The 144,179-nt window shown below is 31.8% G+C and overlaps 2 protein-coding genes across 2 annotated transcripts; both read left to right on the top strand.

Moving 5' to 3' along the window:
* The first annotated feature begins 8,729 nt into the window (after positions 1–8,729).
* LOC135949001 (uncharacterized) lies at positions 8,730–9,155 on the top strand. The gene has a single exon (XM_065498462.1). The coding sequence runs from the start codon at positions 8,730–8,732 to the stop codon at positions 9,153–9,155; it is 426 nt and encodes a 141-aa protein (XP_065354534.1).
* A 44,400-nt stretch (positions 9,156–53,555) lies between these two features.
* LOC135962980 (fatty acid synthase-like) lies at positions 53,556–121,480 on the top strand. The gene is made up of 10 exons (XM_065514781.1): positions 53,556–53,720; positions 69,956–70,269; positions 86,563–88,593; positions 88,850–89,267; positions 92,697–93,992; positions 94,057–94,669; positions 105,435–105,709; positions 105,787–106,136; positions 106,205–107,282; positions 120,777–121,480. Exons 1-10 carry the CDS (start codon positions 53,604–53,606, stop codon positions 121,392–121,394), a joined length of 7,110 nt encoding a protein of 2,369 aa, XP_065370853.1. The 5' UTR covers positions 53,556–53,603; the 3' UTR covers positions 121,395–121,480.
* Positions 121,481–144,179: the final 22,699 nt, after the last annotated feature.

The following is a 144,179-nucleotide window of genomic DNA, read 5'->3' on the forward strand; positions in this document are numbered from 1 at the left end:
AATCAGTTATATACATTCTTACTATGCAATAAAACAATAGTGTATATGCGTATACACTATTGTTTTATTCAGGGGACGAAATAATAGAAATACAGGCAAATCCCGGTATAAAGTTATGATATTTTGACCCACTTTGTGGAAGTGGAATTTCACCAAATTTCAAATATAGAATCAGTTATGTACATACGTACTGTGCAATAAAACAATAGTGTATATGCGTATACACTATTGTTTTATTGAGGGGACGAAATAATAGAAATACAGGCAAATCCCGGTATAACGAACGATATGTTGTCAGGCCCATTCGTTAAATTGAAAAATTCGTTATATCGAAACGTTTTTTTTTTTTTTAATTTTGGACAATAATGGACCGATTCTATCCAAATTCAATAGGCTTAGTTCTTGGGGCAATGTAAAAGTTCTTGCCAAATTTTGTCGAATTATCTTTAAAATTGCGACCTGTAGTCAAAAATTTGTTGTCGCGAAATACCTGAACCCATGATCAGTTTTTGGATCGGCAATTGCGGATAGGCTTTCCTTTATTTTTTTATGTCCAATTAAAAAATACAAAATTTCAAAATAAGTTCAAAAAGAGATATATTTTAAAACCTTCAAACTTTTTTTCTGCTTACGTGTTTTACGATTTATTATTTTTTTAATAAAAAATATATGAAACTATATTGGAATTTTTACTAATTGTTCTTCTGGAGGGTGCACAGTGTGAGGTTTTGGCATTCTAGCTAGGTACAGTCACGCATTTTGGTAAGGTAATATATGACTAACTTCACAACTTCTGTAGAAAAATGGGCGTTGGAAAAATGGAATTGGACAACTGCCACGCCCACTGCTCATATAAAATATTTTTTTTACATTATAATCATTAAAAATCAAGTAAGAAAGTATAGTCGGGCAAGCCCGACCTATGATACCATACACCGAGGGATTATAAACAGCTTTATTTTGATATGAAACTTATTTGTATTGAATCTTATTTTCTTATTTTTGAGAATGGTGCTTATATCGGAGCTATGACTAATTGTGGACCGATCGTCACAAAATTTGGTGGGATCATTTGCGTGTATATAAAACTTATGTGTGCTGAATTTGGTTTGGATATGTTTATAATTAAGGTATTCATGACACTTTAACTATTTTCAGATAGGTCATTTGTATGGGGGCTAGGAGAAATAATGGACTCTATCCAAATTCAATAGGCTTAGTTCTTGGGGCAATGTAAAAGTTCTTGCCAAATTTTGTCGAATTATCTTTAAAATTGCGACCTGTAGTCAAAAATTTGTTGTCGCGAAATACCTGAACCCATGATCAGTTTTTGGATCGGCAATTGCGGATAGGCTTTCCTTTATTTTTTTATGTCCAATTAAAAAATACAAAATTTCAAAATAAGTTCAAAAAGAGATATATTTTAAAACCTTCAAACTTTTTTTCTGCTTACGTGTTTTACGATTTATTATTTTTTTAATAAAAAATATATGAAACTATATTGGAATTTTTACTAATTGTTCTTCTGGAGGGTGCACAGTGTGAGGTTTTGGCATTCTAGCTAGGTACAGTCACGCATTTTGGTAAGGTAATATATGACTAACTTCACAACTTCTGTAGAAAAATGGGCGTTGGAAAAATGGAATTGGACAACTGCCACGCCCACTGCTCATATAAAATATTTTTTTTACATTATAATCATTAAAAATCAAGTAAGAAAGTATAGTCGGGCAAGCCCGACCTATGATACCATACACCGAGGGATTATAAACAGCTTTATTTTGATATGAAACTTATTTGTATTGAATCTTATTTTCTTATTTTTGAGAATGGTGCTTATATCGGAGCTATGACTAATTGTGGACCGATCGTCACAAAATTTGGTGGGATCATTTGCGTGTATATAAAACTTATGTGTGCTGAATTTGGTTTGGATATGTTTATAATTAAGGTATTCATGACACTTTAACTATTTTCAGATAGGTCATTTGTATGGGGGCTAGGAGAAATAATGGACTCTATCCAAATTCAATAGGCTTAGTTCTTGGGGCAATGTAAAAGTTCTTGCCAAATTTTGTCGAATTATCTTTAAAATTGCGACCTGTAGTCAAAAATTTGTTGTCGCGAAATACCTGAACCCATGATCAGTTTTTGGATCGGCAATTGCGGATAGGCTTTCCTTTATTTTTTTATGTCCAATTAAAAAATACAAAATTTCAAAATAAGTTCAAAAAGAGATATATTTTAAAACCTTCAAACTTTTTTTCTGCTTACGTGTTTTACGATTTATTATTTTTTTAATAAAAAATATATGAAACTACAAACTAGCAAAAATTTCATAAAGATATTGCATTTTAAAAAAAAGTTACAAACATTTAAAGCTGAGCTACGCGCCTTGACTTGTTTATGTCTTACAAAAGTCTGCAATTACAACGAAGTTTAAGGTGCTGTTACTTTATAAAACTGTACATTTTTTTATTTTCAAATGCAATTCTTTGTAGTTTGGAATGTTATCTATCAATTCTAGTTAAAATTCTTAAAAAAAAAGCAAACAAAAAATTGTATTTAGATAAGCTAAATTGTTAAAAAATTACACTGTGGGGTGGCTTGGTGCATTATCCACGATTAATAAAGCCTTCATTTTAAGGGATTTCGATTCTGAAAATGATTCAACCTCTAGAAAATTAAACTCAGGGACAAACATTTAAAAAAAACAAAAATTTGAAGATTCCACTTAATTTGTGTAAAGATAATTTACAGGGAACACATAAGGTGTGTTCGCGTACTTTCCAGTAAAAAATATCCAGTAACTTTATTTTAGAGAGTAAAAATAAATTACTCTCAATCGGAAAAATTGCAAAAAAAAAGTACGCAAACAACAATTTGTAAAAATAAGTTGTATTTTGTTATAAATCAATTCAAAACGTTTGTTTTGTGTTATTTTAGATATTTTCTTTGCAAACTTGTAAATTGTATTAATTTTCAACTTTTTAGTTTTGATTATATTTGCAACCATATGTTTTAAACATATTTTTATGTTGATATTTTTTACTGGACAAAAAATGTACAGTAAAAAAAGATCATGTTCTCTATCTACTAACTGTCACTTTTAACACTCTCTTGCTCTCTCGTTACAAGTTTTTAAAAGTAAACGAACGGAATCCCGTAACTTCCAGTGATAACACAGTGCAACAGTAAAAAAAACACACGATCATGACTATATAGTTCGACTTTACTACCAAAGGGTAGTAAAACCCTATACTCAGTTTGTCCATTTTGGTGACCGATTTTTTATGGGCCCCCAAAGTTTCTGAAAATCAGTTGGGCCTCTAAAAAAGGTGTCATCAGTTTTTGGTTAACAGCTAATTCAGACTTTGTGATACGGCTTAACTTTATATGGCAATAATATAGCTAAGATTCCGCCAATTAAATTTTGTTACAATTTTTTTCCAAAAAATAGCTTTTTCGTGCACTTTTGTTGAAAAAATATAGGAAGAAAATTTTTTTTTTACTTTTTTTAGAATAACTTCCAAGGTCTCCTAATTTTTCACTAACAATATTTAGCAAAGTTGTAGCGTAAAGTTGAACCACTCTTGAGAACATATCACATAAATAGCACATAAAGATCACTTTGTACATTAACAATTTTCGTTTTTACTATTTTTTGACTCTAAATTTTAGAGTCTAAAACAAAGATTTTTTGTTAAAATAGTATGATCAAGTTCACACTTCTACGTTGTGCTGTATTATTTACTCGGCTGAGGTGTTCGGAATGGGGATCAGTGAGAGGACCCTCAATGTCACACATTTAAAAAAAAAATCGCCTAAAAGCCATTTATGATCTGAAATTTAAAATGTAGATAGTCCTTGAGAAGGTCTACAAAAATATGCTTTTATCCGTAGGTATCTCTTTTAGTTCAAGAGATATTTAAGTTTAATTTTTTTTAAATTTTGCTCGATCTTTTTTTTTGTATTTTATATATGATGGGCCTACGAAAGGTCGAAATTTGTTTTTTATATACGACGTACATATATTTGTGATAAAATTCTAAAGAAAATAAAATAATCCCGATAACAATTATTTCGTCCCTATAAAAAGTTACATGCATCCAAAGTTGAAGCATCTTTTTATATATTTCAACTTTGTATGCGTGTGTTTTTTAAGTTTTTTCCCAAAAAAGTCCCCATATTATTTCTTTTATAAAAAACTAATTTTCTTCGTGGCTATATACATTTTTTTATGATCTGGAAAGTGAACTTAATGCAAAAACGTATAAAGTAAAACTTGACTAACTTAAGCGGATATTGTACCCCCAGCCCTATCCAAACTTGGCCAATTTTGAAACAAAATTTTAGGTTTGAGTAAAAAATTCTAAAAACGCAAAGCGCCGATTCTCAAAAGCTCGTCATATTTGTGTAGCCATATATATTGTTTATATACATACAAAACGTTTTTACTATCATACTGTAAATAACGTTAAAGTGGGCTATTTTCTAAAAAAAATCAGTTTCTGGAACACATTTGGGTTTAATTTACTTTCAGAGATCTGGAGGACGATGGGGTACAGGAGGTCATACGAGCCGTACAGTCAGGGGCAGGTGGTGGGTACAATACTGGCTGCGAAAATAAGCAACAGAGTGTCTACAGTAGAATATCAACAGCAGAGGGTGTCAGCAGAGAGGAGTCAACAGAGAGAGAAGTCAACAGAAAGGAGTCACAGAGAGGAGTCAAGACAGGGTAGTGAAGAGAGAGAGAATATATTCAGCCGTATTAAAGAGGACACAAGAGAAAGAAGGAAGTAGCCAAGAAATACAACTAACACAATATATACCAGCAATACAACACACACAGGCAGTCCGCATCACAAACAAACACAGTAACACACACAGAGGATCAAACAACTGAGATGAATTTTGTTACAACCGCTACCGGTTCAAACCTTTTTACTGCATTAGCTACAAAGCTACAATAGTTGTAGAAAACAATATGTATTTAAACTAGTGTCAACACTCGACACTCAATCTCTTTTGTGTTGTACAAGTGAACGGGTATGATGTGACAAGCCGGTAAGATAAAGAATAAACTAGTTACAGAGCAGTGCTAGGGAGTAATAAAATTCGTATTTGGTAACACCGATCCTTTGTATAGTGAGAACAGGGCGCTGGTTTACAATCAGCAAAACAAGGCGGATTACATCCTACCTTACCCAAAACAGATTTACATCCGTGGAGGGAGGAGATTAGGGCACTGGCTCAGGGCAAGAGTGGTAGATATTTTTCTTGGAAGTAACACTCGTGTCACCCGGGAGTTCACGGAGCAACAGCAAATTGTTCTCAATAAAGAAGCATTTGTGGCTCAATAAATATAATTAAGAAAAAGAAATAACAAAATAAACTGAAGTAAGAAAATAAACAAAGAAAAGTGTTTTTAAAGTTTTATGTTAAGGACCCTGGACTAGGCTGAGCGCTACCCCAGCTTCAAACCCGGAGTAACAGGAGGTTCCTTACATTGGCGCCCGAGCAGGGACTATTTTTATCAAAAGAGGAAAGCTAGATCGAAGAACACAAACAAGATGGTGCGTACATCATGGGCATATACGCTACGAAAAGACGAGCTTGTACAGTATCTAGAGGAGTTCGATTTGGACGCTAGCGGCACCGTGGATGAAATGCGGAAGAGGTTGGCGTCATTTATATCAGGCGAACATAAAGATAAGGTTCTTACCAGGCTGGAGGAACTAGAAAATAAACATGGTCGCTGTCCCACACCCACAACACCAGGTATGCCGGCACAGCTAGAATTACCTTCTGTATCATATATGTCGTCAAGAACGGGACAACAAGCAGCCATAGGCCACCTGATGTACCCAAACCCACACGACGAACGGAGTTCCCAAAACGTCACACACATACCCTATCCGGCTGCAATAGATATAGTGCGGAAGTGGTCATTTCGCTACGAAGGCGGACCCCATTGCTTTTATTAAACGAGTGGAAGAGCTCGCGGATGTTTATGGTCTGGACAAAAATATGTTGCCCCGTACAATGCCAGAGTTGCTCAAGGAATCGGCGCTGCTATGGTTCAGAAACAACAACCGCCAGTGGCAAACGTGGAAGAGCTACAAAGATGACTTCTTGCGATTTTTTCTTCCACCCAGGTATTTTGAAGGACTTGACGATGAGATACGCGGAAGACATCAGAAACCCCGAGAATCGTTCAAAAACTTCGTGATCGTACTACAGAACATGATGAGGCACGCAGGATACACACCAGAGCAACAATTGGATATAATATTCAGGAATTGCCTGGTTGACTACCAGATGTACATAAGAAGAAGAGATTTTCAGTCCCTGGAGGAGCTAATTCGAATGGCCGAAGATTTCGAAGTAATACTTTCGAACCATCCCGAAGTGAGCCATGATCACCGTGACACTCGACAGTCTCACCGAAGAGATGACAGAGCTCGACAGGTAGTTCCGACAGGAGATGAGGCCCCAATCAACCCGACAACCGCCTGTAGAAGATGCGGTCAAGAAGGCCACGGTTATCGTTACCAAAACGAAAGCGTGTTGTTCTGCTGGCAGTGTGGAAGAAGAGGTGTAAGAACCAGGGATTGCTGCCGGAGAAATGAGGGAAACGCCAGAGGACCGAGCCATCAGCAAGGGGAGGCTGCGGCCCTGAACAGACAAGCCTTGCCCCAGTAAGCGCCTTCCGTCAAACGGACGGCAAGTGTTGGTTCACTCGGTGAAGAAGAAATTATTGCTAAGTTCCTGGAGAATGAGCTCGACAAGTTCAAAGATGTCAAAGGCCCCACAAATCTGGATAAACACCAGATAGTACTAAAAGATGACAGACCGGTTCGACAAAGGTACACGCAACGCAATCCCGAGATGCAAAGGAAAATAAATGAGGAAATCGATGAGCTGCTGAGAAATGGATGTATAGAGCCATCAAAGAGTCCCTACAGTGCACCCATAGTCATGGCCCCAAAGAAGAACGGAACACTTAGACTGTGTATTGACTACAGGCAGCTCAATGCCAGAACAGTAGCAGACGCATACCCATTGCCATGAATTAACGCCATCCTAGATCGACTTCGCAACGCAAAGTTCATTAGCAGCATATACCTAAAGAACGGGTATTGGCAAATACCAATGGCAGAAGACAGCAAAGAGTACACAGCATTCACAGTGGCTGGAAAAGGTTTGTTTCAGTGGAAGGTGATGCCTTTTGGGTTGACATCAGCACCAGCAACATTTCAGAGGACGCTGGACAGGGTGATTGGTCCAGAAATGGAGCCCCATGCATTTGCCTACCTAGACGACATTGTGGTGCTGGGCAACTCTCTAGAGGAGCACATGGCCAACCTAAAAGAGGTGTTTAGAAGACTGCGAGAAGCGCGTTTGAAGATAAATCAAGACAAATGTAAGTTTTTCCAAAAGGAAATCAAATATTTAGGACACGTTGTTAATGAGAGCGGAATCAATACCGATCCCGAGAAGATCACCGCCATTCAAGGACTTCAACCCCCACGAAATGTTAGAGAACTGCGCAGATGCCTCGTTATTGCTTCGTGGTACAGAAGATTCGTCCCCGAATTTTCCCAGGTCGTGCATCCCCTGACCACGCTGTTGAAGAAAGGAAAGCATTTTCGGTGGAATCAAGAGCAACAGAGTGCGTTTGAGAGTTTGAAGAAACTATTAACCTAGCCTGCCCCGATTTCTCGAGGAAGTTTACCCTTCAAACTGATGCGTGTGACTATGGCTTAGGAGCAGTGTTGACCCAAGAGTTCGACGGACAGGAGAGAGTGATTTCGTACGCAAGCCGCAGACTAAATCCTGCGGAAATGAATTATTCTGCGACAGAGAAAGAGTGTTTGGCGATAGTGTGGGCAATCAGGAAGCTAAGGCCATACCTGGAAGGCTATAATTTTACTGTAGTGACGGACCATTTGGCTTTGAAATGGCTCAACTCGATTGAGAGTCCCTCAGGACGAATTGCTAGATGGGCCCTGGAGCTACAGCAATATAGTTTTGATATACAGTACCGTCGCGGAAAACTAAACATAGTTGCAGACGCCCTATCCCGTGACCCAGCAAATGTATGCCAAGCAGTACAAGATAAGCCAGTGGAGTGCAGCTGGTGGCAAAGAAAATGTGAGGAAATAAGCAAGGAGCCAGAGAAGTTCCCAGATTTTACGATCCTCGGAGGTCAACTTTACCGCAACATCACGACGGCTGATGATGACGAAGAATGTGCCCCATTGAAGCTATGTGTCCCTTCACACCAGCGCCAGAGAGTGTTACAAGAAAATCATAACGCCCCGACTGCAGGTCACCTCGGTATAAAAAAAACCATAGCGCGTGTAACATACAAATATTATTGGCCAGGAATGTTCAGAGACATTCGCACCTACGTGAGAAATTGTGCGACATGTCAACAGCATAAGCCAAACCAGCAGCTCCCCGCAGGACAAATGTTGTCACGAATTGCAGAGGAGCCATGGGCAATCGTATGCGCAGACTTTGTAGGCCCGCTACCGAGTTCAAAACATGGAAACTCGATGCTACTGGTCTTCACGGACAAATTTTCAAAATGGTCAGAGTTGGTGCCATTACGCAGAGCAACAGGTGAGACCTTACGAAAAGCCTTTAGAGAAAGAATCTTGGCAAATTTTGGTGTACCGAAGATGTTAATAACCGACAACGGCTCCCAGTTCACAAGCAAAATGTTCCGAGAATATCTTAAAGAGATTGGTGTTCATCACCAGTCGACTGCACCGTATACGACCCAAGAGAACCCCACAGAGCGTGTAAATCGCACAGTTAAGACAATGATCGCACAATACACCGGATCAAATCAAAAGACATGGGACGAGGTACTTCCAGAAATACAATTGGCCATAAACACGGCAAAATCCGACACAACGCAGTATAGCGCCGCCTTTTTAGTTCAAGGAAGAGAACCGAGACTCCCCACCGCGCTGTATGATGAAGTCACACCAGGAACAGGTACTGCAGATCGCAACCCACAAGAAAGAGCAGATATGCTAAAACACATTTTTAGCCTAGTCAGGAAAAATTTAGTTAAAGCAGCCAAAGACCAAGCACGTTACTATAATCTGCGACGCAGAAAGTGGAACCCTAAGGTTTGAGAATTGGTATGGGTTAAGGAACACCATTTGTCCAACGCAGCCGACAATTTTGCAGCTAAACTAGCTCCAAAGTTTGCAGGTCCATATCGCATCCACCGGTTAGTATCTCCAGTCATTGTAGAAGTACGCAAAGAATGAGAATGATAAGAATGAATGAGAAGAATAAGAATGAATTATAATAATTATAGAAAAAAAAAAACTAAAAAAAATCAAAAAAAAAAAATATAATAGAAAAATTATCAAACCCTTAAAAAAAAACAATAGAAATATAAAAACAAAAAAAATCGCTAAAAAAATTAATTATGAAAAAAAACGCTACAGTAGGCAACATGTTCGATGGTTCGATCGAACATAAGCTAAATGATCGAAGAGAAATATTACAACGCATACCCTTCACACATACTGATTACACACATTAGAGACAGTTTATTACAGTGATGTTCAAAAATAAAAATGAAGATATTTGGTGAGAGAGCTACCCAGCAAACATAATGTCAAACACTTAAAATAATAACAAAATGAAGAAAGTTTAAATTTAGAATTTTTGTCAAAAAAAACCAATTTATTAAATGAATATAATTTAAATTTTAAGGAAATGAAAGAATATACATTATACGGCCGAAATACTCTCAAATTTTTTATTTATTTTTAACTTTGTTTTTTTGTGTTCAATTGTAATTGAAATGCGTGTGTTTGCTATGCTTCATCCAAAAACCAACCAACAACAATGCTTATTGAATTTCTGAAAAAATGAGACATTTATTACGCTCTTTAAAAGAGCGTAACAAATGTGTTTAAATTTTTTAAACAATTGTTGTATGGGATGAACATCACTGGTTTATTACAAGCTGGGCATGAACGATCATGTCGCGGACAATAAATAAAAAAATAAAAACAACAACAAAACAAACGATTGGCAAGTAATAACAATACGCTAGTGTTTAAAAAAAATAATAAATAAACAACGGTGATCAACAACAACAGCGAATAAACAAAATAATGTGTTTAATAGAGAAAATATGTGAACTTGAAACAAAGAACTTGAAACAAATATAAATAGCGAATTTTAAGTAGAAAACAAGAAAGTAAAATTTTATAAAAAAAAAATATAATACAATGAAGTTTATTGTTAATCGACCCTTTGGACATGGATTGATGGATAAGTGAATGAAGAACGGTGCCCATTTATAGTAAGTTCAGATGTAAATTTTTACGGGAAGATTAGACCCACATAAATTAATTTGTACAAAACTAAAGAAACTATTATTGTTTTATTGGGCAGATGATGGATGACATCCGCCAATATTTGGGTTTAATTTACTTTCAGAGATCCGGAGGACGATGGGGTACAGGAGGTCATACGAGCCGTACAGTCAGGGGCAGGTGGTGGGTACAATACTGGCTGCGAAAATAAGCAACAGAGTGTCTACAGCAGAATATCAACAGCAGAGGGTGTCAGCAGAGAGAGAAGTCAACAGAGAGAAGGCAACAGAGAGGAGTCACAGAAAGGAGTCAAGAGAGGGTAGTGAAGAGAGAGAGAAGATATTCAGCCGTATTAAAGAGGACACAAGACAAAGAAGGAAGTAGCCAAGAAATACAACAAACACAATATATACCAGCAATACAACACACACAGGCACAAGAAAAAAAGAAATAACAAAATAAACTGAAGTGAGAAAATAAACAAAGAAAAGTGTTTTTAAAGTTTTATGTTAAGGACCCTGGACTAGGCTGAGCGCTACCCAGCTTCAAACCCGGAGTAACCGGAGTAACCGGAGGTTCCTTAAAACTAATAGACATACATATTTTACAGTTTTCTAATGAAAGTTTGAACCAAAGTATAACAAGTAGTCCAACTCTTGTTATACTGCATTAAACATACTATCACTAAATTTTAAAAAATGAGTAGTCATGAAATTGTTGAATCCAATTTCGAAAAATTTTAAAATTTTTTTGTTATTTTTAATGAAATATTAGTCTTAAGTTTTAAATTAGTGTACAGGAATAAACTTAAACCATTTTGAACTTAAAAATTTAGTGCACAATTTGAAGTTGCACTCAAATTAGTTGCAATAGACTGATGATTGCATTTTTGTTTAGTGAGGCTGCTAATTTTCAACTCAGCACTAAATATGAACAAAATGATTGCACTAATTTATTTATTTATATTTATAATCAAAGCCCTTATGGGCCAAATGATTAAAGAAATCTCTTATACGGAAGAATTATTGAATTCTTAAATACTTATCAATAAACTTACAAATTGGTTTAATACAAGTAATTTAGCACTATCACTAAGTATTAGTGCAAACTGCAAAATTACCCAGCAGTTAAGCAAGTAGTCAATGTATCCCTTAAAGACAGTAATTGTCACAAATGTCTTATCACTTCGCTAACTCCAATTTATATATTTTGGTCATTTGACACGTGTGTGCACTTTGTAGTGCAGGGAGAAGACAATTGGTTACTTTATACATCCCAAGTAATCTAGCGTGAAGACAATTGACACTTAAGTGTCTCTAAGTAATCTGGAGTGTAGTCACTTTAAACGTTTTTGAGTAATTCGTACAAACTGGTTTTATACAAATTGTGTTGATATAATTCTCATACAGTTTATTTTTATTTTTGCTTAAGTATCTGGCATCCCATGCAACATAGCATGAAGTCAATAGTCACTTTAGTGTCTCTTAGTAACCTATGGAGAAGTCACTTCATACTTTTTTTTGTACTGCACTTTATTTTACCCACCAGAAGCGTTGACTACTTTCGATCAGCTATCAGATAGTCACATTGTATCAAAAGAGTCAATTGAACCCCTGCTTAGCACATGTACGTGTTAAAATAACTAGTCAAGTAGCTGATCAAGTAACCAGTTACAAAGCTAGCAAGGTAACTGACGCTATGTAACCAATATGTGAATCTAATGCGTTGCCTACTTTTGACCAGCTATTAGACAGTCCCATTGTAATCAAAAAGAGACAATTGACCCCCTGCCTAGGACATGCCCGTGTTAAAATGACTAGTCAGTGGCTATCGAAGTAACTAGCTCCCACCCTAAAGGATGGGTAAAATCACTAGTTCGGTACTGTCTCCTAGAACTGCTGGGTAGTGCGCTACCCCCATCTATGCTAACTATAAGCATGTATTAGTGAAAAAATACCTAACTCTATACATGTGTTAGTAACAAAATTACACATGTGTTGGTACCTTTTAAATTTTCTCCAGGCAACAGAGTTCTATAAAAATGCTTTAAATTTTAATTTGTATGAATTTTCCATACCAAAAATTGGAACACTATCCTATAATTTAAATTCTACAATAACAAAAAATTACATATCAGAAATTCCAAAAATATTTTTTCTTGATTTGTGCAAAATAGAAACGTTTTAACAATGAAAGTGTGCAAAAAGTGTTTTAAAACAAGTAAGAGTACTATATTCGGCCGTGCCGAATCTTAAATACCCTCCACCTAAATATGATGGTATAACAACTGAAATAATATAACAATTGTTAGGAAGACTAGTTTACGCAGAAGATATTTTATTTCAAATGTACAAACAATTTTATCTAATTCAGAAATTTATAACTAAAATTCCTATTAGAACGTATGAAAATTAACAATTTTTATACTTAATAATAAGTTAATACGTTTGGATCAACATTTTTCCTTTTTAACCTCAAATGAAGAAACAGAGTATAAAGAAGGGTTACAAATATATTTAGACAAATTTCAAAATATTTGGTTGTGGGAATTATGTGGGAGCTATGACCTATTATGAGTCGATTGTCATAAAATATTTTAACTGTTGCCAAATATGGACCGATATTCACAAAATTCATTTTAATATCGATTTGTTTTAAATATTTATTAAGGTTAATATCTTTTTCGGAAATGGGCCTTATAGGGGAGCCATGACCAAGTATCGGCCAATCGGCATAAAATTTCGTACAGTGATTTCTATGTATATGCCTATTATTTGTGTCGAATTTTAGCATAATAAAGCTATTTATAAGAGATTTATGAGTACTTAACTGATTTTCAGAAGAGGACCTTATATGGGAGCTATGGTCAAATATGGACCGATATTCGCAAAATCCTGAAGTATGATTTCTAAATAGAAATTAGAGATTTGTATAAAATTTTGTTTTGATATTTATATTTTTCAGATATTTATGTAGGTTAATGTGTTTTTCGGAAGTGGTCCTTATATGGGATCTATAACCAATTATTGGCCGATCTTCATAGAATTAGGTATAGCGATTTTGGTATATATGGGAACAATTTATGACGAATTTAAACTTAATAGCGATATTTATAAGACATTTATGCTTATTTAAGTGATTTTCGGAAGTGAACTTTATATGGGGCTATGGTCAAATATGGGCCGATCCACAAAAAATTTGGTGTTGTGATTTTTTTAAGCACGAAACTTATTTTTCCTAAATTTTGTGTGGATACTGTAATTTGGTAGGCATTTACAGACCATAGAACCATATTTGGGGTAGAAATTTGTATGGGGGCTAGGTGAAATCATGGACGATTCCTATAATTTTTACCAGAGTTAGTCCTTTTAACATAAAAATAAGGTATGTAAAATTTTATGGTGTTATCTGCAATATATTTGCAACAATACCAAAAACAATTTTAAAATGATCGTGTTTTTTTTTTAGGTTGTCTCACATTTTGGTTCATAACTCTGGTTTCACTGAACCGATATTGCTGATTTTCAATACCAAACTGCTTAGGAGAACAGTAAACATTTTTCTTGCAAGTTTACCAATTTTGTTTGTCTATTTTGAACGTGAGCATGTTTTACACAGACAGACAAACAGACGGACATATCTCAATCGACTTAGAATTTCATATGGATCAATAATATATATACTTTGTTGGGTCTCAGATGAATATTTCTCAATGTTACAAACGGAATGACAAACTTAAATATACCCTCATTCACCACTTATGGTGGTGGAGGGTATAAAAAAGGGTATACAAATATATTTAGACAAATTTCAAAATATTTGCTTGTGTCACTTATGTGGAAGCTATGACCTATTATGATTCGATTGTCATAAAATATTTTTACGTGATTTTTTATGTATTTATATGAGAGCTGTGGCCAATTATGGACCAATATACACAAAATTCAGTATTATGATTTTTGAATACAAATTACTGATCTGTGTACTATTTTGGTTTAATATATGGATGCTATGACCTATTATGGTCCTAAGTATTTGTGGGCTAATTCAGTAGAATTTCATATAAACAACGCTATTAACAAGAGTGGACTTTATATGGGAGCTATGCCGAATTATGGACCAATATTTAAAAAATCTTGTAGTACGATTCTTGGATACAAATTACAGATCGGTGTAAAATTTTGGTTCAGTATAGATTTTTTTTGGATATTTGTGCATGTTAATGTGTTTTCCTGAAGTAGTTCTTATATGGAGGTTATGACCAATTATGGGCCTATCATCATAAAATTTGGAACATCGAGAAGTATGATTACTGGATACAAATTATTGATCTGTGCGTTATTTCATTTTGATATCGATATGTTTTTAATATTTTTTAAGGTTAATATCTTTTTTCGGAAATGGGCCTTATAGGAGAGCTATGACCAATTATCGGCCAATCTGCATAAAATTTGGTACAGTGATATCTATATATATGAGTATAATTTTTATAAATACATTTATGTAAATGTATTTATAAGAGATTTATGAGTACTTAACTGATTTTTGGAAGTGGAGCTATGGTCAAATATGGACCGATATTCACAAAATCCAGTAGTATGATTTCTAAATATAAATATACGGATGTGTGTGAAATTTTGTTTTGATATTGATATTTTTTAGATATTTATGTAGGTTATTGTCTTTTTCGGAAGTGGTCCTTATATGGGAGCTATAACCAATTATCGGCCGATCTTCACACCAACGATTTTGGTATATATGGGGATTAGTTATGTCGAATTTCAACTTGATAGCGAAACTTATTTTTGCTGAATTTTCTATGGATAGTGCTATTCTGTAGGCATTTATAAACCATAGGACCATATTTAGGGAAGAAATTTGTATGGGGGCTAGGAGAAATCATTGACCGATTCTTATAATTTTCACCAGAGTTACTCCTTTTATCACAAAAGTAACGAGTGCAACATTTTATGATATTAGCTGCAATATATTTACAAAAAATGTCCAAAAATATGTGAAAATTATCAATTTTTTTTGGAGGTTGTCCCACATTTTAATTCATAACTTTGGTTCCACTGTACCGAATAGCAAACTGCTTAGGACAATAATAAACATTTTTCTTGCAACTTTGTATTTTTTTTTGGACGTGAGCGTGTTTTACACAGACGGACATGGCTCAATCGACTTAGAATTTCATAAGGATCAATAATATACATATATACTTTGTTGGGTCTCAGATGAATATTTCTCAATGTTACACAAGGAATGACAAACTTATATATACCCTCATTCACCACTTATGGTGGTGGAGGGTATAAAAATAAAGAATAATATGTGTTAGTGTAATAATGTGTAAAAAACCTTATTTTTGTCAAAATTTAAAAGTTAAAATTTCAAGACATTTCATTGGTTAACATTTCTCTGAACTCACACGGTACCCGTATAAGTGAGAGAGTAATTTTAAAAAAATTGAGAGTCGGACTACTTGGTATACTTTGGTTTGAACATTAACCAAAATTTTTTTTCAAATTTCCGCGTTAAATAGGACACAACCAGCGTTGCCGCTTTGGTCCAATTGGACCAAAATTGGTAGTTTGAAGTTAACAAATTGACTATTGGTAGTTTGGTTGGTTTGTTCCGATATTTGTCGTATTTTGGTAGGCTACGATATTTCTGAATACAGAAGTATTTTTAAGAACAAAATAATTAAAATAATAACGAAAAAACTACTTATGTTAAGCCAAAATAATAAAACTACATATTTGCAAAATATGAAGATAGCATTTTCTAAAATATTTAGTTTAGTCAGGTAAATGTGTATTTATTTAGTAGTGTTGAGTTCAAAAAATGCCAAAGGGCTCTCAAAACTTTTATTTTCTAATAATATGTGTTAAACTCTGCTTCAATATCATTATTCCTCTGGATAATTTTATAGCAGCAATAATATAATTTTAAGTTAACTATTAATTTTGAAACGAATCCATATAGCATTTCTCAAATATTTTAAATTTGGTAGGTTTTGGTAGGCTTTGGTAGTTTTTAATTAGAAATTTGGTAGGAAAAATATTTTATGAGTGGCAACGCTGGACACAACGTAATATTCATACTTTCATTTGATTTGGGAGCAAAAATACTTAAAATATTATACTCTAAAGCAGTGATGTTCAAAAATAAAAATGAAGATGTATTGGTGAGAGAGCTACCCAGCAAACATAATGTCAAACACTTAAAATAATAACAAAATGAAGAAAGTTTAGATTTAGAATTTTTGTCAAATAAAACCAATTTATTAAATGAATGTAATATAAATTTTAAGGAAATGATAAAATATACATTGTAAGTCCGAAATTCTCTTAAATTTTGTATTTATTTTTGACTTTGTTTTATTGTGTTCAATTGTAATTGAAACGCGTGTGTTTGCTATGCTTCAAACAAAAACAACCAACAACAATGCTTAATAAATTTCTGCAAAAAAATTGCGATAGTCCGTCACATGTGGTTTCTTCGCATTCTCAGCGATGAATGAACAAAAATTTTTAAAAGAGCATAACAAATGTGTGTAAATTTTTCAAACAATTGTTGTATGGCGTGAACATGACTGCTCTAAAGCAGTAATGTTCAAAAATGAAAATGAAGATGTATTGGTGAGAGAGCTACCCAGCAAACATAATGTCAAACACTTAAAATAAGAACAAAATAAAGAATGTTTAGATTTAGAATTTTTGCCAGATATAACCAATTTATTAAATGAATGAATGTAATTTAAATTTTAAGGAAATAAAAGAATATACATTATACGGCCGAAATTCTCTCAAATTTTTTATTTATTTCTGACTTTGTTGTTTTGTGTTCAATTGTAATTGTTTGCTATGCTTCGTCCAAAAACCAACCAACAACAATGCTTAATGAATTTCTAAAAAAATGAGACATTTGTTATGCTCTTTTAAAGAGAATAAGAATATGTGTGTTGTTACTCACGCGAAAGCACAATGAAATGAACATCATTGCTCTAAAGGTACGGTCACATACGCCAAATATTTAATGAAAAAGACGTAACCACTAAAAAAATATATTTGAATTCTCTTACTTATTTTAAAAATTTATTTTATTTAGTAGGATGATTCAAGACTATTATTTAGTTTTATTGTATTTGATGCGGTTTGATCTTACAAAACACATGTAAAAGTAAACAACGTCAAACAAATGTGTGCTAATAAAAGTGGTTACGCTTTTTTTGTAAATATTTACCATGTGTGACCTTACCATAAGGAATGCCCAAACAAACTCATTTGTTTATATTTATACCCTACACCACCATAGTGGGGAGGGTATTATGCGTTTATGCAGATGTTTGTAACGTTTGTAAATATTAGTCTAACACCCACCTTAAAGTATACCGATCGACTTAGAATCACTTTCTGAGTCGATTAAACGATGTCCGTCCGTCCGTCTGGTTGTCTGGCTGTCCATGTAAACCTTGTGCGCAGAGTACAGGTCGCAATTTTGAAGATATTTCGATGAAATTTGATACATATTATTTTTTCGGCTCAAGGACCAAGCCTATTGAAACTGGCTGAAATCGGTCCATTATTTCACCTAGCCCCCATACAAATGTCCTCCCGAAATTGGACTTTATCGGTCATAAATGTTTAATTTATATATGTATCTCCACAAATTCCGCTCCAAATAGTTTTATATACACAAAATTCATGTCACCAAATTTTGTTACGATCGGTCTATAATTAGTCATAGACTCGCTTCCGAAAATCACTTTAACGTACATAAATCGCTTAAAAATGTTGGTAAACACACAAAATTCAACATAGTTAACTTTAATATACACATAAATCACATGACCTAATTTCATGGTGATCGGTCCATAATTGGTCATAGCCCCCATATAAGGCTCACTTCCGAAAATCACTCAAAAATATAAATTATTTAAATTTTAAAAGAAAATTTTTTTTTGCTCTTTTACTTAGTGTAGGGTATTATATGGTCGGGCTTGACCGACCATACTTTCTTACTTGTTTTTTATTGTAATTTAATATAAAAAAATATATTCCAGCTTTAATTAAATTAAAATATGTATGTATATTCCAGTCATTAATTATGCAAATTAATGACAGCAGTTTCACTATATTTTAATTATTCTTACTGACACTACTCGAACTCAAGATTATGAGGGTACTCCAGAATGGTATGTGATATCCTCAAAAATACTTACACTCTTCATTTTATGTTGTATAAATATAAAAACTATAAATATTTGTTTTTAGTAAAAATATACTGAACAAATTCTGGGAAATCTAGACTATCTGCGCCAGTGAATATCACCCTAATATTACGTATATAAATATTTATATATTTATGTGCTACATGTACTGTGTATTTTTACTTCTTCTAATGTTTTGTATTCAAATCTAAATTTTCATAAAAAGTAGACTTAGCACGTTTGCTTACTTAGCTATTAATATGATATAGGATTCTAACATGAGGATTAATAGCTAAGGGTCTAATGCCATGTTTCCACGGCAGTCTGAATTACTTAATTCGCGTTTTGAATTACGATTGCGAATCAACCTGTTTACACGACAACATTCGTAATTCAGTTTGACATTTATTTATTTATTTCATCTTGTTTTTTTCTTCTGTTTACATGTTTTGTTTATTTTGTTTGTTTGGTGCGAATTTTAAATTTGTAATTTGGCAATGGATAAAAAAGGTAAGTAAAAACATAAAATTGTAGCATTATTAATTAAACAAATATAATTTAATTATTATTTTCATTATTAGAAAAAAGAAAAAGTGCAAGCAAGTGGGACCAGCGCAGCGAGCGGGCTTTATTAGAGGTGTGGGCTGAAAGAATGGCAGAGCTGCTACTTCTACAAATGAATTTAACTTTAATCAGACTTTTTATTTCTTTTAATTTATTTATTTAATACAAAAATCTTTTTCTTTATTTTGTTTTGACATTTTTGTTTGGACAGCTGATTTTGATACATAAATAATCGATAAAAATTAGAGATGACAGTCATTCGTTCGTAATTCATAAGGTAATTCAAACTGAATTACGTACGAACAAGGTAATTCGCACTTGAAATTTTGTATGGCGAATCATGTAATTCAGTTCGTAATTGGGGGTTGAATGACGAATGAGAGCGTGAATGACGAATAGTGCCGTCGTGTGAACATGGTATAATTCACTAACTCGATTTTAGTCGTTTTCCGACTCAAATATGATTGAGTACTTATTTTGATATTCTCTATGTCACTTTATATTTGTTTGGGTTGTTGGCTCTGATAATGACAAATTATTACGTAAATTAACAAAAAAAAAATTGATTCAGTATGTCGATAAAAGACGATTCAAATGCCAAACAACTCACTTTACATTTTATTGCCGACTCACCTAAATATTTAAATTTTTAATACCATCCGCCAATAATAGACTAAAATGTGAGATTTTTTTTTTGGCAGATTCGTTGTTTTGCTTCATTATTTCATAAATTTCGCCAATTTTTTCTATCTTCTTTTTTTGCATATTGGAGGAAAGTTGTGGGTACTTTACCATTTCAGTTCAAATTGCTCACCTGTTGTCTTCTTGAACCTAACAAATCCAGGTTTATTGTTAAATTGCGCAAAAAATAACAAACTTACGTCATTTTCGTATTTTCCATTTTTTTAATTGGTTGCTATTAGACCCCTTTCTCACTAGGCAATTTAGTTGCGCAAGTCTCTTGTGTTTGTAGATACCCGAGGTAATATCGGGTTAAGAAAATTTTACATGTTGTTTTGTTGTTGGGCAAGAGACTTGCGCAACTAAATTGCGTAGTGTGAAAGGGGTCTTAGTATTTGTATTTAATTTTAAGTTGTTAGTTTTTTTTTAAAACAGTCTTGTAATATTTAAAAAATACATAAGGAAATAAATTTCTATATAAAATTTGTTTAAACATTATCAGCCATATGCATAAAAATTTCCAAAAGGTTTAAAAACCAATTGTAGGAAAATGTTCATAAAGTTGTATTCATAAACGATTAATAGTTTAAAATACCTTTGATAATCAACTAACTTTATACCTACTTTAAGGAATTCTTTTTACTTTTTATCTTAAAAAAGGGGATTTTAAAGATAAATTTGAAATAATAGACGATACTATTGCAATAGCTAAACACAATTTCCAATCCGCTGGCGAATCAGTTCCATTTTAAAAGTATCTGATTTTGTGTGATATTCCTCCGGCAGTGAACTACATATGTACATGAGGTTCACAAGTGAGTAGGTTTGCCAGACGGCCGGAAAGGCCTGGATTGTACAGTTTTTTGTGTCTTGTCCAGTTTCCAGCTAAAACACAATTTGTCCAGTTAAAAAATAATTTCCTCTTCAAAAAGCTTGTCGAAAAGTCACATGGGAATTTGTTATAATGATGATGAAGAATATATGGATGAAGGTTTGTCAGAGGCATATTTGTATTTTATGTATAACGTAATGCATGAATTTAGCCCTGGAAAGTGGTTCCTTTACTATTATAGAACTGTACAGTGAGCAATCTTTTGAATTGCCTTAAAAATCGGTTAAAATATGGAAGCAAAGTTGTAACTATTTTAAAAAAAGATTTCGAAACAAAATATTTACAATTAGAAGCAAATCAATTTTTAAAAAAATGATTTTAGAGCAATGATATGATTTCGGAGATGAATCACTTTACAACAAAATTTAATTTTTAAATTTAAAACAATCCCTTTTATCGTCGGATAACTTATCGAAGCTTCCAATGTTTTATAAATATCAAATATAATTGAGGACATGTTGCTTTTTGATATGGATTCTCCCACTTGTGATATTGAAACAAAATTTTAAAATTTGGATTACAATAAAACTAGAAATATATTATATAAAAAAGTACACTTTCCTTTTATGATATGCGTCTTACGTTATTTTGAATTAATGTTTTCTAAAACCGAAATAACGTATCATCAATATAAATTTGTATGAAATAATAAAATCTTAAATAAAAAGGAGTTTTTAAAGATACTTATTTAAATTAAAAAAATTTACTTATTAAATTTTCATAAAGATTGCCTAAAATATTCTATTGCAACACATTTATTAAAAAATATAGGGAAACTACTTAAATAGGATAAATTACTATTTATTAATTAAATACTCAAAGCGTTAACGTTATTTTGTTTAAGAAAATCATGCACTTGATGATACGTTGTTTGAATTTTGGTTATTTTTGAAAGTAAAAGTTTAACTTTGTTTACACATATGTACATACATATGTATGTAATAGGATGTAGTAAATCGTAATAATAAAATCAACTTCGAATTTTTTGATGATACGTTATTTTGCATTTTAGCTGACGATATGTATGTAGGACTGAATTTAACGTTTCTTTATTTTTTTTTTTTGTTATATTTATACCCTTTACCTTCGTGAGAAGGGTATATATAAGCAGAGTATGAAAACAAACAAAACATTTCGCAAACGTTTGCAAAATGTACAAAACAAATCAAAATTTTTATATTGTATTGTACATGAGCAAAAACAAATCAAAAACTTTTCAAGTGACAAAGAGAGAAAATGAAACGATTAGCTTTTCGCTCATCTGCATTATTTAATTTACCGTTATAATCGTACATTTGAGTACAAAACAGATAGAGAAACGTATTTTTTATTCGTTTTGTTTTTTTTTGTAGTGTGTTCTCTATTATAATGAGTAAATCAATTACCAAACGTTTGTTAAACGTTTTTTATCAGGACAAAACAGTGCACCTTAATATTTTAAAAGAAAACCTACTACAATGTGCTCTAAAGTTAAAGCATGGGAATATTTCTGTTATCAACAGTACAATTACCCCAAACACACTGCTCATGACGTCCGAATATGGGTAGTGAATCATGTTCCCCACATTCTCCCGACTCCACCGTAATCACCTGACATGAATTCCATAGAACATTTGTGGGATAAATTGGCCGAACGTGTATGAAAGCACCATATTATTAGTAAGACTCAACTTAAAGAAGTCCTGTTACAAGAATGGCAAAATATTGGAGCTGACGTCACCAACAATTGGTCGATTCAATGCCAAGACGATTAAAAGTAGTCATTAAAAAGATAGGCTACTCCACAAAATATTAAACGATTAAAAAAAACTATTTTCCTATTAAAAATTAGAAACTGTGTGAATATTTTTGTCCCCTTAAAATCGAACTCCGAAATATTAGTTAAATTTTTTTCTGAAATGTGCCAACTTATGTTTAGTTTTTCCATATATTTCAATAAGTTATATGTAAATAAATATTTTTTTGAAACCCGTACGAAAGTTGTGGCCTTCGTTTAAAAAAATATGGAAGTTTAAAGATAAATCTGTATGCTGTGTGAATATTTAAGTCCGGCACTGTATATTCTGGATCCTTATAGATAGCGGAGTCGATTATGCCATGTGCGTCTGTCTGTTGAAATCAATTTTCTGAAGACCCCAGATATCTTCGGGATCCAAATCTTCAATAATTCTGTCAGACATGCTTTCGAGAAGATTGCTATTTAAAATCAGCAAAATCCGTCCATAAATAACGGAGATATGTGCAAAAATCCGAGACAACCTCTGAAAATTTCATCAAAAAAGACAATTTATTGCATGCTTTGACAAAAAAACAACGAAACGTATGTATGTTTGGATGTGTGTTTGTTTCATTGTTTTGCGTATTTTTTTTTGGTGTTTTGTTTGGCGTTGTTGTTGTTTTTATACAACAAAACGTATGTTTGGATGTGTGTTGGTTTCATTGTTTTGCGTATTTTGTTTTTTTTTGTGTTTTGTTTGGCGTTGTTGTTGTTTTTTATACAATAAAACGTATGTTTGGATGTAAAATATTGCTTTGTGTATTTTGTTCTTTGGTGTTTTGTTTCGTTTGTAACTTCAACAATTTTTAAAAGTGTTCTTGATATATTTAGAATGCTGTACGCTGAAATTGGGCAATATACAGTGGTGGCCATGAGGTTAGCACACTACCTACTTGCTATTTTTAAACGCAAATATTTCCTATATTTCTTAATTTTTTTATTATATCTTTTGCATGCGTGTTACATGTCCTTCTAAGATCACGTCCCAATATGTCCAGCATTATTCCTTTATATATATTTTACGTTTTTCTATCCAGAATAGTAACCTCCAAAAAACACTGGACAGTATTTTAGCACAAAATAAAAAAGTTTATTCATATTAAAAAAGTAACAAAACAAAAAAACTTATTTCACTAAAAACGTAGTACTTAGTTGGATACCCTTTATTTTTGATCACAGCTGCTAGTCTCCTTGGCATACTTTCTACAAGGGCCATACAGCGATCCACTGTTTCAATCAAAAATATTGATTTAGAACAACTTTTTAACGAAATTATACCATTAAAAAATTTGCTGAAAACATTGAAAAAGAAAAATGGAAAGAATTCTTAAATAGTGGATCATTTCCTAATTTTGAAAAGATTTGTTGCTTCGTCTTTTCAATTCCTCATTCTAATGCAGCCAGTGAACGAATTTTTAGTTTAATGTTTAATTTTTGGAGGAAGGAACGAAATAAACTTTTAATAGAAAATTTGGAAAGCGAGTTAATAATAAAAACAAACTTTGAATACTATTTTTTGTTAGTTTTTTTATTGAATTAAATAAATTTTGAAAATAAACAATTGTACTTCTTTTTACTCAATTGTACTGCTTTTTTAACTTCGATGTACGTTTTTTGACAATTTCAAATCTGGCAAGCCTAATACAAAACGTTTGAAGAAGGAAAAATACACAGTTTGGTTTACAGTTACTTTGTTTTTGTATGTAAAATTGCTAAGTCAGTTTTTTTTAAATTACCCAATTTAATTTCTAATTGAAGTGAAATTTATTGAAATTACATTTTTAATATCGCCAAATTTTTATTAATTACACTGTGCTCGAATTTGACACTTTTTTCTGTCAATCGGGGTATCCTAATTCAGTGTTTGTATTGCTTGCTTGAAATTAGCAAAAGCAATGTAATGCTTTGCTTACAGTTTTTCAGCAATTGCGTCCAAGTTATAGTCAAACAGCAAAAGTCAAAAAATAAAAATATGCTTATTAGCTTATAGTGATTCAGTGAGAAGTTATCTGCGCAGCCAGTCACAGCGATTAAATTCTCAAATGCTGTGAGAATTTCAGCATTTTTGTTTTTTTCGATGCTTTTGCTGTGCTTTTTGCTGCGCTCTTTCACTTACAAACAACTGCTTCATGTTTTTCTTCATGAATGAAATAAACAAGATTGCTCCATCGACAATTCCGTTATTTAGTGTACTCTTTTTTCGTGACGTCAGCAATGATTGTTTTCTTATGTTTTGAATGAAAATACTTCAGCGATGCCACTCATAAAATATTTTTCCTACCAAATTTCTGATTAAAAACTACCAAAACCTACCAAATTTAAAATTTTTGAGAAATGTTATATGGATTCGTTTCAAAATTAATATTTAACTTAAAGCAAAGGAAGCAAATTATTTACTAACACTACAATCATAAAAATATCAGTTTTCGAGATATTTTCAATTTGAGTCGTTGTAAAGATGTCCGTCCGTCCATCTGCCTGACTGTCCATGAAAACTTGTGCACAAAGAGCAGGTCGTAATTTTAAAGATATTTTGATAATACCGTCCCTTCGGCTCAGGGACGGTATTATTTCACCCAACCTCCATACAAATGTCCTCCCGAAATAGGACTTTATCGGTCATAAATGCTTGATTTATATAGATATTCACACAATTTTTTATTTAAAAAATAAATCACACCTAAAAGTTTTGTGCAGATCGATTCATAATTTACCATATCTACCATATAAGGCCCACTTTCGAAAATCACTTTAAAGAGTATAAATCTCACACAATGTTGGTATTACCAACTTGGTAACACTAACATAAAAAGGGTTCATAAAGAAATAAATCACGCAACCTAAATTCATGGCGATTGGTCCATAATTGGTCATAGTTCACATATAAGGTTCACATCCGAAAATCAATTATTGAAATTTTAAAAGAAGAATGTTTTTGATCATTTACGCAGTGTTAGGTATTATATGGTCGGGTTTTGGCAGACTATATATTCTTAATTGTTTATTTCTGCCAGAATAATCTGAGATTATTTATCAGATATTTTAACATTACTACACACGATTTAAATAAAAATCAGGATATGTAAACTAAATTTATAATACGTTAAAAGTTTTAGATGAAACTGAAATCTTGAAAAATCAGAAAAGTATATTATTAAAAAAGAAAAGTTTTGCATTTTTTGAGCACTACTAAATAAATATGTACACTACTAAATACATATGTATCTTCATATTTTACAAATAATTTTATTAAATTGGCTTAACATTTTTTTTCGTTATGGTTTTTATTATTTTGTTCATAAAAATACTTATGTATTCAGAATTATCGTAACCTACCAAAACGCGATAAAAATCGGAACAAACCAACCAAACTACCAAAAGTGAATTTGGTCCAATTGGACCAAAGCGGCAACGCTGAAATACTTACTATTTATATGAAATTTCAAAACTAATAGTGAAAAATAAATAAAAATTAATTAAAAATTAAAAAGTGGTGTGCAGTCAAAAACTGCAATAATAATAATAACTAGGATCGCCCGGTGGCCGAAATTCGACCACTATTAAACGCTTTTTACCACTTTTATGGAAAGAATTTAAAAAAAAATATGTTCTGCAAATCTAGAAAATAACCTTTTAAACCATATATGTTTCATCAATATTGATGGACAATAACATACTTAAAAGTGTACGACAAAAAAACGTGTAGCCTATTTATATATAAGATAATAATAAAAAATCAAAATCGTGAACTGAATTATAGCAAAAATATTGAAAATTAATAAAGTAAAATATGTCTAATCATAATATAACAATAAAAGGTAGAATCACTACAAAATATGTTCTCAATTCTACATGTCTTGAATTGTCAGACTAATATAAAATAAAAAATAAAAGTACAATTGAAAAATAAACATCAAAAATTAACTAAATTGAAAAATATTTTAAATTCAATTTAAATGTTCATTTGAACAAAATGTCGTAAGATTTATAAAATGTCCTGAAAACAAAATTAAAGAATGGAGTGCAGCCTGCGGTGTTGAGCTGAAGAAACACTCACGGATTTGCATGCATCATTTCAATGACTCCGATTATATTGAACTGTATTTCAAATATAAACAAAATATTTCTCAATTTTCATTTGTTATTATTCGTATTTTTGGATTTCTGTTTTTTATTTTTCTATTATTTGACGTAACAAGGCATAGCATTTTAAACACTCTCCCTAGTGATTCTACCTTCTAATTGTTGTATCATGATGTCTAATAACATAGAACCTAAAATACATTTTATTTTCTTAAACATAAATAACTTTTAAACATAATTCTTGACTTTTCCATTATAAATCACATACAATTTTCATATAATACAATCAGTTTAGGTCAATGTTGACGTCACTGAGCTTGAATCTTGTTTCCCTACAAGAAATGAATCCCTGCAAATTGTGGACTACGTGATCCATTTTAGATGAAATGGAGTAGTAATGGACTAATTACAACATGGTCCAATGTAATGCAGTCATGGACCAAGTCATTGTAAAACAAGAGTTTGTAGTTAAACGACATGTTTTCGTGTTATAAGACGATTGCATATTAAGTTGTTGTTTTTTATTCTAGTTTCTTCTTTAATGTCGTTTTTGTCATTTTATTTTGTTGAGCGTGGTGTGCACATCATTTAAAAATCAGAAGTAAAAAAGTGAGGTTATAAAAAAAATATAAAATTTTGTTAAAAAAGTGATAATTAAAAATGCAGTTCTCGTCATAGAAGACGACTTTTAAAAGCTGAAAAAGAAAAATACATAAATAGATTAATAAATGAAAGTGATTGTTGTGAAGAAATTGAGTTGGCAAATGGCATAACAGATTCTGCAAACATTGAAGTGGTGGAAGCAGAAGCTCCCAAACACCACGAAGTAGATGATGAAATTGATAAAAATGACAAATTAATCATAGATTTAGGGCAGTGGCAGTTACATAGATAGCAGAACATCCCACAAGCATATGAGGGAACTGTTGTGCGTTTTACGAAATTATTGTGTGGATGTGCCTCTTTCTCCAACGACGCTGGTCCAAACAACTAATTCTAAAGAAGATGTAATTTCTGTTCCGCCCGGTGAATACGCACATTCTGGCATCAAACAAAGTTTAATAAAAGTAGCGAATGTATTACAAAAACATGACGAAATACTTTGCGACATTAATATTGATGGTTTACCTATTTTCAAAAGCTCAAATACTTAATGATAAAAATATAAAGGTGTTTCCTGCTGGTGTTTATGTGGGAAAGCATAAACCTAATGATATAAATCAGTTTTTACAAAAATTCGTTGAAGAAGTTTCCTATTTGCAACTAAATCATTTTTTTATTGGTGGCAAAAAAAAATATTGTTTAAAATACGAGCAGTGATTTGTGATGCACCAGCAAAATCATTTGTTTGTGGCATTCCTTACCATTCGTCGGCAAATGGGTGTTCAAAGTGTATACAAGTGGCCAAAAAAATATGTAATACTTTAACCTATAGTACAGAAGTGGCGGAAATTATAGGCGATGATGACTTTAATAAAAGAAAATATAAAAATCAGCATCAACTCAAATTTTCTAATACTAAAACACCATTGGAGAAAATAAATTTAAATATGATTAGTCAAGTTCCTCTAGACCCCATGCACGTTATTGATTTGGGTGTAACTAGAAAAATGTTATGCAAACTTATTAAAAACAAAGTAAATGAAAAAATTTCAATTTTGAATAAAGAAAATATATCTATGTTATTGGTTTCTGTAAAAAAATATATTACTATATTATATAAAGACTTTACAAGATTGCACTATGTACATATGCACATAAGTATATTTATTATTAAATTGAAAACCATAAATATTATTAATGTTTTAAGCATGGTACAATCAATTACCATGGTCTTAAGTAAATTAAAAAAACAACATTTTTCAAAAATGTTGTTTTTTTTATATTCGATATTCAGCTCTAGCAACATATTTCTTACATTTGACTATGCAATAAATATGAAATTATCTCATTTCATCACAATCAACTAATATAAATATTCATACTGTTCGTTCGTATTACTATTAAAATTGCAATGCTAGTCTGCAATTTTTAGTAGCAAACACAATCCATTGCATATCCACCAAAATATATGTTCGTGCTTTAGTAGCACACACAGTTTTTTTGTCGTGCTAATATTGCACTCCATTCGTTTTATTTTGTTGTGCTGGCAAACTTTTCTAGCAAAAATACACACTTCTGTAGTTGTGCTATAGCACAATTGACATTTCTGCAATTGATGCTATCAGTTGCTGTTCTTGATAAGTGCATAACAACATATCAGTAAACACACCCAATGTACAGTTGGGCAGAATCAAAATTTTTTTGAAATAAATCTGGCATTTCTAAACGGCTGATCTGATCAGGATAAAATTTGACGCGGGCGTAGCCAAGGAGTATTCGAGTTTAAATTATTGAAATGGGCCCTACAAATGCCCCAGGGGCGGCGCTATGGGGGCTCAGAATAGGGTACCTTCGACATGCAACATTTTTAAACACGTCCCATTTTTTTGTTTCCTATTTGATTTCAAAGAGTTTTATATGTTTAGAAAGCGCTCGCCTATGTCTTGAAAAAATATGCTTGAGTGTGCTATTTATCTCTTATACTTTTCGAGTTATAGGCATTTCAAAATTGAAATTTTAAACTTTTGCCATACCTTGGTCCGCTTTTTTAAAAATATAGGTCGTACTTTTGTACCGAACGGGCTCGATTTTTTTTGTTAGTTAGACAACTAAATTATCAGTAATATACAAAATATTTCAGAATAATATCGATTATAGATCCAAAAATAAACGATTTTCAATTTAAGAATTCAAAAAATAGTAGATTTTTGCTGTTTTTTAGATGAAAAGGTGACTTAACTCTTTTTTATTAAAAAAAAAACTTTCTTTAAGAACATATAACAATTTTATGTTTTTCTGTAAGGTAGCTTTACAGAGAACATTTTGGTATAAAAAACATGTAATATTTTTTGAACATGTTGCCCTTTCGTCCTGCGGAATTTGACCTATTTTTTGATAAAAATTTCAACTTTGGGCCACATGTTCTAAAATCCCAAAGTTGGGATCAAAAAACGGAAAGCAGCTTTAGAAACCTTGATGTGTTCCCTATTTATCCCCAAAGTATTTTCCCAGCCCCGAAGGAAATGTAGACCCTATGGTTAAAATTGTAAAACATAAAATTTTCGGGATTTTCGCTTAAATTTTTAGGAATTGTGGGATTCCTTTTGATCTTTTGAAAAGTTTTTTTACATTTTGTAATTTGGAATGACAAATTTAAAAATCGTTGAAAATTTCATTGAGTTTGGCTAATAAATAAAGATTTTATTACATATTACATATTTATTGAGTTTCTAAAACTAAAATTTTTATCAAAATTTTAATAGGATTGCAAATACATATTAGGAACAATATCCACATTTATTCCGAACATTTTTTTTTTCTTGTTTAGATATTTTAATTTTTGGTCTTACAAAAAAAATGCAAGTCAATATCTAAGTTAGATTCAAAAATATTTACACTAATGAATAATCGTTATTTCGTATTACATACTTGACAATAAAATAACTAGCAGCATCCAAATAGCCAAAAAAGAAGAAATATCTATGCAACCATAACAGAGCAACCAAAGTAAAGTAAATTGCTGCCAGAGAAAATTGCTAGCACAACAAAACAAAAACGAATGCTGACGCGCAATATTAGTTCGGCAAAAAAGTGTGTATGCTGCTATAGCACGAACATATATTTTGGTTGTTGTGCTACAATAACGAGTGGACAACTGGTTGTATCTGCTACTAGAAATTGCATTCTAACATTGCAATTTGTATAGTAATATATGAATAGTAACAGCAAATTTATATTAGCAGAGTTATACAAAATTATAATAGTAACTATATTTTTAGTATGCAGATTGATAAAAATGTATATTTACTGCAATTAACGGCTAATATAGTAGCAATTGTAAACCCTGCATTTTTGTTCCTTTATACTTTTTAAATACAAATATGATTCTTGTTTTGAATTGTTTTTATTAAATTTATAAAATCTAAGTAATTTTCAGTACAAATATGAATATGTAATTTTATTTTTTTTGTTCCTTTATACTTTTTTAATACAAATATGAATATTATTTTTTATTATAATATAATATCTAAGCTTTTTTCAGTACAAATATATATGTAATTATCTTTAAATTTGTTTACGTTACGTTTAAAATGAAGAAAAAATAAACGTTGTGTTTAAACCCTCTTTAAAGTACCATGGAGTAGTTTCAATATTAATCCTCTGGGGTGGACCATGGAGTAGTATCATGGAGTAGTTTAAAAACTAATCCTCTGGGGTGGTCCATGGAGTAGTAATACGGAGTAGTTTAAAAACTAATCCTCTGGGGTGGTCCATGGAGTAGTTTAAAAACTAATCATCTGGGGTGGTCCATGGAGTAGTAATACGGAGTAGTTTAAAAACTAATCCTCTGGGGTGGTCCATGGATTAGTTTTAAAACTACTCCGCTGGGTTTTATGGTCCAGCCCTAGGACATTGTAATGTTAAAAAGATCATGTTTTTCCAATACATTTGGGTTACCTTTTGGACTAGTTCTAGTCCCTTATGGGCTATATTTAACACGCGTGTATGGGCTAGTCGTATTATTTGCAGGGATGACTGAAACTAACACATGAACAATTATTATTACTAACTCATTTGCATTTTTTTATAGAATTGTTTGGAAAAAAATGTTATGAATGTTTTCATCAATAATGACAGTCAAATGACTGGTAAAATGACCGTCACTGTTGTGTAGAGAGTTGCATTTTCTGCCGTTAACAATTATTTTTGTTGCCATTGTTAGAAAAATTTGTAAACTGGTAAAGAGTGCATATGCAAGAGTGAAACAACTACATTTTGATTAATATTTTATTAAAATGGTTGTTTCCATCACAAATGATAGACATATGACTAGTAAAATGACTGTCACTGTTGTAGTTTGTGTTACAGTGTTGTATTTTCTGTCGTTACAAAATAATTATTTCTGCAAAAGTGAAAAGACGAAAGTCAAAATTTTAAAACTAAACAAAAATTGAAAGTTTAATGTTAAAAATTAATTGAAAATAATAAAAAACAAGAAATAGACTTGAAAGAACAATAAAAGAACTTAAAAACAAGAAGAAAACTTAAAAAAACCTGAAAGAAAACACAATTAAAACCTGAAAGAAAACACAATTAAAACCTGAAAGAAAACACACTTAAAAAAATTGAGAAAAAAATAAAGATAAAATAAAATTTTTTTAAACAAATTTAATTATGGAAAAAAGGCAATTGCAAAAACGCCTTAGCATTGAAAAAAGGACATTTGAGTCCAATGTAAAAAATTATAAAAGTTTCATTCAAAATAATGCAAATAACTCAGTGAAAAGTGAAAAAATAATAATTGAACAAGTGAAGAAAATTCGTGAAATTGTTTGTGATGATTTTGTAGGAATAGATAGTTTAGATCAGCGAAATGCAATGAGCTCTCAATTGAGCTCTCTTGTTTTTATTTTCACATGTACGCAAGCACACACATTGTATAAAAACAGTCAGTCTCGCATGAGCATTGATAGAAGAAGGTTGTGTTACGCTTTTATGCTTGTTTATTTCATTATTTCAGCTAGTTGTTTTTGTTTTTGCCAGAGAATAATTCTCAACTCATACAACTACAATATCTAAAAACTGTAGTGGTGTGAGTTTGCATTTCGCTGGTTTAGATTCTAAGCCAGGTTGTAGTGTATCCGCAATTGTAGAAGAAATTGGTAATGTAGATTCTGAGCCAGGTTGTAGTTTATCCGCTATTGTAGGAGAAATTGATAGTGAAGATTCTGAGACGGAATTTGTAGGGATTGATAACGTAGATTCAGAGCCATCTGAAATTATAGGAAACAATTCTAATTTTCAGGGAAATTCGGATATTTAAGGCAAGTGTGAGGAGATTAAATCGTGGGCTATTAGGAATAAAATTTCTCAGACTGCTGTGGAGGATATATTGCATACGCCAAATAGGGTAGGAGTGGAAGATTTGCCATTGTCGGCAAAAACTCTTTTTAGTACAAGTAGGGAAAATATTCAAATTTCAACTATAGCAAATGGTGAATTTTTATATTTAGGTATTCAGAAATTTTTTCTTTCAGATTCTTTTGAATATTTATGTGGTAAAGATGAAGTTTTGATTGATATAGGCGTTGACGGTCTTAAACTTTTCAAGAGTTCAAATAGAGTTTTGTGGTCCATTTTAGGAAAAATTGTAGGCTTTGATAGTTAATCCTTTCATGATTGGTTGTTTTTCAGGTTTAAGAAGCCAGCTATGGATTTTGTTACAGGTGTAATGTCCCACAATAGCAAAAATGGTTGCTCCAAATGTTGTCAGGAAGGGTTATATAAGGAGAGAAGAGTTTGTTTTTCGAAAGAAGTTGGCATTCCAAGAACAGATATGACATTTGAATTTAGATGTAGTCCTTTTCACCATACAGAAGAGTTTAGGGAAAAACGAAGTATATTAAAAGAATCAGGGTTTGAAATGGTTTCTCAATTTCCGTTAGACGGTATGCATTTAGTAGATTTAGGAGTCACGAAGAAATTGCTTAAGCTTTTAGTCAATAAGAGGAATGCAATAGGTATGAATGAGAAGATTGGTTTTATAGGTCAGTATGTTCCATCAGAATTTTGCCGTACACCTAGGAGTTTAGATGAAATTAGTAATTGGAAATCCACTGAATTTAGGCAGTTTTTACTATACACAGGTATTTATATTTTGAAAGATTGTGTTAGTAGTGATCAGTATTATCATTTTCTATTATTACATTGTGCTATAAGGCTTCTGTCTAGTGAAATGTCGCATGTTAGAGAGGCAGATAATTCCCAAAGTGTATTAGAAGATTTCGTAAATTGTTTCGGTAGATTATATGGTGATGAATTAGTTAGTTTCAACATTCATGGTTTACTACATTTAGCAGATTCTGTTAAACTATTCGGACCCTTAGATTCTTTTTCAGCATACAAATTCGAAAATTACATGCAGTATATTAAAGGTCTTGTTAAGAAACCAAACAGAATATTGCAGCAGATATTCCTTAGGCTAGAAGAAAGGCAGGGACTTAATTCGGATTCGAACTTGGTTTCAAAATTAGGAAGTTTTAATATTAACCATAAGAAGGAGAAAGATAGTTTTTGTTTTAGCAAAGAATTAGGACCAATTAAAGTAGTTAATGTTGTAAATGTAGGCGAATTTGTATGCAAAGTTTTCCTATAGACTGAGAACTATTTCGATGAACCGTTTAAGTCATTCAGTGATCTAGGGATAGTCGTTGGTAGTAATTTAAGTACTGAAACTTTTGTAATTAAAAGGGAAGATATAGATTTTAAATATTTTTGCATACCCTACGATAGTAAGTTTCTTCTTATTCCCCATCTTCACCACCTTTTTCACGAATTTTCTCACTAATTGTTTCGGCGCATATTTATTCACTGGCATTATTTTAATAAAACTTCAACTAAAATAAATAATAATGTACCCATTTTTTATAATTACATGGATTCCCAAAATATATTTGAGGGTTTTGGGGAAGAATATACCCAAGAAATGATTAGTAAGTAAAAAACAATGTACAAATATTTACATATGTAAATCTTAATGAATTTAACTATTTAGAAAACCAGTCAATCCTACCGAGTACATCCTGACGTTGATCAGCAAAACTATGCGTGGTATGTATATATTTTTAATATAATTATTATTAATTTATATATTTATACATATATACATATATATTAATAAATCTTGTCTTCAAATTTCAGATGTTTTTCAACAGCAACTGGCTTTTGAGTTTGAAAAAAGCGTAAAGAAGGCGGTGGAATGCGCCCACCATAGGGTGAAGCAAAAAAAATATTTGAGGGAAAATAAGGCCCTCAAATAAGAGAAACACCTTTTTTTATTTATTATTATTTAATATATGTAAATACCTGAATTGAAATAAATCGTGTTTTATTTCAACTGATATGTCCGTCAACAGTGACCGGTATATCCATCAAGTTTGATTAGTCAACAGTGACCGGTATATCCATCAAGTTTGATAAGTCAACAGTGACCGGTATATCCAACAAGTTTGATGAGTCAACTGTGACCGGTATATCCATCAAGTTTGATAAGTCAACAGTGACCGGTATATCCATCAAGTTTGATTAGTCAATTTTGACAGATATATCCATCAAGCTTTACTGGTCAACTGTGACTAATATTTATATCAACACCGACTAGTAAACAACAAAAGAGTGAGCAGCTCAAATATATGTTTTAAAGTCGATAGAATTCATAAGTGCAAGGGAGATGAAAAATCACATGTACACAAATGTTTCCATCTGTTTTGTCCATTTGCCTTAAGAAAATGATTGAAACTTTGTTCTACGCAATGATGGATATTTCTATCAACAATGCCAGTCATATGACCGGTAAAATGACTGTCACTGTTCTTGTAAGGTTATTTCATTCATTGTTTTTCTTAATCAGTGTTGCCAAAACGGCGGTTTTTCAGCTAGGTCTGGAGGTATTTTTTCGTCGTTAGCGGGTATTTTTCGGAAAAACCTCTAAGTGGTTTTTCTAGCTGCAAAATATTTTCAGTTGGTGGTTTTTAGCAGTGTTTAAAAAGCTACGATAACTAACAAATTTTTAACTGTTACTAAAACTGCTGCTTCAAAAAAGTGTATGTAGCGGTAGCAGTAGCATTTGTCTTTTTGCGTTTTCTTGTTTTTTTAAAACTACTGCTACCTTCAAAATATAAAACTCTTAACAGAGCAGTAGTAATAAAACATGAATTGTAAATGGAGTAGTAGCATAAAAATACAAATCATTGCTACTGCTCTATATCGAGTTTTAATTTTTAAGGTAGCAGTTGATGCAGTAGTTAAGGTAGCAATAAAAGTAGTCAAAAAAGAAAATCTTCAGTCATAACACCAAAATTGACAGAATTAAACACTGTGTGTTGTTTTTGTTTTGAGAGTTTGAAAGAATTATTCGATTTTATTCGTCTCAGATGTTCGTGTTGCTAACAGAAAGATCGTGTTTTCTGTGTGTATAACAAGCCGAACTTTTGTTTACAACACGACCAACATACACAAATATACATTCACAACAACATAATATAATTTTTTGGCTGAAGATTTTTATTTTTGACTTATTTTATTGCTACCTCAACTGCTACTTAGCTGCTACTTCTTCTACTACCTCAACTGAAGTATTACTACTAAATTTTAAAAGTAGCAGAATTAATAAAAAACTAATGACTGCTACATCAAAACTTTTTGTTTTTTAATGTAGCAATAGAAAATAAATTACTGTGCTTTTTTTTTCTTTTATTAGTACTACTACAACTACTGCTACCAAAATGTGAAGGTAGCAGTAGTAGTAGTAATTATAGACTCCGAGTTTTTATTAATTTTTTAACTAGACTACTTGTGTTTTTTCGTTGCTACTGCTACTTGTAGTCTAGTTTTTTAAACACTGGTTTTTAGCTGTTTTTATATCTTGTATTTACTAGGTATTCAATTAATCGGGGTTCTGGTTTAATCGGTTAATCGAGCAAATAATTAATCGGAGTTTAGATTTAATCGGTTAATAATCGGTTAATTTTAAATTGTTCGATTAACCGAATAATTTCTATTTTAATTTTAAAATGAAAATGAAACCACGAATTTTGAGTACTTATTTTGAGTATTTTATTAATAAAAGAACAAAACCATAAAAAACATAACAATTCAACCAAAATAAATATTAATAAAAATTGACTTGGAAAAAACTCTGTCTCTGATTGTTGATGTTGGAGAAATTGAAAATAAGGCATGAATGATCAAGAATATCCAATATCTCAGTTCTTTTTTTTAGTTTTTTCTAAGCATATAAAATCCTCCATTATGCCATTAGAATCCTTTTTGGATTGTTTTTAGATTTTGAATACTTTTAATAATTTCAATAAGTTCTGATAAAATACTCGTTTCAATAATGTCTCCTGTTTGGTCTATTATCATGTCCTCCTCCGACAAATACATGTGAATTAAATATGTCAGTTGTTATACTCACTAAACATGTTTCTTGGATGTTCGAAAAATATGTAATTTTACTTTGACATTTGCATTTGAATTACAAAAAATATGTTAAAGTGCAAAAAAATTAAATTTCGGTTAATCGGTTATCGATAAATGGTGTTTTGCACATATCAAAAAAAATCAAAGCGCCTTAATGACTTAACAGAAACAGTTCCAAATCGAATGTTTTGAAAATTACATTAAGCCTAAAGGCTCCATTAGTCTTTGCGTTCTGTAACGTTTCTGTTCTGTGCCGTTCTGAATGCTGTTATATTGTAGTTAGTTTTTCCGTAAGATCGTATCAGCTGTTTTTAAAATAATAACCAAAAAACCATCTTGGTGATTTTGTTACTATTTTTAGTGTTTTTTGTATTTAGACCTTCAACATATTATTGTGAACATTTTTATAAATACATACATATATTTTTAGTTAATGATTTAATTTAAACTAAACTAAAGAAATTTATATTTATTTTGTTAAATTTCAATGTTTTTTTGAAAATATTATATTTTTTATTCTTTTGTTAATAATAAATATTTCCCTTTCAAAAATGTTGGCACAAACCTAATGAAGAGCTGCCTCCGAAAAACCTCATTCCAACTGCGGTTTGTGGAAACAAATATGGTACGATTTTTTCATTTAGACATTTTGAAAAGCACTTTGAAATATTCCGCATGTGTTTTGCATCTTAGTGGTGCCTGGTATTTACAGCAGGACAACGACCCCAAGCACACTTCGCCTGTTGTCAAAGAATGGCTGCTCTATAGCACTTGGGGTCCAAATGACCCTGAACTTTTAAAATCACGAAAAACACAGTCATTTTGACCCCAAGTGCTCTTAAGGGTTAATTTTCATTTTTGTGCTGTTATTGTAAATACTAGACTTCATTTTATATTTTTCTTAAGTTTCATCAAAATCGGCGCAAAAATATATAATATTTCCATTCGAAATTCCAAATATTGACAAATTTTACCTTTGACCTTCACGATTTCAGGGTTAACGTTTTCCGACTTTCAGACTATATTTAGAATTACCTGGACTATAATATTCTGAAAAGATTTTACTTAAAATTAATAACAGTAATTGGGCTCATTCGCCAAAATATGGCCAAAAAATTAGTTTTTCTCGAAAATCGCAAAATTTATATCGCAGGTACGGAAAAACTATAGGACGTATTGACATACTTTTTTCACATTTTTATTCCCTATTATGTTGTTAATAAATCCCCATGTAATGATCAAAAAATTCTGAAATTAGTTTAACAAAATTTTTAAAAACTTGAAATTGGAGTTTTGAAACTGCCGTTAAAAAATATTTTTTTTTGGTTATACCTGCGAATAGGTTAACTGTATTCTATGAAGGTAAAAACTCATATACTAGTAAATATGGATATATTTTAAGTTATTATAAACTTTTGTTTTAATATTTCTCAAAATATATTAATTTTGTTCCTACATTTCTTGTTCTAGTGGCCTGAGACACGTTAATGGCCTGGCGATTTTTTGATAACTTTAACATTTTTTTAACCAATTTTTGTCTTTTACAACTTATTAGAACGACAATTGCGTACACATTTCGATTCTTTTAAATTAAATTGCAAAAGTAATTATTTAATGGCAAAAATTTAAAAAAAAATGAAAAAAATGAATTTTTTTCCCTTGTAAATGCACCTCAAAACTAAATCGAAAGTCGGCACGGGTTGCCCTTCTTAGAACAAGCTAAAAATTTTTTTGGTGGTATTTTAGGTCATTTCGAAAGATTTCAGCGGGTACCGTTTCAACATTTCAAAAAATTTAATTCTAAGGGACACTCTAATATTCATAATACACTTCGCAAGCTCTTTCTAATGGTAGCATCAGTTTTATCCCAAATCTTATAACTACCGAGATATTCAGCATGCATTTCATAGTACGACATACGACACTTTTTGTATGCAAAATGATGATTTCTCATATAGTTTTCATAGTTTCCCAGCAAAAACTTTACTTACTTAGTAAGCCAGCAAGTAACATTGGAGCCAAGGCTTAACTACTTATTATTTGACTGAAACACTACTTATCTATGGTTGTAATACAAAAAATTCTCCAATACTAAATAAAGACAAGTAATAAATATGAGTGGTTACGACCCAACCTACCATATCCATAATACATCATTTAATATTTCAATTCAAAATATAGACCCTTAACCGTTTATTCTGTTCAGATTTAGAACATTGAAATTCTAAAGAAACATATGGGCATTTCCACCGCGACACTTGAAACACTGTATGATAAAACAATATACATATAATTTCATACAATAACAATCAAATTTAAATAGTGTACAGAAATTTTACATTTATTCATAACCAATTTCGATATATTCTAATGCAAAGTCGCTCACGGGCAACTTTTCTCATTTGATTACCCTGTATATATTTTCTGTCACCCTAAGCGGGCGGGTTAACCTAATTCGAGTACGTTTTTTTTTAGGTTAGCTCTTGTTTTCGAGATAAACCGTTATTTACCTAGTAAGCCAGCAAGTATAATTGGAGCAAAGCGATAACTACTTATTATTTGACTGAAACACTACTTACCGTTGTTCGAGATTTTTAAAAAATTCAGGGGTCAAGCTTACAAATGTACTTACAATCAGTTGAGAAATAAGTAGTAAATTCACAACAAGAATATGTAGCTAAAAAAAAAAAAAAAATATTGCCTTGTGTGGGAATCGAACAGTCACATTATTTGCTTGTGTTTGATAGTCAAGCTGCTAACTCACTGCTCCATGTACGAGTTATTTTATTGTAAGTTAACAATAGTTTTAACATCAACATATAAATGAATATGAAATGAACAAAAAAATTAATGGTTTTGACAGGTGGCGAACCACTAACCTCCCGTTTTCCAGTCAAACACACTAGATAGCTGTGCTAAATGCAAAAGTTCATTACCAGCCTGTATAAAAATAAGTACTTATTCTAGTAAATAAAATAATGTGCTGGGTAACCACCACTCCTTACAAAAGAATGCATGAAATAACTAGTTGTCATTACAAAAATTCACAAAATTTTTGCTGGGTTGATAAAGCTCTTTAAAGTGATATTTCTTAGTTGGAATTGAAAGAGTTATGTATATAAATAATCGAAATTGAAATTTAGTTTGTATTAATTTGCATATCAGAAAACGATTTTTCTCCAGATGATGAAATCTTGGATTCTTCCTTTAATATTGAAGAGAACTCCCTGGACTTTAGCAGCCGTTCGAGACTTCTTACCAACTCTAATGAGCAACTAACTTATAATAGTTCCGATGTAGAGGCAACTTCAAACGGTGGTATGTGTATTTCCTTAAATAAGACACGAAAACATCAGAAACATACGGAATCATGGAAAATAAATGTCGAGAAAAAGGTAAGAGATATGTGAATAGAAAAGGTGTGTAAAGACCTGAAGCAAAGATGCGGATACCATGCAAAGAAAGCTGCATTCGTCGTTGCACAAGCAGTATTACAATGAGCGAAATTTCTTTCGCCCAGATTTACATAAACAGTTTTGGACGTTAAATGCAACTAAAAAACGTATATTTTACTCTAATTTCGTCAAACATTGTGAAATTAAAAACGTCGGAGTTCAAATAAAGAGGAAGACAATTTTCGTAAAAAGAAGACTTTCGAATTTTTTTTTCAAGTCAACTCAATAACTTTTCATGTATGCAAAACATTTTTCTCAATACTTTGGGTATAACTGAAAGAAAAGTGTATTATTTTTAAATGAATCTGAGCAAGGACTTCCAAATGAACGTAGGAAGCATCATGGTAGACCGAAATTATCGCAGGAGAAAATTGAAGAACTAAAAACCCACATTAACGGCTGCCCCACAATAGATTCGCACTACTGCCGTAGTAAGTATTTGGAAAGTCATTTATATTTACAAAAGATGTATGTTTTGTATAAGGAAACAAGATTCAGTGCCCATACATACGTATGAAAATACATTCAATAATGAATTTAATTTATCATTTTATAAGCCGATAAAGGATCAATGCGATAGATGTGTTTACGCAAAAGTCAATAATGAGACATTAAATGAAAAGACAGAATATAATAAGCACAGTATGCAGAAGATCCTATGCAAAGAGGAGCGAGATGTAGATCGTAAAAATAAAGATTTCTCTGTAGCCGTTTTGTGCTTTGATTTGGAAAATGTATTCACCATACCAAGAGTGTTCGCGTCAAATTGCTATTATAAGCGGAAACTTTACATTTATAATTTAACAGCAACTCTCATAAAGCACAATGGTGAAAAACTAATGTACTGCGCTCTATGGAATGAGTGTTTTGCTGGAAGAAGCGGAAATGATATAGCAAGCGCTCTTATACAAATTTTAATCAATGTAGAGAACGACCACCCCGAAATAAAGCAAATAATTTTGCGGAGTGATTCTTGCGTATCGCAAAATCGAAATAAAACAAATAAAGTATGGTCGGTCAAGCCAAGACCATATAATACCCTACACCAAGTAAATGAGCAAAAAAATGTTTCTTTTAAAATACCAATAATTTATATTCGTGAGTGATTTTCGAAATGGGCCTTATATGGGAGCTATGACCAATTATGGATTTATGTCTGTATGAAAGTTATTTATGTTGAAGAGATTTATTTTTAAGAGATTTATGCACGTTAAAGTGATTTTCTGAAGCGGGTCTATATGGGAGCTATGACTAATTATGGACCGATCGTAACAAAATTTGGTGACATGAATTTTGTATATAAAAAACGTATTTGGAGCGAAATTTGTGTAGATACATATATAAATTAAAAATTTATGACCGATAAAGTCCAATTTCGAGAGGACATTTGTATGGGGGCTAGGTGAAATAATGGACCGATTTCAATAGGCATGGTCCTTGGGTCGAAAAAATTATATGTACAAAATGTTATCAAAATATCTTCAAAATTGCGACCTGTACTCTGCGGACAAGGTTTACATGGACAACCAGCCAGCGTGTAATCGACTCAGAAAGTGATTCTAAGTCGTTCGGTATACTTAAGGGTGTTAGACCAATATTTTTGGGCGTTACAAACATCTGCACAAACGCCTCGTTACCCTCGTTATAATAATTGAAACAGCTCTAATGCACTTCATACACCAAAGCCGTATAAAAAGTGTATACAAGATAACTTCTTTCAAATAAAATTAGCAATATTAAAACCCAAAAAACTCAAATGATCTGAAAAGCATGATGTGCTACTTTTACGCAGAGAGTGATCGGAATTTTTTTGAAGAATTATTCAAAGATACATAGATAATATTATTCGCATATATGTATTTTATGTAAGAATTTTTGAAATTTTGTTTTATTTATTTTTGTTGAATAAAGAATTTTAATTAATTATGTTTTTTAAGAGCTGTTAATATGGTCTTCATTAAGATTTTGAGTTTTTTCTTTAGGTTATATAACGAAATTTCGTAATTTTACTCTATCAAATTATATATTTCCAGTGGGCTTTTTGTCGTATGTTCAAAGAAAATAACTTGTTTTAAAAAAATGTAACATACGCCAAATGTATTCTGAAGCAAAAAGGCTAATAACGCCTTTGTAATTATAGTTACAATTAATTTGACTTAGGATTATTAAAATAAAATATTCTAGTTATATTCAATCCAAAACTGGAGAAGAAATTTAATGTTAAACATTCAAAACCGTCTGCTGAAAAGTTAACTTTTGCTACATACGACATCCGTATTTTAAGGTAACGATATATTATTATAATGGTAATTATTCCCCAGCGGAGTTAAAATTATGTTTAGCAAATGTAATAGTATTATCGTCTAATATTGCAAATTTATAAACATTTATCTTTAAAATTCCTGTTTTTTAAGATAGAATGTACAAAGAATACATACTTTAAAACAGGTTTAAAATAGGGTCGAAGCAATTTTAAAATTCGTTCATTTAAAACATTTGAAATATGTAGGTATTTTAAGCTAAAATACGTTTTTTTTTTTTTTGTTTTAAAAATAAACACAAACTGAATATAATTTTAAGAAATTGTGCTTAAAAATGTTGTTTAAAATTTTTATGAATACGGACGTAAATATCTAGTTTATTATACTTTGTTTTGTCAATTAAGGTATAAAACACTAAACTATGTTTATATTTTTTTGTTTTATTTTCCGAATGACAAATCTGGCCCATCCCTTTGGCGTATTTACCCCATGGGTGGGGTGGTTTCGATGTTTTTGGTCAGTCTAGAAATGTTAAATATATACATATGTATGTATATTGAGGTGAGATAGGCAAGATTGAAATGAATTAAACTAAAGCCAACATATCTAAATATCCGAAAAAAATAAGAATATGTATTGTGGTTTTAATTTGAGATAAGTGACGTATGGTCCCCCTTCTACCCTACTTATAACTTATAAATGTATCAAAAAATTCACGTTACTTTAAACCGTAATCAGTTTTCTTTCCAAATCCATTAACAAATTTAAAGTCGGATAGTAACTGACTGAGTTACAGGTCGATAAGTTGATGAACACCACTGAAAAGGGTGTTTCTGAAATTTTTTGACACAATTTGTAGTGTACTCAGCTATAATCCACGCTGCACAGTGGTATGAGAATAAAAAAAGGGAAATAAATCTGTAACTTCTAAACCCTTACTCCGATTTGAATGAAATTTCACATGCGCAGAGAGGAAGTGTAGTCGAGTTTAAGTTTTGAATTTGGACCTCATGAGCCCACCAGGGGTTCCCAAAGTTGGACACCTCGGGTATGTTCATTATTTAAAATGATCCCATTTCTTCGTTTGTGTTCCTATTAAAAAAAAATTACACATACAGAATAAAATCTCGTCGTAGCTATCAATTCAAGACAATTCAGAAGCTTGTTTGAACCGAACAGGAAAGAATGTGCATAATTCAATTGTAAGCAAGGTTAAATATCGATTTAAAACGGTCAAAAGATAAAGGTAACGCTAATATGGATTATTTCGGTAACGGTATTTTTGACTTATTTCGGTAGCGGTAGTTGTTGCTCTTATTTCGATAACGATTTTCTTAAGAAAATCCCATGTACAACGAGATTTTCTAAAGAAAATCTCATGTATAAGTAGAAAATCTTGTTGTTCATTAGATTTTCTACTTGTACATGAGATTTTCTTAAGAAAATCTTGTTGTACATGGGATTTTCATTAGAAAATCTTATTGCACACCAGATTTCCTCAAGAAAATCTTGTACAACAGATTGTAGAATAGAACAAAAACATTAATTATTAGTCTATATTAAAAATTCATGTTTCAAGTAAAAAAACGCAACAAAAAATAACGCAATAAAAAATAACACAACAAAAAATAAAAAAAATGATATCAAATTTTTTTGCACCGACTGCCCCTGTTGCACCGACTGCCCCTGTTGCACCAACTGCCCCTGTTGCAACGACTGCCCCTGTTGCACCGGCTGCCCTATCTGGCCCTGCTGCCATGGTGCATATTGTGGCTGGACGTACTGCGGCTGGGCGTATGGCTGCACACCTTTTTTAAGATTAATTCTTATGGCCATTCCACAACGCGGGCACTTTGGGAAATTCTGCAATAAATAAAATAAAGTTAGAATAAAAATTCATTAAATAAGGTTTTAACGAACTTACCATTTTTTTATGCAAGCGGCCTTCTTCCTTCTTGTTCACACCATACAATTAGAATTAACTGCCGCGTAAAATTTTCTTGTGAACTTATGCTCTTAACGTTGCCATACTTAATATTGCTATACTATTTATCAACTTGGCATAACATTTATAAACTGGTTGCACACAGAGTTGGATAACATGTGTTAAATGAGTGTTTATTCCCTGATTCAATATCATTGTCGAATATTTAATTTTAAAATTATAAAGAACTGTTTTTAAGTACTTGTTTTGTCCAAACAATATTTAAAAATAATATTTAGGTATGGACGCCGAAGTAAAAAGAATATTCTGTAAATTTTGTTGCTATTTGGCTTCAATAGTTGAAACAAAAAGTCGACTTTTCGACCTTTTGACTATTATCGATTTTTAAAAGTCGACTTTTCGATCATATATTCCTAATAGTTAGATTTAAATTTACAAAAAAGTAAACAAATTTAGATTACTAATTTGTCATGTTTATTATCAAGCACGATTCTAAAAGTTTCTACAATTCGAGTATATACCATATGTCTAAGGGCCTGATTCAGACACACGAAAGGAAAACAATTTTCAAATTTCTGTATGAAAATCACTGTTTTTAAATAATTTTTGAGTGATTTTCATACAGATTTATTTACATTTTAAAATTGTATTCCTTTTGTGTTTCTGAATCAGGCCTTAACTTTTAGTTTTTATAGAAAAATGTTGGAAGAATTTTGTGTATAAAGATTTATTTATTTTTGGAGCCTACTTTTTATTATCAATTAAATATTTTTTTTACCAATCTAAAAAGTTTATTATTTTATTTTCAAGTAAATATTCTTTAACAATCGAATTTTACGACTTTTATCGAGTATTATACTTTTGAGATAACTTAATCGATTTCGCCTTTATTCAGACCAAAAAGTCGATTGTTCGAACAATCGACTCATAGGACCCTACCACATACCTGATACGCAGTAGGACAACATTATTTGTCCAACTACATTTCAGTAAAATTTTCATCAACTGTATTTCAGATATTTCTAATTGTATTTCAAAAAATAGTTTTTTGAAAAATTTGTTCGAACACCTATCCGTACAGTAAAAAACCAAGTATGGGAAAATGTAGCCAAGAACATGTCCTATCACGTCCCGTTTTCCAAATTTTGGCACAAATAACCAGTCTTGCCATATATGTCCACAAATAGTTTGAGTGATTTTTGAAAAAACAGTTTTTTGAAAAAATTTGTTCGAACGCCTATCCGTACAGGATAAAACCAAGCATGGGGGAACGTAGCCAAGACCATCCCCTATCACAGCCTGTTTTCCAAATTTTGGCACAAATACCATTTTTGCCCTATATGTCCCAAAATAGTTTGAGTGATTTTTCAAAAAATTTGTTCGAACGCCTATCCGTACAGTAAAAAACCAAGTATGGGAAAATGTAGCCAAGATCATTCCCTATCACATCCCGTTTTTCAAATTTTGGCACAAATACCATAATTGTCCTATATGTCCCAAAATAGTTTGAGTGATTTTTCAAAAAATCTTCTCGGGGGCAGTTAGTTAATTGCAAATAATTTTTATTTGCGAATAGGCTACGTATAAACGTAGTAATAGAAAATGATCTTTCACTCAGTGTACTTGTAGGGCGTATATGTATGTAGTTAACAAAGCATTGAGTAAGTTTTCAAGTTTTCCAGATTGCTTGTGAAATTTTTCTAAATATAAAAGGTCTTCTAAAATAGAGTATTAATTAATTTTTAATTTTAAGTATAACTGTATTTAGACAAAATAGTAGTTGGAACAAATATATATTTATTAATAATATCGTCTTTATTTATCAAGAGCTGATGGCCTTGGTAGCTAGTGCTCTAACTCTAACTTTATAGTAATTAATTATTATGTTTTTAAATAAATAAATAAAATATAAGCACATAAAAACACAGCATTTTAGAAAAAAAAGGTTAAAAAAAAAATGTTTAACCCTTTAAGCGCATTATTGTTTTTTGGAAAAAAATACCTTTTTTCACAATTTATGCTGTAACTTTGGAATGGACAGCGATAAATTATTGAATAAAATTGGAAATTAAAGCATACTTAATGTGCTATTAAAAAATTCAAAATATAAATTTATTGTATGTATTTATATTAGTATAAATTTAATTTAAATTCCAATTTTTGTTTTACACAAAATTGTATAAATTTACAAATTTTTTCAAAAAAGTCATAAAAGAGAATATTATAATTTTTTAGTACTGAATAATTATAAATCCATAAAAACACAGCACTTTAGAAAAAAAAAAGTTTAAAAAAAATGTTTTAAACTTTTTTTATGCTATAACTTTGGAATGGAAAGCGATAAATTAATGAATAAAATTGGAAATTAAAGCATACTTCATGTGCTACTAAAAAATAAAATTATAAATTTATTATATGTATTTATATTAGTATAAATTTAATTTAAAATCCAATTTTTGTTTTACACAAAATTTTATAAATGTACAAATTTTTTTAAAAAAGTCACAAAAGAGAATATTATAATTTTTTCATAATGAATAATCATAAATACATAAAAACACAGCATTTAAAATAAAAAAAAGTTTAACCCGTTAAGCGCATTATTGTTTTTTTTTGGAAAAAAAAGACATTAGTTCACAATTTATGCTGTAACTTTGGAATGGAAAGCGATAAATAAATGAATTAAATTGGAAATAAAAGCATACTTAATATGCTATTAAAAAATTCAAAACATAAATTTATTATATGTATTTACATTAGCATAAATTTAAAATCAAATTTTTGTTTTTCACAAAATTTTATAAATGTACAAATTTGTTTTAAAAAAAGCCACAAAAGACAATATTATAAATTTTTGTAATGAACAATCATAAATACATAAAAACATCACTTTAAAAAAAATGTAAGAAAAAAATGTTTTAACCTATTTTGTATCAGAATATGTTTTTTAGCAAGAGGAGTTCTTTCAATATAACTTAAATAAGTAAAAAACCTCAATAAACCCGCACAATTTTTTTTTCTGTATATAGAAGCTGAAAGTTCATATTTTAAGAGCATTTAATGGAATTTACCCGATCTCGCCCTGATTTTTTTTAAACTCAATCTATATATCGAAAAAACCCCAAAAATGGAGAACTTTAAAAAATATTTTCAAAACATTTCTCTAAACAAAAATTATTTATTTATGTTCTCAAATACCTGAAGTTGATGGTTCCATTTTAATATTTCTACTTTTAACAGATTTAACAAAAAATATAAGCTCTCGAAATGTCACAATTTTCAATTTTAACCACAGCACGCAAAATTTGTAAAAATTATTTGATTTTGACCGCTCACTGCCAATAAAGTAAGTTACTCACAACTGTAATTTTAGCAGTTTGTGATGTATTATTTAATGCACTTTAACCCAATACCAAACATGACTGAAACTGATAAAGTTCAGCTTTTGAATTAATCGCCACTTTTGGTACATTTCAACCCTCTGTGCTACGCCATAAACTTGTTATAAGTTGTTTATGGTGATAAACTAGTTTGAGAAACTTGTTTATCCATACAAAACAAAAACAGGTTTGTAACTAGCTTTTGAGATAAACTAGTTACAAACAACGAGTTTTTGCTAATGCAACTTTGTTTTTCAACATTTTTCTGGCAACGCTGGTAACATTTGGCATTTGCTCAAAAATAAAAACACAGTTTTCTTTTAAAAAAAGCCAAACTGTAAAAAGTTTTAGAAATTTATTAAAAAGTGTTTTTTTTATATAATATGGACAACGAAAATAAAGGGTATGTTTATATGTACAGCAATGTTTTTTCGTAACAAAGTCCATATTTTTATTAAATTTTTTTATATTGAAGTCAGCTGTTTTATGACTTGTCAAAAATAAACCACTTAACTGTCTAAAATGCTGATGTAAACGGTATAGTTTATGAAAGTAGCTTATGATCATAAACTAGTTTTAAAATTACAAGTGTAAATGCACTATTAGTTCAAATCAACTTTTTCATGCGTTATAATAAAAAATAATAAGTTGGCAAAAAGCGTCCATTGATTTTTAGTCCAATTTTCATCCGTATATAGAATAAAATAAAACTTAAAACTATATTAACTTTATTTTACCATTCATTTTTCAAAATACCAATTTTGACATAGAGCTGCAAAACTATCGATAGTCGTTCCATTCGATAGTTTCGATAGTTTACTTTTAAACTATCGATTTTTATTAGGGAAACAAATGTTTTAACGAGAAAAAAATTCATGTTTAAATTTTATTTAAAATCAAATTAATATTAAAAAACAAACAAATAAAAATAAGCAAAACGAATAAAAAACAAATAAAATAAGGAATTCACTGAGATCAGTTATTGATAAAAATAATATCAAATATTATTATTATTATTGGGTTACCCAATAATTTTTGTTAATAAATAAAAGCACGTCCACATTTTTTGCTTTCAAACTTGATTTTCTATCTGAAATTATTAACCCAGCTTTGCTGAACATTCTTTCAGATTCCGTTGACGTTGCAGGTATGCACAAATAACGCAAAGCACACGGTTTCATTCCTTACAACCCGTTATCATTGTGCTGAAAAGAGAAAATTGTGTACGTTACTGAATTAATAAATATTAATCTTACTTCTTACCTTCCAGTACTGCAGTGGATCACTTTGTATAGGAGAATATTTGTTTTCAAAATATTGTCTAATAGACATTATGGCATCCGCTTGGTATGTTCTTACTTTGTTGGCAATTTTATTTTCGACAAATTTAAGAAGTTGTGGCTGTGCTTTTTGCTGAATATTTTTAGATGTTGATGGTTCTACAGTATCGTGCTGTGGGGCAGTTGCCTTAGACAAATTAGCAATTTCATTTTGCAAAAACTGTGCTCCTATATCTGCATTGCTTGCAAATCGGAAGCCTTCTTTTTTGAAGCGGGGGTCTAATAATGTTCCTAATCTTGTAGCTGTGCGTTCTTCGTACGGAAATAACCTCTTTTTTACTTTTTCCATCAGGAACATACAAGCCTGAGATCCTTCTGGTGTTTTCATTTTATTTTTTATTTCTTCAAGACTTTGAAAAATACCACATGTCAAAGGAATGATTAATGAAATCCGTACTTGAAGATGTCTGAACAGTGGCATTATCAAATGGCATAAGTAATTCTTTGAGATCTTGTAACACTTCGATGTCATCTGCTGTAAGAGGTGATGGTGCTTTTGGTGTAGCCAAAAGTATATTGGAAATGGAACTATTTGTCAATAAAATCCTTTCAATCATTCTCAAAGCACTGTTCCATCGCGTAGGTACCTCCTGAAGTAAACTGTACGGCTTGTCTCTCCCTTGGTCAGCTTTAAATTTTTCGTATGATATCGTACTACTCTTAAAATATGTAATGATCTTCTTACATTTTGTCAGAAGAGATTTTATGTACTCCTGTGCTAATAAGTCTTGTACTACAAGATTCACAGTGTGTGCGAAACAAGGGAGATGTTTTTTTTGTAACAATTCACATGCTTTTAAAATGGTACTATCATTATCTGTCACAATTGATGCCACTTTCGTCATTATACCCCACTCATCTAATATTAATCGTAATGACGTTGATATATTTTCTGCAGTGTGATTGGTAGCGACAAGAAGTTTTTTTGTGGACAAAACAGCTGATCGCAAAACAAATTCGTTTGTTATAAAGTTGCAAGTAACAGTAAGGTACCCTTCGTTTGCACGAGATGTCCAGCAGTCCATTGTTATTGCACATTGTTCTATTTCACTGAGAATTACTTGCAAATTAGTTTTAATACTTTTGTACAAATCGGCTGCCATCACATTTACTAGTGTGGTTCGAGATGGTAAAGTATAGCGTGGATCCAGACATTTTACAAATTCACGAAAACCATTATCCTCCACAATACTAAATGGTTGTACGTCGGTTGCAATCATAGTCATAAGAGGACCATCAAGAGCTCTTTTACTTTCACTATTAGATTCGTAGCTTTCAGTCATTTTAAAAAATGTTTTTATTGTATTTGATGGTTTTTTCCTTGTAAGAGGCATGAGCTCGTTTTAGGTGGTCAAAAAGATTGGATGTGTGCGATTGGATGCACGGCATTTGGCATGTTTTTTATCTTTTGTCCTCTCAAAAAAAGTCCATACCTCCGAAGTTCCCTTCCGTGTTTTTTTCAATGGAAGATTTTCCTGATCAGACTCGCTACCGATACTGATTTCTGCAACATCTTCTTGGCTTGTACCTATTGCGAAAAAGATATGTACATATGTATGTATAAAAATAAATTCTTATACAAATTTTTGCATTTACAATACATACTATTTGATCTTTGCAAAATTTTTCCATAACCCAAATAATATCCGCCTAAAGTTATAATAAAAAGAAATTTATTAAAATATTTGTATTTTTATTCATCGTTTGTTTACTTACATGAAATTACAGCGTCTTCTATGTTTTGCAAACAATGCCGCCACCAGTGAAACAGAAAATAGTGCAGAAAAAAAACACAAAAAAGTTGTGATGTTTTTCTGCCGATAGTATCACTATCGGAAAAAAACTATCGATATTCCATTAAAAATACAACTATCGATAGTGTCATCGATAGTTTTGCAGCTCTATTTTGACACCCATATTGAACATGTGTGAGGTCACGACTTAGACTCAAAATATTTAGGGTAACATTGGCCGATATTCGTTGGCTATCGAATTCATATTATAAGTTGGCATCGCTGTCGAAAATTTCGTTGTGCATTGAATTTTTCAACGAACACAATTTGCTTTCGACACTGCAAATAAAATTAAAAAATTTTTAAAAATGTAAGTATTTGTAATTTTATTTGTTACTGGTGGACCAAATACCACTAACTGAAATATTTTCGTTAATTTTATGCAGGGGTAAGGTTGTAAGCAACGAATGTGCGCCATAATACCAAATGACAATTCATTCGATCAGCTATTTCGACTACAGTCGAAAATAGAATTTAGTTCATAATAGGCACCATTATAAAACTTATGGTGTCAGTTTTTAATGGTGCCTATTATGAACTAAATTCTATTTTTCTATTTTATTTTGTGGATGGTAACAAAAAAAAAAACTGTTTGCCTCTCCATACAATGTGAGTCGCTCTAATATACATGCATTTCTAGTTATAAGAAACATTATTTAACCCGGTGCGCTTCGCTACACCAATCGCAGCAAATTACAATATTGTGAAAGTATTTTAGAAAACATTAAATTAATTTGATTAAAACCGGAAATTTGTTGATGTCGTCCTAGTGGCTATTTATTTATTCCAGATATTCATAACTATGTATTTAGATTATGTAGGAGGGGGGGGAACGCCCACTGTTCCGACTCCCCCCACTTTCTCAAACTCTGTTGAGAGACTCTCACAATTGCAATTCTCAAGATATTCGAAAATAATATTCACTTGGTAAGGAAAACCTTAGTCTCATGCCATGTTTTGGGTCTTCTGTAATTATATAATTACAACTATATAGTTCTCCATATTAGAGTTTTCAAAAAAACGAAAAAATACAAAACCGGTGTTTCTTTTATTATACCCTACAATACCATAGTGGGGAGGGTATATTGGGTTAGTGCTGATGTTTGTAACATGCTAAAATATTGTCCCAACACCCACCTTAAATTATACCAATCTACTCAGAATCACTTTCTTAGTCGATTAAGCGATGTCCGTCCGTCTGTCCGTCTATGTAAACCTTGTAATCAAAGTACATGTCGCAATTTCGAAGATAATTCGAAAAAATTTGGTACAAGCTCTTCTATTGCCCCAAGGACGGAGCCTATTGAATTTGGTTAGACTCGGTTCATTATTTCTCCTAGCGCCCATATAATTGCCCTATCTGAAAATAATTAAGCTCTCATAAATATCTTATTTATATTGATATCCAAACTAAATTCAGCACAAATAAGTGTTATACAAGCCAACTCGCACCGTCAAATTTTGTGATGATCGGCCCAAAATTAGTCATAGCTCCCATATAAGGCCCACTTTCGAAAATCACTTTAAAAAGCACAAATCTACTAAAAATTTTGGTATTTCAATAAAATTTAACACAAATAAGTTGTATATATACATAAGTCATTACACAAAATTTTGTAAGGATTGGTCCATAATAGCTCCCATATAAGACCCACTTCCGAAAATCATTTTAACGAGTATAAATTTCTTAAAAATGTTGGTATTCAAATAAAATTCAACACAAATAAGCTTCATATATATAGAGACATGCCACCTACTGCTCTTCTCGGTGTAGGGTATCATGTGGTCGGGCTTGACCGACTATACTTTCTTACTTGTTTTTGGTTTTGTTATTATTTCTTAAAGTTGATAAAAAAAAAGTTGATCGCACATACGATGATATTATCTGGAAATCAATTTGAAAGTTTCATGTCAGGAGATATGATAAATTTTTAAAGTGAATTGGTATCATTCTTTATTAGCAGGTTTATAAATATTGAATAGAATACAAAACGCAAAATACTACATTATCATCAGAAATTATTTAGAAACAAATACATATTATATTATGAAATAATAATTGAATTTATGAGTATGTATTTATTTTACGTATCCCTATAATTGTCTGATCTGTGTCTCAGTTACTACTTAAGTATTACTAGTTACAAAACATGAAAATATATCTTCAGATAATTGTGTTTTTAATATTAATTAAATGCTAGAGTATTAATTAGAATAATATTGTGGATCCATTTACAAAATCATGTTATTCACTGTTAGGTCGGTTATTAATTAATTGTTTTCTAGTTCAAAATTTTTAATTTTTATGATAAAAATAGTTCAAAAAGGAAAAGCCATTAGTTAAAATCGAGTACGAAACTGTACTTCAAATATTAAATAATACGTATTTGCTTTATATAGGAGATAATATGGGCAGTGGTCACTAATGCGATCACGTCCATTTTCAGCCAAACTGCGTGCAATGATAAGAATGTTTGAAGAATCTTCAAGTCCAAGTCGTTTTAGCCTCCTATAAGGTACAAACATACAAACACAGATTGATTTTTATATATAAAGCAATGTGTTTCACTGTTCTCACCTGGTAACCTATTATAAGTTCTATTAATTCAAATTCAGAATATATTAATAATAATCACACGTTTGTTTGCAAATTCTTGTTACAAATTTTATTTGTGGTATAAAAGAAGAAATATTAAAAGTTCATATTTAGTTTTACGTTAATTTTCTAGAAAACTTTAGGTGGCTACTATTTAACACCGGTTCAATAAATACAAAAATGTCGGAAAAAGTGAATACACTAGACAACTGTAATGACATTGTGATTACAGGCATGTCCGGACAATATCCTAATAGTAAAAATGTAAAGGAATTCGAATATAATTTGTACAACAAGGTGTGTTTTAGATGTTAATTGAAAAATGTGTACATGAATTTCTAAATTCCGGAGATAATGAAATATTGATTTTCAATTCGCATAGTGTGGACATGGGATTTAATAATTATTGAATTTCTATAAAAATAACATGACTTTGAAAAAAAAACAAATAAAAATACGAATAAATTGCAAAAGTTTAATTTTATGATATGTATTAATACAAAATTTCAAGTTCTCCAGAAGTTCCAAATTCCCGTTTTAGTTTGGTTTTTGCAGAGGTTCAAAGTTCAAACTTTTTAATTTGTGCCAAATACCTAAAATAAAATTGATGTCATATTAAAGACAAGAATTCTATGTTTTAAGGTATTTTTGATAGATTTCGTAAATTGTTAAAACTGGTTATTGCATTGAATTACATCAATTACATCAGAACATATATAAAATTCGAAGTGGGTCCATTAGGATTTCGTTGAAAATTTTAAATTATGCAACACATGATAAAGTCTATGTACGTTTGAAACTACATATATCATATAGCCATACTGCATTTTCAGTTTGTGATCTTGTTTTTATTTGAAAGTAATTTTCATTTTCAAAGGATGCGAAATTTTAATTTCATCTTTTCCGATTTTGTAGTTTTATAAAATTTGTTTATCAAATTTTAGAATTTGGTACTCCATTAATTAATAATATAATAAAATAATATATGGTATATTCAAGGATATTAAAGGATATAATTTTTTAAGGACATTTTGAATATCAATTGAATATGGAAAATTAGAACACATAAATGTACTGAAAATCAGAAACATCATTATTCATTATTTTTTTTAATGCTTTATTGAATCTGTTTTTTTTCGACCTTACAATAACTATTTAAATCTTATAACTAAAATTATAACTATTTGCTCTTCAACAAGAGAGCCTTCATAGTTAACTGGCACTCATATTAGCGGGGTGGTAGATCTGCCTGGATCGAGTTTGGATCTGCACAAGTTGTCTTGCAAGCGTATTGGGATGGTTTCGCAGCTTTACAATATATTTCTCATGGAATTGTAAGTTGTCATAATTGCAATGAAAACATTTAGTATTTACAATGAAATTGTGTCCTTATTGGAATGTAACTTTGTCGTGGATAAAATTAAAAACTGCATTCATTTAATGATATTGTTTCATTAATGTAAAAATATTTTACATTAATACAAACATTTTCTACATTGTTTTCTTAATGTAATGATTTTTTTCATTTATAGTATGACACATATCATTAACATAATGATATTTTCGTCGTAATATTAATGATATCCTTCGTTATGCTAATGAAAACAAGTCATTATATAATTGATATTATTCATTGCAGATATGAATATTGATTAAAAAAAAGTATTATATTTTTTGTATGCATATATTTAATATATTGTAAATTTGTACAGAGTTTAGGTTTTGTAATTATGGTTAGATAAACTATTAAATTAAAGTCTTAGGAATTCAGTTTTTAAATAAACAAAACTTAAATAGCGTTTTTTACACAAGATATCTTAACAATTACAGTATTTTTTAAAAGTAAATATAATTTTTTACAATTCACATTTTAGATAACTTATCTAAAAGTAGACAAACTTTAGAATTATTTTTTACAGTTTTTGATATATTGTATAAATATTTTGGTATAAATATCCAAAAGGGATTAGAAGCCAAGGGATATTCCACATTAAACCCGTTGAAAGCTATCAAATAACATGAGTTTGCCATCCAAATATACAAAAAAATGTATTAATTTTAAAAGTTTTCATTTCACTTAAAGCCAAGAGAAAAGATTCTTTCGAATCTCTCATTGTAAATTTCTCGTATTCCCTCTTGCCATTAATATTTTTTCTGATAAACTTTTTTGTTGAGTGCAAGTTATAGTCAAGGTTGCCAATTTAGCCATTTTCCGGCTAGATATAGCGATTTTATTTTCATTTTGCCATAAAAAAATGGCTCGATTTAATCTAGACGGAAGAGCTAGCCATTTTATTTTGTCTTAGCCATTTTTATTTTTATAATTTTCTTAAACATTTTTGGAATTTTTTAAAAGTAAATATTTTTTATTAAATGACAAAGAAACAGTATTTTTAAACAAATTCGTCTATTGATGATTTGATGAAAATATTATTGATTTTATGTTTCCAAAGCAAAAATCAATTTTGCATTTCTTCAATGGATCCGATTTTGAATGTATGTAAGTGCCCAGAAATTCGTTTAATTTATCAAAAAGGAAAAAAAATTATTGATATTACAATCTTTATCCCCATTTTCTCAATCTTTGGTTATTTTTTATCGTGACGATATACTGACAGTTCTCATACAAAAATTCTATTAATTGAAAGTATATCGTTACGAAAAACGACAACCGGAGATTGAGAAAATGGGGGTTAATCTGCTAAACCCCATTAACACGAAATCGGTAAAAATTATTTTTGAAAACTGTCAGTCTGACTATTAGTTAACACATATGTAACTAGACTTCGTGGTAATGGGGGCAAGAAATGTAATATTTATGAATTTGTATTCAGTTATTTTTGGGTTTTAGCTATTTCTAGCCATTTTTAATTCAAAATCTAGCCATATTCTGAGCCCACACACCACAATAGTTTAAGATGGAATAATTCATTTTCTGAAAGAAGAAATAATTATTAATTAGTATTTATGTAATAAGCAAAAACTACATACATATTACCTTTTTCAATTTCATCTTTATTTATAGATGTATGTATGTGCATAATCTTCCCAACTCAAAATGATATCTGCGTTTTTTTGAATTGTGTTAAAATCGGCATCAATCTGTAAAAATTAAATTAATTGTAATTTAAAAACAATTTACAATAAAACTCATAATAAAATTAAATACCAATTTAAATCCATTTGCCCCTTTGTATTGCGGCCACAGCTTTAAAACCTTTTTGATATTTTGACATTCATTCTTTATTTGGTTCAAACTAAATTTTCCACATGCAGCCCATGCACACGTATAACCTTCCGTTATTAAATTAGCAAACTTTAGGCTCTGGAGCAGTGATGTTCAAAAATAAAAATTAAGATGTATTGGTGAGAGAGCTACCCAGCAAACATAATGTCAAACACTTAAAATAATAACAAAATGAAGAAAGTTTAGATTTAGAATTTTTGTCAAATAAAACCAATTTATTAAATGAATGTAATTTAAATTTTAAGGAAATGAAAAAATATACATTGTAAGTCCGAAATTCTCTTAAATTTTGTATTTATTTTTGACTTTGTTTTATTGTGTTCAATTGTAATTGAAACGCGTGTGTTTGCCATGCTTCGTCCAAAAACCAACCAACAACAATGTTTAATGAATTTCTTAAAAAAATTAGACATTTGTTATGCTCTTTTAAAGAGAATAAGAATATGTGTGTTGCAGCGTTGCCACTCATAAAATATTTTTCCTACCAAATTTCTTATTAAAAACTACCAAAGCCTACCAAAACCTACCAAATTTAAAATATTTGAGAAATGCTATATGGATTCGTTTCAAAATTAATAGTTAACTATATAATTATATTATTGCTGCTATAAAATTAACCAGAGGAAGACACTAAATAACACTACAATCATAAATATGTTAAAATCGTTCAGTTTTCGAGATTTTATTTTTGAGTCGATTTAACGATGTCCTTCCGTACGTCTGTCTGGCTGGTTGTCCATGTATTTCATATAGCCCCCATATAAATGTCCTCCAGAAATAAGACATTATCCGTCATAAATGCTTGATTTATATGGATATTAAATAACATTTTTACAAATAAATTACACCAAAAAATTCAATTCATAATTGATCATAGCTTTCATATAAGGCCCTCTTCCGAAAATTACTTAAACGAGCATAAAACTCCTAAAAGTGTTGGTATCCCGAAAAAATTCAACACAAATAAGTTTCATATAGAAATAAATTACGTGTCCTAATTTCCATAATTGGACATTTAAAGTGTCAGATGAAACAGAAATATTGAAGCAGAGTTTAACACATATTATTAGAAAATAAAAGTTTTGAGAGCCCTTTGGCATTTTTTGAACTTAACACTACTAAATAAATACACATTTACCTGACTAAACTAAATATTTAAGAAAATGCTATCTTCATATTTTGCAAATGTGTAGTTTTATTATTTTGGCTTAACATAAGTAGTTTTTTCGTTATTATTTTAATTATTTCGTTCTTAAAAATACTTATGTATTCAGAAATATCGTAGCCTACCAAAATACTACAAATATCGGAACAAACCAACCAAACTATCAAGAGTCAATTTGTTAACTTCAAACTACCAATTTTGGTCCAATTGGACCAAAGCGGCAACGCTGGTGTGTTGTTACTCAGCGCCAGTGTTGCCAGTCAAAGTTTACCTTATGTCCCAATCTGAAAGTCGATGTCCCCAAAAAATCCCCATTTCAAAATTGAAATCCCCAATTTTGTCACCATAAAAAAAATTAAATTATATTGTAAATACTAAATTTTACTATGTTGAGTTTAAGAAACTAAAGTTGCAATCTGGCATAATAACATACGACAAGCATTTTTACATCTATTTACCCATTGTCATTTTTCAAAATGTTGATTCATCGATTTTGGAACAAGTTGTTTGGAAGATGTCATTTTACTTTGAAACCTGCCAAATAATTCTTGATGTTTATCCGATTTTTGTATGAATTAGTTTTTATAACTCCTTGAGAAATCAAGAGCTTTATAATATTCGATTTTTTATTCCAGAAAAATAAAGTATATTTTGTAAAAAATGGACAAAATAATCCCTAATTTCACCGCATCGGAAGTGGAATCCATTTAAGTATAATTTAAAAAAATCACTGAAAAACTCATTGTCATATTAAAATAGAATTTAAAGATAACACTCTGCTACAAAATAAAACTTTTTGTCAGAACTTGAAAAGCGACCCAATGGTGGTTGTAGCCTAGGTGGGGGAATACTAAAACCGTTTTCAAAGATTTTGAAACTTCCTCAAAATTTTGAGTTATTTTGAAAAAACAGTTTTAAGTAGTACTTTAGTACCTCTAACTCACACATTTTGCATATTTTTTTCGTCGTTTTTCAAATTCAACAAAGTTATTTTAATTTTTTTCTATGAAAACCTATTTTTTTACACAGTGTTTTAAAGACAATATAAACATTAGTTGTCGAAATCGGTTTATATTTGCAAAAGTTATTAAACTTTTTCGAAAAAAGTTCCAAAGAGCTGATGTTTGCAACTTGCAAAAATATTGTCCCAATACCCACCTTAAAGTATACCAATATGTTCTGGATCACTTTCTGAGTCGATTTTGCGATGTCCGTCCGTCCATGTAAACCTTGTAATCAAACTACAGGTCGCAATTTCAAAGATAATTTGGTACAAGCTCTTGTATTGCCCCAAGGACGAAGCCTATTGAATTTGATTAGAATGGGTACATCATTTCTCATAGCCCCCATACGATTGCCCTATCTGAATATAGTTAAGCTCTCATAAATATCTTAGTTATATATATATAAAAACCAAATTCAGCAAAAATAAGTTTTATATATGCCGAACCTGCCTCACCAAATTTACCATATAATGCCCACTTTCGAAAATCATTTTAATGAGTATAGATTTCTTAAAACTATTTCAAACTCAAATAAAATTCAACACAAATAGTTTTCATATACATATACAGAAGACATGTTAAAAACTAAATTTTCTTTATACATTGCAATAAAAATTTATATCAATGCATTGGTAAAAGCTTTCATATCAAAATAAGTATTGAAATGCTATTAAAAACAAATTTTGTTTTTTTTTTTTAGATATTCTTAACAAAAACAATACTTATAACTTACAAATGTATCAAAAGATGCACTGTATTTTAAAACGTAATCAGTTTTCTTTCCAAACTCGTTGAAAAATATAAAGTCGGATAAAAACTGACTAAAGCTGGCCACACACGGAATGATTTGTTCGCCTGATTTGTGATTGAAAATTTTCAATTACTTGTGATTTTTATCGCGCACATCCCCATTAACAAGTAACAAGATGTCGAACACGAACAAATCATAATCACAAATCAACCGTGTGTGGCCAGCTTAAGTTACAGGTAGACGATAAGTTGACGAACATCATTGAAAACTTTTTTTTTAGAATAAATTCTGAATTTGAGGATGTTTCTGAAATTTTTTGACATTTTTTTCACTTTCGCACAGTGTAATTAACATTTAAATACGAAGTCAAAAATTGGCTCCTAGAGAATGATTTACCTTTCTGTGTTTAGCAAGAATTTAAAACAATTTAATATCTGTGAACTTTTGATGAAATCCTTTTTTAATTTTTTTATTATCAAAGTAGTGTCCTGGAAACGAAATTCTGAAGAAATGAAAGAAATAAAATATGATTATTTAAACAAAATATAAAACCAAATAGATTAGCAATTGAAATGTTTGTCAATAAATAGCTCTTCTGTTTTATTACTAAGCCAAGTACTCTACATTGTGAATACCGTTAATGTCTAAAAATGTAAAATCCCCAAAAATGGATGTAAATCCCCAAATTTTGTTAAAATCCCCAAATCCCTCCCCACGAAATTCTGTCCCCAAAAAAATCTTGAAATCCCCAAATTGGGGACAAATCCCCACATCTGGCTACACTGCTCAGCGCGAAAGCACAATGAAATGAACATCATTGCTCTGGAGGTATAGATGTGCATTGTCTTCCAGAACTGAACTAAATAAATTATGCATATATGTATAATTAATTTTTTTTTAGTTTTAAAGAAAACAAATAAGGTGTCTTTCGAATCCGAAGATTTTATAGAATAACCAGATTCACAATCTTTAAAAGATCTTACTTTTGTAATATTTCATATAAATCTTTCCACGACGTTCCGTCCTATAATATTCCAATTTTTCCGTTGGAAATATTTTTAAAATTTGATTTTCATCAAGTTTGATGTGACATGTGAATATCAAAATATTGGAGCTGACGTCACCAAAAATTGGTCAATTCAATGCCAAGACGATTAAAAGAAGTCATTGGAAAGATAGGCTACTCCACAAAATATTAAACTATTAAAAAAACTATTTTCCTATTAAAAATTAGAAACTGTGTGAATATTTTTGTCCCTTTAAAATCGAACTTCGAAACATTAGTTAATTTTTTTTCTGAAATGTGCCAACTTATGTTTAGTTTTTCCATATATTTCAATAAGTTATATGTAAATAAATATTTTTTTGAAACCCGTACGAAAGTTGTGGCCTTCGTTTAAAAAATATGGAAGATTAAAGATAAATCTGTATATTCCTTATGATGTCTTTACATGAGCGGTAGGAGGTCCAACTAGTGAATTAATGGTTAAAAGATCAAATTCCCAAAATCCTTAAGGTTTAATTTACAATATATAATTATCAATACATGTTTTCATTTTCAATAAACATTTTTGCACAAAAAACAAAACATTATTTACTTACCAAGATAGATATTTTTCACGATATGATTTTATTAATAAATCGTTGAAATATTTAATTTTTAACTTCTTCACACCACGGCTATTTGCAATCAACTAAAGCTTCAAAAGATAACACACAGTTTAGATGTTGTTGTTGCAACAAATTTAAGAAAAAATTCCACAAATTCGTTACAACCATGTTCATTTGACATTTTTTCTCTTTTACTTATGAGTTTCTCTCTTCTGGTTTGTTGTCCGAATGAAATATTACATTATATTCGTGTAATAATTGTTATATTAACGATAAATTTTCATGCAAGTTTTTTTTGCACTTTTTTTCTTAAAAATGTCCCGTTATATCTTGTTTTGGAAATTTTAGTTAAAATAATGACAGTTACATTACATAGATGACATATTCATTATATTTATGACATTTACATCATATTCCATTTATTGTATCCTCATTCTCATTAAGTTTTATAAAACTTAAACTTACAAAAAAACTTGAAAATTAAACAATAAATCAATAAAAGTTTATAAATTCGATTCCTTTAATACAAAATTTTAATTTATAATCTGTACATATTAGGGTGATAGATTCTTCGACATTTTTTAGAATCCGGTTTTCGGTTTCTTCGAAAAATTGCAATTTAGTATTAACCGGTTTCGGTTTTTAATAATAACCGGTTAAAACGCCTAAAAATAAGAAGAATAAAAGTTTTATTTATTAAAATAATAGTTATTAAAACAAAACCCAGCATAAATTTTGTGAATTTTTGTAATGACAACTAATTATTTTGTAATGAGTGCACATTATTTTATTTACTAGAATAAGTACTTATTTTTATACAGGTTGGTAATGAATTTTTGCTTTTAGCACAGCTACCTAGTGTGTTTGACTAAATGCATTTTGGAAAATGGGAGGTTAGTGGTTCGCCACCTGTCAAAGCCATTAATTTTTTTGTTCATATCATATTCATTTATATGTTGATGTTAAAACTATTGTAAACTTACAATAAAATAACTCGTACATGGAGCAGTGAGTTAGCAGCAGTGTTGCCATTTTAGAAATGAAGAAAAGCGTCAAGTGTATAGTAAAAACGGGTAAAAAATACTACGAAAAAAGGGTAAAAGCGCCAAGAGAAAAATAGAAAATAAAATTTTAAAAATTTTGTAAACGTATTCTTTCGCTTTCGCAAACAACTATATAACAAACAATATATAAAGCAGGTTAAAATTTTAAATTTAATGATTTATTTTATTATTAATTCATTCAACTCATTTAACAAAAACTTAAAATAAAATAACAATTCATTAAAAAACACAACAAACTTTTTCTTCTTTTAGGCCGTACTTAATAAATGCAATAAAGAGTTGGCTGAGTTTAAAGAAAGTCGATTTCTGATCTTAGGTTTAAAAAAATTCATTAAGCTAATTGTTCTTCGGACTTCGGCATTAGAGTAAGGAAACGAAAGTATACGAATAACAAAGTTGGCCAGTTCATGAAAAGGATTTTCTCCCAAAGAATTTTTAAAATTGTAGATTTCAATCCAAAATTCATCAGTTCTTTCAATATTTTTCCATTTTTGCAACGTTAGATTATTTAGGGAAATTTCTATTTTATTTATTAAATTAAATTTTTATTGAAATTAATAATATCAGCTTCGTTATTTTTAAAAATGTTATCAACACTAAATAGCGATATTTTTTGCAGCAATTTAAAATTTGAAGGAAGTTTTCGTCTTAGTTCAAGTACGATATATTAAATTCCGTATTATTTCTTGTTTGGCCTGATCAATTATTTTATAATCTCTGCAAGACTTTTCGAAATGATAGCCAAGATACGAAAATTCGTTAACGCATTCATCTAAATTACTTTCTAGATAATCAAAGTTTTCGATAGGAACGATGATTCTGAATCAACCCTGCATTTCATTGCAATAGTTCCGCTACGTCGAATTCGTTGGCCACTAAGAATTACCCTGCAGTTCATTGCACTAGTTCCGCCACGTCGAATTCGTTGGCCACTAAGAACTAACCCACTCGCAACGTTATTGACTGGTGAATTTAACACGGGGATGTCATTGCAAATGGCCGATTGGCACACTCTGCATAACACTTCACTATTAAATTCAATAGTAAAAATACTCCAGCATTTGAGGAAAAAAGAAATTTTTTTCGTTTTCTAGTCAAATGCTCTAACCACTAAACCACTGAGCACTTATTTGTACTGCTCTCTAATTGTTATTAAGAATAACATGTGAGTCTAATCTCTATTTTTGCATTTTCTACATCATCACTGAGAATGAAAACACAAACGGGCACATTCAGCATTACATGTGGCCATCGATGTGATATATTCTAGAAGATTTTATTTTTCTTGAATTTATTTTCAAAAACTTAGGACAAATAGCTGACTATTGCTTATTACTGAATATGCTGGTGAAATGTAGTGCAAATGATAACCATTTAACTACCACTTTAGCAGCCACATCGAACTAGTTAGTTGTACAAGTAGTAATATAGCTAGTGCAAGGTTCCCAATTGGCACTTTTCAAACTGCTGGGAAGTAATACAAATCGTTGTAAAGCTTGACATGGTCCGAAAGCTAGATTTACTTTTTGGACTTCTTCCAAAACTGAACTCAATTAAACCAGATACACGTAGTTTTTCTTGTCGGCATACATGTCTTTTAGTAGATTGGATACATAGCAATTATCTTTTAATATACATACTAAAGTGGGTTTTTAATTTCAGCCACATTTTTAATATGGCTTTTATTGCTGTCTCTATAGAAAGCCATCTTGTGTTTGCCATTTGGGGAATTTAAATGGGATTCATTGTGTCATCATTCAATAAGAAATTCTAAATTATTTGAAAAGCTTTTATCCGTGGCAGCTCACACAACTAATTGTAGAGAATGGCATACACATCTGACTAGTACCAGGTTCTTTAGATTATATTTTTTTTCAATTTTTCTGTGCAGTCCGTTATGTGCACCTGTCATCACTGCTGCGTTGTCTGTGCCAATGGCCACTAAATTTTTAAAATCTAGTTTTAAAATATGTAATAAACGTTCCAAACCATAGAGAATATCATCTGCAGTACCACCTTTCAGATCAATCAATCCGAGAAATGTTGTAACAAACGTATTTTTTTAATGCCGATTTTATTTAAAGTTAACAGCTTTGCTATCAAAAAAACTCTGGAAACAAACTTCAGATAAATGATCAACACTAGCGAAAGATGTGTGAACTGCAACATATAAACATAACATGCCTTGGGCTTTTTGATTATCAGTTGGCTCCTTTGCTTGAAAACTTATTTCTGGTTGTAAAGTTCCACTATTAAATGGGTTCATTGCTTTTTCGTGCTATGCCTAGCATTTAATACACATTGGCAACATATACAAAGTGCCGCAGTAGAATCCTTTGCTGGTCTTAACCACTTTTTAAACACTGGAATAGTCTCACACTTTTTTCTATATTGGCGATCCATTGTAACTAGAATTACATTACAATTACATGAAGTTAAAGACTAAAGTATTGTATACTTACATTTTTACATCTACTATCAGCAAAATATTCCTTTACAACCAACTAAAATTATAATATTTGTGTTTCGTTTTTATTAATTTAATATTGTATAAAATATTGTTACGTTTTAACCTTTTCAAAACGTTGGTTTATTTCCTTTAATATAAATTATAAATTCTCAGAAATACAGACACACTATAATGTACACGAATTCACTTGAAAAATACAGCACACTTTAAGGCACTCAGTTGATGTTTATTCGAAATGTCTCTGATAAACTAACTAAACTGCAACCTCTGTCACTATTTATAACACTGCCATCTGCACTCTAGATTTCTCTTTAACCGCCCGTTGCCACATGTAAGTGCAAGTTCGAAAAACTCAATACACTCACAGTTTTTTACTAACACAATCGCATCTTTCTTACTCAGCTTACAAGAGAATATGCTTGTATGTAAATTTTTGTCACTTGTCGCAAGCAAAATGACAAATGAAGAAACAGAGTTACCAAGAATGAGTTTTATATCAATTTACTAGAACTTAGTAAAAGAAATTAGCAGATTTTCTATGTATTTAAAAAAAATAAAATAAAACACAAATATACAACAACACATATTAATGATATTTTTAAAAATAAATTTAATTAATTTAAAAAAAAAATAAACGAAAATATTTTTTTCAGTAATTTTATAATTTTGACAACACGGCAGTACTGGCTTTCCCTTAATATTTTCTTTTAATTCGTTCAACATAGGAATTTTAGCAAGAACATTCGTTGTTGGCGACATTTTCAAAATGAACTTGCAACGCATAGTGTAGACGCACAACAAATTTTGTGGTTTTTCGGTGTTGTTCGATGATAATATGTATTCATTACTTACAAGTAATTACTTGCATGTGGCAACGGGGGGTAACTGTCTAGAGGTTTCTAATACATACGCCATCTGTGGTGTACTTTCTACAATGAATAACTGAATATTCGAAAATACGGTCGCAGCACACAGCGTTGCCAACTTACGATCAATGGTCAACTGAAAGATTTTATTCAATGTTAATAATGCCCACAGATATGTTACAGTTTGCTATTACAGCACTGTTATTTGAAAGCATTAGCTACTTTTAAATCAGCCTTTAAAATTGTTATATATGAATTCAAGTACAATTTAGTAACAATATAAAAATTTAGCTGCTTTTCCTTTTTTGGGTGGTTATTGTCCGTTTTTTAATTTGACAGCAAATTCAAGAATAGAACACAACAGTAAAGAAAAAAATATGCCATTGTTGCAAAAAAAAAGTACTTAAATTAAATAACAGCAAAAATTACATGGTTATAACAAAAAGCGCCAAAAAAAAGTAGAAAAAGCGTCAAAAAGCCTTTTTTAAAAAAGGGTATTTGGTAAAAATAAAAGGGTAATGCATGGAACACATTGAAGACAGCAGGCTACCAACTGCAATCTGTCAAAATTAGAATACACACGTTTATATGAAGACGATTCTTTTGACGACAGCACAGCTACCCGACCACACGATTGGTTTTGCCGCTGTAGCCGAATTAGGCTAATTTCTATTTTTGACAACTATAAAACAGAAATAGTGTTGCCAATATAATAAAAAAAATGTAAATCAAATTAGTGCTTTAAAAAATATATTTTTTTACTTAATTAAGAGAAGTTTCTGATAAACATATTGAAATAAATTAATAACAGGTACATAATTAATTATAACCATATATATATTTTTACTCAAAATAATTGTTTCAATCTTAATTACTTTGGAATTTTGTACGGTTATTTTTTATTAAAGTGGCACCACTGAATTATAAATCAGCTGTTTACTTTGTAGCTGTCGTCCAAGGCGAATTTATACAAGGTGCTATCAGTTCTACAAATACAACAATTGGTCTTAACAAATGTCAAAAAAATAAAAATGAAAAAATAAACAAATATGTATTAAAACTTAATGTAGTGTAGATAATTGTATAGTGAGGGCTTTACTTATTTATGTAAAAAATAAATATTTTGTTAATACGATTAGAATATGTAGATATTTAAATATAAAAACAAGCTTTGACAACTGTTAAAACCAAAAAGCGAAAAAAAAAATTATCAGCTGTTTGACTGACTCCACCTTGTATAAATTCGCCTTGTTGTCGTCTTTAAAATAATTCAGTAGCTGCCACACGACTACAACTGTAACCAGCAGAATTTGTGTTCGTGTAGTCGTGTAGCCTGTTGTCTTGAATGTGTTTAATGCATAAAGAGACAAAAAAGCGTCATAAAATACCCGAAAAGCGTCAAAATGGCAACACTGGTTAGCAGCTTGACTATCAAACACAAGCAAATAATGTGACTGTTCGATTCCCACACAAGGCAATATTTTTTGTGTTTTTTTTAGCTACATATTCTTGTTTCTCAACTGACTGTAAGTACATTTGTAAGCTTGACCCATGAATTTTTTAAAAATCTCGAACATAGATAAGTAGTGTTTCAGTCAAATAATAAGTAGTTATGCCTTGGCTCCAATATTACTTGCTGGCTTACTAAGTAAAGTTTTTGCTGGGAAACAGTTCATGAAAAAACATAACAGAACAAACCACATGCCGTTTTAAAATCACACGTGTAATTTGTGCCTGTTCTGTAAATCACACCGTTATTGTATTTTTCGGTGTGATTTAAAATTTTCGAAAGTACAAGAAAACAGCTGATTCGTTTATTTTAAATGTTTTGTTTTGCAAATAATTTTGTAGAAATATTAAAGTGATAATAAAAAATGCCTGGAGCTTCTGTTATATCTTTAATGGAATTAAAAAGAATGGAATTACATTTTATAAAAATTTTGCAAAAACTATGGCGCAAGCTCAACCACTATGTCAAAAATAAAACAAAACAGCAAAGCTGTCACAGTACACAATTGCTTTTGGTTACCACTTGCTTCAACTTTGTTGCAGTTTTTTTCTCAATTAGCGCAAAAAACTTAACACATATTGATAAATTATAATATAATCTAACAAATTTAAATTTTATGATGAATTCTATAATTAATTTAAAGATATTGAACATATTTTAGACAACTATTAAAAAATTTTAGTCTGGCAAGCTTTCATGTATTTTCGAAAATCATAAACAGCTGACAACTGAAAACAAACCTGAAACCACAAAAGAAATCTCAAAAGCAAATAAACTTTTTACAGCAGAAAAGGTGTCTCTAGATTTTTATTAAATTTTAAGTGTTTTTTTAATAAAACAAGCAATTCTATAAGAAAATTAATAAAGGACATATTGTTTAATTTATTTTAATATTTTCCATGTAATAGCCGCAGAAATAACCAAGTGATTTGAAAACATTAGTGACTTTGCTGAACGTTTTAAAATCACAAAATTATGTGCATAGAACACCTTTTATGTGATTTCAAACCACTTTTATAAAATGTGATTTGCAGAACATACCTGATAATTATGATAAAGAATATACATGTATTTTAATAACAAAAAATAAGCCTTTTTAAAACGCTTAAATGCTTTTTAATTCTAATTTTGATTACTTCTTTTAACGTTCACATGGTCTTCGAGTCAAATTTGACCCATTTTGAAATTAAAGTTGATTTTTTTCTAAAAGTGCGTGGTTGATATTTTCGATATTTTATGAATTTTATTTAATTTCAAATGTCAACAACTACGTACGGTTTTTTTTAAAAAAATAGAAAAAATATTTTCTATTTGAGTTAAATTTGACCCGAAGGTCGTTAATCTTATGAAGGTTAAAATAATCTCTCAGGAATACTACACAGTTTAAATGCTTTGGAGTATATAGATATTTTTCTTTTGGGTTTATAAAGCTAAACATTGAAAATGATCTTTCACTCAGTCTACTTTCAGGACATTGCAAAGCATTGAGTAAGTTTTCAAGCTTTCCAGATCGCTTGTGACATTTGTCTAAATATAAAAAGTTTTATAAAATAGTTGGAGTATTTGTTTTAAAAAAGTTTTATGGATTTTGAATAATTTTTTAAAAGTAGCATAATGCTTTCAAATAGCAGTGCTGTAATAGCAAACTGTAACATATCTGTGGGCATTATTAACATTGAATAAGCTCAGTTGACCATTGATCGTAAGTATGGTAACGCTGTTTGCTGCGACCGTATATTCGAATATTCAGTTAAAGAACATTATAGAAAGTACACCACAGATGGCGTATGTATTAGAAAACCCTAGAAAGTTAAAGAGCAATCTAGAGTGCAGATGGCAGTGTTATAAATAGTGGCAGAGGTTGCAGTCGTTAGTGAATTTATCAGAGACGCTTTTCGAATAAACATCAACTGAGTGCCTTAAAGTGTGTTGTATTTTTCAAGTGAATTCGTGTACATTATAAAGAGTGTCTGTATTTCTGCGAATTTATAAACGTGTATAAAAAACATTGAGTGACTATATAAATCTGTGGTGGTAAAATGCACAATTTAAATAAAGAGTTGTTACAATTTTTAACTACATTTAAAGGAAATAAACCAACGTTTTGAAAAGGTTAAAACGTAACAATACTGTTATATAGCACAAGTTCTGTAGAAAATACTGTTCAGAATCTATGGTGATATTAAAAAAATTATCTCAACTCCACAGTTAACAGTTATTTTTCAACTTAAAAATAAAAGTTCGCATGAAGTGTTTCACACTTTAAATACAAAAATTATTGAATAGATAATTTTTGTATTTAAATTTCAACCAATAACGAAAATTGTATATTCAATTGTCAAAATTATCAAATTCAATAGAAAATATAAGAAAATTTTGTTTTTAAGCACATGAATACTTGATTCAATTATAAAATAATTGAAACCAGTTCAATATGTGATATATATGTATTTGAATTGAAACGGTTTAAGAAATAGTTTTTTCTGTGTATAGTATTAGATGATTTTAATTGAGTTTTGTAAGATAACTTACGAAAAATATAATGAAAAACAGGATCCTACTCAAGAAAATACCGCTTTCCTTTATTGACTGTATTGTAGTCGACATTGAGCTTAATAACTTTGCTGAACATCACTTTGTGATATTCGGACAATTAGACGGCCAAAATGCACAAAAAAAGCAAAAACAAAAATATGATTTGCTCTATAAAATACTTACTAACTTCAAGTCGATATATCTCGATTCCCAGACCTGAACCAGCGATTCACTGTCGCACAGTGTAATTGATTGTACGTGAATCGTTGTTATACTAACTATATTTTTAATGAAATTACTGTTTCTTAGATTAACATGGTTGATGACCTTGAGACACGTTGGAAACATATGTATCCTGGAGTTCCAAGAATGTTGGGTAAAATTCCGCACCTGAATAAGTTTGATGCCACTTTTTTTGGAATCCATCAAAACCAAGCAGACAAAATGGATTTTCAGATGCGCATTTTAATAGAGGAATCGTACAAAGCTGTCATGGACGCGGGTGTTAATCCTTCTAGTTTGCGCAATACCAACACTGGGGTGTATATAGCAGCTTGTGGATCTGAATCTGATACATTCCTTATGTATAGTGAAAATTCAGAAAATGGCTTTGGTTTATTGGGGTATGTATGAAAGCAATTTTCAGAAATAAAATTACATATTTGAATAAATTATTCTAAAACTGTCAAATCAAAGATTTTAACACCGGAATTAAAAACAAGCAAGAGCGTTGTATTCGGCTCTGCCGAATCTTGTATACCACCAATATAATACGGGCCAATACGGGCACAAATTATTAACAGGTAAGTAGTATGGTTTTTAAGTACAACTGAACTGTATGAAATATTATTGATGTCGAATTTAACCCTCCGTTAGTCGCAACTGATTTGGTTGATACACCAAAATTTTTTTTATTGTAAATTTTTTGAAATGCTCTATTTTTGAGGCTATTTTTTGATAAAAATATAGTTTTTACCATGATATAATAATATAAGGTAGTATCACCAGTAACTACGTTCTCATTTATACATTCCCTTAAATGTCAGCCGCATATAAAAAAGTAATATCAAAGCAAAACATCAAAAAATAAATAAAATATTTTTTTGTAAACAAATTTAAATTAAATTTCCAATATGCGCGTTATGTGTTGTGTGTGTAAATGTTCATTCGAACAAAATGACGTACAGTTCATAAAGTGTCCAGAAAATAAAATAATAGAATGGAGTGCTGCTTGTGGAGTTCAACTAATGAAACATTCTAGGATTTTAATGTATCATTTTAAGAATTCGGACTACATTGAACTACATCAAGAATCAAAACATGCACGTCTGATGCCAAATGCAGTGCCTTCTCTTGAACCAATTAAAGGAATGACTGATTTTCTGGCTTTTGCAGATGGAATATCCACCAAAGAAGAAAAAGTGATTCAAACTTTTAATGTGTTTTTTTGTAGTTTCTCATTCTATTTTTTTCAATTTTCTTTTTCATATTTCAGTTGTTTGACTTTACAAGGCATAAAATTGACAACTCTCCATAATGATTCTACCTTCTATAAGCAAAAGAATAAATTTACGATACTACGATTTATTTTAATTCATTTTATTTAATTATTTTATTTATTTCATTTGTTCAATATAATTCACTTATTTAATTTATTAGATCATTTAGTTGTTTAATAGTTCATTTTATTAAGACCGCACGTCTATCTAAGTTATTTGCTCAGCATCAACTGTCCCTTTTTGATTCTTTTCTTTTACTTCTTTTCCTTTTTCTATAATTTGCATATTTGACCAGTGTTGCAGACTTTTGCGCTTACAGTCGGCCATCCTCTCAATACAATCGACCTCGATTGTTAGCTGGTCTGCTCTCGTCAGTGTCTTCCTTCTCGGCTTCATCACTCGACGACTCGTCTCCGAATGGTGGTAGAGTGCACCATGGCTTGATTTTGTCAGAAGCATATATCGACGTGTAATGGCGCTGTGTACGGCTAGAACCGGGTAAATCTTCGATGACGTATCGGTCCTTATCGAGAACCTTTGTTACAATGAATGGGCCCTTGTAGACAGGCTCCAACTTCCTTGATGTACCCGTCGCTGTTGCCTCATTTTCCGCTAGCACCAAATCACCAACGTTGAATTGTTTGGGTCGAGCGTGTTGTAGGTCATAACGTTGCTTAGCTACTTCGCGTTGGATGTCAATCTTGTCAGCTGTTTCGGCACGCAATTCTTGCAACGTTTTGTCGTCTATTACTTCACTGTTGTGCAGGGCAAGAACAAGTTTATTTTGAAGAATGTCTCTTGGCTCGAAACCGAATAAGAGTTCTTGGGGTGTTTTACCTGTCGTCTTATTAACCATGGTGTTAAGTGACCACTGTATTCGTCGTAATTGTTCATCCCAACGTTTGTCTTCTTTTGCAGACGGTCGAAGCATTCCTAAAATCGTACGGTTGGTTCGTTCAGCATGTCCGTTGGCTCGTGGTGTTCGGACGGCATTTAGTACATGTTTTATATCATTGTTTTGGCAGTATCGTTCAAAGTCATGCGACGTAAATGCCGTTCCACGGTCGGTAATGATTCGTGTTGGAACACCGAAGTATTCGCTGATTTCGTTGAGGATGCTAATAACGTGTTTGCTTGCTGTACTTTTTACTGCTTTTATTAGGGTGAATTTTGTGAATGCGTCCACAATGACCAGTATGTGTTCGTTACGTCTAGATGTTTTTGGGAACGGTCCTAGGTGGTCCATATGCACGGTATGAAATGGAACGGGGGTTATTTTCTCGTAGTGGTATTCGCCTTCGTTCTTTCCACCCGGGTATTTATTATATGCACATTCAACGCACGCTTTGATGTGTGATTTTACAGCGTTTCGCATTCGAGGGAACCAAAAATGTTTTTGAAGACCAGTTAATGTTTTATCCATTCCTAGGTGACCTGCGTTGTCGTGCTGTCCTTGAATTACGCGCCATCGTAGAGCTTTTGGGACCACCCAAAGGCAATTATCATTGACTTTGCGGAATAATCTACCGTTTTTGATTAAGTAGTCCTTACACATTTCTTTATTACCAGACTTCATCTTTTCGATAATTTGACGGATTTGCTCATCTTGCAGTTGCATTGAAAATAAAAAATCGCCTTCATTAACAGTCGTTTTTGCAATCCGTAACGATGCCGGTTCTAAATTGCGTGATTCTTCGCATGGTGCTCGACTTAGAGCGTCGACATGCTGCATTCGTAAGCCAGATCGGTGCTCAATATTAAGGTCAAAGTCCTGAATTCGCAACCACCACCTTGCTATCCTAGGAATTAGTTCCTTTTTCTGCATAGCCGTTTTAAGAGCGTTACAATCGGTGATGACAGTTATCTTTTTCCCGTACACGTAGTATCGAAAGCGCTCAAGAGTTTCGACAACCGCCAAAGCTTCCAACTCATAGCTGTGATAGTTGCGTTCATCGTCAGTGGTTGATCTACTGAAAAAGGCTACAGGTTTCCATCCATCATTCTCACTTTGTAAAAGTGCGCCGGCTAGGCCTATTGAACTTGCGTCCGTATGTATTTGGTGCTCCGCAGTGATTCTATAACCCACTATTACTGGACTTGTAGTAAGCCTGGTTTTTAGTGTTTGAAAAGCCTCATTTTGCTCGTCCTTCCACTGGAACTGTATATCCTTTTTTAATAAATTTCGTAACGGTTCGGATATCAAAGCGTAGCCTGGTACGAATTTTCGGAAATACCCGCTCAACCCTAAGAATTGTCGTACTTCTCGCACATTTGATGGTGTCGGGAATTCTAAGATTGCGTTTGTCTTCGCTGTACCCGGGTTCATACTACCACTATGAATTTTATGTCCCAAGAACTCAATGGTTTGTTTTAAAAACTCGCATTTTCTGACGTTGACCGTTATGTTTAGTTCACGTAATATATTGAAGACACGTCGTAATTTCTCGAACATTTCGTTAATTTCGTTGCTACCGACAACAATGTCATCCATATAGTGAATGATGTCGCCCTCTTGAGTTCTCTCCCTTATCAATGCCATCAATCGTTGAAAAACCGCTGGCGCGTTTTTGAGTCCAAACGGCATCCGTTTAAACTCATACATTCCGTCGGGCGTCACAAAGGCGGTAAACTTCTGGCTGCTTTCTTCTATCGGTATTTGATAGTATCCGCTGTTCAAATCCAAGACCGAGAAGTAGGTAAATTTCATCACTTCCTGTAAACGCTCCTCGATGTTTGGAGTGGGGAAAATCTCATTAACCGTAATTTGGTTTAAACGTCGATAGTCAATGCATAAACGATCGTCACCGTTTTTCTTTTTTACGAGTACGATGGGACTTGCATATTCCGACGTTGATTTTATGATAATATCGTTCGTTAAAAGTTCATTTATTAATTGTCTTACCGACTCTTTTTTCATCTCAGGAAGTCGATACGGTTTCGTTACAATTGGCTCATTTGTTAATAATTTAATTTTCATTCGCACGGCACTCGTTAACCCGATTTCACTTAGTTCTTTGCCAAAAACATCACGATATTCGTCAATCAGTTTGAATAAACGGGATTGTGTTGCTTTATCGATTTCACCGTATTTAATCTCCGTTATTTTGTTACACGGTAACTCATTCATTTCAGTATTATCTACACTTAAATATTCAAAGCGCTGACCGTTTTCTTTACAAATGAGGCGTACACTATTGTTTGCGAAAATGTCATTACCGATTATTACGTCTGTTGAAAATGTGTCGTCATCCGCAACGTACAAATCAACCGAAAGTTCTACTTCATCAACAGTAATTTCAACGTTTATCATTTCATTAAGAACACGAGTACCGCCACCTACTCCATTAATGCGTACACTACACGTTTTTCTATCGTTATCGATTTTAGCAGCTCTCGATTTTTTAATCATACTGCATTCACTGCCAGTGTCGATTAATGCACACATTTCTACTCCGTTGACTCTCACTTTTTTATCAGCACAATATTTCCTCACGCTATTCGTATTTCGCACGTCGGACTTGCCACAATTTTCGGGGGAACCCCTCGGATGAACTCTCTGGCAATCTTTACATCTTTTACGTCGCTGTGGTTTAGGGCATGCACTGGATATATGGCCTGGCTCTGAACAATTAAAACACACGATTGATTTGCGTTCGGTTTTTGGCTTGGCTCCGCTGTCTGGTGTTTTGTTCACGTTTTTATTGTTGTTATCCATGCGTTTTGGTGCCGTCATTGTTCTACTGCTGGATGGACCTGCTATGTTCGTAAAATATTCATCTAAGGCTTCGCGCATTTCTTTCATTGATTTGAACCGAACTGTAGCAATCGCTACCTGCAACTCACGATGCTTCAGCCCCTCTCGAGTGTACTTGATGATAGCAGACTCACTCAAACCATGTCGTCTTCCTAAGGCGCTCATTCTGAAACAGTATTCGTTTATGGACTCTTCATTTTTCCGCGTAGCGTTTGACATCTTAAAGTGTATGTCAGCCTCATCTGGGACAGTACTAAACTCCTGTTTTAATGCGGTTGCAAAATCAGGCCATGTTACAAAGAGGTCTGCCGATGCGTCCAGCCATAACCTAGCGGGACCTTTCAACTTACTGTATATCGCCAGCATCAAACATCGTTCATCCCAATCATACGCGCGCATAGACTTCTCAACTCTATCAATGAATTGTTCAACACTAAATATTGAATCCTTTGTTGGGTCGTATTCTGGGAGGGTATCGGATATTTCCTTTACGCTGTATACATTTCGTTGACGAGACTCTCGATTTGATACTGGTGATCTCGATTGATGTTCATGGACCTCGTTCCGTGTTTCCGATGAGGTCGAGGGTTGAGCGTTCTGATTTGTTTGTCGTTGTACGATAGTCATTACGTTTTCTATCATATTGCGTAAATCGTCGATTTGTGCTCGCATACTTTCGTCTGACCGTGACTCATCTAACTCAATTTCTTCGGTACCTTCAGCTGCTATAAGGCGTTCTATTAATTCGGCTTTGCTACCATTCGTTGACAAATCTCGTTCTCGCAGAAGATCTCTAAGATCAATAACCTTTAAGTCTGATATTAGTGGCATATCTACAGATGTGTTGACGATTAATTGCGTTAGACAGTTTTTTTAATTCGAACTATTATTAACCGTTTAATCAACACTCAATACGTTAACGTGAGAGAAATATTAATTATTACACGTTCAATTAATATTTAAATCGTTATTTATTTCGTTCGCATTTGCGTTGTTTGATGACACTGTTCAACTTACATTAGCCTTTGTTTTGATTATCGTTTTTCGTTAAATGTTATTCAAAATTGTTTTTAGTTATACTCTTGTTTTTTTTGTTTGTTTGATTTTATTCACATACTCCGATTCTCTTCTTTACTCGATTTACATTTTGTATCACACTCCGTTCTCACTAAACTTTTGTCTTTGGTGTTTTATTTCGATTTCTCTTTACATGTAAGTACTTGTGTAGTTTTCGTTACGTTCCTACTTAAGAGACTTTTTCAAGAATGTCGAGAACAACAAACACTTCTGCGCTTTCAATGATCATTAGTTTCGTTTTCACCGTCACGCACACGCAAACTTCATCATCAATACTAATAATGATCATTAATCTCGACTGCAGTTACAAACGCATGTAAGCTAGAATTTGTTTCAAACGGTATTATTTTTTATACACATATTTTTTTTATATTTGGCACTTGTTTTTTTAAACACGCATTTGGCGAGCGTTTATCCCACTTCTGAACTATAAGCAAAAGAATAAATTTATTCTTTTGCTTATACTTCTAAAATTATTGTATCATGGTTTTTACTGAAATTTTATTTAGGTTACTCTATTAAATACTTTCAATTTAATATTGTTTTTATGTTTACGAAATAAAAAGTGAAGAGATTATTTTCAAACGCGGCTTATTCTTTATTGATATCAATTTGATACATTGCGACTAATCTCAATTGAAAATGATTGCGACTAACGGAGGGTTAAAACTGATTATGATATTAATAAGAGGTTTGAGCATATAGTGATTTTAGGAAAGGAAAATTATGTGGTCTATTAAAAATTATGGGTCGATTTCCATAATTGTTAGTATTACTGTTTTTCAAATTGAATGACAAAATCAATATACCACCATATTTTTGTGCCTTATAATTATGTGTGTATAATTATGGATCGATAGTCACAAAACCCAGTAGTAAGATATATGCATACTTGGAACAAATTTGTGTTACAATTTATGACCTATTAAGGGGCGATTGTCATAAAATTTTGTGCGCTGATATCTGTGTATCTTAAATGGGAGCTATGGTAAATTATGGATATCTACAATATAGCCATACAATTTATATGTCAGTTGGGAAAAATCATGGACAAATTTCTACAGAACTTATCCTTCTGTCATAGAAACTATGAGTGCAAAATTGCATGGACCCATATATTGGGTATGATATTGGGAGGTAGTAAGTAAAAGTATTGTATAACAAATAAATAAAATTCAGCTGCACGTTGAATATTTGTACAACTTTAAATTATTGGATTCGGTTCTTTGAATTTTTACAACATTTATACAGAAGAAGAAAAAGCATCTTTAAAAAAAATAAAGAAAATATACAACCAGCTTTTAAAAAAGAATTGGGTTTGATTGTTGACAAGCTAAAGCCGATGGAAACACTGCTCAGGATCACTTTCTGTGTCGATTAAACGATATCCGTATGTCCGTCCGTCTGTCTGGATGGCTGACCATGTAAACCTTGTGTGCAAAAAAATTTGGTATATACGTACATACATCCTAATAAATTTTATATATACGGAAGTAATGTCACGCAATGATCGGTATATAATTAGTCATAGTTCCCATATAAAACCAACTTCCGAAAATCATTCACGAAAATAAATTATTGAAATTACTTAGTGTTGGGCATTATTTGGTCGGGCTTTACCGACCATACTTTCTTACATGTTTTAGTATGTATGTAACATCGCCATAATGCATTCCATAATTTTAAATTTGATAATTTTGAGAGGGATATATATATATGTTCCTTTCACTCCTCGAGGGAGCATATGGCCATAACAAGTTGGTTCCAATAAACTCGATCCTCGGCTCGATGCTTGATTTCATTCCACTTCATCCGCAATCTCGAAAGCTCTGTAATTAGTTGTCGCTTCCAGGTAAGGGCTGGTCTCCCAACTCGTCTGCTTCCCTGCGGGTTTCAGTCTAAGCATTTCTTTGCAATGTCATCGTCTGGTTTTCGGAGAGTGTGACCTATCCAGCTCCATTTCCGCTTTATTATTTCTGTTTTAATAGGCTGCTGGCTTGCCTCCACCCAGAGTTGGTTGTTGGATATTGTCACAAGCCAGAAAATCCGTAAAATCTTGCGGAGGCATTTGTTGAGAAACACTTGAACTCATATCCATACAGCAGCAGTAGATTTTATGTTGGAGTTAAATATTTGGATTTTGGTTCGTTTCGAAATTATAGATGATTTCCAAACCGGATTTAACTGGGCAAATGCACTCCGTGCTTTATTAATTCGACTGGATATATCTGCTGCTGAGACACCAGTTGTATCAATTGTGCTTCCCAGGTAGCAGAAGGACATTACATCCTCAAGATCTTGGTCGAATACAAAAAACGGCGATTTGTATTACAATTGATTCGGAGCGATTTTGTTTTGGGTATATTAATTTCCAGCCCAACTAGTTGAGCGATCTCACTGATGGTGGAAATTTTTGACTGTATATCTGAGAATGACTGGCTAAGTAGACATATGTCATCGGCATAATCTAAGTCTTCCAACCGTCCTTGTAAGCCCCACATAATGCCTCTCCTCTGATGGCTTGTTGCTTTCAGCATCACAACATCGAGGACGCAGTTAAAAAGAAGAGGTGATAATACACAGCCTTGTCTAACTCCAGTTTTGACTACAGTCTTGTCGCTCAGCTGTTTTTCATGTAGCACACGGCAAGTGGCATTTTTGTACAAGGTTTTGATTAGCTGTATTAATTCCTCGGGTATACCCTTGCATACCAGCGAGTTCCATATAGCATTATGGTTGAGTGTATCAAAGGCCTTCTCAAAATCTATGAATACGAGGTACAATGGTGATCTCCATTCCACTGATTGCTCAACGATAATCCTAAGACTATTTACCTGGTCAACACAAGATTTTCCGGAGCGAAAGCCAGCTTGCTCATTTCTGAGTGATGGGAGGATTGTTGTCGAGAGTCTTTTGTTAATGATATGTGCAATTACCTTATTTACCATGCTTAATAAGGTTATGCCTCTCCAATTCTTTATATTGGTTAAGTCACCTTTCTTGGGAAGATTTATGATGACTCCATCAGATAAATCGGCAGGCAAAGATTCTTGAGCCCAAAATGCTCTAATAATGGGTTCCAGCAGTCGTGCACTGGTTATACTGTCGGCTGTAAGCAATTCTGGAGAGATATTATCCAAACCAGGTGATTTGTTTGGTTTGAGAAATCTTATCGCTTCGCTAATTTCGCTTATTTCTGGACAATCAGTGGAGATGTACCATTTGGTGTATGTGAAGAACATCCACAAATGGGTTGACACTGAGCAGTAGATGTTGATATCATACCGGAGTAAACGCTTTCCCATAGTATAACTTGTTGAGATTTCGATGTTATAAGTTCTCCCACGTCGTTTTTTAAAGGCTTTCCGGTCGATGATTTCTTGTTTATCAGCTTGTTGACAGACATATACAGGTCCCTTACACGATGTGTTTCAGCCGCTGCCTGAAGTTCCTTTGCTATGTTGTTGACCCAATTGCGTTTATCTCTCCGGGCACTGCGTTTTACCTCAGAATTAAGGCGATTGCATAGCTCCTGTTGTCTGGCTTTATTCAAGCGTGTTTTGCTTGTGTTAACAGTACTTTCTGCGACCTTCCTCTGTTGGATTAAGTTCCACGTAACATCACTAATCCATTCTTTCCTATTAGTAGTAGTGAACCCCAGATGCTTCTCTGCTGTCTTCATGAGGATATCCATGACCTCCGGCCATGTTCGGGTTTCACTGCTACTTGAGGCGTATTCTACTAATTCGTTAGTGCACAGGTTTGCGATTTCCGGGTTTTTCAACATGGCTTGATTCTTCTCGGTGTTACAGTGTTGTTCGTCTTGATGGCGGTTATTTTCATTCGCACAGTGGCAACCAGTAAGTGGTGATCGCTAGCAATATCGGCACCTCGTTTGTTGCGCACATCTAATAAAGACATTATGACAATGTCTCCCTTGTTCACTGTTGCGAGGACGCTATCGAGAAGGTCATAGAAAGATTCCTTTGTGGAGTTTTCAGAGGTTTCCGTGGGTCCGTAACATTGGACAAACGTAATATTTAGAGCTTTTCCACGCACTCTGGCAGTAATGATCTATCGGAGTGAGGTTTCCAATCTATTAGGGCACGATTTACCTGTTTTGATAGAACAAATCCGACGCCACTTGATCGAGGCAAATCGTTCGCTGGTTTTCCGGAGAAAAGAATTGTAATACCTTCTGCCGTTGTAAACTCGCCTGATTCACACCATCGCATTTCGCATAACCCAAGTAATGAGAGATTATTAGCCGTGAATTCTTTGCATAATTGAGCAAGCCTTGAAGTTTCCAAAAGAGTACGTACATTCCATGTTCCGATTCTAGTCCTAGATTTCATGCCAAATTCCGTCATCGTTTTAATAAGATTTATATTTAAGACGTACGGCTTATTAGACCATAGCGTCCGATCCTGGTGTTGGGGCTACCAACATCGCCACCATGCATGCAGAATTATGTAGGTATTTAGCCATACAAAATATTAGGTTATCCCGCCCAAGGTCGGTCGTCAGAGCCTCGTTAGCGTGACAGGGGACACCAAGTCTTTTAGACAGTGGGTGAGGTTGACATTAAGAAAGGATTGGCTTCTGCGCTTCACTTTCCCATTTAAATACTTCCCTTATTTAAAAATTATCGTTTGAAGTATGTCCGCAGTTGTTATTAAAATAAAATATATTGTATTTCAAAATAATTGAAAAACTTTACTGCGTTTGGTGCGTGAACTTTTTTAACAACCACGAAAAAATAATACCGTGTTTTTTTTATTTTTTTTAATGTTCTATTCGACTATGCTATGCCAATTTGCATATTTGCAAAAATTGTCAATAGTTATATCCCTAATGCTGTATACTATTATTATCAATTACACTAGTCAACAAAAATACTTTTTTGGAAGATGTAATAAAATGAATATTTTCAAGATGTAAAAACACTTAACAGTTGTATAATTTTTTAAATCATGATTTCCATAAGTTTATTTGTGTTAAAATTCACATATGTTCATATTAGTATCATGAAAAACTTTTATATAGTGGTCAGAATTCTTTCTTAAATAGTGGTCAGAAAAAAACTTTTGAAAGTGAAGTGTAAAATGGAAAACTTTTTCAAGCGTATGGACCTTTTCAGTGTTTGGAGAAGTGAAATAGGTTATTCCAGAAAATGTGAAATATTGTATAAATTTGTTGATAATAATTTAAATACAAAAAAAAAATTAACGAAGCTGGAACTAATGACATTAAAATCCAAACTGAAAGAATTTGTAAAAGTTTTAAAGATCGTTGGATTACAACCAATTATAGTTTAAGTAAATTTTTATATAAAAATTATGAATGGTGGAAACATTTTTCTATTATTGATTTTTAGACCCTACTGTAACTTGAAAAATAGTTAATACAGATCTTTTGAATTTTTTTGGTTTTGATTCAGAAAAACAAAATCCACATAAAAACGTAAATTTATTTTATTATTGATTTTTATACATCTAGACCCTACTGTAACTTAAAATATAGTAAATACAGATCTTTTTAAAAATTTAGTTTCAGAAACACATAAAAACCTATTTTTTAATTTGTTTTATTAATGATTTTTATATATCTAGACCCTACTGTAACTTGAAAAAAAATTTTATTGATCTTTTAAACATTTTTTTTTTTTGGAATCGGAGACACCAATTCTATATAAAAAGAGCGCCAAATAATTTTGTCCACCTAGGATTAAAATATTCTACGAAATTTTTTTTTGGAAATTTCAGTGGGGGTCACCAAAGTTGCAAATAAAGATCTTTACGCCTTTTCACATTTTTATACCCTTCAGCTTCGTGAGAAGGGTATATATGTATAAGTTTGTCATTCCGTTTGTAATTTCTACATTTTTCATTTCCGACCCTATAAAGTATATATATTCTGGATCCTTATAGATAGCGGAGTCGATTAAGCCATGTCCGTCCGTCTGTCTGTTGAAATCAATTTTCTGAAGGCCCCAGATATCTCTGGGATTCAACAATTCTGTCGGACATACTTTCGAGAATTTTGCTATTTAAAATCAGCAAAATCCGTCCATAAATAACGGAGATATGAGCAAAAATCCGAGACAACCTCTGAAAATTTCATCAAAAAACACAATGTATTGCATGCTTTGACAAAAAAGTAACAAAACGTATGTTTGGATGTGCAAGCTTTGCGTATTTTGTTTTTTTTTGTGTTTTGTTTCTTTTGGCGTTGTTGTTGTTTTTTATACAACTAAACGTTTGTTTGGTTGTGTGTTGGTTTTTTTGATAAAAAAGCAACAAATCGTATGTTTGGATGTGCATGCTTTGCGTATTTTGTTTTTTTTTTGTGTTTTGTTTCTTTTGGCATTGTTGTTGTTTTTTCTACAATTAAACGTATGTTTGGATGTGTGTTGGTTTCATTGCCTTGCGTATTTTGTTTTTGTTTTTTCTTTTGGTGTTTTGTTTCGTTTGGCGTTGTTGTTGTTTTTTGTGTTCTTGATAAATTTAGGATGCTGTACGCTGAAAGTGGGCAATGTACATACATATATACTAATTATAAATTATAATAATGCATCCACAACAAAGGTGAAGGGTATATAAGATTCGGCATAGCCGAATATAGCACTCTTACTTGTTTTTTTAAAAAAATCTCCAAAATCCAAATATGATCCGAATGAGCTGAAATTTAAGATATAAATAGTCCTTAAGCAGATCTACAAAAAAATCATGATGTAATAAGTAAGGTGAGAGCGTTTCGACAACAAACACAATATTTCTTGCTGAGAAGTGCATAGGTTTTGCAAAATTGAATTTGTCAAATAAAAAATAAACAAATTTTATTTTGGCATCTTTTAGATTTTTTAATGGGATGTTTATTTTTTAAGTTCAATTTTATTGATACTCACCTGATTATTTTGTATCTTTTATTTATTATTTTTATTAACGTTGATTTTAACAAAATTTTGCTTCAAAATGTTGCTTTCAGAATTAAAGAGATTTTAATTTTTATTAGAATTTTTTAAATTTATTATTTTTTATGTCAACACACAATGTAAATAATCTCTGACAAAACCGTTACCAATGTAAACACAAAACTTTTGTTATTTTTGCATATTAACAAAAAATTGCCGTTAAATTTAAATTATATTTGAAAAAGAACAACGGTTTAATACTGCTTTATCCAAATTTCATTATATGAAACCTTATTAACATTTTCATTCATGTTTTTTGATTTAAAATTTTTTTTTCTTTGAAAATAAAAGTTATTAATTTTTCAAAATAAATTCAGTTTGACAAAACTCAAGCACTTTCAAAATAGATAAATAAAAATCAGCTGTGATGTTGATTTCACCTTACTTAGTGCATCCTGGAAAAAAAATGACATAAAAAGAAATATCTTACAAAAAATATGGTTTATTAAATGAAAAAAATCCATCGTCATCAGAAAATTATATCTCAACCGACACAATTTTTTTTCAGTAGTTCATAAGAATGACAGCAAAAAAATTACTGTTATTCTGCTGATATGAGAAAACAATTGGATTCATTTTATGCATTGGAACAAAACTTGCCTTCATACTAAATTTTGTTGCTCTAACTTAATTTAAACAAGAAATAAATAACAAAAACCTACATATGGGCAATTCCATATCATCGTACGTGACATTTGTACGCCTATAGAGTATATAATTTGGTCTTTATGTTCCATTCAGAGGGTCCTATATTTTAAAATAATAAAAACTTCTTTCGAAATATTGTTGTCCAAAATATTGAGCGAAATAAGGGTATATCGTACGTGACATAAAACGGAACTCATTTTGAGGAACATGTAGAAATATGCGAAAATATTCGAATTGTGAGAGGCGTTATGTTTTCTTTTTATTTCTTACACTAAACGAAATATTTTTCCTTTACAATCCGTAATATTTAAATAAAATCAATCTTTGGATGATTTTATAATAAATAACATTTAATATCGTACGTGACATACCGTACGTGACAGATTTTTCTCTTATAATAAAACAATATATATTCTGTAAATATATGTATACAAAAACTAAAAATTGCCCATATGCTTATAGAGACCAAAAACATATAAAATAAATATTGTATTTCATTGTAAATAATAAAATTTTTGGAACAGAATAGCGACCCTATAATTCTGAAAGGGCATGTTGAGTAGATCATTTTTGTAGATAAAACTTATAGTCCAGCTGGTTTGAAGTTAGAGCAACAAATTTGTTTAAAATTTAAACATTTTTTTTCCAAAAAATTAAAAAACTGCAAAAAAAAATAAATTTTGTTTACCTAAAAATTCTTAAAATTTTTATTTTGAAGTATAATTTGGTGAAGGGTATATATAGCTCTCTTACTTGTTACTTTTAATATTTTACTTGCAAAAAGAATCAATAAGTGAAAAAGATAGATTAATAAATGTCTGGTATGTACGTTAGAGTGCTCCAAAAAAATAAAATTGCGAATTTTGACCGTGCCCCCCTCTAGAATTGTTCTATGTATTGTAGAAACACATTGTGTAAAATATTAGGATGATAGGATAACGTTAACTGGTGGCGCAACGACACTGAAGTTTTGAGGTGCATTTACAAGGGGAAAATATGCAATTTTTTCAGTTTTTGTAAAAAATTTGCCATTAAATAATGACTTTTACAATTTAATTTAAAAGAATCGAAATGTGTACGTAATTGTCGTTATAATAAGATATAAAAGACAAAAATTGGTGAAAAAATGTTAAAGTTATTAAAAAATCGCCAGGCCATTAACGTGTCTCAGGCCACTAGAACAAGAAATTTATGAACAAAATTAACAAATTTTGAGAAATATTAAAATAAAAGCTTATTTTTACTTAAAATATATCCATATTTACTTGTATATGAGTTTTTGTCCTCGTAGGATACCGTTAACCTATTCGCAGGTATGACCAAAAAAATTAAATTTTTTTAACGGCAGTTTCAAAACTCCAATTTCAAATTTTTAAAAATTTTGTTAAACAAATTTCAGAATTTGTTGATCATCACATGGGGATTTATTGACAACATAATAGGGAATAAAAATGTGAAAAAAGTATGTCAATACCTCCTATAGTTTTTCCGTACCTGCGATATAAATTTTGCGATTTTCAAGAAAAACTAATTTTTTGGCCATATTTTGGGGAATGACCAGAATTTCCTTACTGTAATGATTTTTAAGTAAAAGCTATTCAGAATAATATAGTCCAGGTAATTTTAAATATAGTCTGAAAGTTTTACTAAAATCGGAGAACCTTAACCCTTAAATCGTGAAGGTCAAAGGTAAATTTTTTCAATATTTGGAATTTCTCATGGAAAGATAGCGAAATATTATATATTTTTAGGCCGATTTTGATGAAACTTAAGAAAAATATAAAATGAAGTCTAGTATTCACAATAACAGTACAAAAATGGAAATTAACCCTTAATAGCACTTGGGGTCCAAATGACCCTCAACTTTTAAAATCACGAAGAACGCATTCATTTTGACCCCAAGTACTCTCAAGGGTTAACTTCCATTTTTGTACTGTTATTGTGAATACTAGACTTCATTTTATATTTTTCTTAAGTTTCATCAAAATCGGCCCAAAAATATATAATATTTCGCTATCTATCCATGAGAAATTCCAAATATTGAAAAAATTTACCTTTGACCTTCACGATTTAAGGGTTAAAGTTTTCCGATTTTAGTAAAACTTTCAGACTATATTTAAAATTACCTGGACTATATTATTCTGAATAGCTTTTACTTAAAAATCATTACAGTAAGGAAATTCTGGTCATTCCCCAAAATATGGCCAAAAAAATAGTTTTTCTCGAAAATCGCAAAATTTATATCGCAGGTACGGAAAAACTATAGGAGGTATTGACATACTTTTTTCACATTTTTGTTCCCTATTATGTTATCAATAAATCCCCATGTGATGATCAAAAAATTCTGAAATTTGTTTAACAAAATTTTTAAAAATTTGAAATTGGAGTTTTGGAACTGCCGTTAAAAAAATTTAATTTTTTTGGTCATACCTGCGAATAGGTTAACGGTATCCTACGAGGACAAAAACTCATATACAAGTAAATATGGATATATTTTAAGTAAAAATAAGCTTTTATTTTAATATTTCTCAAAATATGTTAATTTTGTTCATAAATTTCTTGTTCTAGTGGCCTGAGACACGTTAATGGCCTGGCGATTTTTTAATAACTTTAAAATTTTGTCACCAATTTTTGTCTTTTATATCTTATTATAACGAAAATTACGTACACATTTCGATTCTTTTAAATTAAATTGTAAAAGTCATTATTTAATGGCAAAATTTTTACAAAAATTAAAAAAATTGCATATTTTCCCCTTGTAAATGCACCTCAAAACTTCAGCGTCGTTGCGCCACCAGTTAACGTTATCCTATCATCCTAATATTTTACACAACGTGTTTCTACAATACATAGAACAATTCTAAAGGGGGGGACGGCCTGTACCTAGAAAGTTTTTTTCGTCCATACAATCTTGGAGCACTCTAATGTACATATAGTGACAAATATTATTATTTACTTTTTATAGATCAAGTAAGTCTCTGCTGGCGAATCGCATTTCATTTAGTTTGGGACTCAATGGTCCATCGCTAACTTGTGACACAGCGTGTTCCAGTTCAATGTATGCTTTAAACCTGGCTTATGAACACATGAAAAACGGAATTATAGATGCAGCAATTGTAGGTGGAACGAATGGAATGACATGTCCCTACATAACAGCAAAATTTGCAAAGCTTGGAGTTCTTTCGCTGACAGGAAAATGTAGACCATTCGATGAGGACGCTAATGGTTACGTTCGGTCTGAAGCTATAAGTTGTGTGTTTCTTCAAAGAAAACGGGATGCAAAACGAATATACGCCAAACTTGTACATTCCGCCACAAACTGTGATGGTTTTAAAGCTGAGGGATTAACCTATCCCTCCGGACACATGCAGATGAAATTACTTTCAAAATTCTACGATGACATTAATTTCGATTTGAACGAATTGGGGTATATGGAGGCTCATAGTACTGGTACTGTTGTAGGAGACCCCGAGGAGTGCAGGGCAATTGATCAATCTATATGTAAGAGACGAAACAGTCCACTGTTGGTTGGATCAGTTAAGTCTAATTGCGGTCATGCTGAAGGATCTTCGGGAATTGTGTCCTTAACAAAAGTATTGTTTACACTAAACAACAATTGTATTCCACCAAATATAAATCTTTCGAGACCTCGTAAAGCAATTGAAGGAATTCAGGCAGGAAGACTTGTGGTAGTAACAGAAAAAACCGAACTGAAGAACCCATATGTGTGTATTAATTCATTTGGTTTTGGTGGGGCAAACGCACATGCTCTTTTAAAGCAACACACAGCAGAACATGTAGTATCTTCTTATGGGATAAACGATTTGCCATATCTGTTGACGTGGTCAAGTCGTACCGAAGATAATATTAATTCAGTTTTGGACAGTATAGAATCACGTCCTCTTAATTTGGAATATTTGGCCTTGATGCGTTCATCTCAAGCGGGTGGTATTAAGGGCATGTTGTATAGAGGTTATAATATTTTGAAACCCAATAATGCTTCATCAATTTCCAAGCCGGCATCTTTGTCAAGGTTGGTGCAATACAATGATGGTGTTAAATTTCCCATTGTTTGGGTATTCTCTGGCATGGGATCGCAGTGGGTTGGAATGGGTAAGGACCTCATGAAAATCAAAGTATGCTCAGAATCTGTGTTAAAAAGCCATGCAACTCTGAAATCTAAAGGGGTGGATCTTATCAGTATATTAACATCAGACAATCCAGACACATATCTAAATATCCTTAACTGTTTTGTGGGCATTGCTGCCATTCAAATAGCATTAGTAGATCTACTGCGACTTCTCCAAATAAAACCGGACTTTATAATAGGTCATTCTGCTGGTGAAGTCGGCTGCGCGTACGCCGACGGCGGTCTCACTGCTGAACAAACTATTCTAGCCGCCTATTATCGTGGAAAAGTTAGCATTGATGTGGAAAAAATTCGTGGTTCAATGGCAGCTGTTGGTTTAGGCTATAAAGATATTCGATCAATGTTGCCATCAACTATCGAGGTAGCTTGTCACAACAGTAGCGAATCATGTACAATTTCTGGGCCTGAAGATGATGTATCAAGTTTTGTTGAGTTTCTAAAATCCAAAAAAATATTCGCCAAAGAAGTACCTTGTGGAAATATTGCATATCATAGTAGATACATTCACAAATTTGGACCAGTACTTTTGAAAAACTTAAAACAACTTATCACAAACCCAAAACTTCGTTCCGAGCGATGGATAAGTTCTAGCGTCCCTTCCGATAAATGGATGCTCACTGACAGTAAATTCTGTTCTGCCGAATACCACAATAACAATCTTCTTGGCAGTGTTCTTTTCGAAGAGAGTGCAACATATCTGCCTAAGAACTCATTAACTATTGAAATAGCACCACATGGTCTGCTTCAAAGTATTATGAAAACTTGTAATCCAGACGGCGTTCACATAAGTCTTGCCAGACGCAATGCTAATGACAATGTTCTTCATCTGCTTGAATCTCTTGGCAAGTATGTTAATTTAAATAGAATAGGCTATTCTACATATGGTTGGCTTAATACAAAAAGGATGTAGCTAGATTTTACATTTGTTTTCATTAAGATGAAAAAAAAAATACAAATAAAATATGAGAATGTTGGATATGGACCACAATACACTAAATCATACCAAAATATGAAAATTAAATGAAAATAAATTAGTTATGCCCTTTTTACATTAAGCCATCGATTTTCACATCTGTAATAATCTTATGCCGCCCTTGTTTAGACTTTACCTAAATGGATGTGAATTAAGCCTAGACGAACTATACCCACCAGTTAAATGGCCTGTTCCGAGGGGAACCCCCACACTAAGTGACTTAGTTGAGTTCGATCACACACAGGATCATATCGTATATTTCTATGAAGATGAATGCGTTAAGACAGGAAATAAAACTATTACAATTGCACCGACTTCTGAGCACAAATATTTATTTGGCCACGAAATTGATGGAAGACCTTTGGTACCAGCTACATTTTATATAGAATGTGTTTGGAAATCTTTTGCTATTATGCAAGGCACTCTGGATTTTGAATCTGTTGATGTTGAGTTGGAAAATGTTAGATTTTTACGTGCTACCACTCTTTCAGCTAAGGATCAAATTAAACTTCAAGTATCAATTCAGCGTGGAACAGGTGTATTTGAGGTTAGTATTTATTAGGGTATTCAATCGATTAACCGTTAATCGGTTAACCGATTAATTTTGGACGGTTAACTGTTCGAATAATTTGAAATTGCCCATTTTCAAATAACAAATAAACCGATTAATTTGTGTCGATTAACCGATTAACCGAAATTCCTTTTTTTTGCACTTTAAAAAATGTTTTTGTATTTATTTTTCCGTTTCAATTCAAATACAAATTTCAAATTAAAATTAAATATTTTTTGAACATCCAATAAACATGATTAGTGGGTATGTATAACAACTGACATATTTAATTTACATGTCTTTGAAACTTTGTTTATATTTACATGTATAGACGAAATTTTTTTTTGTTACAACTAAACGAAACTATTAAATTAATCAAAATCTAAAACAATTCAAAAAGGAATATTCTTTATCATGCTATTGATTTCTGAAACATATACAATCAGCGAGAGTTTTTTTCCAAGAAAAGTTTTATTAAATCTAAAGAAAAAAATCGTTTAAATTATATTCTTTTTATAAAAGATTGTTTCAGAAGATCTCACTAAAACCCTAAAAACTCACACATCGCTTATTTGCTGCAACAACGTCATAATTCAAAAAAGTCGTTTCGAGAAAAACGTCTTTGAATGTTTTATGACATTTTACTATTTCTTAAATAAATTTTCAACAAATCATGCGATTTTAGAAATATAAATAGTATATGTTAATTTCTAATCTGTATTTAACCCAAATTTTTACTTATTTACTTACGAGAAAATATGAATTTTAATTTTGATGTTTACAACAAAAAAAAAACACTCTCACACAAAAAATAATTGACTTTTTTGAAAACTGATAAAACTATATGAAAGATTATAGAACGGCGCATATTTTGTATTACTCAGTTCAAAAAACACGGATTTTGAGTTATGACGTTGCTGCAGCAAATAAGCGATATGTTTACAAAAATTATCTCAAATACCTTACTTGCTGTTTTTTATGTTTTTGTACACAAAATTCGTTATTGTATTTTCAATTTAAAATTAAAATAGAAATTATTCGGTTAATCGAATAATTTTAAAATAACCGAATAAATCTAAACCTCGATTAATTATTTGCTCGATTTACCGATTAAACCAGAAACCCGATTAATGGAATACCCTAGTATTTATTAATAAATTCCACACTAATTATTTACATATTTATCTCCTTATCCACAAACAAATCTGATATCAAATAATGTTATATTCGCTTGGTCTACTAACCTCCGATAAAACAATTAAATGCAATCAATTTGAAAGCTTTATTCTAAATAATAATATGTTTAATAAGAAGTAATTTGATGAATGGGTGTATAAATTGGTTTGCCACCGCTTCTCCATTTAAAATAAAATTTAACCTTCGCTTTACCAATACCCACCCGGGTGACCACATCGATTTTATTGGTTTAATATTTTTTTTTAATTTTGTTTTGATTTAAATGAAATTTGAACTCACTGAACAAATTCTAGAGTTCTATAGAATTTAATAGAACCATTTTAAACTTTTTATAAGGTTTTTAAAATTTCGTTCGTCGCATATATTTATAGAAGTGTAGTGTCACCCGGGTGGGTATTGGTAAACCATGTAGATAAAAAACCTTTGGTAAAGCGAAGGTTAAACATTAAACTACCAATATTATTTCGGTGTGAATTAAAATCAACACTAAGAAAATGTTATTAGGAATTCGTAGAACATTTTTTTAAATCATTCATTGCTTATAATAGAGTATACACAAAGAGTTACGTAGGTGATTCACTTAGGTCCAATGTAAGTGGTCATGTGATATCATTGGATAGACAGGTTTTGTCAATAATTATTTGCTGACCAAGAATTCTACGTCTAATGTCCCCAAACAGTGTCATAGAAGGTGTTCAGTAGTCTCCTCTTCATCCTTTTCATCACAGCTTCTACATAAGTTATTGTAAGAAATTCTTGAGTTTTGAGCATGGACACACTTTATGTTGTTTATGATGTTTCGATAATTAAAAATCTGCATTGAAAGAGCATTACAAGAAGAAATGGAACAAAGTTCATGCAAGTCTCTTATTATATTTAATTTTTTTTGGTTTCTTTGTGTTAATTCAAATCTGAGAACATAAAAGATTCCAAAACTTTTTTACAAAAATCTCAAAATTCGTTGAATCAAACTGGAGATGGAAATTGATTTTAGTCTTATAGTGCATTTACACTTGTAATTTTCAAACTAGTTTATGATCATAAGCTACTTTCATAAACTATACCGTTTACATCAGCATTTTAGGCAGTTAAGTGGTTTATTTTTGACAAGTCATAAAACAGCTGACTTCAGTATAAAAAAATATGGACGTTGTTACGAAAAAATGAACATAGTATATATGTACATTAAAGTTATTTTCAAAAATTTGATTCGCGGGTATCATCATTTTTCTAAAGGTTTTTGCGTAAATAAAAATAATGGCGTCCTTTTTTGTGAAAATTTTCACTTCTTGTGGTAGTTCAACGCACCTAAAGACTCGCATTTTGAGCACATTTTTTTGTAGAGAAAAAACGGTTGAATATATTGCAAATCTGATTTCACCAGTCCATTCTGCATCAAAAATTAATACAATTGATGTTTTTTGAATCCTTAAAAATAGTTCCAACAACCCACAACAGATGGCGCAAATCTCATAAAAAGTAAAAAACAGAATTTTAGTTTTTTTAAACATGCTCGATGAAAAGGCATTTTATGCTTAGGAAAACGGCACCAATATTTCCTTTCTATTGCTAAACATTAAAAAGTTATGACATATAAACATACATTTTATTTTCGTTGTCCATATTATATAAAAAACACTTTTTAATAAATTTTTTAAACTTTTTCTTACAGTTTGCCTTTTTTTAAAAGAAACCTGTTTTTTATGTTTGAGAAAATGTTACCAGCGTTGCCAGAAAAATGTTGAAAAACAGAGTTGCATTAGCAAAAACTCGTTGTTTGTAACTAGTTTATCTCAAAAGCTAGTTACACTAGTTTTGTTTTGCATGGATAAACAAGTTTCTCAAACTAGTTTATCACCATAAACAACTTATAACAAGTTTATGGCGTAGGTGTAAATCCACTATTAGGAATAAGAAAAACACAGTTTAAATGCTTTGGAGTATATCGACTTTTTTTTGTTTTTCTAAAACTAGACAGTGAAAATTATCTTTTACTTGGTGTATTTGTAGGACATATAGAAAACAAAGCATTGTAAGAGAGTAAGAGAGCTATATTCGGCTGTGCCGAATCTTATATACCCTTCACCAAATTATACTTCAAAATAAAAATTTTAAATATTTTTAGGTAAACAAAATTAATTTTTTTTCCTTTGAGTTTTTCAGCACGAAATTTTGAACCAACAATATTTTTGTAAATTAACTACAATTATAATATCATATTTTGTCTAGATTACAGAATCAAAAACAATTGTTGCAAGTGGTATAATTCGTAAAATACCTGAAAAATCGCAACCACCATCAACCATACTTTCGAAAGCCAATAATGAAAATGTTACTTTAATGAAGAAAGATTTCTACAAAGAACTAAAATTACGAGGATATCATTATAATGGAGATTTCCAATCTGTCGAGTTGGCTTATGGTGATGGAACGTATGGCAAAATAAAATGGTTTCATAATTGGGTGACTTTTATGGACTGTATGCTCCAGTTGAGCATAGTACGAAATGATTCACGTAATTTAGCACTACCAGTCAAGTTGCGGTCTATGCGCATCTACTCCAATTATCATAAAAATCATTTTGTAGATAAATGTGAGATTGGGGCTTATGTTAACAATAATCGAGTAGTTGCAGGTGGCATCGAAATCATTGATCTAAAAGCCAATCATATTCAAAGACGTAAGCCTCCAGGCGAACCCGTATTGGAGAAATATCAGTTCGTACCAAACAACCAAACACCTCGACTTTCAGCTAACGATATAGCAAGATGTTGTGTACAACTGTACTTGGAAAACTTTCCCGTTTCAAAATTTTCGATATTACAGGCAGTTAAATCGGCTGAAAGCGATTTCTCATTCCTTAATGGAGTAATGCAGGCAATAAATGATTTGCCAACCGTACAGGGCAGCTATGTGGTTTTAAATATGAGTACAAATGAAAACTTAAAAAACACACAAGATTCACATGAAAATTCGAATATAAAGTTTGTCAATTCTGTCGATGAACTAGAAAGCAGTGCGGATATCCTTTTAATGGATGAAACAAATCTATCTTCGGATTTACTAACTTTAGAACGGAGATTGTCTACAAATTCGATGGTTTTGATTAAAACATCTCGACAAAGTACTCTGGAAAATACGAGTCTGCAGAAGAATTATAACTTAATAGCACTTTTACCCTGCTCAAATAGTTCATTTGCAATATTAGTTCTTTTAAGAAAACCATCTGAAGAACAATCTACTAAACAGGTGGAAGAAATATTTATAAAAATTTCGCAGTATGACAAGAAGTTTCAATGGATAGATGAGCTTAAAGGTGTTATTGGAAAACGGGTAGTCTTGGTAGCAGAAAATGAACCTCATAATGGCCTGATTGGTTTAGTAAATTGCCTGCGGCAGGAACCTGAGACTAAGAATATGCGTTGTGTTTTTATAGATGATATGCGTGCTCCTAGTTTTGATCCCAATTTACCATTTTATAGTAACCAGCTAAGACTTGGACTCGCTATTAATGTATATCGTCAGGTAATTTAGCAATAACTTTGATTCCTGACATATTAATGAATCTAATTGTTTATTTTATGACCAGGGTCAATGGGGAAGCTATCGTCATTTGGAATTGAAACCCATCTATCCAGCAATAGAACATAGAGATCATATTTGTGGAGCAATTGGAAATATTGGAGACTTTTCCACATTGCACTGGCAAGAAGGACCGTTCAGTCAAAATGATAACAAAATACGTATTGCCTATTCGGCACTTAATTTCCGAGATGTGATGCATGCTTCGGGACGTCTGTCTGCAGAAGATGTTGGTCTAACACGACTTGAGCAATCGTACATTTTCGGTCTTGAGTACAGTGGTATTGATGAGAAATCTGGCAAGTCTGTCATGGGCATGGCATTGCACTCGGCGGTAGCCTCCCATATGGAACCCAATTCAATGATTTCTTGGGAGGTTCCAAGCGAATGGACACTACGTGAAGCAGCCACAGTTCCTGTAGTATATACCACTGTATATTATGCATTTTTCTATACGGTCGATATTAGGTCAGGAAAAGATATTCTAATACATTCTGGCAGTGGTGGAGTAGGAATTGCAGCTATTAGAACAGCTATTGCATATGGTTTGGAGGTATACACAACAGTTAGTACAGTGGAAAAGAAACAATTTTTGCTCCAGACTTTTCCACAACTTAAAGGTTTGTTTCATATTTATTAAGCAAATAAGTCAAACAAATTTATGAACGTACATATGTAAAATGTACATATGTGGACAAAACAAAAATTTCGAACGAAAAACTTTTGACTGTTCAGAATATTTGGTGCACATATTTTATATTAATGTTTGTCTTTACTATTTACTAAAAAAAACTTGAAAGCAACGCACAGTGGTATGAGAATAAAAAAAGAGGGGAATAAATCTGTAACTTCTAAACCCTTACGCCGATTTGAATGAAATTTCACATGCACAAAGAGGAAGTGTAGTCGAGTTTAAGTTTTGAATTTGGACCTCATGAGCCCACCAGGAGCGGGACCAGTGGTTCCCAATTGAACATACCTCGGGTATGTTCAATTTTTAAAATGATCCTATTTCTTTGTTTGTGTTACGATTTAAAAAAAAATACACATATAGAATCTCCTCGTCGAGCACTACATAAAACCTCCTCGTAGCTATTAATTATCTCTTATAGCTTAAGAGATATTCGCATTTGAAAATTTAATTTTCAACATTTTTACCCACCCTACTCCTGTTTTTTGGTGACCGCGGTTCCAAACATTCCCCGATTTTATCCATTTTTCTTTTATAGAATTAACAATAGATCTATATATCAAATAAAGAAAGAAGTGTTTAAAAATCATGGCTGAGTCCAAAGTTATATTTATTTGAATTTAAAAAAATTAAAAAAGGCGACTTTTCGCAATTTTTTTTGGAAAAAAGTACTTTTATTCTTTTTAAGTTATCTAAAAAATTTCTAACAGGATGTATAATGACTTTGTACTTTTTGAAAAGCTAACTTTACGCCAAATATTTTAAATGAAAAAAACATTTATAATTTTTGATACCGACGGGAGCAGGTCCATTCAAAAAATGCCTATTTTTATGTAAAATTCAACTTTAGGGCAAAAATTCTCAAATCGCATATTCGATATCAAAATATACTAACCTATTTTAGATGGCCCAATAAGTTCTTAATTATTTTGTAAAGGGTTCCGATAACCCCGCCCCTGGTATGGATATTATAGCCAAAAAACGAAAAAATCCCATTTTTGGGATTTTACAAGACTTTTTTTGGAATTGCGGGATACTTGATAACAAATAAATAGAAAAATCTACATAACTGAAATTTTTTAGATAACTTAAAAAGAATAAAAGTACTTTTTCCCCAAAAAAATTACGAAAAATCGCCTTTTTTAATTTTTTTAAATTCAAATGAATATAACTATGATTTTTAAACACTTCTTTCTTTATTTGATATATAGATCTATTGTTAATTCTATAAAAGAAAAATGGATAAAATCGGGGAATATTTGGAACCGCGGTCACCAAAAAACTGGAGTAGGGTGGGTAAAAATGTTGAAAATTAAATTTTCAAATGCGAATATCTCCTAAGCTATAACAGATAATTGATAGCTACGACGAGGTTTTAGTGCTCGACGAGGAGATTCTAAATGTGCAATTTTTTTAAATCGTAACACAAACGAAGAAATAGGATCATTTTAAAAATTGAACATACCCGAGATGTCCTACTTTGGGAACCACTGGTCCCGCTCCTGGTGGGCTCATGAGGTCCAAATTCAAAACTTAAACTCGACTACACTTCCTCTTTGCGCATGTGAAATTTCATTCAAATCGCCGTAAGATTTTAGAAGTTACAGATTTATTTCTATCTTTTTTTATTCTCATACCACTGTGCAACGTTATACATAGTTATACAAAATAAGAAACAATGTAAACAAAAATATTTAAAAACTCATATCAATCATTTTTGTTCACGAATGAATTTTAGATCCATCTTAGATTACTCTATGCAACAAATTTCGGATTATCGCCGCCAGCCTCAACAATTCCAATGGGAAATGAAAGTTCACCATTAACTTAACAAAACTGCCAAAGGGTTTTAAAAAGTTAGCTTAGTATAAATATTAGGCCGGGTCGAGTTGTATGAAACGAAATCTACGGAAAATTTACAGAAAGTTTCCTCAAGAAAATTTCTTGAAATTTTCCGTAGAATACGTTTCTGCTATACGATTTTTCGTGAAAAAAAATCGACCCACCCTAACAAATATATAAAAATATTTAATGGACTGTAATTGTGCATACTTATTGTTGCCTTGAATCCAATGTGGCAAAATATATTTTTCCGTTATTTACTTTATGGTGGGCAGGTGTGAAATATAAATAAATTCAATTTTAGATTAAAATGCACTACAAACAAATTTAAAACTACTCTGGTTCAAATGAATCTGATTCTATTGAATACTACAATTTATTTTCAGAATCTGATCTGAATATTTTGAAAAAAAATACATTTTTAAAAATCTTTCTGTTTTATTAAAAAAAATGTGTTTCAAAAGTTGTATTTCTACAACGAACTCAATGTTGCCATTTTGTTCACTGGAACCAATATAAATATTTTGAACTATATGGTCGAAGTTTTTTTGGTGTTGATGGAAGCTGTAAATTCTGGGTATCGTCACTCTCATCCTTCGAGGAAGAATCAATTTCTGCTTCACTCACTGAATTAGCTTCATTATCATCTTCTATAAAAACTTATTTTTACTCCACCAAAAAATTTCCGCTAGAACGGAGTCTGGCGACTTTTTCCCTCGGTATCTGTAATTTGTTTCACAAATATATGTATGTCATCAATATAAATAAATAATCATACCTTATTTCAAATGGAATAGCAATTTGGTTGTAGCGTTCGTCTGACTAATAGTGCAAAAAATTATCAAAAATTGTCCAACTTCAAGAGGCCATAACAATGGAAATGGAGCTAACTTTTCAAACCCCTTTGGCAGTTCTGTTTACTTTCATTTCCCATTGGAATTGTTGAGGCTGGTTTTTCTTGCTGCACAGTGTTATAAAAATATTCGAAATGATGGATATATCTGTACATTTTTATACTTTCGCCAATGAACAGTTACGAATTTTATGAAAATTCGTTTACACAAATCTATATTAAACACTTCGATATTGACTCAATCACTGTTCACCATCAATTTAATAAAATTTAATTCAAATTTTGTATAAGCATAGAAAACTCGTGTACCAAGTTTTAACAAATTCCGAACAATTATGGTCCGATCCCTTGTCGAATAGTTGTGTTTTCTCTATATGTTTTATAATCATTAATACCACTATGCAACAAATGAAGACTTTTGGAAAAACACATGATCATGACAGTATAGGTTCGACTCTACTATCAAAGACTAGTAAAACCCTATACTCAGTTTGTCCATTTTGGTGACAAATTTTTTCTTTATGGGCCGCCAAAGATTCTGAAAATCAGTGGGCCTTCAAAAAATGGTGTCAAAAGTTTTTGGCCAACAGCTAATTCAGACTTGGGGATTTCGCTTAACTATATATGGCAAGCATATAGCTAAGAGTCCGCCAAATAAATTTTGTTAAAAATGTTTCCCAAAAAAATGCCTTTTTTGAAAAAATATAGGGAAAAAACTTTTTTAGAATAACTTCCAGGGACTCCTAATTTGTCGCACACAATATATAGTAAAGTTGTAGCTACGGTAAAGCTGAACAACTCTTGTGAACGTATGAATGCATTACTATCTTTTGACGCTAAAACAAAGATTTTTTGTTAAAATAGTATGATCAAGTCCACAATTCTATGTTGTGCTGTATTATTTACTAGGCTGGTGGCATTTTCGAGTTGATTTACAGTTGTTCAGCTTCGCTTCGAATGAGCTGAAATTTAAAATATAGAAATGGGGATCAGTAATGGCCCCTCAAAGTCTCACATTTCAAAAAAAAATCGTCAAAAATTCATTTATGATCCGAATGAGCTGAAATTTAAAATATAGATAGTCCTTGAGAAGGTCTACAAAAAATATGCCTATATCTCTTTTAGATCAAGAGATATTTAGGTTTAATTTTTCTTAAATTTTGCTCGATCTTTTTTTCGTATTTTATATGTATATGACTGGCCTACGGAGGGTCGATTTTTAAATATGGCGTATATTTGCAATAAAATTCTAAAGAAAATAACACAAACCTCATAACAAGGTACCGTGAAATAACTCCTAAATGAAATAACTCCCCACGAAAAAATGAAATAATTCATTATGAAACAACTCCTAACGCATAGGGTGTTATTTAATAATTTTTTGTTGGGAGTTATCTCATAATGCAATAACTCCCAATGAAATTTTTGTTGGGTTTTATTTAATTTTATTATTTTACTGTATTGGAAGTTATTTCATTTTTGTTGGGTTCTATATTGCAAAATCAGAACCCATAAATATCAGAAACAGTCTTCACTCAGAAAAATTTATTGCATTGAAATTTAAGATTTTCTTCTCTGGGGTGTATCAAAAACTGGCTTCGCTCAGAAAAGATTCTTTTTACATCGTCGGCCTTTGTCAGGTTGCAACGATTTTTTAATCTGGTGCGAAATGAAAATCTGCTTTCTAAAATATTATAAAACCTTTCTGCAATGAAAGAAATCTTTTCTGAGCGAAGCCAGATTTTGATACACCCCGGAGGAAAAAACCTTAGCGCCTGGCCGAAGCCCGGCAATGCAAAAAACTTTTCTGAGCGAAGCCAGTTTTTGATACACCCCAGAGGAGAAGCCCTTAGCGCCCGGCCGAAGGCCGGCAATGCAAATCAAATTTTCTGAGTGAAGCCAGTTTTTGACACATCCCAGAGGAGTAAAACTTTGCGCTACGCCATAGGCCTGCAATGCAAAAAGTGTTTGGTAAGCGAAGAATAATTTCACTTTTGTAGTTCCTTTTTTTAGAATACATAAATAAATTGCTTCGGATTGGGAATTATTTCATTTCTATTGGGAGTTATTTCGCTTTTTTGGGAGTAATACTTTTAAAATTATGAAACAGCCGATTATTGGGAGTTTGGGAATTATTTAATTTTTGATGGGAATTATTTCATTGGGAGTTTTTTTCATTTGGGAGCTATTTCACGGTACTTCATAACAATTATCTTGTAAAAAGTTACACGCATCCAAAGTTGAAGCATCTTTTTATATGATTCTACTTTGTATGCGTGTATTTTTTAATTATTTTCACAAAAAAGACACTATATTTTATTTTATAAAAAAATTGTCTTCGGTACTATATACAATTTTTATATTATCTGAAGAGAACTTAAAGCAAAGGCGTATAAAGTAAAATTTGATTCACTTAAGCGAACATTGTCCCCCCAGCCCTATCCAAACTTGGCCAATTTTGAAACAATATTTTAGGTTTAAGTAAAAAATTCTAAAATATCGAAGCACCGATCCTCAAAAGCTTTTCATATTTGTATAGCCCTATATGTTGTTTATACACATACAAAACGTTTTTACTATCACAAAGTAAATATACATGAATTCAAATTAAATTTCTTTCGTTGAAAGCTGTATTTGTAAGTTAAAAGTAATGAAATATATTTTTTAAAAAAAATTAATTTACACTAAAAAAAATTAAAACAACATCACTTAAGTCGGGTTGAGCAACATTACATCACGTCTAAAATTTCACCGTTATTCGAATTTTTGATTCTGAGTCAAATAACGAAAATTTTTTTTGGTTTTTTGGGCTTTAAGGTTTAAAATATTATGAAACTTAATAGCCTAGCCCACCCAAAAGTAGGCGTGACCGAGAATAAATTTTGCGTTATTTCACTCAGAATCAATCAATATATTACTTTCAAATTTTATTGTGATGTCTGTAACCATTAAAATTTTACATTAATTCAAAGTTAATATTTTTCTTGATGGAAAATCCCATATTAAAATCTTTTTAGTTTTTAAGGTAAATGACTTCCGAAAAATTATTTCAATTATTCCAATATCAAAAGCTTATATTCACTGTTCAGAAGCTCCACAAACCTTGCCCATTTTCAAAACATTAAGTAATCATAACCTCACAAAATGTGTGTTGAGAGGGAAAGCTGGCGTTTTAACAATACAATTTGCTTTTGCATCTCCACCACGTTTAAGGCATGTGCTGTGGTTGGCGTAGAAGGCGGCTGACTTACTAGTTGTGTTAAGCTGGCCACACACGGATGATTTGTGAGTCCGATTTGTTCGTATTCGACGTCTTGTTACTTGTTAATGGGGCTGTGCGCGAACAAAATCACAAGTAATTGAAAATTTTCAATCACAAATCAGGCTAACAAATCATTCCGTGTGTGGCCAGCTTTACACAAATACAGACGTATGTATATACTACACATACAACCACAATGACAACTGCCGCCATGCCGTCATTGCCAATTACATATAGCTCTACCAGCAGCAACGCCATGCCATCGACGCAAGCAGCATCTGCAGTCGATAATTTTAATATGTATTTGTCACCAAATATTTCCGTTGGGCCACCATCTTGCCAATAATTTTCTACACAGCCCCAGCCAGCAATGAATAATTTTTATAAACAAGGTTTGTTACAAAATAATTCGGGTGCTATGATGTATCCACGTAAGCTTCAAGATTTGCCAGATTTCGGTGGGGCAGCGGAAGATTGGCCTATATTTTACACAGCCTATATTCAATCAAACACAACATATAATTATTCAAATTTTTAAAATAATCAGCTCCTGCAAAAAAGTCTCAAAGGTGATGCTCGCGACTTAGTTAAGTCATTGTTAATTCACCCAAACAACGTTGGTGCTGTCTTCGAACAGCTTCGTACTAGATTTGGTAGACCAGAACAGCCGATTCAAAGCCAGTTGCGACAAATAAGAGAAATTCCACACATTTTGGAAAATAATTTATCAAAATTAATACACTTTGCAACAAAAGTAAGAAATTTGACTGTTTTGCTTCAGTCTGTGGAAGGTCACCAACATATTGCCAACCCGACGTTATTAGATGAATTCATTTTAAAGCTGCCAATGAGCAAAAAATTAGATTGGGCTAGAGTTGCTGCTACTATCAAACCTTATCCTACTCTTCTTAATTTTAGTGATTTTATGGATGAGATGGCCGACTTAATTTGTTTAATACAGGATGCCGACAACAATGAACCAACACGTCGGGTCCTACTTCACACTACGGAAAGGCAGCCACAATGTCCTTTATGAAAAGGTCAACATAATCTTTATGATTGTCGCAGTTTCCTAGACTCAACTGTTAACAAACGTTGGTCAGACGTTGCAGACGTCGCCAACGTTGCAATACCACCTGCCATCCCAAATGAAGTGAGTGAGCCACAACAAAGCGTAATCAGGTGTTCTTCTACCAACAAAAAATTGTTGTTTCGTATTTTACCTGTTACTTTGTGTGGTGAAAGATGTCGTATGGATATTTATGCCCTTTTCGACGATGGATCGTCAATTACAATGTTGGATAAGGACATTGCCGAAAAGCTAGGAATACGTGTTCAGAAAGATAACTTAAATATACAGTGGTTTGACGGTCGATCAGCTCAGGAGTCAGTTTTTTCGTTCAACATTAAAGTAAGTGGTATGGGTAAATCTAAGTGCCATTATATGCGTAATGTTTATGCCGTTTCAAACAAATCAAGATTTGCAAAATAGTTTTCAAACGTCGTCATCTTTTCCCGTTAAATCCTACACGAACGTAATACCCCAGCTGTTAATTGGATTGGATCACGCGTATTTAGGGCTACCAACTAATACTCAAGTTAATTTGTCTTCGGGTCCATACTTAGTACTTTGTCAACAAATCATCCATCATGTCTTAGCTTGTTAAGCATTTTTTCAACGTAGAAAATATTGGTGTAGGATCGGCCCCTCCCATTGAGTGTGATGATGACATAAGAGCAAATGGAATTCTGCTAAAAACAACAAAACGAATTGGGGACCGATTTCTAACCGGCCTCCTATGGAAATATGATAACGTAAAGCTACCAAACAGTTATTCAATGGCCCTTAGGCGCTTGGAGGGAATTGAAAAAAAGATGAATCAAAACGAAAACTTTGCTGCTGCATACAAAGAGGTAATAAAGGGGTATCTAGACAAAGGCTATGTTCGAAAATTTCGTTTAGAAGAAATAGAGTTGCCAAGTGACAAAAAATGCCTCAAATGCCTCATTGCCTCATTTTGGGGTAATAAATCCTAACAAGCCAAAAAAGATTCGCTTAGTATTTGATGCAGCTGCACAAGTGAACGGTATTTCTTTAAATTCTCATTTATTAAAGGGTCCTCAAGATATTGCATCGTTGCCAACAATTTTATATAATTTTCGTCGTGGTAGAGTTGCCGTTTGTGCCGACATACGTGAGATGTTTCACCAGATTATTGTTCAGCCCGAAGACAGAATCAGCCAACGCTTTTTATGGCGCTATGGAAATCAAAACAACCCTCCTGATGAGTACGAAATGGTGGTCATGACCTTTGGAGCAGCCTGCTCTCCATGCTCAGCACGTTACGTCATGAAAGTCAATGCCACGGTATACAGCCAATCTCAGCCAAGAGCTACAACAGCCATTTTCATGTCTGGCCACAGAAAACCTACAAAAAGAGAATTACTCAGTATCATGTCAACATTTGATCCTCTCGGGTTTTTAAGTTATTCTATTGTTGGTGGCAAATTAATTTTACGCGAGGTGTGGAGCCGTGATTGTCGATGGGATGAAGCTATCCCAGAAGACGTTAATAAATCGTGGGAGCAGTGGCGCAAACAGATGAATAAAATTAAAAATTTTCGTGTGCCTAGATGCTATTTTCGATCAGGGTCGCCAGATCGTTTTAATTTTCACATCTTTGTTGACGCCAGTGAGGACGCCTTTGCTGCTGTGGCATACTGGAGATGGATTTCTGGCGATGGTAAAATATATACTAGTTTTGTGACATCTAAAACAAAATGTGCACCTTTAAAAAGAGTAACAATTCCACGCCTAGAGCTGCAGGCAGCAGTACTTGGAACCCGATTAATGCAAACAATTTTAGATGGTCACGGATTTACACCTGAAAAATGTGTTTTATGGAGTGATTCCAAAACATACGTAGCACATCGTATTGCTGAAATTTTGGCATCCACCGAAGCTGATAGCTGGAAGTGGGTTTCAACCCATGACAACGTAGCTGACGATGCAACGAGAGCATATAACAACGTTAAATGGATGGTTAAACAATTATGCAGCTGATGTTTCAAATCATGAAGACGAGGAAGAGCTTCGCCCTAAAATCACTTTATTGGTTGTAGGTAATACGTTTATAAATTTTAATCGTTTTTCATCTTTCTCTAGAGTAAAGAGAACAACCGCATGGGCTTTACGTTTTATAAGTCGATGCCGTAAAAAAGTGAGCGATGTACAATATTATTGTTTAACAGCTAGTGAACTTGAGTCAGCTGAGCTATTAATATGTTTACAGTTGCAGAAAGAACGTTTTTCAACTGAAGTCCAGTGTATTAAAAATAATCCACCCATTCCTAAAAACAGCAATTTAGTACAGTTAACGCCTTATATTGATGAAAATGGTCTGCTACGTCTATATGGTAGAATTGATGCAGCCAGCTTTTTGCCTTAAAGTTCGAGACGACCAGTGATATTACCATATGATCATGCCTATATAACTCTCGTAGTTCATCACTATCACTGCCAAATGAAACATCAAAATCACGAGGCTACAATATGTGAACTACGTAAAAAGTAATGGATTCCTCAAGTTAGACGTTTACTTCGGAAAATAATTTCAAATTGCATGTTTTGCAGATACAGTAAAGCTACTCCTCGTATACCAATTATGGGTCCACTTCCTATTGATCAGCTCGAGCCAAACGTCAGACCATTTAAATATACAGGTCTCGACTATTTTGGCCCTTTGACTGTATCTATTGGCAGGCGTTCTGAAAACAGATGGGTGGCACTTTTTACTTGCCTTACAATTCGAGCAATACATTTGAAAGTAGCCCATGACTTGTCAACCGACTCCTGCATTATTGCTATGAGAAATTTTATGAATCGCAATGGCGACGTGGTATAGTAATTCGTGTGTTTGCTGGTGTGGTGCGTCGAGTTGATGTAAAAACTGCGACCGGCGTTCTACAAAGAGCTGTATCCAAGTTAGCCGTTCTAGACTTAGATGTTGGTGAAGCGGATCGCTCCACGGGGGCGTTACGGAACGCCCTGTAATGTTTCACAATAGTGCCATCACTGTTCCAATAATTGTGTCATCCTTGTTTCAAATCATCTGTTTGTAAACCGCGTTTTTGCATTCCTTTTCCTTCTTGTTTTCTGCTTTGCTCTTTAGTGTGGGTTAAAAAGTATAAATGTTTAATGTTGTTTTAAAGGCCATAGAAGAAAGAGGTGCAAAACTGCGGTGTGTATGTTGTCTTTATATTGTATTTTCATTGTCTTTATTTGTTACCTTTACCTTTTTATAGAAATAAACTCCTAAATATTCAATATTTTTGTTCAATGCAAACCCTTTTAATTTCTGTCAACAACATCTTTACTGGCATAAATTATGCATTTATTCTGCCTTTTACCCTTCTTTGCGTTCTTTTCTGAAAAACAATAAGCTATTTTTGTAGAAAAAAATTTAACTAAATTTTTTTGCCGGACTCTTAGCTATATGATTGCCATATAAAGTTAAGCGGTATAATCAAATCTGAATTAGCTGTTGACCAATAACTTATGACACCATTTTTTGAGGGCCCACTGATTTTCAGAATCTTTGGGGGCCTATAAAATAAAATTGGTCACCAAAATGGACAAACTGAGTATAGGGTTCTACTACTCTTTGGTAGTAGAGTCGAACCTATACTGTCGTGTGTTTTTTGCACGTGTACTTATACTCATAAATTTATTTGTAGATGAAAATATTGGAAATTCTCGTGATTGTTCATTCGAGGAAATGATTATGGCCCGAACAAATGGAAGGGGTGTTGATTTTATCTTAAATTCGTTATCTGAAGATAAATTAAAGGCATCGCTTCGTTGTTTAGCACCAAATGGACATTTTCTGGAAATTGGTAAATTCGATATGGCTAATGACAGTAACATTGGATTGGGCGTCTTCTTCCAAGGACAAAGTTTTCACGCAATATTAGCAGATAAACTTGAAGAATATGCTCCATATTTATTAGATGTAAGTAATATTACCAATATAAGTACATACAGATTTATGTCCAATAAATAATTAGCTTCTATTTTACGTGTATTTAGAAAATTAAAAGACACATTGCGGAAGACATACAAAGCGGTATAGTTAAACCTCTCCCATCCACTATTTTCAAACCATCGGAGTTGGAGCATGCTTTCCGTTTCCTCATGACCGCCAAGCATATTGGCAAAGTGTTAATAGAAATTCGACCAGATGCAGCATCACTTGCTACTCATTCGGTTTCAGTAACTCCAAAAATATATTTCCATAAAGAACTCGTCTATGTGGTACCTGGAGGTCTTGGCGGCTTTGGTTTGGAACTTGTCGATTGGATGATATTGCGAGGTGCCAGGAAGATTGTCCTAAATTCGAGACGCGGACTATCGGACGAATATCAAAAACATAGGATTTCGTACGTATAAATCACATTTGTGAAAACATTTCTTCTTAATTTTATTAATATATTCAATTTGTGTTTAGAATATGGAATAGCTACAAGTGCCAAATAAGAATAAACACATCAGATATTACGACAGAGAAGGGCTGCTTAGAACTATTAACCGATTCCATGAAACTAGGAAGTATTGGTGGTATTCTGAACTTAGCAGTTTTGCTTAAGGATGGCATTTTTTCGAATCAAACTATTGAAAACTTCCAACAGTCTCTGGCGCCTAAAGCATATGCCACTAAATATTTGGATAAGTTGTCTCGAAAGCTTTGCCCTAAATTACATTGTTTTGTTATATTCTCCAGTGTATCTTGTGGTCGAGGCAATGCCGGCCAAACTAATTACGGAATGGCCAATTCTATAATGGAACGCATTGTAGAAGAACGTGTATCGCATGGATATCCTGGAAAAGCAATTCAGTGGGGTGCAGTCGGAGAAGTGGGACTAGTGGCTGTTATGGCAGAGGGGAAAATTGATCTAAACATTGGTGGCACTCTTCAGCAACGCATTAGTTCATGTCTTGACGTATTGGATACGCTTATAACATCTTCAGATCCGATTGTCTCTAGTATGGTTGTGGCTGAAAAGAAAATTTTAGCAGAGAGCCAAACAGCACTTCAGTTCGTTATGAACACTTTGTCGCTGACGCAGTTGAAATCCATCTCTGTAAATTCTACACTATCTGAACTTGGCATGGATTCTCTAATGGGCGTAGAGATCAAACAAACACTTGAAAGAAATTTCGATATAACTTTATCGCCGGCCGAATTACGTGCCCTAACTATTGACCGCTTAAAAGAACTTTCTGAGATACACAAGAAAACTAGTGTCGAAACTAAAAATGATGGGATAGACAATAACTTCCTTAATTTAATAGAAAGTTTTTATTTCAATGTAACCTTGGAAACTATTAACTCAGATTACATGATTCCTGTTAACAATGCCGATTCAAATCTAGATCCAATAATAATATTTCCTGGTATTGAAGGTATTTGCACAGCTATCTGGAAACAAATTGGATCACAGTTGAAGCCGCCGGCTTATGTTGTGCAGTTCTTAACAAAATTCGATTCAAATAATTTTAGGAGTGTTATCGAAATTACTGTCAAAGTAAGTATTGAATGAAAGTGTAATTAATCTATAGATGTTTCATTAGTCTAGTGACTAGACTCTAGTCGTATCGCGATATGTAGTTAGTATAACATAAAGGGTATTGGTTTCGATATAACGCTGTTCGTCAGTGTAGGTTTGTTTTATTTGTAATATAAGACGCAATTTTGAAGATAATTTTAAAAATATCGAAATTCAGCTCAAGTAATTTTGTGAAGGCTTTCAAAAGTTTAGTTATGTTTTCCTTTTTTATGCTCTTAAGCCTTTTAAATATCTGTTGTACTGTACGTGAATTACAAACTAAATTCTGTAATCCTAATTGCCAAGCAAAGGTTCTATTCTTAATTCAATTTCCAAGCAAATTAAATTTGTTCTCTTAACTATTCTATTAAAGAATTCATTACGAATTAATTCATAGGCATAATTCCTTATTACTTCAAGTCATTGAATTCATTCCTTTGAGAATTCATTCTTTATTGAATTAATTCACTATTAAATCATTCAAGATTTCCTTAATTCAAATTCATTATAAAATTTATTCAAATGCATAATACAATAATTTTAGAAGGTAGAATCATTAGGGAGAGTTGTCAATTTGATGCCTTGTAAAGTCAAACAAATGAAATATGAACAAGTAAGAGTGCTATATTCGGCTATGCCGAATCTTATATACCCTTCACCTTTGTTGTGGATGCATTATTATTTTTTATAATTAGTATATATGTATGTACATTGCCCACTTTCAGCGTACAGCATCCTAAATTTATCAAGAACATAAAAAACAACAACGCCAAACGAAACAAAACACCAAAAGAAAAAACAAAATACGCAAGCCAATGAAACCAACACACATCCAAACATACGTTTAATTGTATAAAAAACAACAACGCCAAAAGAAACAAAACACAAAAGAAAAACAAAATACGCAAAGCATGCACATCCAAACATACGATTTGTTGCTGTTTTGTCAAAAAAACCAACACACAACCAAACAAACGTTTAGTTGTATAAAAAACAACAACAAAGGCAAAAGAAACAAAACACAAAAAAAAACAAAATACGCAAAGCATGCACATCCAAAAACATACGTTTTGTTGCTTTTTTGTCAAAGCATGCAATACATTGTGTTTTTTGATGAAATTTTCAGAGGTTGTCTCGGATTTTTGCTCATATCTCCGTTATTTATGGACGGATTTTGCTGATTTTAAATAGCAAAATTCTCGAAAGTATGTCTGACAGAATTGTTGAAGATTTGGATCCCGGAGATATCTGGGGCCTTCAGAAAATTGATTTCAACAGACAGACAGATAGACGGACATGGCTTAATCGACTCCGGAAATGAAAAATCGGTCGGAAATGAAAAATGTAGAAATTACAAACGGAATGACAAACTTATATATACCCTTCTCACGAAGCTGAAGGGTATAAAAACAGAATTGAAAAAATAGAATGAGAAACTACAAAAAACACATTAAAAGTTTAAATCACTTTTTCTTCTTTGGTGGATATTCCATCTGTATAAGCAAGAAAATCAGTCATTCCTTTAATTGGTTCAAGAGAAGGTACTGCATTTGGCATCAGACGTGCATGTTTTGATTCTTGATGTAGTTCAATGTAGTCCGAATTCTTAAAATGATACATACAAATCCTTGAATGTTTCTTTAGTTGAACTCCACAAGCAGCACTCCATTCTATTATTTTATTTTCTGGACACTTTATGAACTGTACGTCATTTTGTTCGAATGAACATTTACACACACAACACATAACACGCATATTGGAAATTTCATTTAAATTTGTTTACAAAAAATATTTTATATTTTATTTATTTTTTAATGTTTTGCTTTGATATTACTTTTTATACCCTTCACCTTCGTGAGAAGGGTATATATAAGTTTGTCATTCCGTTTGTAATTTCCACAATATAATTTTCCGACCCTATAAAGTATATATATTCTGGATCCTTATAGATAGCGGAGTCGATTAAGCCATGTCCGTCTGTCTGTTGAAATCAATTTTCTGAAGTCCCCAGATATCTCCGGGATCCAAATCTTCAACAATTCTGTCAGACATACTTTCGAGAATTTTGCTATTTAAAATCAGCAAAATCCATCCATAAATAACGGAGATATGAGCAAAAATCCGAGACAACCTCTGAAAATTTCATCAAAAAACACAATGTATTGCATGCTTTGACAAAAAAGCAACAAAACGTATGTTTGGATGTGCATGCTTTGCGTATTTTGTTTTTTTTGTGTGTTGGTTTTTTTGCTTTGCGTATTTTGTTTTTTCTTTTGGTGTTTTGTTTCGTTTGGCGTTGTTGTTGTTTTTTGTGTTCTTGATAAATTTAGGATGCTGGTTTTGTTTTGACAAAAAAGCAACAAAACGTATGTTTGGATGTGCATGCTTTGCGTATTTTGTTTTTTTTTGTGTTTTGTTTATTTTGGCGTTGTTGTTGTTTTTTATACAATTAAACGTATGTTTGGATGTGTGTTGGTTTCATTGCCTTGCGTATTTTGTTTTTTCTTTTGGTGTTTTGTTTCGTTTGTCGTTGTTGTTGTTTTTTGTGTTCTTGATAAATTTAGGATGCTGTACGCTGAAAGTGGGCAATGTACATACATATATACTAATTATAAAAAATAATAATGCATCCACAACAAAGGTGAAGGGTATATAAGATTCGGCATAGCCGAATATAGAACTCTTACTGGTTTTATATGTGGCTGACATTTAAGGGAATGTATAAATGAGAATGTAGTTACTGGTGATCAGCGTTGCCACTCATAAAATATTTTTCCTACCAAATTTCTAATTAAAAACTACCAAAACCTACCAAATTTATAATATTTGAGAAATGTTATATGGATTCGCTTCAAAATTAATAGTTAACTTAAAATTATATTATTGCTGCTATAAAATTACACAGAGGAAGAAAGTTATTTAATAACACTACAATCATAAATATGTTAAAATCGTTCAATTTTCGATATTTTATTTTTGAGTCGATTTAACGATGTCCTTCCGTACGTCTGTCTGGCTAGTTGTCCATGTATTTCACATAGTCCCCATATAAATGTCCTGATTTATATAGATATTAAATAACAGTTTTACAAATAAATTACACCTAAAAATTCAATTCACAATTGACAATAGCTCCCACATAAGGCCCTCTTCCGAAAATTACTTAAACGAGCACAAAACTCCTAAAAGTGTTGGTATCCCGAAAAAATTCAACACAAATAAGTTTCATATAGAAATAAATTACGCGTCCTAATTTCCATAATTGGACATTTAAAGTGTCAGATGAAACTGAAATATTGAAGCAGAGTTTAACACATGTTATTAGGAAATAAAAGTTACTAAATAAATACACATTTACCCGACTAAACTAAATATTTAAGAAAATGCTATCTTCATATTTTGCAAATATGTAGTTTTATTATTTTGGCTTAACATAAGTAGTTTTTTCGTTATTATTTAAATTATTTTGTTCTTAAAAATACTTATGTATTCAGAAATATCGTAGCCTACCAAAATACGACAAATATCGGAACAAACTAACCAAACTACCAAAAGTCAATTTGTTAACTTTAAACTACCAATGTTGGTCCAATTGGACCAAAACGGCAACGCTGCTGGTGATACTACCTTATATCATTGTATCATGATTCAAATGTATTACTAACAAGCTTTTGACAATTTTTTCACATTTTACATAATGAGTTTGAAAAAATTCTCTAAAGGTAAGTAGTATATACACAGAAAAAACAAGTAAGAAAGTATGGTCGGTCACTAAGTAAAAGAGCAAAAAAAATGTTTCTTTTAAAATTTCAATAATTTATATTTTTGAGTGATTTTCGGAGTGGGCCTTATATGGGGGCTATGACCAATTATGGACCGATCACTATGAAATTAGGTCGTGTGATTTATGTGTATATTAAAGTGAATTTTGTGTGTTTACCAAAATTTTTAAGCGATTTATGCACGTTAAAGTGATTTTCGGAAGCGGGTCTATATGGGAGCTATGACTAATTATGGACCGATCGTAACAAAATTTGGTGACATGAATTTTGTGTATATAAAACTTATTTTATATACACAAAATTTGTGGAGATGCATATATAAATTAAACATTTATGACCGATAAAGTCCAATTTCGGGAAGACATTTGTGTGGGGGCTAGGTGAAATAATTGACCGATTTCAGCCAGTTTCAATAGGCTTGGTCCTTGAGCCGAAAAAATAATATATATCAAATTTCATCGAAATATCTTCAAAATTGCGACCTGTACTCTGCGCACAAGGTTTACATGGACAGCCAGCCAGCCAACCAGACGGACGGACGGACATCGCTAATCGACTCAGAAAGTGATTCTAAGTCGATCGGTATACTTTAAGGTATTTTTGGGCGTTTCAAACATCTGCACAAACGCATAATCCCCTCCCCACTATGGTGGTGTAGGGTGTAATTAAATAGTAAAAAACTGAACAAACGTTTAGTTTTTCTGAATATTTCTTAAATTTTTTTGCACCCATTATGGCTGTAGTAGAAAACCGAATAAAACGTTCAGCTTTACGTTGAACGTGCATTCAGCTTTTTACTATATAGAGTTCAGCTTGTTCAAAAGTAAAGGGGAGTTTAGGTTTTAGCAATATTTGTGTTCGCGTACTTGGTAATTTGTAATAATTTGTACAAATTATAACTGGAAGTTACGGGATTCCTTTCGTTTACTTTTAAAAACTTGTAACGAGAGAGCAAGAGAGTGTTCAGTAAAAAATATCAACATGAAAAATATAAACAAATTGTTGCAAATGTAAACAAAACAAAAAAGTTGAAAATTAACACAATTTACAAGTCTTGCAAAGAAAAGAAGTAAAATAACACAAAACAAACGTTTTAAATTGATTTATAATAAAATACAACTTATTTTTACAAATTGTTGTTCGCGTACTTTTTGGATATTTTTTTAGATTGAGGGCAAATTTTACGCTCTAAATTAAAGTTACTGGATAATTTTTACTGGAAAGTACGCGAACACACTTAATATTCGTTTAATATTCGCAATACTGAACGAGAATTTAGTTTTATATCAGATGCGTTCAATTTCTTCATTACTGAACGTAAGCTTATTATTTTACCAGCTGCGTTCAGAGAATTAAATAAAAGATTTTTTTTAATATTAAAAAAATTTATTCAATATAATTTACAAGCATTATTCATACATAAATATTTACATAAACAACTATTTCTATAAACTCACCGAAACCTGCTCTTCTAGAGGAAATTCCTGCATATGTCATCAACAATTACCTTAAAATTAGATGCTGTTTGTAGAAGGCGTTTTCCAGTATTATATTTGTACTAAATTCAAAAACATAAACTTAAAAATAAACAAATAAGAAAGTATGGTCGGTCAAGCCCGACCATATAATACCCTACACCAAGTAAATGAGCAAAAACATTTTTCTTTTAAAATTTTAATAATTTATATTTTTGAGCGATTCTCGGAAGTGGGCCTTATATGGGAGCTATGACCAATTATGGACCGATCACCTTGAAATTAGGTCGTGTGATTTATGTCTGTATGAAAGTTATTTATGTTGAATTTTGTGTATATACCAACATTTTTAAGAGATTTATGCACGTTAAAGTGATTTTCGGAAGCTGGTCTATATGGGAGCTATGACTAATTATGGACCGATCGTAACAAAATTTTGCGACATGAATTTTGTATATATGAAACTTATTTGGGGCGAAATTTGTTTAGATACATAAATAAATTAAATATTTATGGCCGATAAAGTCCAATTTTGAGAGGACATTTGTATGGGGGCTAGGTGAAATAATGGACCGATTTCAGCCAGTTTCAATAGACTTTGTCCTTGCGCCGAAAAAATTATATGTACCAAATTTGATCGAAATATCTTCAAAATTGCGACCTGTACTCTGCGCACAAGGTTTACATGGACAGCCAGCCAACCAGCCAGACGGACGGACATCGTTTAATCGACTCAGAAAGTGATTCTAAGTCGATCGGTATACTTTAAGGTGGGTGTCAGACCAATATTTTTGGGCGTTACAAACATCTGCACAAACGCATTATACCCTGCCCACTATGGTGGTGTAGGGTATAATAATGAACAAAATTAATTACCATAAACTCACCTTTTTCAAATACACACTGTCTTGTTCCACTTCTTAAAAGGCTTCTCACGAATATCTGCTTGTTTAATAGATGTAGTGCCTATACTGGATTCCCGTTTCTGTAATAAACAATTATATTAGTTAAATAATATGTCCAATAATTATTAAATATTCACATAAATATTTGTAACCCCGGCAATAGAAATTGAGTTGTTCTAGCAAAGCTTAATGTTAATGTATGGATGTCAGTATATAAAATATGAACCACTCACTTTAAAAATCAACACACAAATGAGATTTGGTCAAAGTTAATATTTGTTGTTTTTCTATTAGAATACCGTTATTTCTGTAGCCGTTTTAAAAAAAAATTGCCAAAAATATTTTTAACACGTCCCGTTCAGATTTATTGAACGATGCGTTTAGTTTTGCTTTACTATTCCACTATGCTGAAGTTAGTTAAAAATAAAAAAACGTATGGTGGAATGACAATTTTTATCATATAGGCCATAGAATAAAATATGCATAAAAGCGCTACTGAGAGACAAAGAATCTAAGTTTGTTGTCAAAAAACTAAGTCTTGCAACAACAGAATATTACATATATTCTGTTGTTGCAAGACTTAAGGTAGGATCACACGATTGCCGCAATGAACCAATTTAATACAATTTTTATTGTGCTGAATTGGGGCCCAATAAAGAAATTGTCCCAATCAAATTCTCTGCAGTCACATGATTGCTTCATTTTATATAAATTTGATTGTCGTAAATTGGCGCAAAGCGATTTAGTGGCAATAATTGTCGCATTTCAGTCACACGATTGTTCTAGTTTACGGCAACTCAGAGAAACAGCTGTTGTGCTAGATTTTAAATTTTGTTTTGTTTACATAAATGTAAAAACAATCTATTTTTGAAAAAAATATTTGTTAAATAAAAAAAGAAAATTGCGTCGGCCTTAATTATCATATAAAAAAATTAATAAAGAAATGTTAAAAGATGTATGTGGGTCAGAGAGTGGCTGACAAAAACAATATTTCATTTACAAAAATTAATATTGGCGCTAATTGTCTTCTTTGATTGCCGCACTAGAACACAATAAATATTGGTGTATTTTTAACTTTTTTATTGGTGCATGTTGCCTATCAAGCATTCACATGATTGCCGTACCAGGGTTGCATTTGATTGGGCCAAATAAGCACAATATTGTTGTGGTTTGACATATGAGCCAATAAGTTGTGAAATCACACGATTGACGTATAAAATAGACCAATAATTGGTGCATTGCGGCAATCGTGTGATCCTACCTTTAGTTTTTTCAATGTACATATTTTGAGTTTTTATATAAAAAATCAATTTTTGTTCAAAAATATGATCACAGATCGAGCTCCTTTAAAAAATCGATTTTTGTTCAGAAATATGAGTGATCACAGATCAAGCTCCTTTTCTTGATTAAACAAACACTCATTGGCCAAGTGAGTATTGTGAGTTTTTAAATAAAAAAATCTATTTTTGGCCAGAAATATGAGTGATCACAGATCGAGCTCCTTTTCTTGATTAAACGCTTAATGGCCAAGTTATTAGCGATTTTAGATATTGTGAGTTTTTATATAAAAAATTAATTTTTGTTCAGAAATATGATCACAGATCGAGCTCATTTTTTTCTGATAAAAACTCACAATATCTTAAATCGTTAGTAACTTGGCTAATAACCGTTTAATCAAAAGTAATGAAAATCGTGGGTCTTGACAAAGTTTTGAAGAAAACTCATAAAAAGGCCGACAAACCCGATTTTTGGCAAAAACTCGACTTGAGCGACCTCTAAACCTCTTCCGAAAAATCTAAAAAAATCTCAAAAATACTTTACCCTATAAGCTTTCTAATTATGCTTGAGCCCCTTTGGACGCGCCAATGATCATGTTATAAAGTAGAAGTTTACAATCTAAACTAAGCGGAGAGTTTCTGTCAATAAGCCAATTAATTTGAATTGATTTCATTTGAGTCAACTTTGCATCTATATGACTTTTCCATGTAAGACGACGATCGAGATGTATTCCGAGGTATTTCATTTCCGAATGAATTATTGTTTGGTTATTGATATGAATAGGGGGGCATGCTTTTCTACGCAATGTATGTAAATGTTACACTGGTGCATATACCTATAAACGCACACTACTTTTTTTTAAGAAAATTGTAAAAATTAAACAAGAACATATTTAGGGGGCTACAAATTTGTTTATTGAATTAGTTAAGACTTCACATAAAATATTGTTTACAAAAAAAATTAATTTGTACTTTTTTTATTTTTTACTAAATTTTCGAGATTAACAGCCATTTTAAGGGTATTTTCCTATAAACGCACTTTAATTTATGGGCCACTGTAGCATTATTAATAATGTGTGGATGATCCTTTGTTATAGAAACATGGATTGCAGCATTATCTTGTTGGAATATGAAATCTTCATCCATAAATGAGAGAAGAGCATCTTCCAACAGTTCTTTATAAATCGCACTATTCATTTTTGTCGGCACAAAACATATTTTCGACTTGCCAACTGTAGAAAACGCTGCCCAGACAATAACACTGCCACCACCGAAATTACGTTTTGACATCCGAACATCGTTTGATCTCAAATCGTGCCTTCCTTAGCCTCCCCAAAGAGTCCTTATTCAGGACAACGATCGCCTTTCTTGAAGACCCCTCAGCGTCCGTAACCTTGACAACTTTCCAGTCTTGAGTTGGAAGTTGTGGGTTACAGCACTGTAGGATCTCCAAGATCTCCTTCGGGCTAGATGGCTCAGTTAGATTTGAGCTATGGATCTAGGCTTTCGGGGTATCTCACTCACAGAAACCACCTCCAGCCTAGATCCCGGCCATACCTCACCCAATGATGCGACAGCAGTCTTTAGTAGCAACGCACTATAGGTTAAATGACTACTTTTTCTGTGCAAAATTAATAACTACTACAAAATCATGGTATTCAAACCAAAACCTTTAAGAATTTCATAAGTAAAAATAATTCTATTAAAAAAAATGGAATTTAACCCACTAACGACCAAAAATTAACCCTGTTGCAATCAGTAATGCAAACTTAATACATTAATTTATGTTAATTATACTAAAACTTTTAGTAATTGCAAAGAAACTTTGGTAAGAGTCTCATTTGCTTTTATAATTTTTCTTTTAAAATTTCAATAATTTATATTCATGAGTGATTTTCGGAAATGGTTTATATGGGAGTTATGACCAATTATGGGCCGATCGTCATGAAATTAGGTCGTGTGCTTAATTTCTTTATGAGAGTTGAATTTTATGTGTATACCAACAATTTTAAGTGATTTATGCACGTTAAAGTGATTTTCGGAATCGGGAGCTATGACTAATTTAGGACCGGTCATCATAAAATTAGGTGACCTGAATTCCGTATATATAAAACTTATTTGGAGCTAAATTTGTGTAGATACCTATATAAATTAAACATTTATGACCGATAAAGTCCAATTACGGGAGCACATTTGTATGGGGGCTAGGTGAAATAATGGACCGATTTCAGCCAGTTTCAATAGGCTTCGTCCTTGGGCAGAAAAAATTATATATACCATATTAAGCTGGGTCTTAGACTAATATTCTTGGCATTACAGACATCTGCACAAACGCATAATATCCTCCCCACTATGGTGGTGTAGGATATAAAAAATGCATTGTTTGGGTTATATGCTTCTCTACTTCATCTGAAAATATGTTAACTTCAATTTTGTCCACTACATGTTTGAAAACGACATAAAATTTTTCTTTTTTTGAATTTTCGTTAAGCCAAATTTCAAACAATAACCTAAAAAATATAGTATTATTCGAAAACGGCTAAAAATGGCTATTGAATGTAAATGAAAATCGGTTTATAACATTTCAATATATTCATTTCTGTTTGAATTTAATCTGCCGAACTTTGCCGAAATTTTAAAAGCTTCCACGAAGTTACATTTTGAAAACAGTCGCAGCACTTTTAAGGTTATGTTAAAAAAGTGGCTTTATTTCAAGCAAGCTAAACATTTTTATCACATTATTTAACAAAAAACCTTACTTACTTACTTAAATTATTGTTCCCCATTTTCACTTCTTCTTTATAACTCGCGAAATTATTTAAACATGAAATTGAAAATTTGAAAGCAATACAGGCTTTTCAACATAGCAATGTCTTTGACTGCGTGTTGTCAAACGGAATTTAATATTTACCAAAAACATAAAGCTGACTTAGTTAATTTGGAGTATTGGTTACAAAATGGCATTAAAAAAAGTGCAATATTTGCATTTGAAAAATTGGACTTTAGCACAGTTTTGGTAGCCGTTTAACCTATAGTGCAACGCTGAGCGTTCATCTACACAAGACATTAGCTTAACGTGACCCTGGTACCAACTAGCGTCATCGCATTGAACACCCAGAACACCCCTACCAGTTTTTGCTTCACCATATACCAATTCAATTGAGATATGGATCCGTCATTGACACTCCGGTTGATAACCGCCCTGATGAGATTGTCTTTGACAATCTCACTGAAGATCTTAGCTAACGACCTTTGCGTCGCTTTGGGCCTTTTAGGTCCCGGTTGCTGGCTCTTGGCCGCTGCATTCTCCTCTGAACGTTACCGTTTAGGCCCCGCTGATGAATCTAGCTAGTGGATTTCTGACGGACATTAAAGGGCCTTTACGGACCAGCCGGATCAACCAACAGAACCACCCCTCTCAGTGAGGGGAAAATGGTTCCAGAGACAGCCAACTCATGTTAAACTCTCCCCTCCAGCTTGGCCAACACGAATCATCGCACTTAAGCCTCTACATCGCGTCAAGATGACTACCCATCGTAGAGGTAAAGAAAGGTACCACCAAAGTCTCTCTTGAACACCCGTCAAGTTTGAATTTTAAATTTGTATAGCATTTCCTATATTATCAACTGATTTTGTATCTATAACACTTAATATTTAACAAATTATCTCAAAACCGAAATAAAACCGAAACCGATTGGTTTTCAATTTTTTAAAAATCTAATTTAGATCACATTACAATATTTTAGAGACAAAAATAATAGTTTAAACTGATTATATTTAATTTTTTATGTTTTAGGTATGTTTTAGACTAAAATTGCGGCGAATAGGATCCCAATTAGCTTGTAGTATGAAATGAATTTGACTCAGTTTTTTTTCTATTGTGAATAAAGTGAATAAATCTGTTAAAAATTATGGTATACATACAAAATTCATGATAAATAACTTTTATATAGACACAAATCACACGACCTAATTTCATGGTGATCAGTCCATAATTGGATTTGTAATCCAGCTATTGAGCAGAAAAGGTGAAAAATTGGTAAAAAATTTAAAAAAATGGGCATTTTTGCGATTTTTAAGGCACTGGATGCACGGTATGTTCCGTATTTTTTTTTCTACTATTCAATATCTACAACTTTGCTTCAGTCACAAAAGAGATATTCCGTACGGTATACGAGATATAACCGTGCTAAAATATAGAAAAAGTGATAAAAATCCACCTTGAGGAAAAAAAATCGTTTGGCCATTAAATTAATATGGCAGCCAACTTGACAAAACTAATGATGCAGAAGTTCTTATTTTTGGGGCTACTTTCACGTGCAATTGTCAGAATTGAGTCCCAAAGCAATGAACTGAAAAATGTTGTACTGTGTAATAGTTTAAACTTTAATTTTTTAATGTTTTAGGTATGTTTTAGCCTAAAATTACGGCGAATAGGCTCCCAATTAGCTTGTAGTATGAAATGAATTTGACTCAGTTTTTTTGCTATTGTCATATTGTTTATTGAAACCGAATGTATATTTTCTATTCCCTTTTTTTGTTTTTGTATATACATATATATTTACAGAATATATATTGCTTTATTATAAGCGAAAATTCTGTCACGTACGGTATGTCACGTACGATATTAAATTTTATTTCAGAGATCGAAAATAACTCGTCTATATACCAAAAAACCTAAATTGTGATTTATATTTTTGTGATAAAAATAAATCACTGAAAATAACAGTTATAAAATGATTTTTATTTAAATGGTTTGGTATGACCTTTATTTGTTTTTGTTGTTTTTTAATGGTTTGATGTGAGATAAACAATACATTTGTTCTTGTTCTTAATAATTGTTACTTCCTTTTTTATTTACATACAATAACATATTGTTAGTAATTTTTAATAAATTATAGAAAGAATATGATGAATATGAAGTAATGAATTAGGAGTAACAGAAATGAGATTATTTTTTTTAAACTATTATTAATCTTTTGATAAATTTTATATATTTAAGCGTTGATTTGCATCAAATGCATTTTTGCGATTTATTTTTTATGTTCGCAAATAAGTCACAAGCTGACTTTTACGAAAAAAATAAATTATAAATCACTCATCCAGATTATTTGTGTTTGTTTCTTTTCTGTTTCTCTCAACCCCAAACCTAAAATGTTCTCGAATAAATCACTCTCTCAGTGATATATCACAAAAAAATATTTTTAAATGGCTGCGATTGAGAATTTACCATTGAAATGAAAGTGAACCCGTTATTTTCGGTCTCTGTTTTATTTATTATAAAATCATCCAAAGATTGTTTGTATGTAAATATGACGGATTGTAAAGGAAAAATATTTCGTTTAGTGTAAGAAATTAAAAGAAAACTAACGCCTCCCACGATTCGAATATTATCGCAAAATGTACTGCAAAATGAGTTCCGTGTTATGTCACGTACGATATTCCCTTATTTCGCTCAATATTTTGGACAACAATGTTTCGAAAGAACTTTTTATTATTTTAAAATATGGTACCCTCTGAATGGAACATAAAGACCAAATTATTTTTCAGATACTCTTATTTTTGCAAAATCTATTCCACTCTATAGGCGTTCAAATGTCACGTACGATGATATGGAATTGCCCATATGTAATTTTGTATCGAATATGTAATTTAGGTATGAGGCTGTGTAGTTTATAATTTTTATTGATGGCAACAGTTCTTTGGGTGAAACTAAAGAATTTGTTTTGTTGGTAATGATTTAAGGGAATTTAAGGAAATAGCTGAAAATTATATTAAATAACTTCATTAAAATAAAAAAAAATTAAATTTAAATAATAATGTGATGTCTCTTCTTATTAAAAATTGCATTAAAACTTTTTTGTGTCTAAAACTTGATGAATTTTATTAAGTTTTTTCCTTCTCCTGTAAAGTAACAAAAAATCGAGTTAGGCCTTTTTTATATTAAGCCATCGATATATTTGTATATTTTTTCATTAGCTTTATTTACGTTATAATCTTCATAATTTAAATACTACTATATTTTTTTTTACAGAATATTAAACAAATGTTGGATGCTAGGCGTATCAAAAAATTTAGAATCGTGGCTTATTCCTTTGGCACTCTTATTGCTCATATTGTAACCAAATATTTAGAAAAGTTGGGATATGCTGGTTCCATGGTTTATATCGATGGCTCTCCTGTATGGGTGGAAAACATAAGTAAAGAAATGAAAGCAATGAATACGTTGGAAATTGAAAAACGTGTTATACTTATAACCCTGCAATCTATTTTAAATCCAGAACAAATGTTGGAGTTTAATAAAATCCTGTCCGAGAATAGTAATCTGGAAACTATTTTCTGGAATATAAAACAAAATTTAAATTTAAAAAACGTAGATGAATGTATGAATTACTTAAATGCGGTATTATCCGTCACAGAAGCAGTAATGAACCCTGATACTTTCAACTTGGTCGAGGTCATTGAATCCAAAATTCTAATGATAAGCCCAACAACATTATTGCAGCCAAACATAGATAAGTTTTATGGATTGAAGCCGATAACAAGAAACACTATAGATGCCACAACTCTCGAAGGCGATCATCAAACAATATTACAACATGAACAAATTCCCAAATTGATAAACCAATATTTTGGCAACCAGTCGAATTAAATATTTCAATAATATATGTATAAATATTTACTTAAATATGTACTTAAGGATCTAAAATAAATATTGCTGGGCTTTTTAGCAGACAATTTGAAGAATTTTTTATATTATATACAAGATGCAAAGATATACACGTATACACAGTTAAAGTATACGTACGATCGACTTTTTGGGCCTGACTCATTCATTCACTCACTCATGACTGATGAGTCAGTGAATGAGTGAGTGAGTGAGTGAATGAATGAGTCAGGCCTTGTATTTTTAAATATGTATATAGATTTTTAAAAAAAGTCGATCGTACGTATACTTTAGTAACTGTGTATACATACGTACAGGTGTACATATATGTAAAAAGGTAAGTTCTCTGAAACAAACAAAAAAATAACATAAATTGTTAGTAATTTCAACAGAATTTAGTTTAACTCTTTTAGGCTTTTTTCATATAAAACTCATAAAAAATTAATAATGTTATATATTGTTACGTTTTAACCTTTTCAAAATGTTGGTTTATTTCCTTTAAATAAACCGGATACTTTTGATTGCAAATAAAAGCCGTTGAGTAGTTTGAAAATTGTAACAACTCTTAATTTAAAACTAGTTGACCGCCCCGGCTTCGCCCGGTAGCATTTACTAATGTTAGTTCGTCAAGTTTCTCCAACCCTGCCTGGTCTTATTTATTTGCAAATAAAATATGTAAATTTGTACTGCATACTTTAGGGGCTTTTTTATTACAGTTGACTGGACTCAAAAAGCCGGTTTTAGCCGTAATTTTTTTTCTTTTTTGAAAATTTCGAATCGAATAAAAAAAGAATCAGCCAAATCGCTCCAGCCGTTTTCACGTGATGACATTACATACATGGACCATTTTATTTTTATATATATAGATTAGGGTGGCCCTTAATAAACGAAAGTTGGATTTTGGCCATTCTCACCCTCCAGTTTGGTGAACATTAGTAAAAAAAATCATCCTGAAAAAATTTTAAGTAAATCGTTTATTAAGGGACACCCTAATATAGATGTACATTGTACAACAACAGAATTAAATAGTCACTCAATGTTTTTTATACACGTTTATAAATTCGCAGAAATATAGACACACTTTATAATGTACACGAATTCACTTGAAAAACACAGCACACTTCAAGGCACTCAGTTGATGTTTATTCGAAAAGTGTCTCTGATAAACTCACTAACGACAGCAAACTCTGCCACTATTTATAATACTGCCATCTGCACTCTAGATTGCTCTTTAACTGTCAAAGCTCGTATATTCTAGAGCATTCTAATACATACGCCATCTGTGGTGTACTTTCTACAATGTTCTTTAACTGAATATTCGAATTCGAATATACGGTCGCAGCAAACAGCGTTGCCATACTTACGATCAATGGTCAACTGAAAGCTTTTATTCAAAGTTAATAATGCCCGCAGATATGTAACAGTTTGAGAGGCAACGCTATTTGAAAGCATTATGCAACTTTTAAATCAGCCGTTAAAATCGTTATATTTGAATTTAAGTACAATTTCGTAACAATAAAAAACAAAATTCTTTTTCTAACATTCATTATACATGTATAATTAGTAAATAATAATAAATCAAAACAAAAAAATTTTAAAAAATGCGTTTTCATATAAAATTATATACTTTATGGGGTCGCAAATGAAAAATGTAGAAATTACAAACGGAATGACAAACTTACATATATATACACTTGCCACTCATGGAGAAGGGTATAATAATATAATAACGTATGCGGCTTGAAATTGCAACAAAACGGAAAACGCTATATTTGTTTCCAACGTTAAAACAAATAATTTATAAAACCTTTATAAAATAGCCCATTGCACAGTGCGGCCAAAGGCACCTTTGTCCGGCCAAAAGTTGAAAATCGTACAAAATGATCCACAAATTTGTATATGAGGGTTTTTGGGGTCGCTGATTACGAATCCGTTATCAGAATTTGCAAATTCAAAATGGCCGACCTAATATGGCGTCATTTCATACGAAAAAAGAATTAAATGAATTTTCTAATTGATTAAAAGTTTTTGTTTTGATATTATTAGGGTATATAATTGAAAATTTATTAAAAATTAACAAATTTACAATGGTGAAATGCGATATGGCGATGTTAGAGTGCATTCAACAAATACATGCATACGTATTTGTGTAGCTTTACCTTATTTCACGTTTTCGAGAGTTTATTGTATATTTCTATATATAAAAGTGGTGTTGTATTTTATATTATTTCATGTACATTAAAGCGTATCACCTTACAAGCAAAAAAAATGCGCCGTAAACCCTCTAGTAAGTATTTTTGCAAGGTAGTTACCAAAAAAAATAATTTTTTTTTGCCGAACATAGGGCAATTTGCAGCTAAATTTTATTTTATTTGTTAAATAATACTTTGACTTATTACTTCCAATAGCTTAGAGAGCAGGAAAAAGCTAGAAAAAAATGTCACTCAAGCATATCAATTTTGTTAAACAAATTAAAAATAAAAAATAATCCTTACATATCACTTTCTAATAATTTACTATTTAGAAATTTACATTCAGATTTTGATTTTACGTATTATAGTTACCTTCAGCTGTAGAATCCATTTTGTTTCGTTTGATTTGCTTGATTACAAATCTTTCCTACGGTAGTGTGCCATTCGTGTGAAGGCCTCATTCAAACTGAAATTATTAATGGCATTTGAGGCAAGGGACCTTACTATGATAATTTTTTATCTCCTAGAGCATTTCTTTAACCAACCCAATGACAAAAAACCCCCAACTAAAAACTTGTTTGTTCGACTTTTGGCCGGACAAAGGCGCCTTTGGCCGCAATGTGCATTTTATTGATTTAATGTAAGAAAAAAATTTATTATATTCATGTATTTTTGTGGCAGTTATGAAGAAATTTATATACAGGTGATAAAAATACCGATGTTTGAACTTTTCTGAGCTCCAATTTGAGTTTCATGATCTTATTTTTCTCGATTTTTATTTTAAACTAGCTGACCCGACAGACGTTGTCATGTCCAAATTAGAAAAAATTTCGATTTGTGAATTTGTGAGAAGCTTTTTAAAATGTGTAAAAAAAAATACAAAATACCACCTAATTCATTTCAACAATTTTGTAATATTATTTACTAATAATAAAAAAAATGAAAAATTACCCAATTCCGTCGAACAAAATTATTGGCACACTTAACCAAATTCTTCAAATTTGGTCTATCTATTCACTTTTTTTCTTTGAAAATACTATTTTATCTTCTTTTATTTAACAGTTTTCGTTTCTAAAACTGTTAATGTCAATTTGTAAAAAATTTTCGCAATAATTATCAATTTTGCTGAAAATGGCTAACAAAAAAAAAGAAAACAACAGAATCTGAGCGCAAAATCATCTTTAACTTGCATAATCAAGGAAAATCATATGCTGAGATTGTAGAGATTATGGAAAGGAGCCGTTTTACAATTCAGAGTATCGTGCAACATTTTAAGGGAGCATCAACAATTGAAAGTGATAAACATACTGGTCGTCCTAGATCCTTAAGTGAGCGTAAATGCAGCCATATAATCAAAAAGGTCAACTTATGTCCAAAAATATCTTCAACACAGGTTGCTGCAGATATTAAAGAAGAGTTTGGGAAAGATGTTCACGCAGCAACAGTCTGAAAAGTGCTTCAGAACACAAACTATAGTTGTCGTATTGCTAGACGTAAACCACTTATTTCATCTGTGAAACAGAAGAAGCGTATAGAATATGCCGTTTAGAAATTTAAGTAAAGGCTCCATTAGTCTTTGCGTTCTGTAACGTTTCTGTTCTGTGCCGTTCTGAATGTTGTTATATTGTAGTTAGTTTTTCCGTAAGATCGTATCAGCTGTTTTTAAAATAATAACCAAAAAAACTTGGTGATTTTGTTACTATTTTTAGTGTTTTTTGTATTTAGACCGTCAACATATTATTGTGAACATTTTTATAAATACATACATATATTGTTTGTTAATGATTTAATTTAAACTAATTTGTTTTACATACATTAGAAGAAATTTATATTTATTTTATTAAATTTCAATGTTTTTTGAAAATATTAATTTTTTTTTTCTTTTGTTAATAATAAATATTTCCCTTTCAAAAATGTTGGCACCACTGCTTTTATATTGATAGCATTTTTGTGTGTATGTGATATCAGCTGTTTTAGCTGTCACTTAACGTTGCGGACAAAATTCTGTTTTCAACAGATTCATCCGCAACAGAACGGCAACGTTACAGAAAAACTAACGACATACACAACTTTCCCTATGCTAAAAACAGCTGATTCGTTACGGAACGGAACGTACAAACTAATTAGGCCTTAAGCCACATGAATTTTGGCACCATGTGCTATTCTCTGATGAAAACAATTTTAATATTTTTCGCTCTGATGGCCGTCAAACGGTATGGAGAAAACCCAATAAAGAGCTGGGAAAACAAAATATTGCTTCAACAGTAAAATATGGTGGGGGAGAGGTAATTATGTGGGGTTGTATGTCCGCTGCAGGGGTTGGTGAGCTGGTGTTCATGGATGAAATAATGGACAAAATGAAATTATGGATACACCTCAGGAAAAGTGCAGAAAAGTTAAATTTACCATTTTCTTTCACTTTTCAACATGACAATAACCCCAAACATTCGGCCTATACTGGGTTGTGGGTTTCATACAACGTTTCGCATGTCCTACCACACCCTCCACAATCTCCGGATCGCAACCCAATAGAGCATCTGTGGGAAGAGCTAGTGAAAAAGGCATTAGTTGAAGAATGGCAAAGTATTGGGTCAGATATCACAAACAAGTTGGTGGATTCATGCCTAACCTACTCGAGGCAGTTATAAAACTAAAATCACTTCCAACTAAATATTAAATTTTGCAATTTTGCTTCCTAAATCAAATGTTTTTTAGCTTTTAATGAAGTGTGCCAATAATTTTGTTCATTGAAATGCAGTATTTTTTATGTTGTTTTGTTACACTATGCAACAAATGAAGATTTTTGGAAAAACAAAAGATCATGACAGTATAGGTTCGACTCTACTACCAAAGGGTAGTAAAACCCTATACTCAGTTTGTCCATTTTGGTGACCGATTTTTTTTTTATGGGCCCCCAAAGTTTCTGAAAATCAGTGGGGCCTCTAAAAAAGGTGTCATCAGTTTTTGGTTAACAGCTAATTCAGACTTTGTGATACGGCTTAACTTTATACGGCAGTAATATAGCTAAGAGTCCGCCAAATAAATTTCGTTCAAATTTTTTTCCAATTTCGTTCAAATCTTTTTCGTGCACTTTTGTTGAAAAAATATAGGAAGAAAATTTTTTTTTTATTTTTTTTAGTATAACTTCCACGGACTCCTAATTTTTCAATAACAATATTTTGCAAAGTTGTAGCTACGGTAAATCTGAATAACTCTTCAATGCAATCCGAACACTTTGTAGCTTAAAAATTTTAGTTTCTTATTATTTTTTGACTCTAAAAGAAAAATTTTTTGTTAAAAATGTATGTTCGAGTGTATACTCTATTGTGCTGGAATAATGAAGAATGGGCAAATCATTATCGGTATGTTCCGAGCGCATCACTTTATCCAATCTTAATCACGCAAGACCGGCTTGATGCAAGATATGAAAAAACATTAAAATTTTAGAAGGTGGGCAAGGTTTGCAGAGCTTCTGAAGATTAAATACAAGCTTTTTATATAAGTTTTTGATTTCGGTGGAAACCTTATGACTTGAAGATTGACATTTTAGTGAAATGAATTAATTTTCTGTTTTTTCGGACGTATTTTACCTTAAAAGCTAACAATATTATAAAATGGTGATTATCCATCAAGAAAAATAAAAACTTTGAATTAATGTAAAATTTGAACATTTACAGACATCACAATAAAATTTGGAAGTAATATAGATCTAAATGTTCTTAAATCAATGGCATCACTAATGTTGCCATTCTTTGTTTTCAAACATCGAAATTCCTAAAACGGGGAAAATGTGTTCCAAAAACTGAGTTTTTTTTTTAGAAAATAGGCCACTTTGACGTTATTTACAGTATGATAGTACAAACGTTTTGTATGTATATAAACAATATATTGGGCTATACAAATATGACGAGTTTTTGAGGATCAGTGCTTTGCGTTTTTAGAATTTTTTACTCAAACCTAAAATTTTGTTTAAAAATTGGCCAAGTTTGGATAGGGCTGGGGGTACAATGTCCGCTTAAGTTAGTCAAATTTTACTATATACATTTTTGCATTAAGTTCTATTTCCGGATCATAAAAAAATTTATATAGCCACGAAGAAAATTAATTTTTTATAAAAGAAAAAATATGGGGACTTTTTTGGGAAAAAACTTAAAAAACACACGCATACAAAGTTGAAATACATATATAAAAAGATGCTTCAACTTTGGATGAATGTAACTTTTTATTGGGACGAAATAATTGTAAAATTTCGACCTTTCGCAGGCCCATCATATATAAAATACAAAAAAAAAGATCAAGCTAAATTTAAAAAAAAAAAATTAAACCTTAATATCTCTTGAACTAAAAGAGATAAAAGCTTATTTTTGTAGACCTTCTCAAGGACTATCTATATTTTAAATATCAGCTCATTCGGGTCATAGATGGCTTTCGATCAAATCGTTGTAATACATTCTCTTCAGTAAAGTACACTTTTTGCCATTTTCCAGATGTACGGCTAAATGAACAACAGTTGGATGTCTTTCATGAATGGCAAATAAAAAATGCCCCAAATTGCTTCGTTACTGCTAACATATCGGACCATTTGAAGTTGACTGATAAGTGGACGTGTACTATTTTTCTCTCTGTAAAACACTTTTGTGCACCATTTAAACAAAAAATTACCCAAATCCGTCCAGGCGTTCTGCGATTTTAGATATATCGAAAAAAGTGGGTGTCGCCAATTTTTGTTTTAGTAAAAACTTTAATTTGATTACTACGATTATTTAACAAAAATTATCAAAATTAATGCAGCCGTTTTCCGATAAATCGCAATAAGTGGGCGTAAAAGTAGGCGTGGTCAATTTTTCTTTCAGTAAAAACTCAAATTGGATTACTACGAAAATTTAAAACAAAATTTAGCCATATCGGTGCAGCCGTTTTCCAATTTTAGATAAATCGAAAAAAGTGGGCATAAAAGTAGGCATGGTAAATTTTTCTTTCCGTAAAAACCTAAGTTGGACTATGACGAACATTTCACAAATCGGTCCAGCCGTTCTCAACTGATGCAATTACCAACGAACGACATTTAATTTTTTCTATATAGAATAGAAGAATATATAAGATCTTGGTATGAATACTTGTTTAAAGCCATAATCTTTAGAACATCAATCTTGCTACTTGCCTTTTAAAATCGACAATATTCTGATCGTGCTGTAAAGTAGCATTCAACCTTAATATTGTTACGAAATTGTACTTGAATTCAAATATAACGATTTTAACGGCTGATTTAAAGTTGCATAATGCTTTCAAACAGCAGTGCCTCTCAAACTGTAATATATCTGTGGGTATTATTAACATTGAATAAAAGCTTTGAGTTGATCATTGATCGTAGGTATGGCAACGCTGAATGTTTGCTGCGACTTGTATATTCGAGAGCTTTCGACTTCGAATATACGAGTTTTGACTGTTAAAGACCATTGTAGAAAGTTCACCAGAGATGGCGTTTGTATTCGAAAGCTCTAGACTTCGAATATACGAGTTTTGACAGTTAAAGAACATTGTATAAAGATCACCAGAGATGGCGTGTGTATAAATAGTGGTCATGGTTGCAGTCGTCAATTTAGTTTATTAGAGACGCTATTCGAATAAACCTCAACTGAGTGCCTTAAAGTGTGCTGTATTTTCCAGTGAATTCGTGTACATTATAAAGTGTGTCTGTATTTCTGCGAATTTATAAACGTGTATAAAAAATACTGAACGACTATTTAATTCTGTTGTTGTTGTACATCTATATATAAAAATAAAATGATTGACAACCCTGGATTGAAAATGTCAAAAAATTTTCTTGTCTGTTAAAATATTTAATATTGATTAAATAATTAAAATAAGTAAAGTATACAACTCTAAACTGCTACGAAGACTACTATTCTGAGTCACATAGTGATATACTGTTTGAGTTTTATGTATGAAGCTGTAATGTATATGTATTGTTATCGGCCCACATAATTGTATATAATCTGGATGCCGACACTTACAGGAGTCTCAGCTTTAATTCTTCATCAATTCTTTAGCGGAAGCTTAAAAACCATAATTAAACGATACTAGATCAAAAACCCTGAGAATTTATATGCAGTTTGGTGGTTCTTTGCGGTGAGAGACTTAATTTAAAGATAAAATTTATTCACTGTGGTTAAGTTGTATGTGTTTTATACAGGCATGTCACACATTCCGATCGGAATGGTTTTCATTCCGTATTTGCAAATCCGATCGTTTTTGTTTTACGTTCTTCAGATTCCGATCGATTTTGTTTATTCCCAAAAACTGAAAAATCTCATTTTTCAACATAAGTATGGTAGCGTTGTGCAATCCAAAACAAAAAAACATATTGAGTAAAAAGTAAAACAAAAATAAACAAGAATAAAGGCGCTAACATAAAAATTTATCATTAAAGTGGACAAAATCAAAAATGTTCATTAAAAATGCCCGGAATTTCAATTGTTTTTTTTTTTTTTTTTTTTTTTTTTGTATCTTTTTTCTTTATTGAATCTTTCTTTTTAGAAATTTACAAATAAGTATTCAAATCTTAACCTAAACTAAAACTAAAGTTGTTATTGCCGCTGCAATATCCAACATGAGTGCTCGATGATTATCTGGCCAGATCCAGTGTTTCCAATCGCCTCAGTCGTCTATGACCCTCAAATGACAGCAACTCCCTGGCGAGGGGGTTTGGATGATCCATTAGTTTTGAAATGTATTTTAGACTGGAGAGTTTGATCTCCTCGCGTATTATGGGGACATTGAGATCCCTATGGATATTACTATTGCGAATGTACCATGGGGCACCTGTTATTGTCCTTAACAGTGCTGACTGCTTTCTTTGCAATTTTTCAACGTTAGATGAGGAGGCTGTTCCCCATAGCTGAATGCCGTATAGCCATATCGGTTTTATAATTGTTTTGTACAAAAGCACTTTGTATTCCAAGTCTAGAGCAGACCGTGGGCCAATTAACCAGTACAGTTGGACTGACTTTAATTTTATTTGCGTAACCTTGGCTTCAATATGGTGGGACCATGTTAAACGGCGATCAAGATGGATACCGAGATATCGCACATGGCTCTGTTCTGGGATTTTGATATTATTTATCTGTATGGAAGGGCAACTTTCTCGTCTTAAAGTAAATGTAACGTGAATACATTTTGTTGCATTGACCTTAATTTTCCATTTGTCCAGCCATTTTTCCAAATCGCCGATGTGAGACTGGAGTTGTTCAGAAGCTATTACGGGATTTTCATGTGTACTTAAAAAAGCGGTATCATCCGCAAATGTAGATGTGTGAGTCAGTGCGCTCGTGGGCATATCTGCAGTATATAAAATATATAGGAACGGCCCTAGAATACTTCCCTGTGGTACACCAGCGGATATTTTTCGACGTGTTGAGATCACATCCTTTGATCTGATTTGGAAAGATCTTTCTTGTATGTAATTTTTAAGCAGTTTATGTACGTTCGCAGGTAGTAATCTAGTAATTTTGCGTATTAGTCCATCGTGCCAGACTTTATCGAAGGCTTGAGATATGTCAATAAATAATGCGGAACAATACTGCTTGCTCTCGAAGGTTTTCCGAATAAGTGTAGTTATCCGATGTACCTGTTCGATAGTACTATGTTTCCTTCTGAAACCAAATTGATGGTCAGGAATAATGCAATTTTCGTCAAGGTGCACTATAAGTCTCTCAAATAACAACTTTTCAAAAAGTTTTGAGAATATTGACAATAGGCTAATGGGACGGTATGATGTCACTTGAGTGACATCTTTTCCCGGTTTCGGTATCATAACTATATCAGATATTTTCCATGAGGATGGGAAATATCCAATACGTAGTATTGAGTTAAATATGAACAAAATAATTCTCAGTGCTGAGTTGGGCAGATTACTTATCATCGTGGTAGTAATTTTATCTATACCAGGTGATTTTCCAGCCTTAAGACCTTTGACCGTCGTCCTCACGGCAGAGAACCGGAATTTTAGTGGGGCTGGCACCACATTATTTATGACATTATCTCTAATATATGAATTTGTATCATTTGGGGTAAATACATTCTCCAAGTGATTGGCAAATGCTTCGATTTTTTCTGAAGTATTTTTTGCCCATTCTCCGTTCTGAAGGCGTATGGGCGACTCATATACAATAGGGCATTGCATATTTTTCACAGCTTTCCAGAGACTATATTCTGTGTTCTTAGTAGGGTCTAAGTTTCTAAGATAATTTCTCAGGTTAGATTCTTTATTAATCTTTAAGGCGACGTGAAGTCTTCTTTGGCACTGATTAAGTTTAGCCTTTACGTTCGGAGATCGCGATTGTTGCCATTGACGTCTGAGGGTTCTCTTTTCTTTGATAAGAGAATCAATGTTTTTAGGACATTTTGAATGTCTGTAATTCCCCAGGGTGACTGGGGGCGTGGACACTTTAACGGCGTTTGTTAAAATGTCTGTAAATATATCGACAGCGGATTGTATCTCATACTCATTTTTCAATGAGATGTTTTGTGGCAAGTGTGAGCTAACATACATTTTATACTTTAACCAGTTCGTTTTCTTGTTAGGGAAACAAGAGTAAGAGTTTTCCAATTTACTTGGAACTGCTAATAACGTTAAAACTGTAGGCGAGTGGTCTGACGAGAGGTCCAGCGAAGGGATCACTGAAATAAATTCTCTTTTTATATTCTTGATTACAGCGAAGTCAATTAGATCGGGAATCTTATTGAGGTCTGTAGGCCAATAAGTAGGTTGGCCACTAGATGTGGCATCTAGTCTGTTAGACGATATTGCTTCTAACAGTTGCCTCCCTCTAGGAGTAATAAGGCGAGAGCCCCAAAATGTATGTTTTGCATTGTAATCACCAGCTGCTATAAATCTTGGACCTAGAGTCCTAAAATATTCGAGAAACTGCTCTCGATTAATATTATACCTAGGAGGACAATATATTGAAGATATTGTAACTCTACCATCAGGTATATTTATAGATGTGGCCTGGATGTGGTCCGTTTTATATTCTGGCATTGGGAAATGCCTAATATCCTTTCTCACTAATATAGCTGTTCCACCACAAGCTCTACCACTTGGATGTTTTGTGTCATAAGTATAGTATCCGTTAATTCTGAAGCAGTTCTTTATGGTAAAGTGTGTTTCAGAAACGAGTAGTACATCAATTTCCTGAAGGTGGAGAAATTGTTGTACATCATTCTTATGTTGGCTAAGGCCGTTAGCATTCCAAAAACAAATTCTTAGAGAATTCATTTTTTATTTAGCAGGATCTGCATGAGCATGCTTTGATTCTGCATCAATTGTTGAAACATATTTTGCATGTTCGTCATGAAACTGTTCATGGTTTGAATTAGATTCTCAATAGAGCTTTGAGAGTTATTGTCGGGTACTGGTACACCCTCTTTTAATGCATGTGCATATGAAAATAATGGGGAATTATTTCCATTGCTTCTTTTCATTTGGGTAACTGAACCCTCATTTGTCGTATTGGCATACGATTTGTTTTGATAATTATCATTTATGATGCCCCTATATTGAGCACTAGAAGCACCTGTGTTTGTTTTCATTTGGGTAACTGAACCCTCAATTGTCGTATGGGCATACGATTTGTTTTGATTATTGTTTTTTATGATACTTCTATATTGAGCACTAGAAGCATCAGGAAGGCTTGGAAAGTTAGAAGCCGTATATTGAGCATATAAAGGTCTTCTTGCCTTCGTTGATTCCTGTATGCGTAGGAATACTGGGCATCCACGGTAGTTTGCGGTGTGATTTTGACCACAGTTACTACATTTTCTTATATTATCTGTTTTTGAGTGGGGGCATTCTTGACTTTTATGAATATCTCCACATCTTACACATACAGAAGGTAATTTGCAGAATGTTCGGGTGTGACCGAACTCTTGGCAATTAAGGCACTGAGGTGGACCTTTGCGCTTAATTGGTTCTTCTACAATTATTTTACGATTTAGAAGATATCTTAAACCGTATATTGGATGAGTGTCACCCTTTTTCTTTAATTGAGAAGAGTTGAAAGTGATTTCAACTCTAAAAATTGGTTGAGGAATTTTATTTTTATTTATTATATTGTGAATGGACTTCAATTGTTGCTGTGTTAAATGACCAGAGAAGTCAATATGCGGTTGAAAAACTACGACGAAAAACGTTAAGGGATGCATCTGATCCCCTTTCATATTCAAGTGCAGTGTAAATAAATAATTCCATATGTAAAATTTTTAATTTTTATTGTTTGGTTTTATTAGTTATTATCGCCTCAGTAAGGAGGCTTTTGTAATGGTTTTGGATAAAATTAGTCCACACCTAAAAGGGTCTGAAATTGCACCAATCATTCAATTGTCAACCACACTACGAGTTTTAGGTACTGGGTCATTTTAGGGCATTATAGGTAAGTACATATTTAAGTATTGTAGATTTTTAAGCTTTATTAACAGTACGAATTATTTCAGCTAAAGATATGGATATCAGTCTAGGAAGAAGTACGGTATCAACACTGATGTGGAAAATTATAAATGCTATAGAAAATATAATTTGTCCTCTTTGGATAAAACTTCAAATGTCGGAGGAAGAAATTCGAAATTCAAAAGCTTACTTTTTTCAAAAATTTCAATTCCCCGGAGTTATAGGATGCATTGATGGGACGCACGTTAAACTGCTTAAGCCATCTGAAGATGCATCTCATAGATTTTCCAGTCAGCCCAGGTTTTCTTCCAACCGCTGCAATCTTCAGTTGGTGGCCCCGATGAATTTAACTTTTCCGTTAAATTTTTCCATAGCAACTCCTTTGCCACTTTATCCCCTTTTACATAGCCCCTGGCAATGTCATGGTTATTTTCCATAAATTCAACAAATAATTTTTCCTGTTGGGGATTTCGGTGTTTACCCCTAAAAACAAATAAATTAATTAAACTAAACAAATTTCAATAAATATTTACTTGCATTTTTGATAAAATAGTTTAAATAACTCTTCTTTTTCTTTTTTTTCAACTGGAACATCAACATATGTTTCTGTATTTTGATTTGTTAGTTATTTTCGTTGCCACCGCTTAAATTTATTTGATATCATGAATTTTTCTTCAAAAAATATGTGGTTTGTCCAAAAAAAAATATGGCAATAGTCCGATTGAAAAGCAAATAGTAATTAAATACTTAAAAAATCACTATAATAATTAAATTAACTATTTAATCTGTCTATAGAAATTAGAATTATATATTTTTTTCAGCCTGAAAACATTAAAAATACCAATTCCACTTTGAAAATGTAAAGTGGTTTCATTCCGAGAAATTTTTTCGTTTTTCGTTTTCTAGAGACTCAAGTTACGGAACAAAGAATAATAATAAGAAGTGAAACGCTGTCAAAAAAAACCTAAGTCGGTTGTCAAAAAAAACCTAACTATAAGAATGTATTGGTATCATTTTATTTATATGTATTGGTTTTCAAACCACTTTCACCACACTCCTCAAACACACAGAGTTGTAAAAAAGCGACCTCAAAAAATTATAACAAAATTTTATTACAATTAAATTTAAAAATTCAAACAATTCTCAAATTATTTAATTATATTTGATCTGGAAAGGTTTTATAAATAGATTTTTCCGCTTTTTATTCCATAATTTCTGCAAAAATTAAGTTTATTTGAATTTTTTTATTAATTTCCAATACGAAATTTTACAAATGTGTTGTTTTTAGTTTTTATTTCAACCCTCAAAAAATTTATGTCAAAAAAAATTAAAAAAATATTTTTTTCGTTTGTGCAAAATATACACGTCTCGGTTATTTAAATGGTTTAAATGTGTGGAAAAAAATAATAAAAATATTATGTGATGGTGAAAGTGTGTGTTATAATTGCAATTTTGTGCAATTTTCAAGAAAAAGTGTTGAAGTTAAATCTCTCTCTCAAGTGTGTTGAATTCACACACTACTTGTATGTGAGAAGAGAGAGAAGTTGTTGTTGTAGAAAAAATGAGAGGCTTCCCTTCTTGTTATTCTTTGTTACGGAATTAAAAGCACTTTCGATCGGAATTGTGTTCTGTGACATGGCTGATAAATTAACCTGCGGCAAAACATCAGCTGTGGGGAGTATTGCCAACCATTACTATATTTATGTGTATGCCTGAAGGTATGCTTTAAAACAATTGAGTTGAGTATTGCCAACCATTACTATATTTATGAGTGTGCCTGAAGGTATGCGCACATTAAATTTAACATGACCAGAATACACTGAACAAACAAATTGCAAAATTGCTGTCTTATAATGTAGCTAACTTATCTAGAACAATAAACTTTAGTACATTCCTATCATATATTAATGAATTTGATTTATTCTTTTTATTTGAAACCCATGTAACATCTGAAAATCATCATGGTTTTGCTTCTTTTTTTCAAAAATTTTCATTACAATGGATTCACGCAAAGAAAATACATTCGGCTGGTCGCGCAATTGGTGGTTGCATGTTTGGTTTTCGTAAAACACTGCAGAATACGTATGGTTTTAAATTTTTAAATATATATAACAATATTATATTACAAGCAAATCTCGAAGGTAACATTTTTTACTTTATACCAAGGTATTTAAATTGTACATCATGGAATACTGATATCAAAACTTTTGATGAATTTTTGCAAGAATTTCATCTTACAAATTTTTGTATTGTTGGGGACTTGAATACTAGAATATCAAGTGAACAGGTTCTGGATATGAATTTATTAGAAAATTTGCCTCACATTCGTGAATTTCGTTGCTCAAGAGATAATGTTTATAATACTTAAGGAAAAAAATTAATGGAAATCATTGAAAATATTGGTGGTATAGTGCTTAATGGAAGAACGGAAAATGATGTAAGGGGAGATTTCAGCTTTTGTGGAGTTATGGGTAGCTCTGTTATTGATTATTGTATTTGTTCACATAGCTTTCTGCAATATGTTGCTAATTTCGCTATTCCATCTAAACTCTACTCTGACCATATGCCGTTATGCCTTAAAATAAAAACTATTAACTTCAACTTTGATAGAAGTGTTGAACAAGCTTTTCGGAGACTACATTGGAATAAAAACAAAACTTAAATTACGCAGCTAGTCTAAGACAACTTACTTCACAGATCAACCTACAAACTAATGAGTCAGTAGATGAGCTGATACAGTCTGTTACAAATAAGATCATTCAAGCCAATGTACAGAATAGCAATAATAATATAAAAGTTTTCCAACCTAAACAGAAATGGTTTGACTGGATCAGTTGGCGATCTAGAAGTAATATGATAACAAGGCTTAGAATATTTTAGAAAGTATCATACACCGTTTAATAAATCAAGATATTTCGCATCTCGAAACAAATAGATTTGAACACAGTTAAAAATTCTAGCGAATGGTGGAAACTATCAAAATCTTTGAGAGCTACTACATATAGTGTGAAGGGCGCACTGTGGGAGAAATCAACAATTTAGTGGCGCAAAATAAAAAAAAAAACTTTCGGATATTTGAGTTATTGTTATGTAGTTTCAATCTATAGTTGAAAAAATATTTAACATTTATTAATAACTTCAGTGGTTTGGTATTGACAACTATTTAAATGTAAAAAATATTTCAGAAATTTTTTTTATGAAGAATTGGTTTCAAAGTTGTTATTAAGCTGGATAGTACAAGGTTTTCTTTAAGTTGTATTTTTACTTTTTTTTATGTAGATGGAATATGAGGCTTGGTAAATCAGAAAAATAAAAATATATTTTCCGCTATTTGTGATAACCAATGGCCATATTCTTATAGAATTTTATTTTTTTTACTTTTTGAATTTTCGGAAGGTTGCCAGTTACTAATGCTGTGAGATGCAGTCCTACATATGGTAAAACATTTAGCTGCGAAAAAGTGCGAGGTGAATTTATATAATTTTTTTAAGAAATCATTTTCGTTGGGACGATGTAAAATCTCGTACTAAATTTGTTCCTTATTTTTTTAAGATTGTATATAAGCAGTGTTATTGGTAATTACATTATATAAAAATGAAATTTATGTAATTCTAACTACTTACAAGTTGCTAAAAACAAATGCCCATATACCAAATTTGCCTTAAAATTATGAGTCCTTTTAAATATGGTAGTGCTTTATTTAGATTAAAAATATAACATTTGCGTATTTCGCCTTTTATCCAATAAAAAAAATACTGAAATATCATTGGATAAAAGAAGAAATGCGCAAAATAGGATTTGATTTTAGACCTATCGTTATTGTTATTTGTTCTTATATAATGTACTCATGCAAGTATTTTAAGCTTTTTGGTGTCTAATAAAAATTAATTGCTAAATAAAAAATTTCAATTGTAAAGACATAATTATGTAAGTTTCTTTCTTATAATTTTCGGGATTTTAGATTTCTCGAAAATCCCGAAACCCCGGGTCGGGATTCTTTACCAAATCCCGAAACCCGGGATTTTCAAAAATCAGTCCCGATTAGCATCTCTAGTTTCATCTGCAAGCTATAAAAAAGTGGAACCGTTATCGAAAGATGTTAGGCAACTTTTGTTGGATCCATTACTTCCTAGTGATTCATCAGACTCTGAAGTCGACTAATTTAAATAAATTTTAAAAATCTCATAATAAAAATTCACAAAATTCTAATAAGAGTTAGTTAGCTTAATTACTCTTTATTTCATTGTAATTATAACTAAATTATTTATAATAATGAAATAAAATCATTTCATAACTAATAATTGTTATTCGTTTTTAAAAATAAACTTATTAATAAAACTAAAAAAAGTTTAATTTTATATGAATATTTCGACCTATGCCGGCAATAGGGTAAATGTCCAAAATCTATAGATTTAAATAGTTACTTGCTATAAATAAAATTACTTATATAATTTAAATTTTTTGAAAGATGTATTAAAATAATTTCTTGCAATTCAAAATAGTATATAATTTCTTCCGAGGTAGTGTACTTTAGCAGCCTCTCCCGCTCATTCTACTGAAGTAGCAGTACCCATTTTGCATTACTTTATTAGCATACCTCCTTGCCTGCAATATTTCCATATAAATGAAATTAATTTGGCCAAGCGTTTAGAAGATACGAATTTAGTTCCACTAAATTAGGGTTTTCTCCCACTGTGGGGCGTATTAAATGCTGATGATTTTTACTCTCACTTCAGTACCATGTTGAGAATAGATGAAAACATTCATACTATGATCTGGTGCATGCCATGCTTTACTGATCCTATGTTAGATTCCCCTTTTGAATTCTGTGAACTACGCTCGGTAATTAGAACGCTCAAAGACAATAAAGCTCCAAGACAGGATGGCATTACCTATGAATTTTATAAAAATGCCCCAGAATGCTTTTTTGCTGAAATTCTAACGGTTTACAACAAGATATTTTTACATGAGCAAATCCCAACTAGCTTCAAAAAATCAGTAATAAGAAATTAGATCCAAAGATACCTAGTAACTATCGCGGACTGTCATTGATAAATACATCGTGGAAAATTTTTAATACTATACTGCTGAATAGAATAACCGAATGGACCGACAACAACAATATTTTAAATGAGTATCAAGCCGGCTTTAGAAAACAATACTCTACTGTCGATAATATTTTTAATTTGATAAACATAGTCAACTTGAATAAATTTATGGGAAAAAAACATGCCTTTTTTGTTGATTTTTCGTGCGCTTTTGATATGATACCGAGAAACAGCTTGTTTTACAAACTATCTAGGCTTGGGCTGTCGTCTAAAATAGTAAGAATATTAAATCGTACATATGAAAACACAGAAAGTCAAATCTGGGATGGCAATACCCTCTCTAACACTTTTGCGGTTGAACTTGGTGTAAAACAAGGTTGTATTTTAAGCCCTTTACTATTTTCTTTGTACGTAAATGAACTTCCCGATGAGCTACCTGGGGGTGTAAATGTAGCAGGCAAGAATGTCAAAATTTTACTATATGCAGATGATATAGTCTTACTTTCGGATTCGCCTTTGGAATTACAACAAATGATTGATGCTTTATATGTTTACTGTTCAATTTGGAGCCTAAAAGTAAATTTAGATAAGTCTAAAATTCTTATATTTCGATCAGCCACACGAATATCCTCTAACTTGAAATGGCATTATGGAGCACAAGATATAGAAATCGTTAACAACTACAAATATCTTGGTATTATAATTACATACAATTTATCATTCAAGAAACATCTGACTAGCAAGCTTTCTGCCTCGAAGTTAGCAATAAACTCGACATGGTCAAAATATATATTAAATCCACAAATTTCGAAAAATAATAAAATAAAAATCTTTCATTCTGCCTCCAGATCTATACTGTTTTACGCTGCACAAATATGGGGATATTAAAAATATGATGAAGTCGAAAAACTATTTCGGTTTTTTATTAAAAAAATACTTTACTTGCCCGCCAATACTCCCAATTACATGTTGCACTTAGAAACTGACCACGATTCTCTATATCTAACCACTCTGAAACTGCATTTTAATTACATCAATAATGTATTGAGTCTAAATCACAATCGCTTACCTCGAATCTTACCTAAAAGTATCATATCACAAAATGTATACTGGGCAAAAGAGTGGTCTGATCTCTGTATTTATCTAGGATTCTCTCCTCCTAACTCTGGCCAACCTTTGTGTGCCTATTGGAAACCTATTTTAAACCTACTTAGAACTAAAGAACGCGAAAATTACATTTTAAATGCAACAAACTCCCAGCATCATGATCTCTACTCACAACTTAACTTTAATGGTCTGGCTTCTCTCACCGCAAATTTATCTACAAGTATCTCAAGTATTATAATTAAAGCAAGGGGCGGACTACTAAACTTAAACGCTAGAAGCTTTAGTAACAACACTACTATTTTATGTACTATATGTAATCTTCGTGAACCTGAGAACACTTTCCACTTTATTGGTGTGTGCCCGATTTTTAATCAATTGCTGATGGAGAAATGAAGAAGACTTAATGTCAGTTTCTTGATGTCGAAAGATGTTAGTCGATAACATTTAATGCTTTTTCATCGTCTCTTTTTGTTTGTTGGCTAGCGGTGTAGAGGAGCTTGGGGGGTAAACAAATAGACTCGATTTGTGTTTTTCGTGTCTTTTTTCAGATTTCTCTTTATACTAATTTCTTTTCTTCTTGTTCCGTTTTATTCTTTTCCTGATTGTGAAGTTTAATAAAGAAAATTAACCGATTAACCAATAAAAATCCACCCTGGCTGCAAAAAAAGACATGCAATCAAAATTCAAAAGGGAATTATGAAAAAACGACGTTGTAAAAATCATGGTGTAAACCCAGCCTTAATTACACCAAAAATCAGAACATTTTTTTCGAATAAATTGACGTATAATTTCACCAGGGTTTTAAAAGAAGTATAAAATAACTACATGTGGTTGTACAATGTTGGTCCAGTCTTTATAAGGGCTTCAAATTTAATAGTGACATTTGATCGGTATTGTCACAATCGTAGTTTTAATCAGTATTAGATCAATAAATTCTTTGATTAATTGAAAAACTTAGGGTATTCAATCGATTAACCGTTAATCGGTTAACCGATTAATTTTGGACGGTTAACTGTTCGAATAATTTGAAATTGCCGATTTTCAAATAACAAATAAACCGATTAATTTGCGTCGATTAACCGAAATTCCTTTTTTTTGCACTTTAAAAAATTTGTTTTGAGTGAGTTTTTTTTTTCAAGAAAAGTTTTATTAATGTGCTGTTTTTCTATAACGAACGAGTGCTTTGAGTGGACGTTTTATATGTATTTTGTTTTTGTTATAATAACAAAACACATGTTAAATTTCCACTCAAAGTACTCGTTCGCTATAGAAAAACAGCACATAAATCTAAAGAAAAAAATCGTTTAAATTATATTCTTTTTGTAAAGGTTTATTTCAGAAGATCTCACTAAAACTATAAAAAACTCACACATCGCTCATTTGCTGCAACAAAGTCATAATTCAAAAAAGTCATTTCGAGAAAAACGTCTTTGAATATTTTATAACATTTTACTATTTCTTAAATAAATTTTCAACAAATCATGCGATTTCAGCAATATAAATAGTAGATGTTAATATCTTTCTAATATGTATTTAACCCAAATTATTACTTATCAAATATACGAGAAAACATGAATTTTAATTTTGATGTTCACAATAAAAAAAACACTCTCACACAAAAAATAATTGACTTTTTTGAAAACTGATGAAACTATATGAAAGATTATAGAACAGCGCATATTTTGTATTACTTAGTTCATAAAACACGGATTTTGAGTTATGACGTTGTTGCAGCAAATAGGCGATATGTTTACAAAAATGATCTCAAATACCTTATTTGCTGTTTTTTATGTTTTTGAACACAAAATTCGTCGTTGTATTTTCAATTTAAAATGAAAATAGAAATTATTCGGTTAATCGAATAATTTTAAATTAACCGATTATTAACCGAATAAATCTAAACCTCGATTAATTATTTGCTCGATTAACCGATTAAACCAGAAACCCGATTAATTGAATACCCTAGTAGGAACCCTACTACTAACACAAAAATTTTAAACTCAATTTTTTCGAAATGGCAAAAAAATTATACACTACTAGCTTAACCCGGTGCGTAAAATAAAAAAAAATTTAAAAGATTTTATTATAATTAGAGTGATCAAATATTCGACATATACAAAAAACCGGGTTTCGAATAATTCGAAAATGCGTAATTTTTAAAAACCGGTTTTCGGTTTTTTCTATAAAAAACCGGTTCGAATAACCGGTGTTTTAGCTTTTTTTTGTCACTTTATGAATTGAGGTATAAATTATACTTAAATAATTTTTTTTTTATTAAAGCTAATTAAATCTTTTAAAAATTAATTTAACATAACTTAAATTTCTTAACATAACTTTAAATTTATTCCAAATTTTTGACATACGAATACTTAGAATGTTAAATTCAAAGAAATGATATATGAGGAGCCGCAGAACAAAAAGTAATTTTTCGATTTTTTTTACAAATTGATATTTTGGTAATATTTGGGTTGAAATCTTCTAGAAAAAATCAATTTCCCAATATTTTTAAATTTTCAAAAAGTACCTTTTGTTCTGCGGCTCCTCATATATTAATATAATATTAATACATACTTTTATATAATACTAATAGTTAGTTGTATTTTTTAAAATAATATTTTATAATATTTTTTTTAAATAATATAGATAACTCTCCTGTCAAAGTCCTAACTCAGTTTTTTTTATCAAAATTAAAAGACACGCGAATGGTGTGAATTACGTAGAGCAGGAAACGTTATACGAAGCTACATCACACACGACAGAACTAGACGCAAAATTGTCGAATGAAATAATATGAACACGAGCCTTAAGAAATAATGACAATGATACGCGAGTTGTTAATCAACCCAGACCAACGCGAGTTGTTAATCAACCCAGACCAACGCGAGTTGTTAATCAACCCAGACCTACTTTGCGATTCCGCATTGGTCTTGATGTATAACTTGTTAATTCTTAAAAGTAATCGCATATTAAAATAAATAAAAAAATTATTCGATTTTGTCGAATAATTCGAGACAAAAAACCCGGTTTGTCGAATAACTCGAAAACCATCCTTTTATAAAAACCGGAAAATTGAAAAAAACCGGTTTTTCGAATAATTCGAAAACCGGTTTGACCACTCTAATTATAATACCGGAATTTCTTGTTTGTGATTAATTGCATACTAAGCCGTTGAAGGTATAAAAAATATCCTGTGATTTAAAAAAATCTTGAAGCTTTTTTTTAAGACATTCGCCTATTTTTAGTCAGACTCCTTACAATGATATGAAAGCTATTTATAAAAAGTTAGAAGACTCTAGCTATAACAGTTGTTTAGATATCAATTTTCAATGCGACGAGGTACCAAAATAACACATGCAAAGTATTGAGAATTGCAATATTAGATTTCTCCACATAGATAATAAATATTTACTTTGTATTGGAGGGGCACGTCCCTTCTTAATTTCTGACATAACAGGACACTGGCATCAACGTAATTTACACAAAGTTTAAAGACTTACAATTACATTCACTTGATATTCGAATATTTATATATTTTATCTACAATGGTAACAAAATAACTCATTTGAAGCATTACTTTAACTATCATAATTCTCCAGATATTCAATTATAACTATTTTCTTTATGTGTAAGAGGTTATTCCAACTTAGCCGATCCCGCCCAATTTCACAATCATCCTAAAAATATAAGAAATTACAATTTTCTTTGTAATGTAGGTCCTACAACCTCTGTTCCGATCTCGCCCATTTTTTCCTAAACTTCGTACAGTGGTACTAATCTTAGAGACTTTAACAATTATTATTCTCCAAATATTCGAAAATAACTGATACAATCCAGCACATTTTCAGCCAACTCCGTACTATGGTAACGAAATAAATCCATAAAAGTTTTACGACTTTCTCTAATACAGTTCAACAGGTATTCGATAATATCTAATTATTTTGTATGTTAAGTTCCATGTCCACTATTATTAACCCGCCCG

The sequence above is a fragment of the Calliphora vicina genome, chromosome 1 (genome assembly GCF_958450345.1).
Source record: "Calliphora vicina chromosome 1, idCalVici1.1, whole genome shotgun sequence".
Taxonomy (NCBI): Eukaryota; Metazoa; Arthropoda; class Insecta; order Diptera; family Calliphoridae; genus Calliphora; species Calliphora vicina.

Coding starts and splice junctions, on each gene's coding strand:
- LOC135949001 (XM_065498462.1), top strand. CDS start 8,730: ATGTTCCGAGAATATCTTAAAGAGATTGGTGTTCATCACCAGTCGACT.
- LOC135962980 (XM_065514781.1), top strand. CDS start 53,604: ATGTCGGAAAAAGTGAATACACTAGACAACTGTAATGACATTGTGATT. Junction 88,594..88,849: donor CTGCTTGAATCTCTTGGCAA/GTATGTTAATTT, acceptor GCCCTTGTTTAG/ACTTTACCTAAATGGATGTG. Junction 106,137..106,204: donor TATCAAAAACATAGGATTTC/GTACGTATAAAT, acceptor ATTTGTGTTTAG/AATATGGAATAGCTACAAGT.